The 144,179-nt window shown below is 35.2% G+C and overlaps 5 protein-coding genes and 1 non-coding gene across 16 annotated transcripts; 3 read left to right on the plus strand and 3 right to left on the minus strand.

The window, feature by feature from the left end:
* Window positions 1-4,060: 4,060 nt before the first annotated feature.
* nmbr (neuromedin B receptor) lies at window positions 4,061-16,810 on the minus strand. Its single transcript, XM_051092210.1, has 3 exons — window positions 16,279-16,810; window positions 12,367-12,712; window positions 4,061-9,756 (listed from the first exon to the last, which is right to left on the minus strand). The coding sequence occupies exons 1-3, from the start codon at window positions 16,665-16,667 to the stop codon at window positions 9,373-9,375; spliced, it is 1,119 nt and encodes a 372-aa protein (XP_050948167.1). The 5' UTR covers window positions 16,668-16,810; the 3' UTR covers window positions 4,061-9,372.
* A 3,065-nt stretch (window positions 16,811-19,875) lies between these two features.
* Window positions 19,876-23,622, plus strand: gje1a (gap junction protein epsilon 1a). Of its 3 annotated transcripts, XM_051139275.1 has the most exons (4): window positions 19,876-19,924; window positions 20,022-20,908; window positions 21,032-21,214; window positions 22,334-23,622. In XM_051139275.1, exons 2-4 carry the CDS (start codon window positions 20,870-20,872, stop codon window positions 22,733-22,735), a joined length of 624 nt encoding a protein of 207 aa, XP_050995232.1. In that variant the 5' UTR covers window positions 19,876-19,924; window positions 20,022-20,869; the 3' UTR covers window positions 22,736-23,622. The 3 variants fall into 3 exon arrangements, with proteins under 3 accessions (XP_050995232.1, XP_050995231.1, XP_050995233.1); XM_051139274.1 differs by having other exon boundaries at window positions 19,912-20,908; XM_051139276.1 differs by having other exon boundaries at window positions 19,912-20,159.
* Window positions 23,623-24,775: 1,153 nt separating this feature from the next.
* On the plus strand, window positions 24,776-63,290 carry vta1 (vesicle (multivesicular body) trafficking 1). The gene is made up of 8 exons (XM_051139000.1): window positions 24,776-24,970; window positions 36,073-36,167; window positions 40,269-40,396; window positions 43,251-43,326; window positions 45,924-46,035; window positions 56,187-56,369; window positions 58,224-58,301; window positions 62,588-63,290. The coding sequence occupies exons 1-8, from the start codon at window positions 24,880-24,882 to the stop codon at window positions 62,731-62,733; spliced, it is 909 nt and encodes a 302-aa protein (XP_050994957.1). The 5' UTR covers window positions 24,776-24,879; the 3' UTR covers window positions 62,734-63,290.
* A 4,223-nt stretch (window positions 63,291-67,513) lies between these two features.
* On the plus strand, window positions 67,514-119,523 carry adgrg6 (adhesion G protein-coupled receptor G6). 9 transcript variants are annotated; one of them, XM_051139056.1, is made up of 31 exons: window positions 67,514-67,789; window positions 72,133-72,221; window positions 81,860-82,213; window positions 84,808-85,428; window positions 88,573-88,614; window positions 92,333-92,398; window positions 95,144-95,212; window positions 96,168-96,227; window positions 96,336-96,386; window positions 96,510-96,560; window positions 96,992-97,033; window positions 101,632-101,720; window positions 102,262-102,314; window positions 102,409-102,447; window positions 102,576-102,715; window positions 103,667-103,781; window positions 103,926-104,014; window positions 104,092-104,293; window positions 105,123-105,288; window positions 106,835-106,984; window positions 107,130-107,147; window positions 107,856-107,975; window positions 108,214-108,265; window positions 108,374-108,480; window positions 109,081-109,208; window positions 110,585-110,853; window positions 110,972-111,071; window positions 111,169-111,452; window positions 113,033-113,134; window positions 113,755-113,907; window positions 118,389-119,523. In XM_051139056.1, coding segments are annotated over exons 1-31 (4,005 nt in total). In that variant the 5' UTR covers window positions 67,514-67,787; the 3' UTR covers window positions 118,571-119,523. The 9 variants fall into 9 exon arrangements, with proteins under 9 accessions (XP_050995013.1, XP_050995014.1, XP_050995021.1 ...); XM_051139057.1 differs by lacking the exon at window positions 107,130-107,147; XM_051139064.1 differs by lacking the exons at window positions 88,573-88,614; window positions 107,130-107,147.
* trnaf-gaa (transfer RNA phenylalanine (anticodon GAA)) lies at window positions 112,779-112,851 on the minus strand. The gene has a single exon. It is a non-coding gene; the product is annotated as a tRNA-Phe (tRNA).
* A 3,135-nt stretch (window positions 119,524-122,658) lies between the features above and the next one.
* si:ch211-202p1.5 (uncharacterized protein LOC103909337 homolog) lies at window positions 122,659-128,949 on the minus strand. The gene is made up of 4 exons (XM_051139439.1): window positions 128,810-128,949; window positions 125,217-125,364; window positions 123,422-123,550; window positions 122,659-123,331 (listed from the first exon to the last, which is right to left on the minus strand). Exons 1-4 carry the CDS (start codon window positions 128,865-128,867, stop codon window positions 123,220-123,222), a joined length of 447 nt encoding a protein of 148 aa, XP_050995396.1. The 5' UTR covers window positions 128,868-128,949; the 3' UTR covers window positions 122,659-123,219.
* Window positions 128,950-144,179: the final 15,230 nt, after the last annotated feature.

The raw sequence follows: 144,179 nt of genomic DNA on the forward strand, positions 1-144,179 counted from the left end.
AGGCTTGATAAATAATATGCAGTGCCTTTTTTGATATGTGCTGAAATGCCTTAAAACACTTGAACCTGGTAATTGCTGCGTGCAGCTATATTTTTTACATTTAAATTGTAATTTTTTTAAGTATATTCCAATGTGGAGAGTGCGGTAAAATGAGCCATTTTTTACTTTAGGGGAAAATAAGGCAGACGTACAATGAAAGTATCTAAAGTATTTAAATTATCAGAATGAATCTATGACAAAGGATTCTAAAAATATGGCTTCTTATAAAAAAGTATTCTCCTGGCTCAATTTGGCCCAGGTTAGAGGTAAGTTGACCCAAGTCAGTGGGTAAGATGCATCGTCTGTGTGTAAACTGACCATCTAACTGAATCTGATTTAAACCCATGTGAAAATATAAAGGTAATTTACCTAATTTTTCGTGTTTCTATGGTTTTTGATTAATTACTCTGCACCTGTCATTGACTTGCTCTCATCTGTCCAGGTTTTTAAACCCCATTCTGTTCAGTCTTTCTTTGTCCGTTCTCAGTTGTTATTAGTTGTGTGTACTCCCTGTCTGCCTGTTTTTCAGTTATTATTAAAATCATATTGTTAACTTCAATTGTCATCTGCCTGCCTGCCTGCTACACAACCGTGACACAAACAGTCATATTTCTTTTCTTAAGGCTAACTTAAACAACATAAAATTAACCAAATTAAACACAAAAAAAAACAATCTTCAATTGTTTGCATTCTGAAACAATATGTTGAACACTAAAGTTGTAACCTTCCCATAAAACAGAGTTTGTTCATCGTTTGACAGAACTGATGGGTGATTCCAAAATACATGGTCACAAGACAGTAAAAGTATACAGCTGCCAAGATAAAGGGGATGGGTCAGCTTACCCACTGGCTCAACTTACCCCATTCTCCCCTATTTAAAAAAAAAAAAAAAAAAATATATATATATATATATATAAATTAATGACATTTTTCTTTTTTTTCAGACAGAATATTGGTGGACCCCTCCAGTGCTGTCCTGGACCTGTTGAAGACCCTGATCTAAACTGAAAGGTTATGTTAAAGTTGAATGATGAAAGAGATGAGAAAAATATCAGTAAGTATAAACCTAACAACCTTTTAGTCACTTTGGTGCTGACTTTTGTCTGAAAGTTAGTGGACTGCCCATTTTTTGTTTCTTTTAGAGACCATGGGCCAGTTTTACTAAACAGGGCAAATAGCACGAGAGCTGAATTCCTGGGAGACACAGATGTAACATCTCATTTACATATCAACCAAAGCAATATACCAAGTGCAGTGCAAATTAGAGTATTTGCGTATAAAGAATAGGTTTGCTAGAAGTTTTGCTAGACCTGGTATTCTTTTTGATAGACCAAGTCATCATTTATTTCCTGAGGCAAATTAAAAATAACATGGCTTGACAAACAATATCTTCGGATAATGTGTTCTTCTGGCATTCCAAGTAAATTAATACATGTGGAAAAGTCCTCTCCCTTCTACCACTCGCTCTCTGTTCTCTGCAGGGTATCTTCCTAGCAACTATAACTGCAGCCATTTCAAGCGCAAAATAGTTTAAGACATGCTTTTTTTGGGTGTTAAATAATGGCGTAAATGTCAGTAATTTGACAAGCACAAACTGTAGTAAAACACGTTGCGTGATTCATTTAAAAACTCTCCTCCTATAAATTTTACGTCTGAAACTCGTACAAATGCATATTCAATAAGGTCAGGCGCATAAACAACTGTGTCCATGCCTTTTCAGCGCTAATTCTTCACTGCTGTCTTTGACATTTACAACTGGAAAAAGGGATGTATTTATGATAAATCTATAATTTGTTTTAAATGTTGATGAGAAAGAAAAATTTTAAACAACTATGTTAAAAAAAAAATAAAGTGAACTAACCTTAATTATATATATATATATATATATATATATATATATATATATATATATATATATATATATATATATATATATATATATATATATATATATATATATGTACACACACTCTTATGCTCATCAAGGCTACATTTGATCAAAAATACAGAAAAAAACAGTTATATTGCAAAATGTTATTACAATATAAAATAATGGGTTTTATTTGAATATACTTTAAAATATAATTTATTCCTGTGATGCAACGTTGAATTTTCATCAGCTGTCACTCCAGTCTTGTGTCACATGATCCTTCAGACATCATTCTAATATGGTGATTTATTATTAGAATGATCAGTGTTGGAACCTGAGATTCTTTTTTTCAGGATTATTTGCTGAATAACAAGTTAAAAAGAACAGCATTTATTCAAAATATCAATCTTTTATAATAATAAATAAATAGTAAATCTATGCTATCACTTTTTATAAATTTAACACATCCTTGAATAAAATTATTAATTTCTTTCAAAAAAAGAAAGAATAAAACTATACTGACCCCAAACTTTTGAACAGTAGTGTATATTGTTAGAAAACCTTTCTATTTTAATTTTTTTTAACCTTTTATTGATCAAAGAATCCTAATAAAAATATCACAGGATCCAAAAAAACATTAAGCAGCGTAACTGTTTTCAACATTGCTAATAAGTCAGCATATTAGAATGATTTCTATAGGATCATGTGACACTGAAGACTGGAGTAATGATGCTGAAAATTTAGCTTTGTATCACAGGAATAAATTACATTTTAAAATATATTCACATAAAAAAAAGTTATTTTAAATTGAAATAATATTTCACAATATTACAGTTTTTTCTGTATTTTTGATCAAATAAATGCAGCCTTGATGAGCATAAGAAACGTCTTTAAAAACCATTAAAAAACTTTTGAGCGGCAGTTTGGTATCAGTACCATTTTTTTTTTTTTTTTTTTTTTTTTGTGTGTTTGTGTGTGTATGTATAGTAAATTTTGTAAAAAATGACAGTTTTAATATTATTCCCATATAATGACAGTTAAACACTGACAAAAAGAAACACAATAGAGAAAGTGTTTTCATTTTAGGTGCACTATTCCTTTAAAAAGCGATGAATTGATAGCACTAGGGCTGTTCTTGGGTAATGAAATTATTCCATTAAGAAAGTGTCATTCATTCTCTGAAGGGTATAAGGGGTTGCGCCCTGTCTAAAAGTGATCAGCGCCATCAGCATTTGGCTACTTTTGAGATGTGAGCTAATAAATGTGTGAAGAGTGACAGCATGGGTGCAAACAAAAGACATGGCAGTGTCAAATGGAATTATGACACACAATGATGGTGTGCCTGCCAATTATTTTCCTTGATTGAGCATTGGCCTTATCAGAACGACTGCAGAGGAATAGCCTCCATATTCATTAACAGGCAAAGTTCAGTAGAACGTGGGGGAGTTATAAAAATACATACCAGGGTTGTTTACTTGAGGGCATATACACGAATGACATTTTAACATACTGTTTTGCACGTTTTTGCTAAAAGAGGAGCTCTTAAATATGCAATTCAGGTGTGATGCTAGACATAAATGACATTTAAGGCTTTGCCTTTTAATGGCATATGATTATGCAAAAGGTGAAAAAGTTACTTCTAGGTCACAATTCATCAACTATGGCAGATGATTGATAGAGTGTTAGAGTGTGTGCCCATTTCTGTTAATATCACAATGAAAAAGTGAATTTGGGCTTTCTCGCCATTTTTAAACTCCCAATTAAACTTCCCTAATGAAGTTAATTAGAGTCACTAAAAGACTTTTCTCAGAATTTTGGTTTAGTAATCAGTATAGAGAGAGAATAATAGCAAACAATTAAATGCTGTTCCAATCAGGACCACAAGTGAGCATGACAATTGAAATTTGGCTCTGCAACAATAAAAAGAAAAGCGCAATTAACTGTCTGCACTGTTCGGCCTTTCACTGAGAGTTGTTGAGAAAATTGCGCATTAGTGTTTTTTTTCGCTAGCACAATGGCAAGACTCACAAAGTCTTTCTCAATGCTCCTCTGACAGATCTTACTCTCTTCCTGTGAAATTGCAAAGGAAATGTTAGATTGTCATGTCACCAAGGAAATCTCTCTACAAAGGAAGAGAAAAAGCATCTGGGATAGTGAAAAACACAAGATGTTATTTTATTTCCAAGGATGAGCCTTGTGCTTTAAACTGTGTACATATAGAATGAAGCTTTTCATACACTTTCATTACTATTTCATAAAGGACAGTTTCTATAATGTATGAGCAAGACCTAAAATATTAGTCCAGTCAGGCAGTGCTGTATGGGAGAGAAAACCATCAGTATTCTGATAATCTGATCATTTATTAGTGTCATTAACAATACTTTTTTGCTAAAGTTTAGCATTTTGTTTTCTCAAGTATGCTTTGATGAATAATTAACATTATTATATGGGAAAACTGCACTGTTGTCTTATCAGGGTTTTCAACACCAGTCCAGTGCAATACAGCATAACGCTCTCTTTTATGTGTGTTTTCACCGATTTATATTTGATATACGGTTATTGACACAAATATTTCCTTTCTATTTTGCTCTGTGGCAAATAAAAAGAAAATGCAATTCCAATCTGGGAGACAGTGATAAAACATGCCATAAAAATTCTTTACATCTGACTTTCAAATGTTTTGCTTCATGATTCATTCAGCGGCTATGAATAATAAGGTTAACTTTATCTGCGAATGAACAGATTATGGTCTTTAAAAACGGACCAAATTTGCATTGCAGTTGCTTGGGGAAGTTAATATAGCCTGTAAATAAATAAAACTTGTTTTACAGCTTCCAAGGAATCATAAAGCATTTGTAGAAGTCCAATATCTCGTAGAGTCTTTAATAACTTAGCATTTTAATCACTTGACTGACATTACTGAACAATTTATGTCTCACAAATAATACAATAAAAAACTCACAAACTCACTTTGCAGTAAACGCATACAATAAAACCAACTAGTAATATTTCAGCACATAGAACCATTACATGGTGGATTCATTCATATATATGCATTCAAGTATGGTCCCAAAATAAACATGTTTGTAAAATACTGAGAATCTTTTTTGATGAGGTTACTTTTTTTTATTCTTTTTTCAGATATTAAAAGAAATGGTTAGGAAACGTGCACATTGTAAGCATAACTGACATTTCATCATTTGTTGGAGTTGGACATTAATGATTAAAATTTCTTGAAGTCTTGAATTCAAAATAAACCACTTAAATTAATCACTGGAAAGCTCTGAAGTAAATACATTTGTGTTTTATTCAAGTAGAGTCTAATCAAAACCGTTATATCCAAGCTTGATTGAGTCGGGTTTTGCCTATTGATGTTTTTAATTAAAAGATCTTGATTAAGATTCCATAATCTTGTTGTGGTCAACATGCACAACTGAATTGTCATTACTGCATTACATCAGCTAGACTTGTAGAAAACATATCTGTGTATTGAACTATAACAACATGAAACACTTGACTAATGCTTCAATTTAAGAGCAGAGGAGGCCTTGCAGCTCCATGTTGAGTCATATTCATATAATACCTGATAAATTGTAAGTGTTACAATAACAGATATTGTTTTCCTGTTGATGACTATGATACATACAATTTACATCCAAATGAATGCAAATAATACAGCTTGAATATCTTCCAAACTGACAATAACCACTATAAGCAGAAAACAGCAAATTAATGAATGTGGGTGGCTCTGTAGTGCTAAAAATGCTTATTTTATGGATTAGCATCATCCTTGTGTTTCTAAAGATATAGTTAACCAATTTGGTTGAACTTCTCTTGATTCAATGAAAGAGCACTGTTTAGGTCAATCCATATGTTTAATTTACTCCCATAGTGAAATCCCAATAAAGTAGATGGGGAAATGGGTAGGGTGCCTGTTTAATCAATCATTCCAAATTACATTTAGATCCTGCTTCGTGGAACAGTTACAATCGATTGAGGAGGTAAGTTTGATGTGTCTTTTCACTTTGTGATGCTAAAGGATGCTATTTATTATGTTCTACTCTGTTTTATCTGTGTGTTATAATATATTTAGACCTCACAGGGTGTAAAAACTAGGTATTGTGTCAAAATATTACTTAAAAGTCAAGAAACATACTTGAGCGAACGGTGTCCACATTTAATTGTACTTAAATTGTACTCATTTTGAGAACAAAAATGTACAGAAAATGCACTCACCTCCTTGTCATCCATGATGTTCATGTTATTTTTCAGGCATAAAAAAATTATTTTTTGAGGAAAGCATTTCAGGATTTCTCTCTATATAGTGAATATATATGGTGCATATATATGAATATATATAAATGCAGCTTCAGAAGACTCTAAACGAATGTAGGACGATTTTGAAATTGGAACTTCTTCGACATACCCTTAGTGTCATAAGCAGGAATACATAGTTCACGCCGACCCTGACCAAGATGAGCGTTTGCAGTCAAAAGGTATATAAATTGTCTTTTTTTTTTTTTAGAAAATAACCAATCATTTCGCTAGATAAAACCCTTGGCCCTTTAAAGTAGTATTTAAACTGCATTTTGGAAGTTCAAACTCTGGGGCACCATATATATATATAATAATAAAAGTAATCCTATTAATCCTAATAAAGAAATCCTGAAATGTTTCCCTCAAAAAAAAAAAAAAAAATCTTTACAACTGAAGAAAGACAGACATGAACATCTTGGATTAAAGGGAGTGAGTACATTATATGTGAATTTTTGTTTTGGAAGTGAACTACTCCTCTAAGTTTGAGATTTTCTCATTAAAGAAATTTTGATGCCCAAGCTGTGGTCTTTTTTAACATCAGTGGGATGTTAAATTGACACCAGCTTTTTGAAATGCATTACTTTAAATAGTTATAAAATTAAGCTGATTGTATTTGGCTTAAATCAAGTGTCACGTAATGTGTTAATTTTCAACATAATTAAAACACATTGCTTTAGGTCAGAGATTCTGAGCTGTGGGATCTGAGATGTCTCTTTACAAGGACAAATTATTGTAATTAGTTATCACTAATTACATTTTGCATTAAAAAGGATTTCATTGTTTTGAGGAAAAGTTAATTAAACTTCATGGAAATGTGATTTGACATCTTTGAAAGAGACCAAAATGTATTATGTTGACCAGTGAAATATGCACTTTGAAGGTCTAAATGAAAGTGTGTGTGTGTTGAGTAAAAGTGCAAGGATTCAGCTTTAACAAGACTTGTGTAAGGTACAAATTTTCCAAAATATTACCTTAAAGAAGAAGTTCACTTCTGTAAAAATTATTTACAGATGATGTACTCACCCCCATGTCATCTGAGATTTTCGTGTCTTTCTTTCTTCAGTTGTAAAGAAATTTTGTTTCTTAAGGTTCCTGTAAGTTTGAACTTCCCAAATGCAGTTTAAACGCAGCTTCAAAGAGCTCTAAATGATCTCAGCCGAGGAAGAAGGGTCTCATCTAGCAAAAACATAGGTTATCTTCTAAAAAAAAGTACAGTTTATGTACTTTTTAACCTTGAATGCTCGTCTTGTCTAGCGCTGTGATGTGCATGCGTAGTCTGTGTAATCCGGTTCAATACATTTAGGGTATGTCGAAAAACTCCCATCTTGTTTTCTCCTCCAACTTAAAAATCATCCTACATCGCTGCAGAAGTATTGACCCAGTGTTTACAAAGTGAACATGCAAGGAAGGTCAAACACCCTTTACAAAAGAGGTGATGTAAAACAGCGATGTACACTCTTAAAAATAAAGGTGCTTCACGATGCCATAGAGGAACCTTTTTTGTCTAAATGGTTCCATAAAAAACCTTAAACATCTGAAGAACCTTTCTGTTTTACAAAAGGTTCTTTGTGACGAAAGAAGGTTCTTTAGATTACAAAAAGGTAAGAAAGAGATGGTTCTTTAAAGAACCTTTGACTGAATGGTTCTTTGTGGAACCAAAAATGGTTCTTCTAGGCCATTGCTTGAGGAACCTTTTAAAGCACCTTTATTTTTAAGAGTGTAGGATGATTTTAAAGCTGGAGGAGAAAATGAGATGGAAGTTTTTCGATATACCCTGTATATATAACTGTATTGACCCGGATTACACAGAGGTAGCATGCACAACACAGAGCTAGACAAGATAAGCATTTGAGGTTAAAAATTATATAAATTGTACATTTTTTAGAAAATAACCAATTGTTTCACTAGATAAGACCCTTCTTTCTCGGCTGGGATCGTTTAAAGCCCTTTGAAGCTGCATTTAAACTACATTTTTGGAAGTTCAAACTCACAGGCACCATAGATGTCTACTATATCAAGAAACATAATTTATTTACAACTGAAGAAAGAAAGACACAAACATCTTGGATGACAGGGGGTGACTAAATTATCTTTACTTTTTTAAGATCCACAAGATCACAAAACACTCTCTAAACTTGTTTACGGCACTAAATCATTAAGATTTGTTGCTTTTATTTTCAGGTTCAGGAACCTCATGAAGGCTTAAAACGTGGCTTGAAGGTGCACTGCCTGTTCCTGCCCAGCAGCTAACATTTATAGGTAATATTTTCCCCTCACGACTTAACGATTATTCCACACCATTAGATATAGACACCAGGCACTCCAGACAGAAAGATTTAAAAATGATGTACTGCAATGCAGCGATTAAGATGACAGTATTTGCTGGTGAATCTAAGAATGACACACAGCATGTGTTATTGATATCAATCTGCTACGATGATCTTGGCGTTCCTATGACTCATATATCGGAAGGTAAGGAGGAACGTGTCTGAGAAATTTATATTCATGTTGAATCCTAATCTGTTTATGCATATATTAATCTAATCACCACGGTTTACCCTTGAGTGTGCGACCTGTCTGATCTATCATCGTAGACATTAACATTCAACGGGAACAGCCGTGTCTCCCGTTGCTCCTAAATTGAATATATTGTCATTGTCTGAGAAACAGAGATGATAGGCAATGTAAATTATTTCAGTGGCATCTCTATAATACGCTTGTCTGCTTTACCAAACATTCATTTACTGTATTAAGTGCACTTTCCGTCGATTAAAGTTGAATTTTAAATAAAATAAGATTGAGCTGAAAAGCAAACCAGCCATTATACAATAATGGAAACCTTTAGTCCAATCTTTTGTACAGATCTGATATTTTATACAGGCAGAAATTGTGTTTTGGTTGAGGAGAAATAGAATTAGTCTTCATTTCTGTTTGCAATAAGAATAATGTTTCAAAAATAAAGCAAATTTTATTCTTGGGCTCAAGCAACTGTTGGAAAAACATGCATGCAATATTTACAATAGTCATCCTTCTGTCTTCCCTGCTTCAATAATCGCCCCGTTTACCCAGCTGGGTCACTAAACGCTTCAGTTGAACCTAAACGTGAGTCACCAACAACCCTTATGCTCAGGTTTGGAGAGAAGATGCTAAATGCAGGCTCCTGTTTTTTGCCCATGTCCGTTGGCGACGGCAGGTGTACTCTTCCTGATGGAAGTCATGCGGATAGCAGAGGTGCTCTGGAGGTAGCTGGTGTTGCGCTCTTGGTATTTGCGCTGTCTGCACAGCAGCTGGTTGTTGAAGTGCCTTCGGAAGCTCTCGCTCAGCAAGTACAGGGCAAACGGGTTCACGCAGGAGCTGGAGAAACTCAACACGCGCGCCACAAGCGTGATGATGAGGTGTGACAGCGAGGAGTCGATCTGCCGATAGTTGAATGAGCGGTACATGTAGAGAACGTGGTTGGGGAACCAGCACAGCGCGAAGAGTCCCACGAACACCAGAACGATCTTGGCTAGACGCTTCCTCGTTTCCGTCTCAAAAGAGAGAAGGAGAAAAGTTGACAGATAAGACCACTCGATAAAGCAAGAGGTGCATTTTAGATGAGAGAAAGGTCAATAAAATGCATGCAACTTCAGTAGTACATTCTTTAGCCTGATTCTGAACTCTGTCATTGATTGTCATTTGCTGGAATCGAGTTGGTGAAAACAAGTAACTTCTTTCAAACACATTTAAACAATCTTAATTTGTTTAAATTTCAAACTTTTGAGTGGTGGTGTATGTTGCTTTGTGCTTTGAATTAGTCTCGTTCTTATAAAGAAAATACACTACCAGTCAAAAGTTTTTGAACAGTAAGATTTTGAATGTTTTTTTAAAGACGTCTCTTCTGCTCAACAAGCCTGCATTTGTTTGATCCCAAGTACAGCAAAAATGGTCAAATTTGGAAATAGTTTTACTATTTAAAATAACTCTTTTCTATTTAAATATATTTAAAAATGTAATTTATTCCTGTTATTTCAAAGCTGATCATTACTCCAGTCACATGATCCTTCAGAAATCATTCTAATATTGTGATTTAAAAAAAAAAAAAAAAAGTTGCTCAAAATAATAAATGTTTCTTGAACAGCAAATCTGCATATTAGAATGATTTCTGAAGGATCATGTAACACTGAAGATTGTAGTAATTTAGCTTTGATCACAGGAATACAGTTTATTTTAAAATATATTCAAATAGTTCTTTTAAATAGTAAAAATATTTCACAATTTTACTGTTTTTGCTGTAAATGCAGGCTTGGTGAGCGGAAGAGACTTAGATTCAAAAATGAAAAATCTTACTGTTCAAAAACTTTTAACTGGTATTGTATGCCTTGTTTTATTTTCCACAGAATAAAGAAACCCATACAGGTTTGGAATAATGTCAGGGTGAATAGATAATTTTATTTTTGGTTATATAATCTTTCAGATGGCTCTTGAGATTCTGCAGTTGAGATAATGCATAATATTTTGCAGTGCACTACAAGAGAGTTTATCCCAAAAAGCCATTCATGCCGTTCAGAGAAATGAATGATAGATGGATGAATAAGACTGTGTTGCTTTGTCCTGTGAAATGCATAATTACTTATAACCAAAAGAGATAAGAGTGGCGGTAAACTTCAAATAGGATGATATACTGTATTATCAAGGGCAAGAGGGAGCGGAAAATGTTAGCTGCCTTGAAACAGCTGCTAAAAGAGAATATTAACGAGAATATCTGTCATCCTTAAGGACCTTTGGCACAATGCTTAACTGATGATTCACAGCCCAGCAAAAGATAAAGTGCCCTGTCTCTAAAAACTGTCAAGGGAGCATTTTATGAAGGGTGTCCCTCAGTTCAACAGAGGCTCATTTTATATTTTCTGTAAAAATGTTTATGGTTTGCCTCTTCAAAAAAGAATCTGGTCTTAGATCATCATAATAGGGCCAATTCCATTTACAACAGCTGTTACTGCAATTTGACATTAATTTCTAAATAACGGCGATACACATTATGAACTGCAATAAGAATGCCTTTTGAATTCTAATTGATTTCCTGAATTTTTAAATGTGTAAATATGTTTTATAAAAAAAAATAAAATAAAAAGGCTATTTGGGTCTTTATACTTCACACATTTCACATTTAGTTTAATTCAGTAATTGTGGTTTCTTTATTAATTGTAAAATTTGCTATATATTTCTGAGGGACAAAATGTTTCGAAGTCAATCCAACATTTTAAAATGTATAAAAGTAATCTTAGATAGATAGATAGATAGATAGATTAAATCAGATATATACTAGATAGATATTAAAAACTCAGACAGATAACAAATAAGATATAGATAGATCGGAAAGATGAAAATATCAGGATAAATAGATATAGATAGATAGACAGTTAGACAGTTAGATAGATAGATAGATAGATAGATAGATAGATAGATAGATACTAGATAGATATTAACTCAGATAAAAAAATAAAGATCTAGATAGATAGATAGATAGATTAAATCAGATAAATACTAGATCGATATTAACTCAGATAAAAAATAAAGAGATGATAGATAGATAGATAGATAGATAGAAATCAGATACTAGATTAACAAATCAGAAAGATGAAAAATCAGGATAGATAGATAGATAGATAGATAGATAGATAGATAGATAGATAGATAGATAGATGGATTAAATCAGATATATACTAGATAGATATTAACTCAGACAGATAAAAAAATAAAGATAGATATATAGAAATCAGATACTAGATTAACAAATCAGAAAGATGAAAAAATCAGGATAGATAGATAGATAGATAGATAGATAGATAGATAGATACATTTGTCTGTGATTTTATCTGTATTGCTCTTCCTGTTATTCCAAATTCCATTATTACTTTCTTTGGAGTGTATCCCAAATTCACACTCATTCTCAAATTCAGATTTTGGCACTACCCTGTTACTTACCAGATGAAGCACATTACAGGTTGACCTTTTACAATGACAAACCTGTCCATTTTGTGGTACTGTCTCTACTGTGATATTTAAAACATGATTGATAGATGATGCTTGAAGAGGATCATGTTTTGACAAACACAGAAGATGTGTGAGCTTTACTCTCTTCCCCAGGAAACTCTTACCTGTCTTTTGGAGTGCTCACTAATCTCACCTGGCATGTCGTGAGCACTCTTGATAAGCGTCTTCGCGATGTGGTAGTAGTAAACAGAGATAATGCTCAGAGGGATGAGGAAGTAGACGAGGAATATCATAATTGAGTGAATCTTGGGATGCATCTCGTTGGAGAGTGGATACGGCACACAAGCGGTGAACGTCGTGTTCTTGTCTGGCATATGAACCACCTGCGAGAAGACCGCCTCAGGGATAGCCAGCAGCACTGAGACAACCCATATAGTGATAGCCTTCAAGCAGGTCCAGAACACTGCGCTGGAGGTCTGGATGTCCATGGGATTTACAATAGCTTTGTGTCTAAGAGAAACATATGTGAAGAATCATCAGCACACAGATTGCTGGGCCTTTCATCCTGGTTGAGGATGAATGAAAGACAAAATTGCCTTGTTTATCAACAATTTATCAGTGCTTGAGGGAAAACATCACTGTGGGCTTTTATCTGAAGTCAGATTTGATTCTCTGCTGCGGTTTATGGTTAGACCACTAGGGTGTGTGTTATTAGTAAAACAACAGTTTGAGATTAGGCGCTTTAACCGTTACTAATCTGTTTCTTAAATAGTTTCATTTCATGTTGTTTAATTACTGCTGTCATCATACAAGGATATATTTCTCTTATTGGATAAGTTTGTTATGTGAGCTTGTTAGTTTTTGAAGGATTTAAGTACTCTGTCAACACAGTCATAATTCGTCATTCGTTAGAACATTAGACAGTAACATTAGAAGTATTCCCAAGGGTCGTAGCACTTTAAAAAAAATTACAAGCAAGAAGAATAATTTAATTGTCCTTGGGGAATAAAAACAGTTAATTTTTTTCTTTTTTTACTCTGGCACTACAGATTTTTAGGTTTTTGGAAGTATGAATTCAGAATTTTACACACTTTTATGGTAAATATTTTGGAAATTTAAAATATGTTCATATAAGTATTTTTGGATATATAATATCCAAAAATATTTAAAAATATTTATATTAACATATTTTAAATTTCAAAAATATTTAACATAAAACAGTGTAAAATTCAGAATCTATCTATCTATCTATCTATCTATCTATATACATGTATATATATCTATATATTACACTGTGACTTGTGTTAAACATACTGTACATAAATGTAAAAATGAAAAGAAATTATATAATGTTTACTTCTCTATACTACTTGTTCATACAAAAAATTACATTGGGGATTAACAATAGTGATAAAAATATATTAATATTTTTAAAACTATATATATATATATATATATATATATATTCAGTATATATACATACATATATATTTTTTATGTATGTATATATAATAGTAGTTTAATATATATAGTTTCAAATGTATATATTTATATCACTATTGTTGATCACCAGTGTTAATTTTTTTTCACAATAAAGTAGTACAGAGAAGTACACATTAAATTAAAAAATATATATTTATTTATTTATTTACTTATTTATTTAACAGTTCTTTTTTTAATTTTGTTTATTTCTCTAAACTTAATCCTAAAAAAACCTTTACACTGGGGATCAGCAATAATAATATAAATATATAAATATTTTTGAAACCCTATTTTCCCTACAATATGATTAGTGTTAAATATACTGTATGTGTGTGTGTGTGTGTGTGTGTGTGTGTGCCATTTTTCTATCTTTTTTCTTACATATTTTTTACATTTAATGTTTACTTCTCTATACTTGATCCTACAAAACCCTTTATGCTGTAGATCAGTCATAGTAATATAAATATCTCAATATTTTTAAAACCCTCTAAATATTTTTGAAACCCCATATTTGTATTTTTCTTTCTTTTCTTATTTACTGTTTACTTCTCTATATGTTACTTCTCTCCTAAGAAATCTTTACACTGGGGATCAGCAATAGTAAGTCCAAAACTACATGATCAAAGTCATAAATTATTCATCTCTAGGTTAATGTTTTTTCCTAAAAGAAAAGCTGTCCTATAGGAAATACGATATTTCCTGTGCACATCTTTCCGATATTCTGCTGGAGCTGCAAAGCCCACAGACAGAAAAACCCAAACACAAAAACCAATAGAGGAAATTCATGGTGGAAAATTGGTTGCTTTTGTTCCAAGGAAATTGTCTATTTTCTCCTATTGACAAACTGGCCCGGTTTGATCTATTCGACAATGTCCTTTAGACATTCTGCTGCCATCATCTCTAAGGTAAATGGAAATCTCATATGACAGCATCCTCGCCCTGACGTCTCCCCTCCACCAGGTTTCAGTGCCCCGGGCTTGCTTTTTCCTCTCTCAATGAAAACTGACTGTCCTGCCTGAGGCGTGGGTTAGCTAGGGAGCGCCACAATCACAGCCTGATTTCTCCCCGAGTAAACAAGTCCCAATTGAACATACAGTATGAACCGACTAACATGCAAATGAACTTGATTGTATTTCACGCATGCCTGTGAATGCTGAGGAAGTTCTAATCAGATTAAGTCTTCAAAACAATCGTCTGGCGACAAGACAAATCGTCAGTGCGCTTGTCGTCCTTCCTCAGGCAGAAGCTTCTCAAATCTATCATTTCAGAGTTAATTCCTTTAGCCAGGAGATTCATTATTACAAGTAGCTGAACATTCACTACATTTTGCATCACGATTGTCGTTTTGGGGAACGGAACGGTTAATGCAGCCTACAGATCAATAGCAATAAACGAGAACTGCTTGGACCCCAGGGTGCTGGCATAATCACTGTGACACAAATGAACTTTCAGGTGCTCCAAACAACAAACAGACGGAGCAACAAATCAGACTAGGAAAGGTCATCACCTTTAGCCGGGGCCCCCAAGCACTGACACAACAATGAAGCATAAGACTAAGTATGGGAAACAGAGAGGACATTTGTCATCTTCACTACAGATTCTCAGCCACATTTTTAATGCTCTTTCACAGACTTCCAGTAATGAGCTTGTCAGAAAATAAAACAATCATATTCGGCAGTCAATCATCATTTAGGATTTGACGTATATATTTTGAAGATATTGCTATTTTCAGTTGCAGTTTATGGGATGAAATATTAGGGAATTATGGTTGAAGTGTATGTGGAGATTTCCTTGAATGAACAATAAGTTTGGCTAAGCTTTATCCCAAGCACTCATCTCTCGGCTGCAATGATGCCTCTGTTATTTACAGCAGCTACGGTCCAATTTGGTTATGAAAACGCTGCATTTCTATAATAAAATTCACTGTGGTGGGAGTAAATCAGAATAATAATGTCAGGGGCAGGCTATATAGATGACTTCTAGCCGTCAACAAAAATTTATGTGTATAGAAAGTATAAAAAACCAAACTAGCTCATAAATCTTTCATAATCTGTCTAAATCTGTGCTCTGTGCCCACCTAACCTCATCACTCTGTGTAATGTCAGAGAAATGAACTGCATTTTTGTTGTTGAGAAATACATCTGAGCCATGAATCAAATGCAATACAGAATCCCTTCAGGCTGGTTGCCAGATGCTGTGTGATATCTACATCATCGCGATTAATTTCTCTGTAAATCAAAGTAATTTGTATTTGCTCCCAGCTACAGGTGCTTAATAAGGAAGTGTATACTGCTTAATGAATTAAAGCAGTAACTACAGACTAAATATGAATGTTTTCATGTGGCTTATATATATAATAAGCAACAAACAACTTGATGTATACTTTTTAAAAATAAAATGATATATATACAAAAGTAGTCTGAATATATGTATATATTACATTTTTCCTCTATTACTGTATAAGCAATATATATATACTTCGTTTTTGTGTGTAAACGTCATTGTCTTAATAAATGTCTGTATAAATGTCATTATTTTCACAGTAGTGAAAGTGGCAGTGACTGCAATTGTTCATTGATGATTTTTTGCCTTACCTGTCCGCGCTCAGTGCCGTGAGAGTAAATACGGAGACTCCGACCGAGGTGAGCTGGATCACCGGGATCATCTTGCAAGCCACCGTTCCAAAAATCCACTCCTCATAGAAATACCTGAACGCGTCCACTGGAACACAAGTGACCAAAAGCAAAAGATCTCCCACGGCCAGGCTGGAGATGAAAATGTTTGGAACACTTCGCATCGCGCTGGTAGTGATGAATATTTTCACCAGAGTAATGTTGCCAAGTAAACCAACCGTTATGATAAGTATGTAGACCGACGGGATAACGCACCGAATGATGAAATGCACCGTTTCCCCTCCATCTGATGTCCAGTCATCTGTGAAGTTCTCATAAACTGAGGTATCCTCAGAAAAAGTGTGATCCATATTTTGTTTTAGTGGTTAGAAAGCAAAGGAGTTAGAAGGGCTTTAAAAGTTGTCCAGTTAGGGAGGGAGAGAGAGAGAGAGGTGCTGTCCGCCAAACTTAGTGCTGAAATGAGCGATGTCTTCAGCCACGTCCCTAAAAGTTGACTGGCTTCTTTGACAGGCAGGAACAAGTAAAGGGGGAGCCTGTGGCAAACCATTTTAACATTTAACCCTTTAAACAAACTATTATGTATTGATGTTATTAATACGTATTTTAGACTACCAGTTAGTATTGTTTTTCGTTTTTATACGTTTTAGTTTTCAAACCATAAATTTGACTGCTTAAACTGAATTATGCTGGATAATGACACTGTTGTCTCCTGTAGCTGCTTTTTAGCTGAATCTTGCAACATCTTGCAACACTGTTATCCAACTATACATAACTGGCACAAACTGAATAATGACAATTCTGGCTTCTGTAGAACTACTTATAGCTTAATTGACCTTTCACAAACAGCTTGATTGACAGGCGATCTGACCAATCATAACGCCAAATCCGCCATTTCGTCCGACAAAAAATTTAGACAAGAGAGTAGATTAACTTCAGTGGACTTATTATATATTATTGACATTATTATATATATATATTATTGATTTATTTTTGTTTTAAAACACACAACTTTTGCTACGGTTATGCCTTTTATTTAAACTTCTCTGGCATTTTCTACCCTTGAAAATGGATACTTTTAAAAACACTACAGACCCTGATTTGGTTGGAAAACTGCGGGTTTGCGTTTTAGTGTAAATGGACCAAAACAGAGACTTGAAAATGATGGCGTGGCTGCCCACATACGCTCTGCGTATCCTTCGATGACCGTGTAAACAGTATCATCATGCTCATTATGAGTAATTGTGACATGCGTTTTCAGTCGTGTAGTGTGGAAGGAGATTGTTTCTAAAAGGCAGTGAAACGCCAGTATAGAAAAGGATCGTTTACATTTTAAAACAGTTTCAAAACTAAAACCCACTAGTGTAAACAGGGCCTTAACATAAATAATGCCACTATTGTGTTATTAGACCTGCTTTACAGAATATGAATTGTATCATAATTGAGTCTTCATAATTATTTACGTTATTTTTCTGTTTGTTACTTTAAAGCTGCTTTAAAACCTCTGTATTGATCTGTATTGTATAAAGTTCTATAGAAATTAAAGTGACTTGACTTGGTTTGCCATGTAACCAGGCATTTGATCCCAATATTTATTCATCCTTCGTCACCAGCATTGGTTAACTATAATTCACTTTTTACTACTGTGCATTTTTTATGGCAACTATTCCAGTTTTACTTTTAATATGAATTAGAAAACCAGTTTTAGAAGCATAATATATATTATTAAAGGAATCAATGTTAAATTGGCTTGCCATAGGAGCCAACGCTTCAATGCGGATAGTGTTGCAGAGCGCAGCGCCAAACAGTTCTAAATCTGTGTATCCATCTATCTATCTATCTATCTATCTATCTGTCTGTCCGTCTATGTATCTATCTATCTATCTATCTATCTATCTATCTATCTATCTATCTATCGTATTGTATTTCCCCATTTTATAACCTTCATGACCTGTTTTAAAGTGTATTTATTTCTTAAAACGACGCCCCATCTCAGAATGATGTTAGTCCTGTGGTGCGGTCCCTCATCAGTAGCGCAAACTGGGATTGTGCTTTCTGGACTCGTCAGGTGCAGCTTTTGTCCGCGCGTTCCCTTATCGGGGTTCGGCTGGAGCTCTTTCATGCTCTTTCTATGACTCGCAGGGGGGATTTACTGAGGGAAGAATTGCAATAAATACGTAATCAGAAAACCAGCTGGGTCTGGACAACTAGAGTAGAAAAACAGGTATTTGAAAAAGAAAGATAGAAAAGGAAATTCTCCACTCCCTTGCAAAAATGTGACAAAACACGAGGAGAAGACTTTTTTCTGACTTGTGTCGTGTGTCACTGGAGAATGTAACCAACGAATTACATAAAGAGAATTTTTATTCAAACCTCCATTTAGATTTGTCTTCTCATGCCCATAAGGAAACAAACAGACATTTATGGATTATAAATGCTGATGACAAAGGTTTCTTTTTTCAGACAGGTCTTGAAATCGGATTTTTCTGTTTGCCCTTGGTGGTCTCAGAAACAATTTATCATAGTCCTGTCTTGGTCCTTGCTTTTTAGTCTGTGTGACTCGTCTTTGTGTCTGAATACAAAGACGGTAGCCTCATTTTAAAGGCCGAATTTAAACTTCCAGAAACTTATTCAGGAATAATGCAGTGTTTTGACAACTTTTACCACTTCTGCTCTGCTCCTGGTGCAGTCAAGGGAACAATCAAATTCTCAACTTGACATGAGCCTTGCATACCTGAATGAGTTTCAGACTACGAATAAAAAGCCCCACACTTTCTCAGTCTCTAGCAGTTCTTCTAGACTGGTTACTCACCTTGACTCACATCCTACGAGCAAAATCATTTCTGTCTAATTTTGTATGTTTACCACAACACAGATGTTGTCTGGTGTAAATGTGGCCTTTGGTAATAGGCTAAATGAATATTATTCGCCACTGACTTGGTTTGCACGCGGTAATGTCATCTGTTGACTTAGTGACATCTGCTGGTACTTATGACGCTCTTGATGCAACATGTTGATACTGGAGACAAGAAAAATCTAATTAGAGAAGAATGCAGTTGAACTATTTAGTTGCACAAAGGTACATGCTGTTTATGGCTTTCCATCTCCATTATGCAAAACCAGCACTGACGCACATAGCTGCCATGTTTAGAAAAAAAAGTCTTTAGCTATGCTAACGTTTTCTCTCTAACCTCCACCCCTCAACGATTCAGTCATTTAATGAGAAATTTTTCTTTTATTCACAATTTCCAAAGAAGTTTAATACACGTTGATTAGAGAAGAGTTGCAAGTATTTTATTTATTGTATTTTCAAATCAGATGTATGGAAAACGTCGTTTACCCATTCACTTTTATTTTAAAAGAAATTGCGTTTTTATTTTTAATAACTTTTTATTCTCAAATATAACGCATATCTATAGTACGTCAGTGGCTTTCTCTAATAATATAAACTCATATAATAGAGTCCTCCATTATGCCATTATCTCTCTGAGCTTACAAAACAATCAAGCATGGTCATATATGTGGCATCACTCTGATTGACAGCTATGCTTGCGTGTGCATCACGTGTGCAATGACCGTCTGACCGCCAGACCCCGGTACTCTTATTTCGGTAATTAGCATCTCTGTGGCCATAATGATCTATTCTTTGCTACGTTTCTTTGATGCCTTGCTTGTCTGTTTGCTCTTTGGTTTATGACTCGAAAAAGCTTGCCGTCAGAAAGGCGCCCCCAACATGCTGCTTTTCCAGCAGGTCTGTCTTTCCCTCGGGACGCAGTGACATGAGAGCAGGACCTCGGTTCTGATTAAGAAGGGGGATGAACAGCACTCCGCCTGGATTACGGTTGGTGTGTGGACTTTTAATAGACGATTTAACGTTTGTCATACGTTTCTTACCGTGTGAACGTAACTCTGCTGTAGTTTTAGAAGAAACACGGTGGGAAAGTCTAGAGAAACTTTCAGTAGGCCTGTCAGCAGTTGAGGTAGATGTATGTAATAAAGAAAAAATATATATGTATATAAAACCACATTACAAGTGTCTTAAAGAGTCTCCAACTGAATCCAAGATATAATTTCTCAACCAGCCTTTCCTTTGACATTGTTTTACAAAATGCACTTATTTTAAATGCCATTTATTACCTTGATTTGAACAGCCTGTTTAAGTTGTGCTCAGGAATTTGTGTAATTTGTTAATTGTTGTTTTCCATTATGTGATACAATCGCATTTCGTTGCAATTGTCATGTTTGCTCTGTTCTATTGTGAGATACAAGAGTTGTTTTTTCGCTGACAGAGTTGAATAGGGATTAGCCTATGGGCTGACCACATGTCCCGTGGCCTTTGTTATTTTCCTTTTTTGTTTTTTGTTTGTTTTTTTGCACTGAGTGAGTAAATTGATGAAGGCACTGTGGATAAAAAGAGAATGCATTGACAAGGGGTTTCTAAAGCGAAAGGTCATTTGGAGGTTCGGAATTGCCATCTGCCTCTGCCCGAGGCTAGAAGACTGGCAATGATGGTGACAAGCTACCATAGAATGATGCTGAGTTGTGAAGCCAAATTATGTCATTAAACTACATCAAAAACTTTTATGAAGGATGCGTAAGTATGCAATGTAGTTTTATCTTCAAGCAAAATTAGAAACATTGAATAGAAACACGATTTTAGTGGATGCATGTCTGATCTTGCATTTGCGTGTTATGATCTTTTCATTGCATATTTCAGCTCAGGCCTCCGACGGTGATAGGCCAGTTCCACACGCTGTTTTTCGGCTCTGTGCGTACATTTTTTCTTGGAGTCCTTGGATTCGCTGTCTATGGCAATGAGGCCCTCCACTTCAGCTGTGATCCGGACAAAAGGGAAATAAACCTTTACTGTTACAACCAGTTCAGGCCTATAACACCTCAGGTAAAAGTGCATGAAAGTACTGTATTTGGATTTAATTACCTGCTATTGTGGTGTCATAATATACATGAAATGACAGGCAAAACTATGGATGGACTATGGACAATGGATGTAGGAAGAAGTAGGAAGAAAGAATAAAAGAGGAATTTAGGTATATGGAAACCTACTGTATCTTAAAAAACTATTTTAGAAATCCAATAATCAAAACTTGGTCTTAGTAAATGTAAAATGTGAAGCTTACTTATCTATCACTTCCACTAAGATAAATGAAAGGAATAGATGGATAAAACATTTCTGAAAACTGACTTTCCCTCAGGCCATCCAAGATGTAGATGAGTGTTTTCTTCATCGATTGACTACATTTGGATAAATTTACTATTACATTACTTGCTCAGCAATGGATCCTCTGCAGTGAATGGGTGCCGTCAGAATGAGACTCCAAACAGCTGACAAAAACATCACAATAATCCATAAGTAATCCACATGACGCAACATAGAAGCAAAACAGTGGTTTGAAGTTAAAAACATCTTAATAATAGATTTCTTTATTACAAACAGATTTTTAATTGACAGGACAATAAATGAATGGACTGTAGTTAAGTGGATGGATTACTTGTGGATTATTGTGATGTTTTTATCAGATGTTTGGACTCTCATTCTGACGACACCCATTCACTGCTCAGGATTCATTGGAGTGCAAGTGATGTAATGCTAAAAATCAGGTCAGTTGATAAAGAAACAAACTCATGTACATCTTGAATGGCATGCAGGGTTGCCAGGTTTTCACACCAAAACCCACCCAATTACTACTCAAAACTAGCCCTATCGTGGTTCCAGGGGGTCCCACGTTAAAAATCGCGCTCCGGGGGATAAAATACACATTTTTTTGTCGGGGTTGCCCTGGTAAATTCACATTTCAGGGGCTAAATATGCATTATTGGGGTCGCTTCAAACTGCGGCAACTGTGTAAAAGTAGCCCAATTCCACGGGTAACCCGCAGACTTGGCAACACTGATGGCATGGGGGTGACTACATTTTTTTAGCAAATATTCATTAAAACCATATTGTAGGTCAAAAACAAACCTAAAGACAGAAAAGTTATGTTTTTTTTTTTTTTTGTAGGTATTCTGGGCATTGCAGCTAGTCACTGTCTTGGTACCTGCAGCTGTGTTTCATCTTTATGCTGCCTGTAAAAATATAGACCAGGAGGAGATCCTTCAGCGGCCAATGTCCACCGTCTTCTACATTATCTCTGTCCTATTGAGAATAATTCTGGAAGTCTTAGCATTTTGGCTTCAGAGGCACCTTTTTGGGTTCGTGGTTGATCCTATTTATATGTGCGACGCCAGTGCCCTTGCAAAGATCTTCAACATCTCTAAGTGTATGGTCCCTGAACACTTTGAGAAGACTATCTTCCTCAGTGCGATGTACACCTTCACCATCATCACCATACTCCTCTGTATCGCTGAGATTTTTGAGATTCTGTTCCGAAGACTTGGTTATTTAAACCAGCCAGTGACTTGAGAATTTAGAAAGTGTTTTGAGTGATGCTTCAGCAGTTTGTTTTATGTCTTCTATGGGTCTCTGACTGACAGACAGGACATAAACCCACATACCTCTGCATTTTCTGGTGGTAGACACAGAAAGACATGCTTTTTTTAAAATAAGACAACTTATTGTTCCTTTTCGGGAATAATCAAAACAAAACAAGCCTAACTACTGGCAAGGGACTCGTTAATCTTTTTAGCTTTTAAGCTTAAAAAAACTCTCCAGCAGGAGAATCTCTTTTGTTGACTTGTATAATCTATCCTAAACCCACAAAAATATTTGGTAGATAATTATTATCTCTGCAATATTATTTTCAGATTTGGATTTATACTTTATATTGAAGTAGTACACAATTTTGACAAAAAGAACATTATTGAATGGTCCATGGTATCTAGTTACAATCATGCACATTGATAGTACAGTACAATAATCATGCTGCTGTTTTCCATATAGTTTTGTGTCCATTTGAGAATTATCTTATGTGTTTGTAGCATCTGTATCTGTACGTTTTTATCAGGCATCCATCCAACTTTTGTTATTATTCTCAGCTAAGTGTTTCATCTCAGGTACAAAATGGCACACTGTGATCTCTTATTTTCTGTCAGCGGGTAACTATTTATTATAAGAATACTGTTTATGCAGAAATGAAACATCTGAGGATCTGACAGCAGGTCTGGCCTGCACATTTTCCCACAGTTGCCTTCCCACTGTTTCAGCACCACAGCTGTTTGAGTAATAGCTTTTGTACTATGTGTAGAGAGTTGATCATTTATATTGGTTTTTGATCAGTGTCTATGGGATTTATGAAATGATTATGCATGAAAATCTTCATTTAGGTATATGACATTGGTGCATATTTTATGACTGCCATAATGTATTATGAGTCTAGGTCAGAATAAACAGATCTGCTTGTGAATCCTTGGCACTCTGTTTCCTAATGTTTGTGAAGTTTCAATCAAGTAAAAATGTTTTAAATAGTTGCGTTATTCTTTTTTTGTTTACATCTTTCCATATCAGTGATATTTACATGTATTATAAGGGGAATATAATTTAAAAAAAATCTGTTGGATAACAGAAATTAAAACTTTATGAGAGACCCTTTTATGACAATATATTAATGCTGTACAGTAAAGTTACAGGTTGCAACATTTTAAAAAAGAAAATTGTTAATTATTATAACTATTTATTAATATAAATATAGCTCAAATATATAACATATAAAAACAGAAAAAGCTTTACTGACATAATGACTTCATTGTTGACCTACACAGTCAAAAGTTTTTGAACAGTATGATTTTTAATGTTTTTCTGAGAAGCCTCTTTTGCTCACCAAGCTTGCATATATTTGATCAAAAAGCAGTAATATTTATAAAATAACTGCTTTCTATTTTAATATATTTTATAACATAATTTATTCTTGTGATCAAAGCTACATATTCAGCATCATTACTTCAGGTAGATCTTTTAGAACCTTCAGAAATCATTATAATATGCTAATTTGCAGTTCAAGAAACATTTATAATTATTATCAATATTTAAAACACTTGAAATTATAGAAATTAATACTTTTATTTAGCAAGGATGCTTTAAATTGATTGCTTTTAAATTAATGATAAAGACATTTCTTTTTCAGATAAATGCTGTTCTGAATTTTCTATTCATCGAAGAAATCTGAAAAAATTCTATCACCTGTTTTCAGCATAGTAATAATAAATGTTTTTTGAGCAGCAAATCAGAATATTACAAATGATTTCTGAAGGATCATGTGACTGGAGTAATGAAGCTAAAAATAAGGTTTTGAAATCACAGGAATAAATTACGAACAGTTATATAACAGTTATATAAATAAAAAAAAAACACTTATTTTAAATAGTAAAACAATTTCAAATCTTCACTGTTTTTGCTGTACTAATCAAATAAAGAAGTCAATTTATCTTTTATGTCCCTGATTCATGTCGGTCATTTCCTACTCCTCGCCTATGGAGGTCAGTAAAGGCGTGGCCGCGCGTTCACGTGAAGACGCGGAAGCGGCTCCTTCGCTAGCTCCTGTCATCTTTGTTATTAGCCGTTTTTCGGCTCTTGCTAATCCTAGAAGTTTGTAACAGTGTCTTTTCTTCGCGATGGCGCTCCCACCGCAGCTGAAAGCGATTCAGCACCATTTAAGAACAGCACAGGAACATGAGAAAAGAGATCCGGTGGTCGCTTATTACTGTAAGTCTGTAAAAATGCCGCTTTGTTTAGTTAGCTTGTCACATAGCAGCCCCTCCCCTCTCGCTGGTGTATTACACTTATCATTTTTTAGATTACCACTGTATAATTCGACTTATATTGTTGTAATTACTCAATATTGTTTTACATCCAGTGGTTAGAAATGTTGTATTATAACCAGTCTATTGTGGAAGTTAGTTTCCGCTTCTTTGCTAAGCTAGCTAACATCAGCTTTTATAATCATGCATTTATTATTTTAACAGACTCATTGATAAAACATTTTTAAGTATATATGTACAGTTCGTTTCCCAGTTGAATAGCTGTCCACACACTGTTGTGATCCAAGTTTAGCAATAAATGTAGCGGGATTGGCTAACTGGTTGCTGTGTTTTGACAGGTTTTGGCTGAAACTTCACTGCATCACGAGTCTATCATCTGCTAGATTTAATTTAATGCTATTCTTGGATCTGTAGTTGAGATTTAGTCATTCAGTGGGGATGATATTCAGTTTTCTTGTTTCATGTTTCTTTATGGCAGGTGTGACAGTGATCAGATATATGCTGAATCATGTAAGGCATTATTGTTGTTCTCACTAAGCGATGCTGGAAAAACAAGTTCCTTGTCCGCCCATCTTGAGGTGTGTTATGCTAGAATGTGATCTGAAATTTCCACAACCTTATTTACAGTATATTTCAGAATGTATTGTACTCAGAAATTGTGTTTTCAGCACTTTAACAGAATATTTTCTGCGTGCATTGGATGTGTACAAATGTTGTAAAGCACCAGGGCTTTCTGAAGGACTTTGGTACTTTGAATTATCATATAGGTGTGTCAGACTTTGCATGTGGTACATCTATTTTTAGCAATGCTGTAATACTTCCGTACAAACTTTTAAAGTGTGACGTAGACTAAGATGAATTGTGGCCATTTACAATACAGGAAGGTGGTCAGTCTGGACACTCAGAGGGCCCCTAGGGACCATCTGCAGGCCTTGAGCCTCTAGATGGCCCCCCATCCCATTATCCCATAAGTCAGCTGGCCTGTACTCATGTCATGTGATGCATGGCACATGCATATTTTGTAGCCATACGTCTAGTGATGTCATACATCTGCAGCCTTTCCCAAAACTATATTTAGGGAGAAACATTTATTTAATTGTTATATCTGTTAAAATTAAAGAGATAGTTTACAACAAAATTATATTATAATTCGGTCATCATTTACTCACCTTCAAGTTGATCCAAACCTGTATGAATTTCTTTCTTCTGCTGAACACAAATAAAGACATTCTGAAGAATGAGAGCAACTAAATAGTTGTGGTCCGCACTGATTTCCATAGTATGTTTTTTATGGGAGTCATTGGGGACCAGCAACTGTTTGGTTACCAACATTATTTAAGATATCTTCTTTTATGTTAAACATAATAAAGAAACTTGGTTTGGTTTAGAACAACTGGAGGGCAAGTAAATGATGACAGCATTTTCATTTTTGGGTGAATATTTGAAAATATTTTTAAGATTTAAAATACTTACTGTGATTATTCATGTAGTTTTACAAATTGTACAAACAAGTAAGTTAATTTTAGTGAAATCTATAAAAGGCCAAGAATAAGTAATGTAAACTATTGTGTATTAGGAAAAATAAGATTATATAGTAAATAGCATGTTTTATCAGTATTCTCTTTGCCAACAATATAATATTTGTTATACCATAAAACATGCTGCAAAACAATTGTGATTTTGATTAAATTCAGAGACCTGCAGTTAATACATCAAAATTATGATATTATGTGCCTATTTTACACAACCAGTTACATTTTTAACTCACAAATTCTTCATAAAGAGAACATTGACATTTAATTGAACTCTCTGAAATTTTAAAATCTTGTGTCCCCAAGAGGGACGTTCACAACAAAAGGAAAAAAAAGCTGAAACATTTTTTGTAAATAATGTAGAAAAAATACAAAAGATTTATTCATCTGTAAATGGAATGTAGTGTTGTTCATTTAAAAAAAAAAAAAAAACGGTGATATGATTTTGAAATACATTTCCCGTATTTCAGTATACATTTCCAGTGTTTCCCATCCATTGATTTATTTGTGGTGATTGACTTTTTTGAATAAACATGAGCACTGCATGTTTCAAAATCAAAACGTGGCACAGTTGTTTTAAAAAAATTGTATTTTTGAATGGGAAGCGAAAAGCTTCAGAAAAGTTTTGGTGTCATTTTTATTTTATCTGATAAAGTAGCGTTTATGAGTTGAGTGCTGCTTTGTGTACAGCCATTACCGAGGAAACTGCTGTTTCTGCCGCTCCAAAAGCACCTCCTGCTGGCAGAGAATCAATTTGCATATTCTTTAAGCCAGTCTCCAGCAACATGTTTTTGTTGTTGCTCACTCTTTTTTTTTTTCTGTTTTCTGCAGCAACTCTGAGCACTTTTCATGTTTATTATCCTGGCTGAAGCACTTTTGTTTTAATGCAACGTTATAAGAATAATCATGTTATAGGATGAAGTTAAAGATATTAATATTATTAAGGTGAGTTTGAGAGCCTTTTGTTTATTTGATGGTGATTTCACATTTGTTGTTTGTATCAAGGTTAAATACAAATAAAAGGAGAACATTGATTTATTTGCATCATTTATGTTTCTAAAATATTCTAGTTTTATAGGAGGAGGTTTCATAGACTTGGCAAATTTGTTTTCAGACGTTTGTAGGTACAGACATCTGTTGGCAGTGTCTCTGAGGCTTTTTAAAATATTGTTTATATGTTGGAATTATATTGTGTCACCCTAAATTAAGAAATATATCGTCCAGCCCTGTGTTGTAATTTGGTAAGACAGTGCTGTTGCAGTAAAAAGGATCCAGATTGCATTTCAACAACTTTGATTATACTGTTATATTTGAACATCTGTTAATTAGTGTGTGTTTTTGTATGCTTTCTAATAAACTAACAAACTAAAAATGCTAATTAGTGCTCAAGGGACTTTGTAACATTTTTGAATGTTTAATAGTACCTTGTTATGGCTGCCTAACATCAAGCTGCTTAGTCTGTGTGCTCACAGAATCAGCAGAAATTTAAGATGATGGCTTTGCATGGCGTTTTATTATGCCATAACTGTGTTAGACTTTTTGACTCTGTGTGTCCTACCTTTAGCTTCAGGTATAAGGTTTTGCTCATGAATGTTAACGTGATTTGATGTTCACAATAGGAGTATCTTATTGGCTGAAAGGAAGACATGGTTAGGCGTGTGCAAGGCAGCTTAAGAGTTAATTCATGAAAATGTAATAATTTGGCTGAAAGTTCAATATATCTTATGTCACATGAGAAGAGCCATTTTTCATTAAATACCCAGTGGAAAGGCTGGTGACATTATCAGACTGTCTATCGAGCAGGATCATATTTATTTATTTTTTGTTGCATTGCTTTCTTGTTGTCATAGTGACTAGTAGGGATGCAACAATACAGTTAGTCCACGGTTCAATACATACCTCGGTTTTTAACCACGGTTTTTGGTTCAGTTCTGATAGCTTGCCACATCGGTCACATTTTTTTTTTTGCATCTAATTAACAACAAAATACTCCTGTGAACCTCTGTACACTGGAAAAAGCATTTTTTATGCAAAGCAAATTTTTATGGTAAATAGGATGGGTTTCATTCATACTGGATGCCAGAGGGCACCCTCGTGCAGAAAATCCACATATGCGTCAAAGAGATAACACATGTTCCAGCCAGGAAATATGGATAAAGGCATCACTATTGCTGTAACTGAATAAAAACAAGATATAATGTTAAACGTTTTGAATGATGAAATGTAAGGACAATAAACTCTCGTCTGCAATAATATATGGTTTATCTGTGTTCTTCAAGCCATCTCGGGTATTTTCATAATGATTAAGTACATTTGTAAGCCACTGCTAATCGACATACAGTATAGAATATTTTGTCTGCCTCAATCCATGATAAGAAGCCACATCAGATCACAAAAGAAAGTTATTTCAAACACTTGACTGATGCTGTGGAGTAAAATTAAGATATAAGGGCAGATGCTCTGCAAGTGTGGCTTTTTCAAATATAAACGGGGAGGCGTTTCCTCATCTCAGCATGTGAAATCACGGGCGCACACACAGCAAATTTTGAGAGAAATAAAACAAGGAATTTATTTAAATGCAAAACCGAAAAACCGTAATTCACAAGCGCGTATTGAACCGTGGATGTCGTACCGAACGGTTCAATATTATATTGAGTATTGTGACATCCCTAGCGACTAGAAGAGCATCTTTTCAGGTAGACAGCAATCTACTGTGAGTCTAACCTCATCAATAGTAGACCTCCCACTGTTCCTACAATTTTCCATTTCTGAGTAGTGAGGTATTATGTCCTGTCTTTGCTGAGTCTAAATGTCAAACTTGATATTTGTTTTATGACCTGAGCAATCCATGAAGCCAGAGGGGCAACTTTAAGAAAATGTTAGATGTAATCTCTCTTCTTTGTTGCGCCGTTTCTGAACTCTGAAGGAAAAAGGCAGTCCAATTACTCTGACAAAGGCCACGTTAAAGGTTCCAGGCTAATTCCATCCTGATGTTTGAGGGCAAAATATTGTAGAGAAGATCAATATAAATCTGTTTTGGAATTGCTTTGAGAAGATTAAGTTCTGGCTTCAGTCAAGGACCAAATTGTGCCATTGTCACACATTTTTGACTTTAGTTTTTTCGTTTATATAGCTGGCATCTAACCTTCTGAAAAGAGGATGTCCAGTGAATCTGATTCTTTCTGCAGATACACTGCCATTCAAAACTGCCAATATGTGATATTTTATCATATTTTTTGGAAAGAAATAACACTTTTATTCAGCAGGGATGTATTAAATTGATCAAAATCGATAGCAGACACTTACAGTGTCGCAAAAGATTTCAAATAAATGCTGTTCTTTTGAGCTTTCTAAACGTATGCTGAAAACATGAATCAAAAATATAAGCAGCACAACTGTTTCAGCTGTTTTCAACTGAGCACCAAATCAATCAAGTGATTTTTGAAGGATCATTTGAAACTGAAGAGTAACGGTTTTTAAAATCTCATAACCCAAAGGCTTGTAAGTACAATCCATGTGGATGATTTATGAATTTGCAAAAGTTCACTTGCGGCTCTGAGCAAATGTACTACACTAGTCAGCTAAACATCACATGACTCTGCACAGTTTATGAACACTAACTAATACACCTTTTGATAGATTTTCAGCCTTTTCATTATCTCAATTATTATAATAATATTTTCATATGCTGATTTAGGCTGTGTATTTATTCTGAACAGGTCCATTGCTTTGTGTGTGCACTGCCATTCAAAAGTTTGGGATCTTGTAATGTTTTTTGTAAAGTCTCTCATTAAGGCTGCATTTATTTGATCAAAAATACAGAAAAATGTTAAATGTTATTACAATATAAAGTAATGGTTTCTATTTCAATATACTTTAAAATATAATTTATTCCTGTGATGCAAAGCTGAATTTTCATCAGTCAATACTCCAGTCATTCTTATATGCTGATTTATTACAGAATTGTCTGTGTTGGCAAGGTTCTGCTGCCAAATATTTTTTTGGAACCTGTGATAGTTTTTCAGGATTCTTTGATGAATAAAAAGTTAAAAAGAATAGCATTTATTTAAAATAGAAATAGAAGTCTTTGCTATAACTTTTGATCAATTTAACACATCCTTGCTGAATAAAAGTATTAGTTTCTTTCAAAAAAAAGAAAGAATAAAAATTTACTGACCTTGAACTTCACAACTGTATTGTATATTGTTAAAAAAGATTTTTAATTTAAATAAATGCTGTTCTCCTTAACTTTTTATTCATCAAAGAATCCTGCAAATCACAAGTTCCAAAAAATTGATAGTAAATCAGCATATTAGAATGATTTCTGAAGGATCATGTGACACTGAATACTGGAGTAATGATGCTGAAAATTCAGCTTTGATCACAGGAATAAATTAGATTTAAATGTATATTAAAATAGAAACGTGTTATTTCACAATTACTTTTTTGTCTGTATTTTCGATCTAATAAATGCAGCCTTGATGAGCATAACTTAATTAAAAACATAAAAAATCTTACTGATCCCAAACCTTTGAAAAACAGTGTAATTGTGTTGTACTTACCGGTTCATAGTGCAAAAGACTATTAAGTTAAATTTATTTAAAACAGTCTATGTTTAGATTTGAAACACATTTTTCATATTTACTCTTCATTACTATGCAGTGCTTTGGGACATTCAGCGTTGTTTTGATTGTGAAAGTTGTTTGTATAAAGCTCTGATTGTGTTGTACTAATACTTGAAGATTTTTCTATTAATTCTAAAAGGTCTAAGCGGTTTCATTTAGTAGAGGGTGAATTCAGTGTGCCACTGGAGGTCAGCATTGACATTTAACTGAAGGAATCCAGCTTTGCTGGAATTGTTTCTGTTGATATCTTACTGGACTCTTTTATTTGAGACTTTATCTGTTGTTTGCTTATCCTCATAGTAGTTGATCATGTTCTGTTTAGATTATAATGATGCATCTCTCTCGGTTGTCTTATTTTTCTTCATTATCGTAAAACTTCAATTATTCTTGGCTCGGGAGTTAAGCTCTCTTTATGAATCATAATTAGTGATTTTGTCATACCCAGTATTGCAGCTGAAGTATATTTTATGCTTCACACTTTTAAAATTGGGATGAACTGCATTATGTGATAATGAAAGAAAGAACAGATTTTGTGCACTGGTAATAGCCAAACTGTTTTTGTGGATTATAAGAATTTATGTTTTTTATGCAGACATCATAACGTGCGACAGCCATGTGCACGGTGCCAGATTAATGTGTGGCAGTCTTTAGTTGTGCGTGGTTTTTGAAGCAGAATGCTCTTTAGATGCGGTTCTGCTCTGGCTTGTGTCTCTTTGACAGAGCTCCAGTTCTCTGATTGGCACCATGCTGTAAACCTATGGAAAAGGCCCTCTTTGACATTGTTTTCCTTCCTTCTCGCTGGACCCTATCCAGTCTTCAGGCTGAGCAGCAGCTACATAATAACATCCTTGTAGTAGGGAAAGCAGAGTGCGCGGGCTGACATTCCTGAATATACAATTCGGTGCTTAATGCAGATGTCAGTGAAATACTCGGGCATGTCCTCGACTGAGGAGTCACGCTGTCTTTCGTCTGTCAAACGTCAAGCTTGCGTTGATGCTTACTTGGCCATAATGAGCATCTGAGATATGGCAGTGTGCTTTGTTGTACAGTAGGCATGAATGGGTGCTGGCTGTTTTTTTTTTTTTGCCCAATCACACACACAAGTGGTCTAATCAGTGACCAATAAGAAAAAAACTGAGTCTTTCTAAATTAATTTGCATTTAGAGCACTTCACTGTCTTTTGAATTAAGCCAAAATGACTAATCGCTACAGCTATTTTAAAACACTTCATAAGGCTTTGTGACAATGAAACTTCTATTCTAACTATGATTCACGCTCTTTGCTTTCTTTAAAACAGAGAAAAAAATGAAATCACCCGTAGGCAAATAATAGATTGTGTTTTTTATTTTCTTGCTTTACAACTGTGAATGGCCTCAGTGTTGCATTGTTTCAGATGAGGAAAATTGGATGTTGGGTAGTATGGGCGTAATGTAGTTACAAAGGAGGACTTTGTGACCGTAAGCTATGATCTATTCTCATAGACATCAGATCTCTGCAAATTGGACCTCATGGAAGAGGAAATGGCATGTTTTTAAAGAAACAACGAAGGGAAGTACTCGACAAAAATATATCAAAAACTGTACGAGCCTTTCCTTTCAGCTGTCATCTACTGAACCTCCAATTATTTTGTTCACACAAGGTTATCTAACTGATAACTGTTTGAATTGTGACCTCATTATAACCTGTCTTTGACCCAGAATGGAGAAGGTTTTTTAAGGACAATGTGGAATAAAGAGGCCTTGCATAAATACTAGTGTTATACTAAAAGGCTTGGTTGCAGAAGCCAGGTATTATTTTTTTTCCTGTCTTGTTTTGTGGTGATCGCAACAAAGGTTGTTGACTTTTTTTCAAAACAATTTATTTCTAAGCACACTGGTTTTATTGTTGCATAATGAATGATTTGAGACTCAATCAAGCTGAAATGGCACTAATCATGAGCGACATACCATTTGTTTCTCATGAGAAATGTAGTTGAGACTATGAGAAAGTAACAAAGATTGTTATGTTGAGATCACAAAACAATACAATACAAAAAAAGTATGCAGCCTTAGTGTTTTTCTACTTGGTGATACCAAGCAAAATTTATATCATGTAATTCTGGCAAAAAAAAAAGAGTCAGAATTGCGAGTTTATATTTCAGTTCTGAGAAAAAATGTCAGAATTCTGACCATGATTTAAAAAAAAGTTAGATTTGTGAGTTTATTTCATGAAATTCTGACAAAAAAAAAAGTCAGTTGCAAGTTAATTTTATGGAATTCTGACAAAGTCAGATTTGCAAGTTTATCATGCAATTCTGACAAAAAAAAAGTCAGATCTGTGTTAAATCTCAATTCTAAGAAAAAATGATAATTGCAAGAAATTGTGAGTTTATATCAAGCAATTTTGACAAAAAAAAGTCAGAATTGCAAGTTTATATCTCACAGTTCTGAGAAAAAATGTCAGAATTCTGACAAAAAAAAAAAGTCTGAATTGCAAGTTTATATAATGCAATTCTGACGAAAAAAAGTGGAGGAAACAGGCTTTCATAGACTTAGGCCTCTTGTTTGATACAAAACATTTGCTTTTAATAGCAGTCTAAATCATTTAAAACTGATTTTGTTTCAACTATGTATTCTATCTAATATTATTCTCTCCCAACAAAAACATTTGTAGTTCAATTACCTAAATTTAAACCTTACCTCGAGAGCACAGATCTTTCCAGCGGCATACAGACACCTTTATGAGGACTAACATGCAAGATGTATTTGCCCTGGCCAGAGCACTCACAGCTGGGTATATTTGCTTTTCCTTGTTTCCTTCAGGAAGTTGTAATTGCCAGTTCACTGTGTTTTACTGGCTAATGTGTTTGAAATCTGAATTAGATGACTGATTTCAAGGTCTGCCTCGCATACAAAGTGTCATTCAAAGTCTGCCTCGGCTTGACTAATGTCACTTCAGCAAAGCATGTGGAATTGGTTATTTTGTTTGGATATTTTATATTGCTAAAACACTGTAATGCCAATAAAATGTTTCCAGCCTTTTCCACAGTAGGTTTACAGCAAAAGACAGTAAGTCTAAATATGTTTTTCACTTAATATGATTCACATTAGTTTCCTTATGTTTGCATAATATGCAGAATGTTTTGTATTAATTTTAAGTTACAACATATTAGGTTATAATATGTATGTACACGTCTTTGTTTTTTGTTCATTTTTTTGGATTTCTGTATTTTGAATTACACCAATTATGTCTTCACAGCACTTCCATTGAAGACATTCTTTGCAAATATATACCGTTTTAAAGACCAAGAAAAAAAAGTTGACAAGTTTATTACATAAATTTTCTGTCTCTTAGTTTTCTCATTGTTGTGACATTTAGTTTTGTTACATTAAGTAAGAGGTCCATACTGATGTATCTCAATGTTTATCGCAAGGAAAATTTTGGCTCGTGTTTAGCCGCGAGGGAATCGTTTCATTCCTCTTCCTCACATAAATACGATAGCAAGCCCGGGAATACATGTAGGCCCTCATTGTTTTAATTTCCTTTGGGACAGCATAGGTTCACCTAGGTGAGATTTTAAATTGGTGAAAGTGTAGGTGGGTCCGGATATTATCTTCATTAGCGGAGCATATCCCAAAGGCTCAGGGCTTACTGTCTTTTTTCCAAATGTCCCTCTTAACACTCTCTTTTAACTTAATGACTTTGAACTTGTGCAATAGCAATTGATTGTTGTCTTCTTCCAGGCACCCCATAATGAAGACCTTGTTTGCGATCCTTCTTGAATTCTAATGAAAGAACACTGCGCTTCCTGTTTCATGCTTCACTTATTCGCTGTAGATCACATTCTTTTTCTATTAGGGTCTATTGGTTGATCAAGACTGGTAATTTCATTCATTAATATTAAATGAATGAAAATCGCTTTACTGATGTGTGAGGTGAATGTAATTCATTCAGTGTAGTTTTATCTTTATCTTTAGAGTTGTTTGCCCTGGCAGTTGTAGTTCTGGTATTCAAAGCGTGCATCCAGAAATGACACGTATAGTGTGTGTCAAAGGCTTGTGGGATTTTCTTTTTTATTCTTTCTCACTTAGTACCATGTACCACTGTTGTATATTGTGCTAAAGGAGCAAGAGCCAGTAAGAATTCCATTGTACCGGCCACATATGGCCAGTAAAATACCTTGAAAACATTTGCCAGATGTGTAGGTCTGACCATGTTTTGTAACTCTAACTAGTGACAACTGGACTCCAGTGGGCCAAAGACACATAAACGCAAAAAAATGCAGTTTATAGGCAAGTAAACAGGGAATTAGAGGATAGTGGAGAAAGTTAATTAAGGGTCAGAACTGTAACAGTCTTTTTCATTATTATATTAAGGTTTTTAAAGTTAATTCTTTAGTTTGCATCTTACAAATCATAATATCACTTTCCTTACAGTAACAGTCAAACATTTGGACACTTTTACTTTTTTGAAAATTAAAGTATGAAAATGATGCAGTAAAATCAAATGTCTTTAGCCATTTCAGTATAACACTTCTTCATATTGATAACCGCTTTGCACACTCTTGGCATTCTCTCAGCCAACTTTATGAGGTAGTCTGGAATGCTCTTCTTTTTGGACTGTAATGAAGGAATTCTGATATACTGGACACATGTTGGCTTCATTTTCTTTTTCTTTCCAACTAAACACACACACAAAAAACACTGTTTTATAAAGAAACTTATGCAACTAACAAAACTATTCTACAAAAGATTCCATTTTAGCATAAGCTTTAAGGTCTTGAAAAACATATATCCAGTTAGGTGTGTCTAGGCATTTGACTGGTACTGTATACTGAATGCCAACATGACATGAGTGCAGTGATTAAACATTGAAAGTAAAATACTCCTCTCATGCTTATTGTGTTTCAGGTCGACTTTATGCCATGCAGACAGGAATGAAACTAGATAGCAAAACTCCAGAGTGCCGAAAGTTTCTTGTGAAACTAATGGATCAGTTGGAAATGGTAAGTCTTAAATAAGCATTTTTTGTAGATTAACAGGTTACCTCATTAACTCATTAAGCACACTGTTCAACTGATTTGAACTATATATGGGCCATTCTACAGAACTGCTCCAAAGTCAGAGTTGGAAATGTCTTGGGGAAAAAAAAGGGTTTTTTTCCCCATTTTTTTTTTTTCCAAAAAAAAAATTATATGTATGCAAATTGTATAATATCCAAGGTACACATTTGTAATAATTGTGCAGTTAATTCTCATATTGTATTTTCAGAAAGTTTTGGAATATTTGTCACTGCCGAAACACAGTAATAATAATTTAATTAGAAGTGTTTTATTGAGCTGTTTGCTTTTTGTTATTTTCCATAACATCCATAACAATTAAATTTTTACAAAAAGTGTAATTTATAAGAGTTGTTGTATTTTTAATCCAATTTTGTTTGTAAAAGACAAAAAGTTGATCATACTGATCATTTCAAAGTTAAGGATTCATTAGTTTGAATATTTATTGAACCAAACCAAATCATATAATCTTAATTGATAATGCAGTATACATTATTTTTGACAAAACATTCCATGTTTAGGTAGTGACAGCACATTTTCCATAGTAACAGTAATGCTTTACACTAGTAACACTTTTTTCAATGGGTTTCATAAAAACATACTTTTTATTTTATTTATTTATTTATTTTTTTACTTTTTAAAAAAATTAAACAGATACTTTTAAAAACAACAATGGGGAAAAAAAATACAAAAATTATTTCAATATCATTTTCATAAGTTGAAATTTAGGGGTTAGTGTTCGGGACAGCCACCTCCCAATTGAAAGTACCCAGTATATGATTTTATATATATATACATATTTATACATAATAATATTATATATGTAATTTATTAGGCAAAATATTAGTAAGTTTATATATATATATATATATATATATATATATATATATATATATATATATATGTATATGTGTGTGTGTGTATATATATCTATCTATCTATCTATCTATCTATATATATATATATATATATATATTAAGCTTACTAATATTTTAAATATTATTTTGGGTTTTAATAGATAATAGAATGATCTTAATAAACATCTAAGATTTGATCTAAATATGTTTTTTTTGGTTGTTGGACAGCACTTTGCACCAATTCTGTAGAATGACCCATATAACTATATAGATAAAGGGATCTTTATATAAAAAAATGTACTGCCTTATCTTGCAATATGCTGATATTAACACACAGCTCTAGATTCTTAATTCTAGACTCATACTGCTTGTTTTGAGTTCTTTTGTGTATGTGGCATTAGCAGAAAGTGATGAGTGACCTTTTGTACTAAGGCCACTGTATTCACATCACAGTTCACTGGCTGAATTTATAGGTCTCCCCAGAAGGGGAGCAGGAAGCTACGGAAAAAAACTTCGCTTTTATGCTTAGGCGCTGTTATAGACATTTCGGGAACCAATTAGACGAGAGTGGAGACCCTGCCATCTCTAGAGCTCGCTTTTACTATCGCCTCAGCTCAGTTCATTAAATGTCACAGAAACAGGAAACAACAACCTGCTGAGTCCCAGATCCTGGTGGGCACATCCGGTCAAAAGGTCTGAAGCATACACTGTATTGAACTCTCTTTTAGCACCACTCACTGTGTGAAAGGATGATGCTCTGCTCTTTAATTACGATGTGAATCATCCAGCTGTCATTCAGGGGATTATGTGCAAGAAATCTACTACATGAAGAAAAATCCATGCGTCTATTAAACTTAGAACTATTTGAATTTATTTTAAAATGAATTATATTAAAATGAAATTTATTCCTGTGACCAAAGCTAAAATTTCAGCATCATTACTCCAGTCTTCAGTGTCACATGATCCTTTAGAAATCATTCTAATTTGCTGATTTGCAGTTTAAGAAACATTTAGGATTTTTTGAATAGAAAAGATCCAAAGATTTTATCTGAAATAAAAAGCTAGTGTAACATTACACACTATACCATTCAAAAGCTTGGAGTCAGTATATTTTTTTTAGGGGAAAGAAATTATAAAAATTAACACTTTCATTTAGCAAGGATGCTTTAAATTGATCAAAAGTGATGGTAAAGACATTTGAACCCTTTCCAACAATGACTGTATGATTTTTGAGATCCATGTTTTCACACCAAGGACAACTGAGAGCCTCATATGCAACTATTACAGAGGGTTCAAATGCTCACTGATGCTCCGGAAGAAAACACCATGCATTAAAAACTTGAGAATTGAGTTTAAAAATCGGGGTAAACTGAGCTTATTTTGTCTTCTGGGAAACATGTAAGTATCTTCTGTAACTTCTGAAGGGCAGTACTAAATGAAAAAATTATATTTAGGCAAAATAAGAAAAATGTACACATCTCCATTCTGTTCGTAAGTTTTCACCTCTGGCTCTTAATGCATGGTTTTTCCTTCTTTCCTAGCATAGTTGGGATAGTAAGACAAATAGGCTTAAGAAAGAAAGCGATCTCCCATATATTTAGTTGTTGATGCAAAATCCAGGCAAACTCTAAGGTATTTCAGCACAAATTCATCTGTCAAGTAGCAGAAGCTACACAAATTAGGATGCCAGCATGGACATGTTTCTCCATCCTCAAAACACAATGAACGAAACTAGACAAGGTAAAATAAAAACATGACCCAGACTACAGTAAATAGGGGATCACTTGAGACGGAGGTAAACATGATTTGTGAAAATATGTTTTTATGGACTGCCTAGAGCTAGAAACTGTTTAAGTATCTGGCTTCTGAAGCATTAATATAAATGATCAAATAAGATATAGGTTTTGTCTCATAGAATGTGCATGATAAGGTTCACTGTACCTATATCATGCTCTTGTGCTAAATATCAGCAAGTCTCTTGGCCAAAAAACACATACTACCTTCTCCCTTTTTCTTAACCGAAGAAGCTTCCTTTAGTAACCGTGTTAAAATGACTCCAGTGTTCCTTTTTTTTCCAGGGGGATTTTGGGTAAACCCTGTGGAATCGGTGCACAGAGACAAGATCTCGTTTCAAGGCTTTGATTTAGTGTGCACTGGCAACGGAAAGCATCCAATCTCGCTTTCTCTGTTTTTGCACGCTTCTTTCCGGCTTATGTTTTCATATTCTTCTGCGATACAGCACAAGTGATGTACTGTGCCTTCGCAATGCTTTTTCACAGAATAGGTAAAAATTTCATTAAAACGTGAACAGTGAGTCTATTCAGGTGCCCGGCTTCCACCTGTTGAAATGTAACCAGTCGTATTTGCTTTACTGATTTTACAAGGAAACCTGACGCTCTCTAGCAGACTGTAACATCACAGAGAGGAAGGCAGAGCCCGGGGGCTGCCGACTGGCTGAAGCTTTGGCGGCTGGGTGCTGGCCATTCCAAACCCAAGTAAAAAACCGGGTCACCGACGTCTATGCGTTACACCGGTTTGCCGAGATCAGGATTAAGGTTGCAAATGTTGCAATGAAACCACCTCATGGGACCACCTCAAAAATTGCTTATGTTTATATAACAGTCTAAAATTTATTATAAATGAAGCTACAGCACATTTATTGTCAATGTACCAACATGGAGAAGGATGGAAGACAAGTCTGAAAACCCAGGCCAGGAAAACAAATGAATATATTTAGATTTCCCACTGTCCCAGTATTATTAGAGGAAAGCATAAGCCTGCTTTAGTCCACGCAATGCTATTGTCTGTTGCATTCTAACATAAGGCAACAAATTCATTCGCCTGGTGTCGCAGAAAAGATCATAATAATAGCTGGGTGAGTGAGTCCGCTAATTGCGCGTGGGCAACCCTCCAGAGGGAGCCTCTTTTGCAACAAAATATTAATTACACTAGGCTTCTGGAGTGGAATCAGAGTGGCCGATGCGTCTCAGGAATTAATGAGTCATGCTATGGAAACTAGGGCTTTAGAGAGCAATCATCTAGAATCTGTCATAAATGATGCAGTAAACACTCTTTACGGTTTAGCCCACGCTAAAACATGCTAAAATGACCTCATTTGCATAGCACTTAAGATAATAATACCATTAACATCAGTGGAAAACTAACTTTTGAGTGTTTCTTTTTGTTTCAGATGAAGAAGGAGCTCAGCGACAATGAATCCATCACGCAGGAAATAGTTGGCAATGCTCACATCGAGAATTACGCCTTGAAAATGTTCCTCTATGCAGACAGTGAAGATCGATCAGGACGTTTCCACAAGTAAGTCAGGGTCTGGATTGGGTTAGTTAGCTGGTCCCCAGATTGTTTAGACTGTTTGAATACGTAGACCTTAATTATGGTTTCACCGAACTGTGGCACGAAATAATCCCACTGTCAGTTTTGCACATACAGGGAGTGAGTAGCAGGCTAAAATTAGCAACAAAGCTGCTTCTGTACAGGGCAGTTGCTTGGGAGTGAGACGGCATGGATTAGCCAGGTGTAGCGTTACAGGTCACGGCAGTATAATGAAGCTGTTGTGGACAGTGACGTCATAAGCAGTGCAATGCTGGTAAAGGGTCCAGGAGCTGAATACCTGGCAGCGACTCAGGCCTCAGGTCATACACACTGGCACTTCTCAAGATTTTTTAAGTATTTGTTAGCTTGGCTGAAGCTAGATAAACCTGAGTTCACATTTAAAACATGTTTACCTAAAAGTAATGAAATCCTTGAGAGATACAATTCATGAACTTTGCGGTGCAGTTGTGTAGGAAAAACCTCCACTAGTGAATTGCTAATAAGGGTTCCCTCCGTGGTCTCAAAATATATTCTGAAATGGATAGACTTTGGCATTTTGTGCCACATTTGCCCTTATGCTCTTTATCCTCTTCCTGCTGATGAGGTTTGGAGTGAAGATCTATCTTACTGTAGGAAGCTGTCAGACCCGCATACACTCCCTGTCCAGAGGCCACTCTTCAGGATGTATTCACATACTTAGGGTTTGTTCGAACAGTTCAAAAGTTGAATCATTGTGTACTTTATGATTTTACTTTTAAAAGGTACTGTAGTTCATGACATTTATCCTCATTCTGGAAAAACAATGCTGGTATTGTCAGCAAGTTCCTTTAGGTTTTCTTGAACATGAATGTATAATTGTAACCCTAAAGGTTTTTTCTCACAGTCAAAATGGGCTGAAAGAGACTTTTAATGAATCACTTTAAATTATATTTTTCTTTTAATTTAAATAGAATAGTCATACTTCATGTTTCATTTCATGGTTCCTTTTTATAGGAAGTTTGAAGGTTGGCATGTTTGACTACAGCAGAAGTGTGATTATGATTAATATGTCCCAGGATGGTAACAGGGAGCTGTTGTATTAGAGTAACACCATGCGTGACTTTTAGGGTCACGGCAAAAGTTTTCATAGGAAATTTAAAAACACCTACCTAAACGTTTGATAATTGACATTTAAGTAAGAAAACTACTTAGGGTTCCGTAGCAAAAAAACATTGATGACATTGTAAATGCATGTTTAAAGGCACCATGTGTGAAAAAAATCGAACAACGTTTGGAAAGAGAAAACTAAAATGTAAAAAAAAAAAAACGATTATGAGTCACAATTACCAGAAGTGAACAGCCTCTTTGCTTCAGAGTTCAGAGGTTTTTGATTTCTCTGAAAAATAACACACTATTTGATGATATTACAAAAAAAAATTCTGAAGGAAAAAAAAAAAAAGTATCCCGGTTTCAAAAATATTAAGCAGCGCAACTGTAATATTGATATTTGTGTTTTAATGTATTAAAAAAGAAATGTATTGAAATAGAAAAGTTATTTTAAATTGTAATAATATGTGACCCTTTTCTTTTATGCCAAAAATTGTCCAATTAAGATATTTTGTAAATTTCCACTAATCTTTGATTAGTAATATGCATTGCTAAGAACTTCATTTGGACAACTTTAAAGGCGATTTTCTCAACATTTTGATTTTTTTGCACCCTCAGATTACAGATTTTCCAATAGTTGTATCTCGGCCTATCCTAAGCTTATTTGTCCTTAGAGATGGGTACAGTTCACATTTTAACCGGTATAGTGCCAGTATCGGTACCTGAAATTCAGTGCCAGTACCCAACAGTACTTTTGGTACTTTACTCTCTGTGTAATAACAAAAACATTTATTTCATTGAAAAAATAAGCCCAAAACCGGTTAATTTTGGTTTTCCCTCTTTTCCTCCCTTACCTTTTCTTCTAAATAGCTTGTAAAAGCGCCATGCCCATTTTACTTTCACTTTCAAATTAGCGTCAATTCTGTGTCAAGCAAAGGTGTGTTTGGGTTTTCTGCTTTTCCTCGCTTTCCTTCGCTTTTAAGTAGCTTGTTAAAGCACCATGCACATTTTACTTTCACTTTCAAATTAGCGGCAATTCTTAGCGACAAATAAAAAAGCTTAAAATAAAGTAAAAAGCAGCAAACACTGTGGAACCAAATAAATAAGAAACAAATGTTTAAAAAAACTTCCAAAATCATCTTAGATAAAGGGCAAAAGACAACAGCCTTTTTAAAATCCAACAAATATTGCCAAAAAGGCGCTTTTGCTTTTCATTTCTTCTGCCATCGTCTTGTCTTTCTCACCTCACTCTTCTTGTCAGTCAGCTCACCTCACTCTCTTAACTTGACAAAACAACAAAAACAAAATAGCGTCTCTGCCATTCTCTCTCTCTCTCACACACACACACACACACACACACACACACACACACACACACACACATATATAAATATATATATATATACACAGAGGCAAACCCTGTTTATCCTAAGCTAAAGCTTATTTATTCAGCTTTCATATGATGTATAAATCTCAATTTCAAAAAATTGACGCTTATGACTGGTTTTGTGCAGGGTCCATATATTATATCATTACTGTTTTTATGTTGTATTTTTATTAAATAAATGCATTACAAAAATCTTGGATTACAAAAATCTTACTGACCCCGAACATTTGAACAGTAGTATGCGTGTAATATCCAGATGTTCTACATTTTCACATCTGCTTTGAGATATACAACTGGCTTATTTGTTGTACTTTGAGAAATTAATTGACTCGAGTGTTAACAGTTTAATTTGTGTTTTGATCACAGGAATATGATCAAGTCCTTCTACACCTCAAGTCTTCTGTTTGATGTGTTGAGTGTCTTTGGCGAACTATCAGACGAGGTGAGTCACAGTCATTTCGTCCCCTACATTGTCAGCTGGGTAGGTCTGTATTTTGACGCCAAGGCTAATATGACAAGGTTTTGTGTTGAAGGGACATAAAAATGGGCTTGAGATGTGTTTCTTGACACAGTCCCCCTGTTTCTGATGGCACAGATGCAAGCTCGCCTAATTTAGTGGAACGTGAAAACGTCTAACGGAATCAAATACGTCATTAGAGCCGTGTTCTCGTGTTCAAATCTGAAAACTGCTACAAAAACATGAAAAGGTGGAAATTAATGGGAAACTATAAAGCTGAGCCCAAGGACTGACAACGCCTCACCAGACTCAGTGTACACAGAGGTTTTGAGAGGCCAGTTCTTGGCAAACTTGTGTTTGGAAAGTGTTGCTAATTCACCAGTTGAATCTGTGTATTTCCAGTGTGCCTATTAGACCATCTCTACTGGTCGCCATGGGTGCAGATGTCTCTTTTATACAGAGGGAAGTGACCTGTGTCCGAAGATGGACAATGTTTCATTGAGAGTTCTTCTCTCCCTAAGGGCCAGACATTTTCCTACTGTAGAGAGCTCATTGGATTGACTGTTGAAACAGTGTGCCTTCTCTGTGTAACACTAACCCAGACAATGAGCTCTCAGAATCGCCCTCCATTACTGTGCTGTTTCTCTCCGACAATGCCACAAGGAGTTGTGCCATATTAGATTACACGAGGAAAGGGAACTTTTTAGTGCTAGACTTAAGAGGACTCGGTTCTGATGCATGTAAAAGTAGAAGTTGAGATGTAAAAGGGGTTCAAGACACTTTTAATGGATTTGAGTCGGTGGTGTAATTACAGGTTGCAGCATGCTTGAGACTGTTGAAAATAAAGCAGACATACTCTGCATTAGATTTAAAAAGTTTTACTGTACAAAGCCAATAATTATAACTCTCATATAAATAATATGCTGAATGCATTGCATTAGTTTTTTTACTTTGCAAAAGACGTACAATTAGCTGTTACACATACATTCTTAAAAACAATTCTGTATTAATTTGCTAGGACTTCGTATCTGAGATGTCACTTATAGTTGTGCTAATATACTAACATACTAATATACTAATTATACTTAACAGAGCAATTGTTTACTTTGACTTCTGTTAGACTGTACTCACACACTTGTCATCCAAGATGTTCATGTCTTTTTTTCTTCAGTCGTCAAGAAATTGTTTTTTGAGGAAAACATTTGATTTTAAACTTTCCAAAGCCAGTTTAAATGTGTTAGGGTATGTCGAAAACTCGTTTTTTCTCCCTCAACTTAAAAAATCATTTCAGAATCATCCTACATCGCTGCAGAAGTTCCGACTTAGTCTTTGCAACGTGAACATGCAAAGAAGATCAAACACCCTTAACAAAAACGGTAAAACAGCGATATAGGACGATTTCGGGAGAACATGAAATGGGAGTTTTTTAACATACCCTAACTGTCACAAACTGGAAAACAAAAACAGTCAAGACGAGCGTTTGGCATTAAAAAGTATATAAATTGTATTATTATTTTTTTTTAAATAACTGATCGTTACGCTAGATAAGACCCTTCTTTCTCAGCTGGGATTGCTTACAACCGCATTTGGGATCGTTTGAAGATGCATTTAAACTGCATTTTGGAAGTTCAAAATCGGGGCACCATATCAGACCATTATATGGAGAAAAATGCTGAAATGTTTTCCTCAAAAAAACGTTCTTTCTTCAATTGTAAAGAAATTAAGAAATAAACATCTTGAATGACAAGGCGGTGAGTACATTATATGTGAATCTTTGTTTCGGGAAGTGGACTTCTCCTTTTCTTCTTCTTTTTTTGGAATACTTTTTTCAGGATTCTTTAATGAAAAACTGTTAAAAAGAACAGTATTTATTTAAAATTTATGTAAAAGTTTTTTTTTTTTAACAATAAACACTACCGATCAAAGTTTGGGGTCAGTAATTTTTTTTCTTTCTTTCTTTGAAAGAAACTAATAATTTTATTCAGCAAGGATGTTAAATTGATAAGAAGTGATAGTAAAGACTATATATTGTTAGAAATGATTTCTTTTTTGAAAAAATGCTGTTCTCTTTAACCCTTTAGTCATCAAAGAATCCTGAAAAAAGTATTACAGTTAACTCTGATAAGTTAGCATATTAGAATGATTTCTGAAGGATCATGTGACACTGAAGACTGGAGTAATGGCTGATGACATTTCAGCTTTGCAACACAGAAATAAAATTATATTTTAAATTATATTAAAATAGAAAGCTTATTTTAAATTGCAATAATATTTCATAATATTACTTTTTTGTTTTTTTACATCAAAAAGTTTAAAAACCCTTTTTATTGGTTATTTAATATTGGTGTCTTTTAACATATTGCATATGCCATTCAAGGAATTTCACATTTCATCATGAATAACAGCTCTTAAATGACAAGCCCAAAATTTTCATGTCTTATTGATTTATTCGAAAACAAAGCGGAACATGCCAGTTTAAAAAATCTGCTTTTTAGCACCTGTTGTGTTGTCGAGAAAGTTCATTGAGTATTTCTTATCTTTATGATTCACTAATTGACTTTCCCATTTTCTCCCCAATCCAGAACATCCAGCACAGGAAGTATGCAAAGTGGAAGGCAGCCTACATCCACAACTGCCTGAAGAATGGTGAGACTCCACAGCCTGGTCCTATTGGAATGGAGGGGGAAGCATATGGTAAGTACTGATATTATATCTGCTCCCGCAGAATGATCCTGTGACTCCCATTAACAAAATATACACCAGTCAGGGGGGCTTTCCTCCAGGTTTACTAAGTGGCTTCCTAGATGTGAGTCTGTTTTTTTTCTGAGTCAGTAAATGTTAGCACATTGTGTGCCTTATCAATTTCTGAAGAACACAGGAGATGACTGTCTCGCCCTGTGACCCTCCCCCTGGGAGTCAGCAAAGCTGCTATTTATGTAGTGTATTTAAACAATAACGCAGTGGATCAGAGTTGCCACCCCTTTTAACAGTGTGAAAATTATTCACTGTTGGCTAATCTAACTCTTTTAAGGTCAAGGATAGTCATTAGGAAGAAAAGGGCAGAAGCATCATGACAAGTTACGCTTACAAACCGAGAATGAATGCAGAACTGAAATGTGTCTTTAAAAATGAAATGGAAAAAAGGAATACAGTACCTGGTAAACACAGTGTTGTTCCCAGACAAATTGTATTGAAAAAATGGGTAAAGCCAGCCAAGCATATCAGACCTTGCCAGATTGAGAAAGTACCGTACTCTCCAGTTTTGTTACGTTTAGTAACCATGTGCAGTCTGTGGGTGTGTCGTCTGAGACTGACCGCTATCAAACTCAAGTAGTTTTATATCAGAAGCAGCTAAATGGGTTTTTACAACGAGTAAAAAACTGACAGCATAGCAATAGGAAGTTGCATTGCTCAAGAATGTTAATATGAAATCTCGTTGCAAATGTAATTGTGGATTACCTGTAGCCAGCGTCTAGGATATTACATTTCAACTGAAAAATAAATAAAACAATGCAATCGATTCACAGATTGAAATGTTCAAGAAGAAGCTTATGTTGCACTATAATAAAAATATGGAACGTTAATTCAATGATTTTGTATTGAGTTACGTAAGGCCAAGGTTTTGATTTGAACATTTGGAATGGAAAGGTCATTTCATGCTAAAGTGTTTACACAATAGACATACCAAACCCATTTCCTTTTGAAACTTTATTTAAATTAATGATCACCAGAAGTAGAACACCATAGCTGTGCCAGTAGCATATAGCAGTGCTATTCAGTTTCATCAAGAACTGGGCCAAACGAAACATTCAGTGGGGCAAGCCCGAGCTAGAATATGTTGTGAATGAAAGCAGCAGAGAACAGTTCAATTTCAGGGGACATCAGATGCCCATTTTCCACAAGTTGGTATGGCTCTTTAGGGTCTACATGAAATGTCTATAACATGCTTTGGTTAAAATTTCTCAATGGTTGTATAAAACGACACCCTTTTTACCTTGTCAAAACAGCTCTGTTCATAGCGACCGGTTTTGGTGCGTGGCTCTTTAAATAATAATGAGCTACTGCTCACTCCACCCCTCTCTTCCATTTTTTTGTGTATTTGGTGGCACGTTACCATAGAAAACAAAACGAATCCACTGCGTCCTTAGTGGTTCTCATGTCGGGAGAAAATTAAGACTGTTGTGTTCACTTTTACATCCAGCTACAAAACAACTGCGTTGCTTACGAGACCTTGTTTTTGCTACAACTGCTTGCACACGAAGAAAATAGCGGACCGTGTACAACTAGCTGAGGGCAGAAATATGTGAATAAAAGACAGTCTGTCAGTGGCTGTGGGTGGGGCCTAAACAATATGATGTCATAGTGCTCATAAAATCAAACGGCTTTATCATTGAGATGATTTAGGTTTTTTGGGGTAAAAAAAAAAAAAAAGAGTGAATGGATTTTTGTCACTGTCAATCATTTTAAAAAATAAAACATCTTTTTTTTATAGTTGCCTTTTGTAACATTTACTTATGACAATCATTCCCACCTAGGAAAAAATTCCTGAAAAATGCAGTAAATTGAGTTTCAAAATTTGTCTATAATAGAATACATCTGACTGATTGCAAGTAGACTGATTGTATGTCAAGTAGACTGTGCATGTAATCAATTCACAGATTGAATTGTTCAAGAGTTTGCTTATGTTCCACTATAATAAAAAAATGGAACGTTAATTCAATGATTTTGTATTGCGTTACATAAGGCCAAGTTTTTAATTTGAACATTTGGAATGGAAAGGTCATTTCAAGCTAAAGTGTTTACACAATAGACATACCAAACCCATTTCCTCTTGAAACTTTATTTAAATTAATGATCACCAGAAGTAGAACACCATAGCTGTGCCAATAGCATATAGCAGTGCTATTCAACTTCATCAAGAACTGGGCCAAACGAAACATTCAATAGGGCAAGCCTGAGCTAGAATATTTTGTGAATGAAAGCAGCAGAGAACAGTTCAATTTCAGGGGATATCGGATGCCCATTTTCCACAAGTTGGTATGGCTCTTTAGGGTCTTCATGCAATGTCTATGACATGCTTTATTTAAAATTTCTCAAAGGTTGTAAAAAACGACACACTTTTTACCTTGTCAAAACAGCTCTGTTCATAGTGACCCGTTTTGGTGCATGGCTCTTTAAATGATAATGAGCTACTGCTCACTCCGCCCCTCTCTTCCATTTTTTTGTATATTCGGTGGCACGTTACCAGAAAAAACAAAACAACCCACTGTGTCCTTAGTGGTTCTCATGTCGGGAGAAAATTAACTCTTGTGTTCACATTTACATCCAGCAACAACACACCTGCATTGCTTACAAGACCTTGTTTTTGCTACAGCTGCTTGCACACGAAGAGAATGGCGGACAGTGTACAACTAGCTGAGGGCAGAAATATGTAAATACGAGGCAGTCTGTCAGTGGCTGTAGGTGGGGCCTGAGCAATATGATGTCATAGTGCTCAAAAAATCAAAATGGCTTTAGGTATTTTGTGGTTAAAAAAAAAAAAAAGGTGAATGGATTTTTGTCATTGTCCATCATTTTAAAAAATAAAACATTTTTTTTTTTTTTATAGCTGCCTTTTATAACATTTTGTATTATTTATGACAAACATTCCCACCTAGGAGGAAATTCCTGGAAAATACAGTGAATTGAGTTTCAAAAATTGTCTATAACAGTAAATCTGACTGATTGTAAGTAGATTGATTCAAGAGCTATGCATCTATTTTATAGTGCCTCTTCACATTGTACTCCTTCTCTATGGCTACAGTCTCATTGCATAATAAATGCACTGGTTGAGAGCAAATTGCATCCATTAGTGCAGTCCTGATTTCATCCTGTTCTACTTGCTTTTCATTGTCTATTTTTCTCAGTTTTGATGATTTGATGATGTCTCACCGATTTTAAACCTAAATGACACCTGACACACATTCTCCAAAGAGCAGGAATGCACGATATTATCAGACCGATATCGGAATTGACTGATAATGGCTTTGAATGTAAATATTAAGATGATTATGATTAAAAGATTATGCTGATATGTCTTGCAGATAAGAGGAATACGTTAACTCACATGTGCTCATGTGCAGGTGTGCTAGCGATTAGATCACGTCAGCAGAGTGGCTCACTCTAAAAGCACAGTTTTGCCTGAATGGTGATTAGATTCACTGTTTTGGATCGCTGCATTTATGTACATAATGACGCATTCAGTGTGTGATAGAGTAAACAGTAATTGCACGTGCAGTGGCAGCAGCGGCAGCCTCCCCCAGGTCCTAATGCCTGTTTGGTAATGAGTTTTAATTCTGTATGTGGTGCTGTTGGCCTGCTTCTAATAAAATGAAAGTAAAATACACAAATAACATTTAGACTGTGTTTCTAATTAAATAACGCAGTAATCATAAAATCATGAATTTTTGAATGATTTTCAGAATTTTTACAACTCTTTTGCTTTATCTAGAATTGTTAAATCTTAAAATAAAATGTTAAGGTTACCACTGCATCTTTGTGGAAAAAAATGCAGAGATAGTTTATTAGTTTATTGATAGTTATTTTCAAAGTTTCAATGTACTGTCATTATAAAAGAACTTCATTATTGTTTAACTCTAACAAATAAGTTCTTGTTAAAAACTAACCAAAATGAAAAATATTTTGCTTATAATTTCCACACAGGAGAGACTTGGTGTTGTTTCCAAACAAAAGAAAATATATTGGTATTGGCATCAGCCAAAATGAGTTTAAAAATATCGGCATAACATCCAATATTGTGCATCCCTACCACAGAGTGCATGCAATGGCTCATTTTCACAACAATTAAAGGGATAATTCACCCAAAAGTGAAAATTCTGTCATTAGTTACTCACCCTCATGTAATTCCAAACCTGTAAAAGCTTTATTCATTTTCAGAACACAAAATAAGATATTTTTTTGATGAAATCCGAGAGCTTTCTGACACTGAAAGAGGAATGCACACTCATGCTTTGTGGTACAGTTGTGAACACACATCAAAGACTGACGCAGAGAGAGGAAATTGTTGAGTAAAGTTATTTTGGTTTTCTTTGTGCACACAAAAATTCTCACAGCTTCATAAAATTAAGGTTGAACCACATGGACTATTTTAACGATGTACTTGCTACCTTTCTGGGCCTTGAAACATGGTAGTTGGTGTCTGTGCAGGGTCAGAAAGCTCTCAGATTTCATCAGAGATGTCTTAATTTGTGTTCCAAAGATGAACGAAGGTCTTACAGGTTTGGAATGACATCAGAGTGATTAATTAATGAAACAATTTAAGTTTTTGGATGTACTATCCCTTTAAAGCAGTCTAAGAGAAATGGGGTGAAATCACTAGCCACATCAAGTGGGTCATGAAACTTTTTAAACGGTGAAATTTGCCACATAAATATAGCATATTTTTAAAGTATAGTATAGAAAGCATGTTGCAGTTAATCACCTAAAGTTTGATCCTCCTAATACCAACTATGGTTGCAGTTTCTTGTTTAGAGGTTATGTGAAAATGTGACCATTTGACTGCAAGATTATGTATTATAGAAGTTTGCTTATGTTTAAGAGTGAAGAATTTTCCTCGTTCATGTAGAGGTCGAAATAGTGCTTGGCGGTGGGATTCAGTTAGATCACTCTCCCCTCCACATCTGCTGGGCGTGCTGCTTTTGACCTGACCGCTCATGTCAGAGATGAAGTCATCTGTAGACGGAGCCGTTGGGACATACACATCCATGCACAGTATGTTTCTGTAGCATGTGATATTTGTAATATCATGTCATCTGTATCATCACCGGGTTTTATTTTGTGCAAGTGCTTTTATTTTTAACTGCTGTTAAAACTCATGTCACAAGCGTTTTCATCATGTTATAATGGTATTTAAATTTTATTTCTTAAGCTTTACATCTAGCAGCTGGGCCCCTCTTGTTAAGTAGTGACCTCATGCTTGGTTATTCCCACTGATGTGCAGCATTGCCAAGAGAAAAATGATAGCATGCTTTTGCCTTGCAGAGTTAAAGCACCTTATCACAGTTTTGTCTCATTCCATATGTCCGTCAAATTGCCTTTCCAAGGAGGTCCCTTAGAAAAATTATTATAACAAAATGCCAGGATGTTTATGTGCTGTATAATGAACACCAGACTTTGTTTGAGGTCAAACCTACATCGGATCAGCTGATTAACTGTTCATTTTCTATTGTCCTTAGCAGTTAGTCAAGTTCTTCTGTGTATGCGGGATCCCAGTATGACAGTGCATCTTATTACAGCGTATGATGAAGGCAGACAGAATGTCATTGTATTTTTTTCAAAAGCAAAAATGCACCTCATAAAGCTTACGCACCTCAGTTTTTAAAGGGATAGTTTACCAAAAATGAAAATTCAGTCATTAATTTCTCACCCTCATCCGTTCATCTTCAAAAGCAAATTAAGATATTTTTGATGAAATCCGAGAGCTTTCTAACCCTGCAAAGACAGCAACGCAACTACCATGTTCAAGGCCCAGGAATGTTATTTTTGTTTTCTTTGTGCACAAAAAGTACTCTTGTAGCTTTATAATATTACAGTTGAACCACTGATTTCACATGGACTATTTTATCAATGTCCTTACTACCTTTCTGGGCCTTAAACATGGTAGTTGCATTGCTGTCTATGCAGGGTCAGATAGCTTTTGGATTGCATCAAAAATATCTTAATTTGTGTTTTGAAGATGAACGAAGGTCTTATGAGTTTGGAACAACATGAGGGTGAGTAATGACAGAATTTTCAGTTTTTTGGGTGAAAAAAAAAAAGTGCAAAAATGTCAATTTTAGCCCAATGTGATAACTTTAACTAGGATTTTTAGGGAAAAGAAAATTCTCTGTGTTAAAATGACTAGAACACAACATGAGGCTGAAAGAAAAGGAGGCAATCAACATTATGCCACAACTGCTGTTTAAACTTAAAGAAATATTCAACATTCAACACAATTTCGGAACCATACTAGTGGTATTGTCTCCTTGCTATATGAGTTTGGCTTTCCCACTTATGGGAATATATGCACAGCGAGTATGCCTCGGGGCATGGGAAAAGGCTTATTTGAAGGAAAGAGAACTGATCTGTAACAACTTTCTCATTTAGTATACTATTCCTAAGACTCATCTACAGTGTTTACACCGGTAGCTGTTCGTTTCCTGGAGCTGTCTTTGTGCCCGTGCCATGACTCCATGGAAAGTAAGGGGTTCTATATTTTAGCCTGTTGAGAAATTAAGGTTAAACTTAAATGGCTCTGGTGTCGGGTCGAGTACAGTTTGGAAAAAATGAGAGGTTGAAGAAGTCAGTGAAGAACATGCTCTAGACATGCTGAAATCATTGTGTGAATGGCGCTTTTGTAGTTTTCAGGTGAACCTCTGCATTTGAATTAGTTTGCATTAGTCAGATTATATAACCAAGGTTAGCTGAAATTGAGACGAATATAACAGGCATGATCACGTGTATACATGTATGATTATGTATAACATTATGTAGCATGACTGATTGCAAAACGTGATTTGGACATTCTTCAGATTTAATTATTCCTGATAATGGCGCCCTTTTGCCCTCACAAATTAAATCACCCATGACCATTATGATTGCTGCTACTATTAAAACATCTCCTTCCTATTCCAGTATTTCCTCAAATCTTGCATACGTTTTACAATTCCACAAATGACTTTTCCCTCCATGCTTTTCCAGATGAACATAACTGCAGCATTCCAAGCAATTCATCTTGCATGATAAAACAATTCCATCTGTTCACAATTTATCCATTCCCTCCCTCTCGCTAATTAGCACAGAATACATTTTTCTTTTAAGTGTAATGTAGGTCACAATTTTTGGCCAGCAGCTGTAGAGTTTGGGTTGAGCACACCCATTAAAACTTTTCAGAGTTCAGCTATCAGCGCAGATCAATAATAAATAAAGAGACATGTTTGCAGAGAGAGCTTCTCTTAATCCTCATGTTGACTTTTACAAATCCATAGTGCACTAGAGCCAATGCTGGTTCCCTCTCCATCGCCTTCCTACTTAAAATAAAGGGCTTTTCATCAGTGAGAACTTTAATGGAGTTTTAAAATAAGTTTTGTAGATCGATCGTATGCACTGGGCAGTGAAAGTTGGGTTCTATATTATGGATTGGCACTCAAGTACTTGAGTACTCGGAAATATTAAAGAAAACTTTCCAAAACATCAATAAGCCACACTGATAAGTCCAGCAACAATTCCACACAAAATAAATCAGCTTATTTACAGTTTCATTTTTGGTTGCAACCTTTGGTTTTCTTTTTAAACAGCTTTTTTTTTTTTTCTTGCTGATTTATCAGACAGGAATTGACTTTTTCCTCTGGGTCTACAGCTCTCAAAACTGTTTAGAGTGGGTCAGGTGCTTGTGTGAATTATATGTGGATTACTCATAGACAAAAAGAACATTAATTTTTACTGTGTGCTGTGTAGTTTCTGTTATACATTACTGGTATTTATTTCCCTCATTGGTCATAGGGAAAGCATGAAATATATTCAGGTGTTTTCTCCAGAGCCACAGCTTGTTCACATAGCTCAGCTCTTCATCCAGCCCCTCGGTGTTGATTATTGCTCTTAAAGGCATAGTTCACCCAAAAAATGAAAATTAGCCCATTATTTACTCACCCTCCAGGCATCCTAGGTGTATATTGACGTCTTTCAGACGAATCCAATCAGAGTTATATTAAAACTTATTCTGGCTTTCCCAAGCTCTGTCACGGCAATGGGCAGGTGTTTCTCTTCAACAGTCCAAAACAAGTCCCATAAAGTGCATCCATCCATAATAAAACGGGGTGAATAAAACCTGGCTCCGGGGGGTAAATAAAAGCCTGTTGTGGTGAATTGATGCGTTTGTGTAAGAAAAATATTCATATTTAAAACGTAATAATCTCTTTAACCTATCTTGTGCAAACTGGTCATACACAGAAGCCACTTCGGGATGCCGTATGACATCGGCATTGTGCATGCGTATGAAAACCAACGTTTGTTTACAGGAGCAAAGGAAGCACATTTTCCTTACTTTAGCAAAGGAAAACCAGTCTCCTCTTGGTTTATATTAAAATCCTCATTTTTTTAATTTATTTATTTTATTTTATTATTTATTTATTATTATTATTTTTTTTTACAAATCCTCGTTTTGTACTTGTAATTCGTGACCGTTGTTTTGGTTTGGTTTCTCCACGGCATGTTCCCGTTCATCACTTCTGACGTCATGCGTCATCCGCCCGGAAAGGCTTTTGTGTACGACCAGTTGGCACAAGCTAATGTGATTATTACATTTTAAATATGGAAATCTTTCATACAAAAATGCATCGAGGCACAGGAGACCTTTATTCACCCCTCGGAGCTGTGTGAGGCACTTTTTATTATTGATGGATGCACTTTATTGGACTTGTTTTGGACTGTTGGAGATGATAGAGCCTGGAAGAGCCAGAATCATTTTTTATATAACTACGATTGGATTCGTCTGAAAGAAGGAGGTCATATACACCTAGGATGCCTGGAGGGTGAGTACATAATGTGCTAATTTTCATTTTGGAGTGAACTAACCCTTTAAGGACAGATGGGATGGCTTTTTTGAGTTTTCTTTTCTCTATAGCAGTACAAAGCTACAAAGCTTTCCTTTTTACTTACAGTATCACTCTGAGAACAAAACTCTCATCTAGGATTTACCAGGAATCCCCCTGATCTTTGGCCGATTAAGCCCCTCTGCACAGAAACCATATGAGCACCATATTTTCATAATAGCATAATGTTTGTTTGACTTGCCCCACCCTTATTATTTCTCCGCCGATTATGAAAACAAACCCCTGACACATGTCTGGGGAAAGGAAAGTCGTCAAAAAAGCATGCTTAAATCAAGCAAATTTGGAAATGTGTTTTTCATATGCTTCATTTACTTGTTCCCCGTGATGAAATGTTATATTGAAGTTTTACCTTGTTATTAAATGTTGCTGATGCAGGCAAATGCGTATGGTGCTAACCTCTAAACTGCGTTTTACTGTAATATAATATTTTTGCGAAAGCAAATCTGCCCAGGGGCTTTAGAAACATTATGAATGTGGGGTGGTTGTTAAATTTCAGATGGAAGAACCCAGCCACAGTTTGTTGAAATTTCTTGCTTTTTTTCCCTTGTTCTATTTATTTATATTCATCACTCACTTTGGGTTGTCTTAGGGTTCGGCTTGCAATTGATTGAAATTGGTTCCGTGTAATGGCATATTCCAGGGTTTTAAGGATCAAAACCGTTTCAGGCTTAAATCAAATCATGTTAAAATGCCACTTGGATAATAGATTCGGCTGATAAAATTCTGCATGTCCAAATTTCACATTTTTGTGTAGTGTTTGTTTTCCTGTGCTGCCAAGCATCTCTTTGGCTACAGGAAGTTGCCCTTTCAGATTGAAGCCACTTCATCAAAGGCTTTTACAGCTAAAGCCCTCAAACTGTTGACTAACAGTGAGACTCATTTGTTCCATGATTTGTATTCATGATAAAATTATGAGAAAATAATGCTGCGAACATAGGCATCTTTTCAGCACGGCATTAGGATAATGTGAGAAAACAGAAAAGCCTGATTAGTGCTGGCAGCAGACAGTTCAGAGCTCCGTTAGTTGTGGAAAAATGACTCTAGGAAGGAAAACTTCATTCTGAATTGCATTCGTTTTATCAGTACTTCCAAAACAACGTTGAACTTTCTGGATGCTTTCATGGCAAGCTTAATGTTGACAAAGCGTAATGCTGTTTGCATGAACACATTTGCTTGTTTTTTTTCTCTTTATTTTAGATGATGAGTTTGGTGCCGAGGGTGGTGGTCCTTCACAAGAGCCTTACAATCCACCTCAATCTCAGCCTTCTTTCCATGGCCATCCATCAAATCAACCCCCAGTGTCCAATTTCAGTAATATTCAGATACCTCCCGGGTCACACGCCCCAGCTAATACACCTGCAGAGATTCCCCATCCAGAAGGTAAGCTAGCTGGGCTTAAATAAGAATAAGTACTTAACATAACCCTCTGCCATGCTTCCACTATACACAACTATTGAAAAGTTTGGGGTGAGTAAGAAATTAAGCAGCAAGGATGCATTCAGTTGATCAAAAGTGACAGTAAAAACAATTTTGATAGGGAAAAAAAATCTAATTCAAATTTCCTGATAATTTACTCACCTCTATGTCATCCAAGATGTTTATGTCTGTCTGTCTTCATTTGAACAGAAAGGTTTTTGAGGAAAACATTCCAGGATTTTTCTCCATATAGTGGATTTCAATGGTGGCCAATGTTTTGAAGGTCCAAATTGCAGTTTCAATGCAGCTTCAAAGGTCTTTACACGATCTCAGCTAAGGAATATGGGTCTTATCCAGTGAAACAATCAGTCATTTTTAAAAAAAAAAAAAAAATGTATATACTTTTTAACCGCAAATGCTTGTCTTGCACTAGCTCAACCTTGTGCATTCCGTCATCATGCACGCATGACATAGGCGAAAGTACCGACCCGGTGTTTACAAAGCGAACGTGCAAAGAAAGTCAAACGCCATTTTTTTTTGCCCTTTTTAAACCGAAGTATACAGACGAAGAACTAACCACATGTGAAGTCGTAGAAATGCATCACAAAGCTAGTGCAAGATGAGCATTTGTGGTTAAAAAGTATATACGTTTTATTTATTTATTTTAAATGACTATTCACTAGATAAGACCCTTATTCCTCAGCTGAGATCGTGAGAGCTCTTTCACGCTGCACTGAAACTGCCGTTTGAACCTTGAACCCATTGATCCTAATTGAAGTCTACTATATTGAGAGAAATCATGGAATGTTTTCCTCAAAAACCCTAATTTCTTTTCGACTGAGCAAAGAAAGATGTGAACATCTTAGATGACATGGGGGTGAGTTTAGCTTAGAGTTTAGTTTAGTGAATTTAGCTTTGGAATCAAAAATAGAGCCTATTTAAAAAATAAACTATATTTTTAAATATAGTAAAATAGAAATTAGTACTTTTAAATTGTAACAGTATTTCACAATGTTACTGCTTTAACTATGTTTTTGATCAAATAAATGCAACCTTGATGATGCTTAAGAGACTTCTTTCAAAGTCTTTAAACAATCTTACAACCCCAAACTGTTATGTGGTGACGTATGCTTGTTTTTTTTTGCAACAGGGTCTTGTTTTTGGATAGCCTTGCATTTGATAACTAAATTTAAAGTCGGTGTTTGCTCAGTTTGTGTGGGCAGCGATTGATGAACACTGATTGTAATTCATAACAAGACAAATCCCTTAACTCAAATGTACAGGTTAATTAGTACTTCTTAGAGGCCTGGGACAGAGCTATAGCGTGTTTGCTTGTATATTTCCCATTCAGGGTTGCTGTTTTTCTTTCTAAAGCGTAGAAAGGCAGGCTCAGGGTCCCCATGAGGGGCATGTTTCCCCTGGTAACTGCTGTCCTCTGTGATTAGTGCTTTGGCTTCCAGACACGGAAATGACTAATCTGCAACATGGCACCCCAGAGGTGCAACCACTTAATTTGATCATGCATAGCATGCTCTCATTTCCTAGCTCTTGTATTTGATGCTTTAGATGAAACCAAAGTGAACTTTGCTTTAAACAAAATGTACCTTTTGTTCTTTTCCTCCTTGGAAAGATCGTGCTCAGCCGTAGCTGGTAGCTGAGCGCATCTAAAACTAAATCAGTTACAGCGGTCTAAAATAAATGGACTAGTTAATTCATCCATTACAGTTTTTCAACATCCTATCAGCCATGATTGCAAATGCAAAATTTGCTTTCATGGTTATGAGCTAATGGTCTTTTTTCCCCCCTCTTTTGGAGCAGCACAGCCCGTCAAACCAATGCCTGTTCCACGAACCATGCCAGTGGTCGATCCTTCACTCCTAAACAATACCCAGGAAGGTAAGCTTTTTGTTTGAAGATGACTCCTCTGGACTGAAATTCAATCTCACCGAAGTCAGCAAACAATCCTGACAGAAAGGATAGAACCTCATTTCACAGATATGATAGACCGCATTTTCTGCTCATAAAGCCAGAGGAAAAATCAGACATTGCACTGGATTTTCTGAAATAAATTAAGGCTTTATGGGAAGCAGATTGACTGTTTTGGCTTTCCATAGTTGGTGGGAATGGCCACAGACCAAGCTCAAAATCACATTCCCTTGCTACCAGCCATTGTGTCACTGGAATGTACCTTTAATAAGAATTAATGTCACTTGTGTCCAAAGCTACTGTTGGCATTCAGCCTGCCAGTTAAATAATCTGGCGAATGAGTGAGGTCATCTAATATACAATGACTGTCTATTATTGCTGCAATTGCCAGAAATAGAGCAGATTGAGCGATTTGCAGTCCAAGATAATTTGTCCAAATTTGAGACAACAAAAAGTTGCTTTTCTAGTCCAACCAGACATGTATACATTCAAAACAGAGTATCATTTGATATTGCTTTGGCTAAGTGAAGTCTGTCTGCTATCATAACTTGTACCCAGACAGAAACAAATTAAGAAGATGACACGTAAATATTACTCATTATTAATACTGCATGTAACCACATGCCAAAAAAAGGTAAAACCTCAATGTGAGAAGTTTGCACTGTCACACTGCAAATTGCCTTTCCAGGCTTCCTTTCTCAACCATTAAGGTCTTTGTGTGACAACATATCAGCCGTGACATTTTCTAATTGGTTTGAACTGTTTACTTGACAGACCAAGGTAAAAAGAAAGAGAAAGCATTAGGGTGACCACCTGGCAATAGAACTATTGCGGGACATAGATTTAATTTTGCAGGACAATGTGGGACCATGTAAGGCAGATATATTTTCTACTGTTATGCTATGTAAATACTGATAACATCTGTTCATATGCACTGATTTATTTTTCTGAGCGTGCACATGCAAGCGAGAGGAAAGCACGTCTTTTTTATGAGAGTAAAGAGAATCCACCTGCGAGAGAAGAGATTTGTGTTTGCGCATTTTGACAACTAATGCATTTTGACAACAATGCGCTAGATATTTGTCATTACAGTATCGCCATAGAAACCGCCTCAAATGAACTATTAAAATAAGAAAAAAATAGACGTCTGAAAGCTGCTGGGATCAGTAAGATTTTTAATGTTTGTTGTTTTTTTTGTTGTTTTTTTGTTTTTTTTTAGAGAAGTCTCTTATTGTATCAAAGTTCCATTTATTTGATCAAAAATACAAAAAATTATAATATATTGAAATTTTATTGCAATTTAAATAAACAGTTTTCTGTTTAAATATACTTTAAAAATATAATTATTTTTTGATGCAAAGCTGCATTTTCATCAACTATTACTCTAGAAATCATTCTAATATGCAGATTTATAATCAATGTTGGAAACAGTTGCGCTGCTTAATTTTTTTGGCAACCTGCTATGTTATTTTCAGGGTTCTTTAAAGAATAAAACGTTAAAAAGAACAGCATTTATATAAAATGAGAAATCTTTTCTAACAATATAAGTCTTTACTATCACTGTTTATCAATTTAACCTAATTTAATCCTTGCTGATTAAAAGTATTTATTTCTTTTAAAGAAATACATTTACTGACCCCAAACTTTGAACAGTAGTGTATACTATACTATTGCAAAAGATTTATATTTTAAATAAATGCTGTTCTTTTTAACGTTTTATTCAAAGAATCCTGAAAAAGTATCACAGGTTCCACAGGTTAAGTGATATATTATACTGAATCTATATGCTTTACTTCTGTTTTAATAAATAGATTAAAAGACGTTAAAGAGACTTTAATGAATTAAATCCGTTTTCCAAACCCATGCTGATCTAATCGCTATTTTTAAGAATAGTTAATGGTGATCAATACTTGCAAGACAGTGATTAACAGTGGCAAAGAAGCTGATATACCGACAAGCCCCCGAGAGCTACCTACACCAAACAATAACAAACCTATTACCAATTACAAGAAGTCCCAAGGTGGATCAAGTCACTTCAGTGTAACTAGGAAATGCGTCTTAGTTAACAAACAAATCCTCACGTCCTAATTACGTCTTCGGTCTTTCTAATAGCATCTTTATTTTGAATTCATCAGCATAAATAGATGAATATTTATGAATGACACAAAGATGAACCAGTGTGAGTCTTATAAATGCACAAATACATCTTCTGTTCCACATCTCACCCCTCTACAGCCAAAATAAATGACGATCAAGGTCAAAACATTACCAGTGCAGTAACTTGTTGAAATGTTCTTGAAATCGGGCATTTCAGTTGAGATAGTTCTGTGGTTATACTTGTCCCAGACTGTGTGTATATTGTAGTAATCGAGGTGCAAGCAGTGCTATTGAATGAGGCAAAAATGTATTATGGTTAAATATTAATACTGGAGAGGAGACAGGATCTCGAGATCTTTGTAGATTCCCAGAAATGCTGTACCTAAAACTATTTTGAAAGCTCACAAGTGCTTTGGTGGTCGTCTCTGTCCAGTTCATTATTTGGTTCCCACATTATGGATTCAGATCAAACTGTCACTCAGAGTGTCACTGTGAGAGCCAGCATAGTTTACATTGTGGTGAAGGCATTCATACACCATGACTATAATATTTCACATGCCCACTGGCAAATGCCTTAACTTAAGTATTCATAAACTAGCTCAACCTCAGCTCAACCTATAATTTAATGTGCTGGTGGGCACTGGAGACACATGCATGTGTGAAATGGGTGCATGACTTTTCCAGAATTTTCCCCTGGATTCATTAAAATGCTAGCAGAGAAGCTTTCTGGTAATATCTGACTCATATTGTATTTGTAGAATTCATATACAAGCTAATCTTTTAATAATGACAAAAATTTGAATTGTGTGTGTTTTGTGTTTATACTTAGGGTTGCATTATTTGATCAAAAATACAGTTAATAATGGTAGTAGTATGGGATATTATTCCAATTTAAAATAAATGCTTTCCTGTTATAGCAAAGCGACATTTGCAGCATCATTACTCCCAGTCTTCAGTGTCACATGATCTTTCAGAAATCATTCTAATATGCTGATTTGGTGCTGAAGTAACATTTATTGTTAGAAATGTTGAAAACAACTGTTGTGTTAAATATTTAAAAAACAAAAATCTTAGAATTTTTAATGAAAAAAGTTGAAAAGAACAGGTTTTTTTTAAATAATCTTTTATAAAATTATAAGTGTATAAAAGTGAATAAAAATTAATTTCTTTCCCAAAAAAAGTAATGTACACTACCAGTCAAAAGATTTTTAATGTTTTTTTTTAAGCCTGTTCTGTTCACCAAGCCTGAATTTATTTGATCCAAAGTACAGCAAAAACAGTAAAAAAAACTTTTTAAAATTATTTAATATTTTTACTTCTTAAAATAACTCTTTCTATTTAAATATATTTTAAAATGTAATTTATTTCTGTGATTTCAAAGCTGAATTTTTAGCATCATTACTCCAGTCTTTTGATTCTTCAGAAATAATTCTAACATTCTGATTTGCTGCTCAAAAAACATTTATTGTTGTTGTTGTTGTTGTTGTTGTTAAAAACAGCTGAGTAGCATTTTTCCAGGTTTCTTTGATGAATAGAAAGTACAGCAGTTTATCTGAAATAGTAAAATTATAAATCTTTGTAAAATTATAATGACTTTATCATCACTTTTGATCAATTTAAAGCATCCCTGCTAAATAAAACTATACTAAAACTAATAAAACTAGCAAAGAACATTTTCTCAGATAAATGCTAATCTTTGGATCTTTCTATTCATCAAAGATTCCTAAAGAAAAAATGTACTGAACTGTTTTAAATATTGATAATATTAATAATAAATAAAAATGTTTCTTGAACAACAAATCAGCATTTTAGAATGATTTCTGAAGGATCATGTGAAAGTGAAGACTGGAGTAATGATGCTGAAAATTTAGTTTTGATCACAGGAATAAATTACATTTTAAAATATATTCAAATGGAAAACAGATATTTTAAATAGTAAAAATATTTCAGAATTTTACTGTTTTTGCTGTACTTTTTATATCACGTAAATGCAGGTTTGGTGAGCAGAAGAGACTTCTTTAAAAAAAAAAAAAAAAAAAAAAAAAACATTAAAAATGTTAGTGTTCACAAACTTTTGACTGGTGGTGTATATACATCTTATATTATGTGTGTGTCGGAAGTTTGTTAACCTACAGTATGTAAACCTCTTCTTTTTACAGGTAATGTGCGGCTCACACCAGAAGACTATACTCGGGCTCAGAAGTACTGTAAATATGCAGGCAGTGCACTGCAATATGAGGATGTGGGCACTGCCATCCAGAATCTGCAGAAGGCCCTGAAGCTACTAACCACTGGCAAAGAATGAGACCATTGTGCTGTCCCCTTAAACCACTTTATCAGAGATCTGGCCCAGAGGAACTGAATAAGGGCCTTTTCCCTAACCCCATCTGTATCAAAAAGAGACACTCCACAGGACGCCCCCCAATCACTCAATACAACATCTGTTTCTGCCATATTGGATGTCAATAGTTGCTCATTACTAGACTGATGAGATGCAGATAAAACACTACAAAAATCAGGTGCATGTGAAAGACCCTTTCAAAAAATTCTGAGGAGTTCATTCATATTCATGGTTTGAGGTGTTTTAATGTCTTTTTTTCTGGCTTCACAACATATTGGTTAGATATGCATGGACATGGCAGCATGTCTGAAGAAATCTCTTAAACAAGAGCTCTCATCTTACCTCAGGCTCTGTGAAACATGAGCTTTAGAGACACTTTGCCCTTAACTACTTTTACTACTTTCCGTTCACTGCTATGTGTATGCTTCAGGTGGAAGGATTCTGCAGTTAGTTTACATAGAAACTGTTTCTGCCATTAGTTATGCGTTGCTATGATCAACAATAAATCTTTTTTTTGGTCAGCTCTTTTATTGCAGTGCATGTTTACTTTATAATAATCCTCATGAAAAATGAGCATCTCAAATTTTGCTTTTTAGTGCTTGATTATTATATGTAGTCATTGTATGCTGCTTTCCAAGGTGTATGCATTGCATCATGGAAACGATAAGCTTTCCACATGAATGAGAGGTTATGATAGTGTTAACGCTGAATTTCCTCACAGACAGCCTTAAATAAATTACCGGCCATTAAAAACCAAATTAACTGAAAATGTGTCCAGATTATTTAGCTAAATTCAGTTAAAAAACAACAACTTGCAATTCTTTAAAATAAAAAAAAGAAATGAGATTTGCGAGAAACGTAGAATTCTGACGTCCTTTTCACAAGTCCAAATTAACAATCCTGACTTTTTTTCCTCACAGTTCCAAGTTTATCTTTCACAATCCTTAATTTTTTTCACAATTCTGACTTTTTCCTCACAATTCTAAATTTCTCTCACAATTCTCTTTTTTTCCCCTCACAATTCCAAGTTTCTTACAATCCTGACTTTTTTCCTCTCAATTCTGAGTTCATCTCTCGCAATCCTGACTTTTTTCTCACAATTCTGAATTTACCTTACAATCCTGATTTTATTTTCTCTCATTTCTGAGTTTATCTCTCACAATTTTCACAGAATTCTGAATTTCTCTCACAATCCTGACTTTTCTCACAGTCCTGACTTTTTTTTTTTCTCTCTCAATTCTGAGTTTATCTCTCACAATTCTGAATTTCTCTCACAATCCTGACTTTTCTCACAATTCTGAATTTCCCTCACAATCCTGACTCTTTTTTTCTCTCTCAATTCTGAGTTTATCTCTCACAATCCTGACTTTTCTCACAATTCTGAATTTCTCTCACAATCCTGACTCTTTTTTTCTCTCTCAATTCTGAATTGCTCTCATAATCCTGACTTTTTTTTCCTCACAATTCTGTTTCTCTTACGATCCTGTCTTTTTTTTCCTCACACAATTCTGAGTTTATCTCTCACAATCCTTAATGTTTTGTTTCTCACAATTCTGAGTTTCTCTTGCAATTCTGACTTTTTTCCTCACAATCCTGACTTTTTTTTCTCACATTTCTGAGTTTCTCTCGCAATCCTGATTCTTCTCACAATTCGGAATTTCTCTCAAAATACGTCCCCCCCTCACAATTCTTTTCTCTCACAATCCTGACTTTTTTCTCTCACAGTTCCAAGTTTCTCTCACAATCCTCTTTCTCTTAATCCTGACTTTTTTTCCCACAGTTCTGAGTTTCACTCACAGTCCTGACTTTTTTTCTCACAGTTCTAAGTTTATATTTCGCGTTTATATTTCGCAATTATGACTTTTCCCAGAATTCTAAGTTTACATTTCACAATTGTTCCTACTACTACTGCAAAATAAAAAAAAAATGGTTAAGGTAACTTGCAACTTTTTATCTCCTCATTCTGATCTAATTTTCATGTAATTAGTATCTCAGAATTTGTATTTCATTTTTAGAATGGCTCACAAGAATGAGTTAACATCTCACAGTAGATATAAACTCAGGATTGTGAGGACAAAAAAGTCAGAATTGTGAGTTAAAATACATTAAAACACATTTTTTTCACTTTTTTTGTTCCATGATAGAAACAAGCTTCCATGTTTTCTCCTTCACTGTCATAAATGTTCATTTTTTAAGCATTTCAGGTGGCAGTAACATAAAGTGTGTTGCAGTAAGTATTTCTGCAGATTGGAAGACGCGGTTGGAATTGTATTTTAAAGACACTAAATGTGATGCACACTGAGTGTTGGGTGATATTGAGTCAATATTTATTAATTGCAACCCATTCAGCCCCAGTGCATGAGAGGACGTGGTCAGTTCAGTGTGCATATTCAGGAAACATCTAATTACAATAGACAGTTCCTGTTGCTTTCTGCTCAACTTGTGATTGTTGCGGTTGCATTAGCGGTGTCACTGTTTTCCTCCCTTTCCACAGTTTAGCCTGAAGTGTAATAGAAAGGGCATTGCACTTATCTGGAAGTAGACCGAGCTATCACTGCATGCATCTGCATTTGCCTGAATCCTTTCCTGCCTCACTGTGGATGCAAATGAACATCACCTGGGATTTTCCATCTCGCCTGTCTTACTCCTTTGTACTCTGGTTTAATTGGCTCAAGTAAATTTACAAAGTAATGCATTGCTTCTGATAAAATCCATCTAGGACAGCGTATACATTTATCTACGGCGGAGGATTAAACCGTGACATTGTTTTTTGACCTTTAAGAATTAACCTTAAATTCTGAGTGACCACATTCATAAAATTTTGTGACTTTATAATCTCTTTTTAGTGTGTCAAGTGTGTTTAAGGGTATTGACACTGACGCGCACAGATAAAGTTTACAACTTGATCGCTATCGGTGCTGTGGGAATGGAGAAAGCCATTAAATCTTTCTTACCACCATGTATGCTGCATTTTCATTAAAATTGACCACATATTGCAAAGGCCATTGAGGAGAATAAATGAGTAATTTGTGAACAGCAAAGAATTTGGAAGGATCGTACAAATCTTAATATCTGGCTCTGTAGTTGTTTTACATTCAAAATCTTTAGCCAAGTTCCTGTGTTATGGTGATAAAACATCATTGTGGCTGTAAATCTCAATACTAAACAAAACATATAAATGTAGCTGTCCTATAATAAATGTCCGTGTTATTGTGTACGGGTTCTCACACCCACAATAGATCAAATCCTAACAGTCCCCTACAGGGACACTCTATCTGATTCAAAGAAAGAGGCAGGCTCTACATCCAAATAAAGGATGACAAAATGTGTAGTATTATGAGTCATACATCAGCTCATAGGAATTGGTTACAAGTGAATTTTCTGTAGAGCGTACAATTTGACCTGAATGTTGAAATGTAAGTATCTGAGGTACATGCAAATACAGTTATCCGACTTGTAGGAACTATCTAACTGGAAGATCTTCTCTGACGTTGAAAACAAAGTAGCTAACATGGGTGGCTGAGGACAAGCTCATCTTTACAGTCAATTCATAAGGTCTCTAACAAATTAGTAAAAAGTAATAATTTGTTCATGAAAATCTAATTAGGAAAATGCCTGAATGTTCAGTTTTACTTTTAAGGACAAACATTAAGAAAAAAAATGAAATGGAAAAAATATATATATTTTGTAATTATTCAATTAATTATTAATCTGTTTCTTTTTGCATATATTTATTTGCAACCATAAATAATTATAAATACATATTTTACATGTTGAATATACTGATATAATTGTATATAATGCAGATTTCTGATTTATTGTAGTTGTGTGTGTGTGTGTGTGTGTGTAATATACATTTATTTAAATTATATATGAATAATTGTTTATATATAGTTTACATGCGTATATAGGCTATAGTTAATGTTTATGTATAGATAATGTTAATTTTTAAAATGATGTCTTTCATGTGTGTATATTTATAAGTAATATAATGTTAAATTAAAATATACAAAAGTATATATATATGTATATATATGTGTGTGTGTGTGTGTGTATATATATATATATATTTATATATAAGATAATGTTTTCAACATCATAATGTTTCTCACATGTCATTTTCAAAATTATAGTTATATGTATAGTTTGTGTGCATTGTGTGTATGTATATGTTCACGAGTATATATGTATATATATGTATATATAATGTTCATTTTTAAAATTACATAATTACACAAAAAAATATATATATATATATATATATATATATATAGACAATATTTATATAAATGTTTATATAAATAAAATTATTTTTCACGTATATATATATATATATATATATATATATATAGTAGTTAGTTAATTTAAACTTATATAATTACACAAACTATATATATATATGCACACACATTTTAAATATAGTTTGTTGTGTATATTATATCTCTTTTTCACGTGAGTATACTTATACATAGGTAATATAATTAAATAAATTTAAAATTGTCGTTTTTTTTCCTTCCACATGTATTTGTATATATGCCAATAGTATATAATATTCTATATAACGTAATCATATGCTTAATTACACATTCTCCTACACTGTTTCTCTTATTATCGTGTTTAATCATCACAACAGTGCGTACCAAACTCTAATGCAAAGTATTCATGTTTCAGTCATGTATTTATTTATTTCTTACTTTTGGGGTCTCCTCGGGATTTCTCTCACTGAAGGGTGGGGCTCTATTGAGAACTGCCTCCAGCGTTTGGTCAAGCACAGTTTTGTCTAGTAAACTCTTGTTATCGCTTTACCCAGCATCTGTGTGCTCGGAGAACAGGTTCATCTATCAAAAATAGATCGTGCAGTAAATTCAAGAATATCTCCGATGATGATATGTGTTTGTTAAGCACTGGCGTGGCGCGCAAGAGTTGATGGTGGGCTGCCTCTCTCAAAGTTCTCACAAGTTGTTCTAACAGGAGAAGAGATATAATGCTTCTTCAACGAGACGAGCTTCAATGAAATAATGTAAGTCACTTTTAACTACTTGTATGTTTTTTGTGAAAGTTACATATTCGGACTACACATGAGGTAAATGAATCTTTTGGTTAGCCCTGTTTAACTTTCGCAGGGTTTAGATAAATTGAAACAGAATTTGACCACAAGATATTGATAAACGTTCAAAAAAGTCGTCTAAAATTAACTGTAATAATAATACTATTAAAAGCCGAATGAGCTGTGTGCGTTTTTTTTTTTTTTTTTTTTTTTTTTTTTAGTTATACAGCCTATATATATTTTTTATGTAGACAACGTTGATATTTAAGTAGGTCATTAACTTTTATAAATAGAAAGTGCGTGTAGTATTGTTTTGTGTATAATTGTTTTTGTCGTATTTTACTTTTACTTTTATACAGAAGAGTGAATGTCCCCCAAAAGAATGGGTGTCACATTACAATGTTGGTGGGCAGATGAACTGCTTATTGGACTTTTAGATGACCGCAAATAAAACTGTAAACAACTAAATAGTATTTAAAATGTCTACGTCTAAATTATAGCTTCCAAGCATAGTCTCTCTCACTATAGTAAGCTGCCTGCCTACACAGGGTATTTAGGCATCACAGACATTTGATGCCGGACTGTCTACTTGATTTTAAGGCTCAACCGTGAAGTAGGTTAATGTGGAATTTCTTAGGTCATTAGATGAGATGATGTCAGAGAAAAATGAGAGGAAGATGAATATCCCATTTACCTGTCTTGCTGACAGCTGTGGTGTTTCTGAAGTTAATAAAGTAGGTTAATTAAACACTGTTGATGTGTTGAAGTACTCTTAATATTTGTGACTCATTGATAATGCAAATTGTTTTTGTTGTTTTTATTTTGCATCATGATTTTCTGGAGTCTTCCAGAGCTGCTGTTTCTCATTTTTGCCATGATGAATCAAGTTCTTTATGCTGTTTGCACGGTTCCTTCAGTCGCTGACCCCATTCATGTGTATTTACATATGCTTAGGGGAGCGTTCTGAACAGTGTTTCCTAATGTCACATATTACATGAATTTTATATGGTGTGATCTAAATCAATGGCCTCATTATGTTCACTCATGATAAATGCACCACCTTACAGATATGATATGAGGCTGTTTATCTAAGGCTGAAGAATATGTAGTAACATTATGATTTATTTCAGGGTGTTGACTTACATTCCTCTTTGATAAGATTCCCTTCTCATGTCCTATTTAATGATTTTATTGCGCCATTGTGGCCTACTAATGAATGCTACTGATGGCATGCTGTGGTTGTTTAATAAAATATGAATTCAGGGCCCTGTCTATTGTCCTGCAGACTCCTTCTGCCTTTGCTAAACTGTACTGTGGGCTGAAAATAGAGATCTCTATTATCTTTTGACAATGGTTGTTAAAATGAAACAAGATCTTGGGACCTTACACGGGATCTTGTAACTTCACACACTTCAAGTCTTGGCGACAAAAGCTTACAGACTAGATGTTATTATCCGTAGTATCAAATGAAGCATTGCGATTAACTCATTAAAACATACTCAGTACTCAGATGGAGGGAATTTTTCTTCCATTTATAATAATGAAGATATTTATCACCCTAATCCTAATACAGATAAATATTGCCCAATTAAACAATAATGTCTTCGTCAGAAAAACTTTCGAGGTCTCCAGTGGTTCTCATCTCCCGCTGGAATCTTCATTTTCCATGAATCTTGGATAATGACTCACCAGAACTCGCCTTCTCGGAAGGAGATTTCAGACTAGAGGTTGTTTGTTGATATCTAATTTCAGATTTTGCATCTTAATGTGGTTTGTAGCGAAAAGTCACAGATATGTGCCGTTGATTCATTTGAAATGGATGTGTGGATTGCTGCTACGTGCTTTGTAAATTTACTCTTGATACAAAATGTTCAGACAGAACCAGGAAAAATTACAGCTTGACGCTATCATTTGGTAAACTTTTTTTCTCTAGTTTTTTAGAAAACCGTATGTTCTGATGTTTCAGAGAGCTCAGAAACCTGATCTGGATAAAGTATATATACATGACCTGTCTAAAGATTTTTTTATGTTTTTTAAGCAAGTCTCCTGCCCGCCAAGCCTGCGTTTATTTGATCCAGAGTACAGCAAAAACAGTACAATTTTGAAATATTTTACTATTTAAAATAACTGTTTTCTATTTCAGTATATTTTAAAAATGTAATTTATTGCTGTGGTTTCAAAGCTGAATTTTTAACATCATTACTCCAGTCACAAAATCCTTTATTTGCTGCTCAAAAAATATTTATTATGTTAAAAACATCTGAGTTGAATTTTTTCAGGTTTCTTTGGTGAATAGAAAGTTCAGAAGAACAGCATTTATCTGAAATAAAAATATTTTGTAACATTATAAATGTCTTTATCATTACTTTTGATCGGTTTAAAGCATCCTTGCTAAATAAAAGTATTAAATTCTATAATTTCTCCCCCCCCCCCAAAAAAAATTATACTGACTCCAAGCTTTTAAACTGTAGTGTATAATATTACAATTTTTATTCCAGATAAATGCTGATCTTTTGATCTTTATATTCATCAAAGAATCTTGAAAAAATCTACATAACTGTTTTAAATATTGATAATAATAATAATAATAATAATAGTAATAATAATAAATGTTTCTTGAATAGCAAATCAGCATATTAGAATGATTTCTGAAGGATCATGTGGTACTGAAGATAAGTAAGGATGCTGAAAATGTAGCTTTGATCACAGGAATAAATTACATTTGAAAATATATTCAAATAGAAAACAGTTCTTTCAAATAATAAAAATATTTCAAAATTTGACTGTCTTGCTGTACTTTGGATCAAATATGTACAGGCTTGGTGAGCAGAAGAGACCTTTTCAAAAAACATTAAAAATCTTACTGTTCACAAACTTTTGACCGGTAGTGTATTTTAAGTATCTAAGCATAACATTAGGAAGTTTTTGTTTTGTCTCTAAAAAACAGTTATTGATTAAAAAAAATCTACTGTGCTCCAAAGATGCACTGATGAACCATTATTTTTAAGAGTGTTGCTTGTCAGCTTCTCTTTCCAGTAAAGCCTTTTTGAGGCTTTGGAGTTTTTGCAATTAGCCAACAATCTGTGATGATAAGCTCTCAGAAGGACCATTTTAAAGTTGAAAACTGATGCTGATAGTGTCAGTAGCTTCTGCTAGAACAGGACAGTCTTTTTTATGAAGGAATGAGAGCAGGGACAGCTGGGCAGTGCTCCATACAGTCCATTATTGTGGATCTGAAGAACCAAAATAGGGATCCATTCTGAGCAGGCTTTAGACTGCAATCATTGCTTTTAAGGAGATGCAGAGCAGCTTCTTTTGTACTGCATATCTCAGTTATTTTTGTACATGGATAGACATTGGATGGTTTGTGTCTTGTGGTTAACAGTATAGTTCACCCAAAAGTGAATTTTCTCACTCTCATGTTGTTCCAAACCTGTGTGACTAAGGAGTTCAATGTTTTTCTGACCTCAGTGAATTTAAAAATAATTCTTTTGTATTCTATACAGTCATTTTTGGGTGAACTGTCTCCTTAAGATCGTGAAACGGCATTGAGAATGAGGGTAGTTTTACGCATTGTCATTTTTCTTTTTTTAGATACTGTTTTTCTGTAAAGCTAAAATGCTTTTTCAAGATATGCTTCTGTTTATGTTAGCAGCTATGATATTTTTTTTACGTGCGTGAATTGCTTTAATAGATTCCACACTAAATATAAATGATTCTCTTATGTTTTTTTTAGTCTCTGGTTTCCTGTCATTTCAAGTTTTGCTTTGTAAATAGTGGTGCACCCCTTTGTAAACCTCACCGTCCGTGATCTTTTTCAGCAAACTTATTATGGCTGACGTGGGAGAGTGATTAGTCATTATGTAACGGGGCAGTTTTTGCATGGCTGTGGTCTCTGTTCTGACAAGAAAAAAATGGTTTCCATGCCACAAATACATAATTTAAACCTTCAAAGTTCTCCCAAATTATAGATGCATGAATAAAGATATTGTGCTCCTGCGTGTGTGCGAGAGAGTGAGAAAAGCTAATGCATGAAGTGTATGCCAGCTGTCGTGTATGAAGTGTTTTAAGTCAGTGACTAAGAAAACCAGAAACAATTCGTGACGCTATTTGCATTTTTTGCGTAAATAAATCGAATGCATTTCCAAAGATCTGTTGCGTCGAATTATGTTCCAGGCGCTGACTGCAATCCGTTTAATGAAACCTCTAATGCAGTTGTGGTTTTAAAGTATTTGCACTGCACTAAAATTACGTGTATGTAATAAATTGAATTGTGGTTTTGTTTTGAAATTTAATTTGATAAATCTGATTGGCAGGGTTTCGTTCATCAGTGGTAGGTGGTGGAGATGGAAGTTCCAGAATGCTCTTGCAGTTTTCCTGCTGCTGATCTGCCTTTCGACCTCAGGTAAAAGAGCTATACAGTTATAAATGTATAATGTTAGAATGCAAATGATGTGCTATCTAGAAATATTATCCATAGTTAAAGGGATAGTTCACCCAAAAATGAAAACTCTGTTATTAATTACTCACCTTCATGTTGTTTCAAACCCGTAAGACCTTCGTTCATCTTCAGAACACAAATTAAGATATTTCTGATGAAATTGAGAGCTTTCTGAACCTGCACAGACAGCAATGCAACTACCACTTTCAAGGCCCAGAGAGGTAGTAAAGGCATTGTTAAAATAGTCCTTGTGACATCAGTGATTCAAACATAATCGTGTGAAGCTATGAGAATACTTTTTGTGCGCATAAAAAATAAAAATTATGACTATATTCAACAATTTCTTCTCTTCTGTGTCAGTCTTCGATGTGCGTTCACTGACAAGGAAGAGAAGAAATTGTTGAATCCAAATTTTTATTTTTATAAAATATCTTAATTTGTGTTCCGAAGATTGTCTTACAGGTTTGGAACGACACGAGAATGAGTAGTTAATGATAGAATTTTCATTTTTGGGTAAACTGTCCCTTTAAAGGAGAAGTTCACTTCCAGAACAAAAATTTATAGATAATTTACTCACCTCCATCCAAGATGTTCATGTCTTTCTTTCTTCAGTCATAAAGAAATTGTTTTTTTGAGGCAAACATTTCCGTATTTTTCTCCATATGGTGGACTTCAATGGTGCCCGTGAGTTTGAACTTCCGAAATGCAGTTAAAACGCAGCTTCAAACGGCCCTAAATGATCCCAGACGAGGAAGAAGGGTGTTATCTAGTTATTTAAGGTGTTGTTTTCCAAAAAAAATGTACAATTTATATACTTTTTTAACCTCAAACGCTCATCTTGTGTAGCTCTGCGTGAGCAAAAAACTTAAAAAAAACTCCCATCTCATTTTCTCCTCCAATTTAAAATTATCCTACATCGCTACAGAAGTACCGAGCCAGTGTTTACAAAGTGAACGCGCAAGGAGGGTCAAACATCTTTTCCAAAAAGAGGTAAAACAGCAATTTTGAAGTTGGAGGAGAAAATAAGATGGGAGTTTTTGACTTTCCCTAACTGTATTGAACCGGAATACACAGTTCACGCAGAGCTAGACAAGCATTTGAGATTAAAATGTATATAAATTGATTTTTTTTTTTTTTTTTTTTTTTTTTAAGAAAATAACTGATCGTTTCACTAGATAAGACCCTTCTTGCTCGGCTGGGATTGTTTAGAAGCAGCTTTTAAACTGCATTTTGGAATTTCAAACTCACGGGTACCATTGAAGTTCACTATATGGAGAACATTGCTGAATTTTTTCCTCAAAAACATAATTTTCTTTAGTTTCTTTAAACATCTTGGATGACAAAGGGAGTGAGTAAATTATCTGTAATTTTTTGTTCTGGAAGTGAACTTCTCCTTGAAGTTCTGATCTGAGTTTATATGTATACTGATTGCTCATCATGCTAATCAACATTGCTTCCATTTCATTAATCACTTTTTTCCATTTTTAATGTCTTGTTTCATATTTTCATTTCTCTTTATATGTTTTAAACTTTCTCTCAGCTTCCTTACATTTGTATAAACGACTTTATCATGCTTTTTAAATCACCTTTAACATACTTTTGTTGCCTTTGTCCTTGCATTCTGTTTGCTTAGAAGTCACAACCAGAATTTTTTTTTGTTTTAATAATGCCACAATCAATTTAGTTGTGAAGAAAGACCCTACATACATAAATAAAACAGGACCCAAGGATGAGATCTGGTCTCACAGCATGCATTGGTGAGGTAAACTATTTACCGTGACTGCTTCTGTTTGTAGGCCAGTCATTAGGCACAACATTTGTAGTTGTTTTTGCGAAGCTGACATAATCGTTGTTACGACAGCTTCTCCTGAGACCGAGTTATTATTCAGATGTGTTATTAATGATTTCAGAACCAAAAAAAAAGGTTGGTTTTAACTGGCAGCTTGAATCCTTAATCGGCCTGTTGTTGCTGAATTTAAATTCCCTGTGTGCTGCATATGAAAAGCATGTGTCTTTTTAATATTAGTCGCATACCATGGCTCGCCTGATTTGTTCGTACTGTTATATTGGTCCAAGAAGGAACGTTTACGGTCTTTGGATGCCTGTCAGAAATGGTTTAGAGCAAAGATCAGATTTAATGCTGGGAATCAGCATCAGGGAAATTTCTAAAGCGCTTTAATAGTTTAAACAACGGACAACCGAGTGCTAAAACTCCCTCAAAACAATGAAATTCAATTAATGTAAGCCACAGCAAAAACAAATAATGAAATAGTGTTTTGCGGAGAAGTCCAAGAGCAATTTCAAACATCGTTTTAGGACGTCCGCCTCTCATAGGCATTTCAGACCTCATTTAGATCACGCCTAAATCGAATGTAGTTCAAACTTGGAAAATTCTTGATGAAATAACTTGTTAATTAGATCTGATTTGTCCCGTTTGGTAAACGGCGCGTACAGACTCTCGATTTCAGACGTGGACGTTACTGTCCTCGTGCAAGTGGTTGTCATTAAAACCAGATGTGATTATGGCCCATAGAGAGACCAATCCCTTTGTGCATAAGTTCACAATATGCTTTTGTTGCTTGTTTTCATACCGAAACCGCAAATGTACACACAACTTGTGACATGTTTGTTCTTGGATGGCCTTGTTTTTCTGCCATGCTTCATAAGCCAAGGAGCCACGGGTGTGTTTATGGAGTTAAATCTCACTGGATCCATCTAACAGCTGCTCTGTGTTGATCAAGATCAATGCAAAAAAAAAAGGTGCACAAGTGATGGACCTAATTAAGGAATAGTTCCTCCAGAAATGAAAAGAATATCATTTACTCACCCTCATGTCATTCCAAGCCTATATGATTTTTTTCTTGATTCCATAAAAATGCTGGGCAGAATATCTGAGCTGTTTTTTCCCATACAATGAAAGCAGAGTTGAAAGCTTATAATGATTCAAAATTATAAAAAGCCTCATAAAGCTGTCATAAACGTAGTCACATTTATATTTTAGTGTAAGAATTATTGTGGCATTATATGGAATATCTCATGGACTGCTTTATTGAACTTTACTTCATAAGCAGGCACTTCACAACAGTGCTCAAGTCCCATATTATTTTAATTTTATTTAATTTAATTTTTTTATTTAATTATTTTATTTATTTTATCTCATTTTAGTTTATTTTAATTTCATTATTCACTTATTTATTGTATTTTATTTAAATTTTTGTCCCGTCATGAATAAGAATACAACTGGTACTGATACATCTCTGAGGTTGTCTTTTATGGTCCTTTTTGAAGTTTAAATTATATTTTTTTAATCAGAAAACAAACAACTTGGACATTCTGCCTTGAATCTTCTTTTTTTTTCATGAAAGCAAGAAATAATACATGTATCCGTAATGACAGAGAGGTGACTAAATGCTGACAGGATTTGCATTTTTGGGTGAACTGTTAATTGACTCTTGGCAGATGAATGCAGCGCACCTGAGGTACAAAGGCAGCAGGTAAACCGCCAGAGAGAAATGAGACACTTCAGGATTAAAGCTTTCACAAAATGTGACGCTGCTGAAAGGGCTATTTTTAATCTCGCAGACCTTTTTAGCCTGAGATCCATGTATCTGGCATTCCATCTTTTGACATCTTCCCTAAGCAGCCTTCTTCCAAAAGGACATTTTGTGATCAAAGTTTCTCCTGTACAATCATGCAGGCATTCTTTCATTGACCTTCATTTCATCAGCAGTCACTTCACAACACTGTGCAAATCCCATCAAATCACCAGTACATTGTTTTATTTTATTTTAGTTTAATTTCATAGTATTTTATTTTAGGACATACAGTGCTTTGCAAAAGTATTCATACCCCTTCATTTTTTTTGTGTTGCATCCTTATGTTAAAATGCTTTAAATTACTTTTTTTTTCCACATCAACCTACATTCCATACACCATAATGACAAAGCACAAAACAGGTTTGTAACAACTTTGCAAATTTATTAGAAATAAAAAACTGAAAAGAATCCAGTTTTAATGTATAAGTGTTCATATCCTTTTCTGGGACACTTGAAATTGAGGTCAGGAGCACTCATATTGCTTGTAGATGTTACTACACTTCGAGGGGAGTTAAACTGTGGCAAATTCATTTGAATGAGTATGATTTGGAAAGGGACACACCCCTCAATAAAAGGTCTAACAGCTGAAAATGCATATCAGAGCAAAAACTAAGCCCTTAGGTCAAAAGCACTGCCTGTAGAGCTCAGAGACAGGATTGCGTCAAGCCACACATCTGGGGAAGAGTTAAAAAAAAAAAAAAAAGTCTGCTGCATTTAAGGTTCACAGAAGCATGTAGCCTCCATTATCCATAATGGATGGACAACTAGGACTCTTCCTAGAGCTGGCCTCCTGGTCAAATTGAGCAATTGATGGAGAAGGGGCTTGGTTAGACTGGTGACCAAGAACTTGATGGTCACTCTAGTTGAGCTCCATGATCATATATGCAGGTGGGAGAAACCTACAGAAAGACAAACATCACTGCAACACTCCACCGATCTGGGCTTTAGTAAAGACACATGAAAGACACATGAAAGCCCACTTGTAATTTGCAACAATGCACCTAAAGAACTCTCAGACTGTGAGAAACAAGATTCTCTGGTCTGATGAACCTCATCTCCAAGCATCATGTATGGTGGAAACCAGGTACTGCTCATCACCCAACAGTAAAGTGTAGTGGTATCAGCCTCATTCCGTGGAGATTTTTTTCTGACAGGGACTGAGGGACTCATCAGAGGAGAAGAAAAGCTCAATGACTAAAATATTGAGACAGCCTTAATAAAAACCCAGTCCAGAGCATTCAGAACCTCAGACTGGGTAGAAGGTTCACCTTCCAACAGGACAATGACCCTAAGTACACAGCAAGAGTGGCTTATAGACAACTCTGTGAACGTCCTTGAGTGGCCCAGCCACAAGCTGGGCTTGAACCCAATCAAATATTTCTGGAGAAACATGAAAATGTGTGTCTGCCCCCATCCAACCTGACAGAGCTTGAGAGGTGAAGATGTGAGGCGAAAAATGGCAGATAATTGCCAAATGCAGATGTGCACAACTTCGCACTTGAGGCTGTAAAGGTGTTTCAACCAAGTAGTATAATGCTTGCATAATACTTACGCAATGCACTTATTTCAGTGTTTATTTTTAATAAATTTGTCACAAATCTGTTTTGTGCTTTGTCATTATGGTGTATGGAGTATAGATTGATGTCCAAAAAAAAAAAAAATGAATGAATACCTTTGCAAGGCACTGTAAATAGATTACACTATGCTGTTGAAACATTATTAAGGGTTGTTATTTTACATGCAGTGTTTATTCCTGGGTATTGCTATAGTGCAAAAATTAACTGGTTAATTAATTTCAGTTTAATATACATTATTTTTTTTACAGTCTTTAAATATGTTTAAGTGTAATAAGTTATATCTCAAGCTAAATGTATGTATTTTAATGTACGTGGGTAAAATTACACTTTCAAAGAGACAACAGAGTTGATTTTTACTGTAAAATTTGACATTACAGGTTACATTTGTTTCTTTTTATTTTTAGCACAGTTATACTCAACACATAGTGAAACCCGTTATCAGCTATTCATTGTTAAAGTCCCAGTGAACGTTTTTTTGGCTTTTAATATGAATATGTTAGCCTTAAGGTTATCTATTAGCTACTGTGCTTCAAAATAATGACAAAATAATCAAAATAATTTTAGAAAATGCTCTTTAGAATCCAAAGCATCCCGCCCCCTATACTATTAATAGATGCTGAAGCTGCGGCTCAAATTGGTCACTTGTTCACAGAATCAGTATTTTCTGTACAGTAATAGTACAGACATATGTCCCGATATGTCCTGCCCCCTTTTTTTAAAATAGCCAATAGCGTTTCGTTTATATCACAGCTTGGGCCAGAGCCGTTGAGTTAGGTAAAGCCGCATTTGATAGCATTCACATGGGTCCGATATGCTTTGTGGTCTGTGCCGACTGTCTTTCTGTTTCAGTTAAAATTTCGTCAACACATACAATAAAGCTGTGTTTCAAAGCACTTCAGTGGACGTTTAAAAATGTTTTTATTTACATATTCTGTATGAACAAGACAAATTGTACTTATTTTGAATGATCTCACTAGTAATTAAATGGCCTTTGAGTGGAATGATCCTGTTTTGTACAGTTTGTGTGAATAAAATTCATTTATAAAGGCAGGTGACGTGTTCGGTTCCCCTGACACGCTATTGAGATGAACCCGTCCTGGGTGGCGACCAGGATCAGAGCAGCACTCGATATTGTGCCAGGTTAGAGCAGTGGCTTCTGTAGCACAGTTGGTCGTGCCGCTTTTTACTGTGGCCCACTCCGACAGCTTTGCACACAACTATAAAACAGCAGGATATTCCAGTAGCGTGATTCAGTCCAATAGTGATTTCAGCCTCTTCCTGCAAAACACTCACAGGCCACTTGTCAAAAGCTGATCCCATTCCTTGCTTGTTTAAACCCCAGGCATTACGCGGAAAGAATGATCTTTTTTTCCCCTTACCTCTTTCCTTGTTTTTGCTGGACAACTGTTATGAATTTTCCACTGTTTTCTGTCCCAGGTGTGTCGATGGGGTCTTGTTTGTGGTGGGTTTTGTAGTGACCCAGTTCAGACTGGTCTGACATTCTGATTTGTGCGGTGTATTTGATCCTCCAGGAGGGACCAGGAGAACGCAAATGTGTAGAACCTTTAGCTCACGCTCCAATAAAATGGGTCTGCTATACATTTATGAAGTGTTGTTTGCATGTAGAACGTCTGCTGGCTTTTCATTATGAAATAAAATAAAAAATTAGGTAGTTACCTGTATAAAATATATTTAGTTTAATTGTTTTAAGGTTTACGACTTGCAATGATGCAGCCAAACATCATTTCGCTTTGGAGCCATAACACATAATCTTCTATATTTTATTAAATTCAGAGTCACTTTCCAAAAGTAATTTTTAGCACATATTTTGACTTTACTTAACTTATTAGGTTTCATTTAAATTTGGCTTGAATGCTGGCACAGGGCTATGGGAAACATGCACTAGCAAAAATTTTAGTGTTATTCCATTAAGAAATTAATGTTGTTCGTTTAAAAAACTTGACCTGAGGCACACTGTAACACATGTGCAAGAAAATGTGTGTATATCGCAATTATGTATGTTAGTAATTTATATCCTGTTTATATTTGTATATAGTGAACGCTACCAGTCAAAAGTTTTTGAACAGTAAGATTTTTAGTGTTTTTTAAAGAAGTCTCTTCAGCTCACCAAGCCTGCATTTATTTGATCCAAAGTACAGCAAAAACAGTAACATTTTGAAATATTTTGACTATTTACAATAACTGTTTGAATATATTTTAAAATATAATTTATTCCTGTGATCAAAGCAAAATTTACTCCAGTCTTTAGTGTCACATGATCCATCCGAAATCATTCTAATATGCTGATTTGCTGTTCAAGAAATTTTTATTATTATTATTATTATTATTATTATCAATGTTTAAAACAGTTGAGTACATTTTTTCAGAATTCTGAAACTGAAAAAATTCAAATCAGTTTTGAAATCACAGGAATAAATTACATTTTAAAATGTTTTCAAATAGAAAACGGCTATTTTAAATGGTAAAAGTATTTCATAATTTTACTGTTTACTGTTTTCATGTGACACTAAAGACTGGAGTAAATTTTGCTTTGATCACAGGAATAAATTATATTTTAAAATATTTTCAAACAGTTATTGTAAATTACTGTAATATTTACTGTAATGTAATACTATAATGTAATATTTCAAAATTGTACTGTTTTTGCTGTACTTTGGATTAAATAAATGCAGGCTTGGTGAGCAGAAGAGGCTTTTAAAAAAATTAAGTCTTACTGTTCAAAAATGTTTGCCTGGCAGTTTACCTGACTTAAAGTCATAAGAATATTTAAAGGGATAGTTCACCCAAAAAAATGAAAATATTGTTATTAATTACTCATCCTCGTGTCGGCCCAAACTCTCAAGACCTTCATTCATCTTTAGAAGGCGAATGAAGATATTTTTTATGAAATCTGAGAGCTTTCTGCCCTGCGTAAATAGCAACACAGCTGAAAGAAAGGTAGTAAGGACATTGTTAAAATAGTCCATGTGACATCAGTGGTTCAACTGTAATGTTATGAAGCTACCAGAATAATTTTTGTGTGCAATGAAAACAATAACAACTTCATTCAACAATTTCTTTCATCAATCTTCCACTTAAGTCTCTGCTGTGCATTCACAAGAGTACAAAAAACAAAGATTGAATCTTTATCCAATAAATCACAAACAACTAGAAAAGCTATGAAATTTATACCAAAACGTTCTACCAAATTTGTTAGTGAGTGAACGTATTTCATCATTTGCAAAAGTAGTGATAATTGCAATTCATGGCTTTTCATAAAAAGACATCTTTTGAGTCTATAAATGCTTTTAGATGTCTGGCCATTTCTAAACAGATTCAGGAAGGAAAAAAAGTGTGTGGTTTTGGCTTCTTGGCAGTTTGCATTGAAATGTAAGTGGTCTAAAATTCAGCTTTCGTATCATCTGTCCACTCTGGTGAACACAAGGCATGTAATGACTCGGGTTTCCAATGAGAGCGCAATCTGTGGTTTAGTTTGCGTCCCCTTAAACGGAATATCATTTCCCCTTTCTAGGGTGGATGCCCTTTATCCCTTTATCCTACTATTAGAGAGCAGTTCTCATTACTAAAGTGCTTCAACTGTATTGTTCCCAACCTGGAATCTGTGTAAAGCCGTCAAATCCCATATTTCCTGGTTCTCCTGAGATATGTTGACTATACTTGTGAGTTTCAAAATCAGTTGTGAATACCCATATTGCATTTATTTATTTATTGTATTGAACCTCTATTCTATGACATTTCATACAAAGTTTAAAAATTTTATGCCTGAAAATTGGATTTGTTGTAACAGTATTGTTACTGTAAAGGAAAAATAGGTTCTGCCGAAAGAGAAAAGCTCTTGGAATATTATTTACTTGGAGAACACATAATAAATCATCAAAATTAGTTTGTCCTTTAACTGTTGGAATGGGTTATGAAATTTAACCCTCAGTAATGTTTGTTTACTTACATCAGACTTGTCCTGAGGAAGCCACTGTGTCTTGAGAAAGTTTAATTGCTCAGCACTGCTCAATTTGCCAAAAAGTGTTGTGGTTTTTGCTTATGTGCTTTTTGGGACCGCATGAACAGAGACCATTGTCTCTGAGTCAAGGTTTTTTTTTTTCCATATATGTCTTCTCATCCGAGAGTTGCCTTAAGGGATCTTAAAGGATATGCTTAGTGACGTTGATCATAAGCCCATGAAATGATTCTAGGTTGTCTTTATGGGAAAATGTCTCCGGGATTTCACTATAACTTACCATATCTCGCCCAAACTCGATATCTGTTTCCCTCCCGTTCTGTCCTTGTCGATGCACTAACCCAGCGGCTGTCTAAACGCATCTTCCTGTCGCCTGATTCCTCTCCTGTCCTTGGCCTCTTCAAATACCTGTCCTTTGCGAGCTGAAGTGACATGTGACCTGTTTGCTTGCAGTAGCACAGAGCTGCCAGAGTAGCGTCAGCTGCAATGTGGTGCTCACCGACTCCCAGGGCTCTTTTACCTCCCCCTGCTACCCCAATGACTACCCACCCAGTCAGGCCTGCAAGTGGACCATACAGGCCCCGACCGGCTTTATAGTGCAGATCACCTTCCTAGATTTTGAGCTCGAGGAAGCGCACGGCTGCATCTATGACCGCATCGTCATCAGCACTGGCACGAGCGAGGCCAAATTTTGCGGCTTAACACCCAATGGACTAACTCTCAACTCCAGTGGCAATGTGATGGAGGTTTCCTTTAACTCAGACTTTAGTATCCAAAAGAAAGGCTTCCATATCAGTTACCAGCAAGGTATGTTTAATACATAGAGAGCTCTTCAAAGCATGTTTTAATTTATCCCTTTTTATACTTAATGATCAATTTTAAGGAGTAATTTAATTTTGTAATATTTTATGCATATTTATTTCATAGTTTATAATTTAAAAATATATTTTTTTTTATTAATTTATGCTTTTATTATGGTTTATTGGATGCCAGTAATTATGTTTTGCTATGGTTTTGTGGCTCCAAAAAAACAATATTACCATACGAGCATGACAGCAAAAGCAGTGTTTTAATGTATCAAGATCATCATCAATTATCAAGATTACAATGCTGATCTTTACCGCTCCATCTCATATCACGGCTGCTCACATCATATTGCTTTGCCTTTCACCCTATCAGTATCATCTCACTGTGTTCTTATGACCACAGAAACAAATAATTTAATGAGTTATTTATTCAGCACTTCTCTCATTATGTCAGAGTATTTTAATCAGTGCTTTTCCCCTTGTTTTTCAGAAAAAAAGGACAAATGTATTACTTTACGCAAACGTTTTTGAGATTTTTTTTGTGTTTTTTAAGTCTCTTCTGCTCACCAAGCCGGCATTTATTTAATCCAAAGTTCAGTAAAAATGTGACATATTTTTACTATTTAAAATAGCTGTTTTCTATTTAAATATTTTTTAAAATGTAATTTATTCCTCTGATTTCAACGCTGAATTTTTAGCATCATTACTCCAGTCACATGATCCTTCAGAAATCATTCTAATATTCTGATTTGCTCATAAAACATTTATTGTTATTATTATGTTGAAAACAGCTGAGTAAAATTTTTTCAGGTTTGTCTGATGAATAAAAAGTTCAGAAGAACAGCATTTATCTGAAATAGAAATCTTTTGTGTAACATTATAAATGTCTTTATCATCACTCGATCAACTAGCATCCTTGCTAAAGTAAAAGTAAGAATTTCTATAATCCCCTCCCCCCCCTTTTATGCTGACTATAAGCTTTTGAATAATATGTTACAAAAGCTTTTTATTTCGGATAAATGCTGATCTTTAGATCTTTCTATTCATCAAAGAATCCTGAAAAAATGTCCTCAACTGTTTTAAATAATAATGATACTACTACTACTAATAATAAATGTTTCTTGAACAGCAAATCAGTATATTAGAATGATTTCTGAAGGATCATGTGACATTGAACACTGAAGAAATGATGCTGAAAATTAAACTTTTATCACAGGAAGAAAAATTACATTTTAAAATATATTCAAATAGAAAATAGTTATTTTAAACAGTAGCTGTATTTTGGTGAGCAGAAGAGACTTCTTTAAAAACATGAAAAGTCTTACTGTTCAAAAACTTTTGACTAGTAGTGTAATATTGTGACATGCTAAAGCTGGCTTTCAGATAATATATATTATATTAAGTTTTTATTTCATGCTCACAGGCATAGTTTTTGCTTCTTCTTCATAAACATGTAGATGCTGTATTCAGAGTAAAAAGTAAAGCTGAATTTTCAGCATCATTACTCCAGTCTTCAGTGTCACATGATCCTATAGAAATCATTCTAATATGCTGATTTGCTGTTCAAGAAACTTTTTTATTATCAGTATTGAAAACAGGTTATAATTTTTGGTAGTATGAGTTAAAGTGTATAATAATTTTTTTTTTTTTCCCTCTGAGGTGAAAACAATAAACTAAAAATGTAAAACTGTTACACTGATGTAACACAGACATGATTTTCTGCAGAATTGTTTGGGAAGTCACACATTGCATTTATTTAGGGTTGTAAGTCATTTTGTGAACAAAACTAAAAATTCCTGTCTGTACACTTGTCTCAGTGTAGCTCATTATCAGGCAACAAGGCTGCCTGTATAAATTGACGGACGCAATTATGTTCAATGAAAAAGCACACGCTCCTCCAAAAGAAATAACAACCTGCAAAAAATAACCTTTGTTATGAAGTCAGACAGGTGTGAAGGTACCCATTAGTACCCAGTCGCTTACAGATGTGATTTTCTATTACCTTCCCAGTGAAACAAGTTTGAAATGAAACACCTTTGAGATCAAGCTCATTAGTGTTTAGTGTTGAGGAAACCCATTGCTTGTTCTGGGATCAGTAGCGTCAGATATCTGGTTATGTTAAAAAAAAAACCCATCATGAACATAGAGCGCAGGGATCTAATAGTACAACTGGAGGTGTATTTTTCCATTCCAAATTGCTTGTGGTTTTTATATCGAGACAGCCAAAAGACACAAACTTCCGCCAATTTAAATGAAACATGTCAGCAAATATGACTTAAAAGAGGTGTTTTAAAATGGGCAAGAAAATATGACTGTCCGGTTTGGAAGAAGTTTAATAAGCTTGTCTTAGAATGATTACTTAATATAATCTTCCTGACAAGCTTGGTTGATTTTCGGACATTAATGATTCTCTTGTTTTCTCATGTGTTGAAACATATTGTATTATAAAACAGTTACTTTATATTAGCTGATTCGTATTTAGTCCTGTATAGCCAATATGGAGATCATAAAGAGGTTTGAATGAACTATTCCACAATACCTGAGTGTATGCATTGTTGTCATATTTTAAGATCTAATGGTTTTTCACTCTTGCAGTGGCAGTGGTACTGAGGAACCAGAAGGTCACAATGCCAAAAAGCAGCAAGAATGTAGTGAGAGTGGCCAATTCGGTCTCCATTCCTGTTCTGACTGCATTCACTGTGTGCTTTGAGATCGCCCGCACGGCCCAAAAGAGCACAGAGACCATCTTTACCTTATCTGATGCCTCTGGGACATCCATTTTAGCGCTTGAGAAGACAAGCAGAGGCATGGAGCTGTTCATTGACAGTTCCTACTGTTCTGTAAATGACCTGTTCACCAGCTCAGACATCACATCCGACATGACGCCCATCTGCCTCACCTGGACCAAGTCCAGCGGCCTTGTGGCAGTGTACTTTGGAGGCCACTATCGAGCCAAAACCTGCGCAGCCTCTCAGGTTTACACCCTGCCGAGCGGGGGAATCCTCCAGCTTGCAGGAAAAGGGTCAAGCTCGGTCAGTGTGGATGATCAGAATTTGGATGGCTTCATGTACAATTTCCGATTGTGGGATTACGCCATGCCCTATTCCGAGCTGTCTGCCCTCACCTGCGATGCTGTGGGAAACATTGTGGACTGGGATCATCGCTTCTGGACTATCCCAGGCAGTTACACGCAGACCGACAGCACCCTCAGCTGCAGTGAGTATACGGTTTCAGTTATATTGTCCAGAAGCTGGTTTATGATAAATAAACTCATGGACACTTTAACTCTCCCTTTATATCTGGCATTATAGAAATAGTTCACCCAAAAATTAAACCTCACCCTCATGTCGTTCCAAACCTGTAGGACCTTCGTTCATCTTCAGAACACAAATTAAGATATTTTTGATGAAATCCGAGAGCTTTCTAACCCTGCATAGACAGCAATGCAACTTCCTCATTCAAGGACCAGATAGGTAGGAAGAACATCATTAAAATAGTCCATGTGACATTGGTGGTATAACTTTAATTATATGAAGCTATGAGAATACCTTTTGTGCGCAAAGATAAAATACTATTAATTACTTTCTTAAGCATGCGTTCACAAAAGTATCTAGTGCTATCTCACGACCAATTTGCATCTGTTTACAAGGTGGCTATTTCGACACAATTTTATACAATTTGTCTAAACCACAGTGACAGGTCGGTTAAGGGGCAGGGTTAGGGACAGGTCATTCATACTAATTCATACGAAGTGGGGTACTCATAAAATACGTCCAATTTAGCTAATTCGTACAAATTTGTATGACCTCACTCGTACAATTTCGTACGATTTGTCTAGACCACAGTAACAGGTCGGTTAAGGGGCGGGGTTAGGGATAGGTAATTCGTACAAATTTGTACGAAGTGGGGAACTTGTAAAATACGTCCAATTTAGCTACTTTGTACGAATTCGTATGACCTCGCTTGTACAATTTTGTATGATTTGTCTAGACCACAGTGACCGGTCAGTTACATGGTGGGGTTAGGGATAGGTCATTCGTACAAATTCATACGAAGTGGGGAACTTGTAAAATACGTCCAATTTAGCTAATTCATACAAATTCGTACAACCTCACTCATACAATTTTGTACGATTTGTCTAGACCACAGTGACAAGTCGGTTAAGGGGCAGGATTAGGGATAGATCATTCGTACAAATTCATACGAAGTGGGGAACTTGTAAAATACATCCAATTTAGCTACTTTGTACGAATAGGTATGACCTCGCTTGTACAATTTTGTACGATTTGTCTAGACCACAGTGACAGGTCGGTTAAGGGCCAAAGTTAGGGATAGGTCATTCGTACAAATTCATACAAAGTGGGGAACTTGTAAAATACGTCCAATTTAGCCCATTTGTACAAATTCGTACGACCTCATACAATTTTGTAAGATTTGTCTAATCCACAGTGACAGGTCAGTTAAGGGGCAGGGTTAGGGATAGGTCATTCGTATAAATTCATAAGAGGTGGGGAACTCATTAAATATGTCCAATTTGGCAAAATCGCATGAGTTCGTACAAGTAAGGGTGTTCAAATTTGTATGTATTAGCTACTTTGTAAAATATGTATGAATTGCCATGAGATCGGGTTGGAGTACCACGATGCATGTACACTTTGCGCACAAAAAGTTTTCTCATAGCTTCATAAAAATGAATGTCACATGGACTATTTTAACAATGTCTCTACTACCATTCTGGGCCTTGAACGTAGTAGTTGCGTTGCTGTCTAGGTAAAGCCAGAAAGCTCTCAGATTTTGAAAAAAAATATCTTTATAATTTGTGTTCCGAAGGGAAACTAAGGTTTCATGGGTTTGGAATGACCCATTTTTGGATGAACTATCCCTTTAAAAGTGGAATGGACATTACACAAGGTATAAGTAGAACAATCTGTTTGCTTGATGAATCAGACAACCTGAAATGCGTTTCTAGTAGTAATCAATCATAGTAATATCAGATTAATTTCACAGAAAATAAAAGAGAGACAAGTAAACTGAGACAGAAAAAGACAGAAAAAAAGAAGTAGTAAGTGTTTGAAAATACACAAGCAAATACAGATACATAAGAAAGAAAGGAAAAATGTATTTATTAGAGTAGTTTTACACTAACAAAATACACTTTACACCACACTCTATGTAAATGTACCCAGATAAATTAAAAGCACATTCAGATGTGGTCATAAATTAAATCTGACCACATTCAACAAAGATGTGCATGCTAATGTTGTTTTCCTAACCACACAAACAATATAGAAGTGCTGTTCTCCATTTTACATAAATAAATGTCATTGCATCACACTGGAGATGCACTGAAATGCAAGGTGATACTTTTCAGATACAAATGGAAGTTAATACCAGGTTTAAAGGGGTCCATTTCTTGTGCACTTTCTAAAAAAAAATGCAGAAAGAATCTTGAGACCCATTTCTCATTCCGCTACCTAAGACAGCACTTTTAAAGTCCTTCAGATGCCCTCCAACTCTCAGCGTAGAGGAATGAGCGTTGGGTGGAATAGAGGAAAAGCAGGCATGACTCACATGCATAACAGGCCTCACCAGGGACTGCTTTCTTCCACTTAGTTGGGTTCCTGAAACTCTAGATGCCCAGCACAGCTTGGGTCAGCAGCCCATGGAAAAAAAAGTGTCGCTTTAAACCATGGCACCTCAGATCAAAAGAATTAATTCGCTCAGAAACTTTCTGTGCTCTAAGACAGATAAAGCCATATGTCCTGTGTGAACATTTGGTCTGCGTTAGTCTTGGAAGTTGCGTTGGAATTATTTTCACCGGATAACCTGTTAAATCTCCTGTTAAAGGTATTTCCTTGTCAGGAGGATATCAGAACAGAGAGGCCACTGATTCCTCATCAGAGTTCCTTCAGATAACTAATCATATGCAAATCATTAGCAACACATTGTCTTTTTATGTTAATATACAGTGGGCTTCAAAGGTCTGACTCCACATGTGAAAATAAGAAACTCCACATGGGAAAAATTGTATTATTATAAGCACGAATGTTTTATTTGATATGTTGTTTTGATTTATTTGTTTATTTCATCAAAGACTTTTAAACAGTTTGGTTCAAGGCTTAATTGGGTGTTGATTCCAAGACTTTCAATGTGTACTCCCACTGTATACTTGTATATACTGTGGTTCACGTTTTCAAAAGCTTTTTAATTATCTGTCCATTTCAAAGCAAGATGTTCTGCTTTCCTTTGATAGATATTGTATGCAACTTACTTACATATCACTGGCTGACTTGAATTTAATTGAGTGCTTACGCTAACTGTAGTTTGGAAAGGCAACTAATTTCTCATCTTCTTTTGCAGTCTGTTACCCAAATTGCATTCACTTAACAGCTTCAACTAGTGGTGAGTGTACTGCTAACATGCCTAATATGTGTAATTGCTTGCTTTGAGCTGTGAAGGTCATGCATGACGTGTCATTCGATGCATGTTTATACCTGCAGATGTTTTTTCACATAGTAGTGTATTTTCTGTAAAATGTGCTGAACTAATGCTCATGTTTAATGGTATATAGTTGGAAGATCTTACTGATGTAAGTTTATTGGAGTATATTTATATTTACTCACTCTCAAGTCATTACATAATGGTATGACTTTCTGTACTTTCTTCTTTCGAAGAACACATGAGATGAATTTTGAATATGATTCATATTTACATTTCAGATTTTCTTACATCAGCACATTTGAAGTCAGTATACCAGCTTGTGATTATTAAGTTGCTATTCATTGAGAACCAAAACTATCCATTTCTTGAATTAATCATTTAGCCTGATTTATGAACTGGATTGCATGATTCATCGAGAAAATCTACATTTACTTTTGTTCATTTAGCAGATGCTTTTTTCCAAAACGACTTATGATTGAGGAATACAACAAGCGATTCATCATAAAGAGGCAATAAACACAGGAAGTGCTTGTAATATAAAGTTTCAGACATTGTTCACATTAGTACAAGCTTCATGAATTATGTCTTTATGATATTTTGAAGGGAACCGCAGGTGTTAAGACTTGTATGGCTTGATATTATGTAAATTATATATCTTCCTAAAATATGTAGTAGAAAGCCCATGAAAGATTTATGTTATTTAGAAAATCCACATCGTTTTATACATATTTTGGACTATGGGGGGCGCCATGGCGCTACTTGTTGCCAGGGCTGCCCCTAATAGTCGACTAACCATTAGTTGACGAGAAGAGGCTTGGTTGACCGAAATGTTATTAGTCGCTTAGTCGCAGAAAAAAAATTCCTGAATAGTAGCACACTCACTGCATGACAGATGGAGGTGCCGGTGCGCTCACTTGGTCTTAAAATATTCCGTCATTTTTGGTCATACAGATAAAAGTGATACATCTTTCGAATCTGTAAAAACACTACGTTTATTTGTGTGCACTCAGAATAACAACGAAATATTGTGCTTTTGTAAAATAATGAAAGCAAACAGGATGCACTTTCTGCCGTTATCTATATCTATATAGGCTATCTATAGAGAGTTAATTGTCTACTTTTAAAGGAACCAATTTAAATAGAAAACAAATATTCTTTCCGAAACATGTTTTCGTACGAAGTGGGGAAACATGTAGGCTCATCCACTACTGTGGAGATGACGAGTCAGTGTCACCGAGTTCATCTCTTAAGCCTAAAACAAAGAAAGCACTAGTTTATCAATAAATTATTAAAATGTTAATGCAGTCTACTTGCTGTTTTTCCCTAAAACATTTATAATTATTAAGCGCTTACTGGGCTATGTAGGCAATTAAAATCTCATTATTACAATTTATATGGTTTATTGAACGTGCGACTATAGTCGACTGTTCCTTAAAATGAACGACTATTTGACTAGCCATGGTCTACTAAAAGCCTCAAAGGCAACAGAGCTAAAGTGGAGACAACAAAGACGTAGGTCTTTAGAAAGTTTTATTCATCCGCAGGCTTCTTCCCATTCTTTCTTATTCCCATTCTTTTCTCCTCTTCTTATTGCTAGGAAAGCAGTGAAAAATTACATTGCTTCTCTTGTTACCCTTCGACTGAAAATTACAACCAAAAGCCACACAATGTGGCATCGTATCAGTATTTTATTTTCCTAGATGTATTGCTGTAAAAATAGCAACAGATAGGGCCAATAGCTCATCGAGTGCAACCATTTGACATCATCGAAATAATGGCGCCCCCCATAGTCCAAAATATGTATAAAACGATATTGATTTTTAAATAACGTAAATCTTTCATAGGTTTTCTACTACATATTAAGCCATACAAGTCATAATATCCAGGGTTCCCGTTAATGGTGCTTTTTTTTTTTTTTCATTTTGGAGCCTGACAATCCTTTCATTATTTTGAAATAAGTGGCCAGAATATATATTTTTGAAATGTACTCTTTTGGTACTCCACTAAAGAAAGTCATACAGGTTTGGGACAAAATGAGAGTGAATAAATAATAAATGACTTATCCCTGTAATACATTATTTTATTCCATTCATTTTTGCCGTTTCAGCACTAGACCTCTTTCAGGGCATTTTTGCTTTTAGCAAGCTTTTTTTTTTTTTTGACCTTGACAGGAGCAGTGTAAGACCCCCTCAGCCTTATGCAGACAGTTAGACGCTGGAACCTATGACACATAACTATTTCCTTTGCTCAGTTACAACCAGCTGTGCTTGTGATGTTGGCAAAAAGTCAAGAGGCCCGTGAAGTTGAGCCCGGAGCAAAACTAATGCTGTCACTAATAAGCATGCTTTTAAAACGCTACCCTCCCCTGTCTTTCCATTGGCTACTCATGTGGTTCCCTCTCATCCTTTGACAAGACCAGTGGGAGACGGCGATCCCACCTCGCATGGAAACGCAGCGGAGGAGCCTGTTCTTAGAACAGCTCAGGTTTTTTTCCCCCTCAACCTGCCTTTTAACACTGAACTTCAGGATGATCAGAGACTCTGCGCTATAACACTAGACAGTTGTCGCAATGTGACGTCTCCGTTAATATATTTAAGAGCTCTTAAAGTTACCTTGCTACTTCATTCCTTATGATGTGCTATGGATTAGTTCCTCTGTGTAGTTTGACACCTGAATCAAAAAATTTCTGATTTTTTCCAATGACTTGTCCTCAGAGCTTAAAGTTATATTGTATTTGAAAATGTCAAAATAATCAGCTTTTGTTGGAACCAGTAGGATTTTGATTTACATTGAGTAAATCCTTTATCCATCAGGACTCTTAAAAGGTGGAAAATATCAAACAGATTTGGGAAAACCTTTCAAATCTTGGTCTGCGCAAATGGTTTACTGACCAAACTTTTAGTCGTTGCTCCAATCCCCAGACATGCTCTGATGAGAATTTCATTGACTAAAGCTTAACCAATAGATTTGCATTGCAAGTTGAGGTTTTGCTTTTGCGGATTGCTTGGCTTTTAAATTATATTGAAGATTTGGTGTCTTCATGCGTTCAAGCATGTTGTGTTTAGACACCGCTTGAGCTTTATGTCAGAGACCAGCGGATGAATTGGAAAGATTTGGAAAGCAAAACAAGATGCAATTTGGTATTTCACACATCCCTAATGGATTTGTGTTGAGAAAAGGTGGCATTCCTGGGCCTCGATCAAACCAGCCTGCAGAACATTTCTGTCATTCAACTGTGGCAAATTATTAAATTCCACCTTTGAGTCACTGATGTTCAAGTTTCAGTGTGGACATTTTGAGGTCACATTCCATTGTCAAAGCCCAGAGGAGTGCTGGGAAATGTATGACACTTTCACAATCCAAATCTTGTCTAAAGGTAGAGTTGAATTTCTATTTATAGATGTAAAAGAGAGAGAATAAATATTCTTGACAGTGTTTTGGGAATGTCCAGGTCTGTCCATCTCAAACTTGATTTATTTTAAAAGTATTTTTGGAACTTTGTACAGTATTTAGATTTTTTAGATCGTTTCTTGAATTTTGAATATAACATGTGGTTTCACTGTGTAAACATAAGGCATTCTCATACTGGCTATTTATTTAGTTTCACTTTAGAGTGGTTTATTTTCAAACATTCATTTCATTATAAAATGTCAAATGTTAATTTTCAAATCTTTTTTAGGCACTGCCGTAGCAACTTTTTCCCCAGGAACCACAGACTGTACTTCCCCTGGACTTGGATGCCCAGGTAGGAAGAAATATATCTTTACTATAATTTTTCATGCTAAACACATTTCTCAATAATAGATAATAAGTTGACCCATTATAAACAATTATTGTTTATTTGACTAAATGATATGATTGATATGCTGATTAACAATAATCCTAAGTCTTTTAAAGGGATAGTTCACCCAAAAATTAAAATTCTGTCATTGATTTCTCACCCTCATGTCGTTCCAAACCTGTAAGACCTTCGTTCATCTTCGAAACACAAATTAAGATATTTTTTATGAAATCTGAAAACTTTCTGACCAGTGTTAATTTCGCTGACAAATAATTTTCATCAACAACATTTTTTCACCAATGATAATGAAACAAAGACTAGTTTTGAATGACAAAAACGATGATAAAAAATCTAGAGACATTTTCGTCAACGGATAAAAACGATTCAGAATGAATCTCTTCCCCGCTCTGCAGTAAGGATGTTAGATGCATACATATGAGCTGTATCATAGCCTATTGATCTGTCTGATGAGATGCTGCAGGTCTCATAAAACGTTTAAAAATGTCAATATCTGAGAGTGAGAGAAGATCCGACATATGGATAAAATTGACGACGCAAAAGAGAACTCAGTTCGGTCCGGTTTTATGAGCGCAGACACTGAAGCAGCGCCTCTCACACAGCGCAAGAGAAATACACACAAAATTATATCGAATTGTCAATTTTGACGAGTATTCACATAAACCCACTCGGTTACATCTTAGGCGAATGTAAACAGTTGGGAGAATATTGGACATGTACATTGCATCCATGCACTGGTTTTAAAGGGACAGCAGACGAATTTAGTTGCTATTGTCTGTGGCATTGATGTTAATCAAGCAACAAAAGAAAGACAGAAAATCACTCATTTACATAAATATGTCTGCTTAAAAGAATAAAGAATGTTGTAAACAAGTTGTTATAAAGAATGCATAATTAGCCTATATAACCATTGGCAATTTACTGAAAAGAATCCCATGTTTCTTTATGAGACATGGTTTCATTTAATTTTAATATAGGCATGTTGCGTGTTACAGCAGTTAAGTCTGTGTCTATCATGGTAAAACCTTAATATCAAACCTATACAGTAAGTTTGGTAATTTTGGAGCAATGCTTAATAAATGCATTGCACTGTAAATAAACCCATTCGATTTTAGCCGACTAAATCTACTGTAGATTTCGTAGACTAAAGTCTTGTGATATTTAGTCGACTAAAACTAAAACAATTCAGATGACTAAAATGTGACTAAAACTAAATGGCATTTTAATCAAAATATTAAGTCTAAATCAAATTTGCTGTCAAAGTTAACACTGTTTCTGACCCTGCATAGACAGCAACACAACTGACACATTCAAAGTCCAGAAAGGTAGACTTTATTCAACAATTTCTTTTTGTATCAGGTTTTGACTGACACTGAAGAGAAGAAATTGTTGAATAAAGTCATTATTTTTGTTTTCTTTTCACACAAAAAGTATTCTCATAGCTTCATAAAAATTAAGGTTGAACCACTGCTGTCACATGGACTATTTTAACAATGTCCTTACTACCTTTCTGAGCCTTGAACGTGGTAGTTGCGTTGCTGTCTATGCAGGGTCAGAAAGCTCTTGATTTCATCAAAAATATCTTAATTTTTCGTTCCGAAGATGAATGAAGGTGTTACGGGTTTGAAACTACATGTGGGTGAGTAATTAATGACAGAATTTTCATTTTTGGGTGAACTACGCCTTTAATTTCGTTGCTAGTTTTAACATGAAAGAGTTTAAAATGCAATCATTTTCCTTGAAAATGACATATACTACTAATAGGCAAGTCTTAATCCTTTAGTTGTGCGTAAGCATGCCAAACAAAAACAGCTTTCCTTCCGCTCATTACGACACCCCTAAACTTGGTGGCCAATAACTGTCTATCATCATCCGGGACCCATGAGACTCCTCAGGCCTCCTGTCCTTAGTAAATAGCCATTAAAGGTCATTATCCCATGCTTCTTTCCCACTGATCTATTGAAATTTCATTGCATAATATTCATTCCCATGAAGTACAAAAATGGCATGTCTGGAGATCTTTAAATAAAATTAGTCTTTTGGTTGAGGAATAACCTTTGATTAACTTCGTCATTCTACCTCGTCGTTGTCGTCTTTTTTTTTTTTTTTTTTTTTTTTTTATCATGGAGCTAAAATATTTATGCAGAGAATCCGTATCAATGTATTTAGAGTATGATGTTTATCTAAAGTTGGATGGGGTTTTTGATTAGGGAATCACAGGTAACTTCTATATAACAAAATTTCACAATGATTAATTACATATAACTGTCTGTCATATCTGAGGGAAAAAAGCATTAGTGAAAAACAGACAGACTGCCTGTATGTATTTCTGAGGATGCACATGGTTGAATTTGATCTACTGGGTGTTTGTAGAAAATGACTAGTAACAGACAGAAAATTGTGAGGAAAACATGAGAGAAAGCAAAAATCTCCCTTTTCAGCACATTGCGTGACTCGGCAAGGGAAGTTAAAAACAATCATCTGTTGCCCATTTTTCTCTTGCCATTAAAGAGTTTAAGGACATGTCATATTTCTCATTTTTGGTTATTCTCTTTTTTTCCATATTCATCTCACGCTACGCTTGTAATGCACACAACTGTTAATTTGCTCCACCAGTTGTTCTTGCGTTTTTGGTTTCACTCTAACCTCCATTTAATGCCAGTGTTGCCCTTCTTCCATCCCTGCCACCAGCAACATTAACTGTTACCACCGCATCCACTGCCACCACTAACATGATTCCTACTAATGCAGCAACCCATGGTAAGCATTCACATCTGCCTTCACATCATTTTATGCCTGTGTTCCTTTTGTTTCATAAGGGTAATGTCTTTTGCATAATGCAGAGCAGGTGGTGGTCAACTCATGTGGAGAACATCGTTATTAGCTGCGAAAGTAATGTTCCGTTTAAAAAAGATTTTTATTAATGCTAGTAGCTGTTTCAAAATATTGAATGCTCTTTTTTAAATGCTTGAAAGTAGATCTGAAAAAATGCCAATGAGAATCGTTGCTTTATATGGTGAATCAGTTGAGTCACAGCACCCAACTGATCATTTTTTTGTAGTCACGCGGGATTGTTTTAAAGTAAGCAAGTCTAATTTAAGTAAAAAATGGTCATTTCTTTCAGTTTACAAATAATTTTAAAAAATTGTAAACAGTACTAAATCTTTTTAAATGTCCTTATTCTTCACTTTTCACTCTTTTTTTTCTTCTTTTGTTCTCACATCAAATAATGTCGCAACAATGCAGTTTATTGTCTAAATTTAAATAGATGCCAAATGGGGTAGTTTACTTTATATAACTGGGGATAGTTTCCCCAAAAATGAATATTCTGTCATTTATCCTTCACTTTTCACCTTTTTTTTCTGACATCAAATAATGTAGCAACAGTGCAGTTTATTGTCTAAATAAATAGATGCCAAATGGGGCCGTTTACTTCATATATCAAGCATAGTTCACCCAAAAATGAAAAATCAGTCATCATTTACTCATCCTTGTGTTGTTTAAACGACAATAATGTTTTTTGTTATACGCCATCTGTAAAATGAATACTTTCCTAAATCATTTTTTTTCTTCACTAGCATATTCCAAAATGTAGTCAAACATATAACTACATTTCTAAAATAATGTTATGAAGCAGAAAACCTAGTAGATGTTCATATAATTTTAAAAATGGATTCATGTTAGTAGCTCATTATCTCTGTATTTTCTTCATCAGCTCTTACTACTACTCTTTCATACACATCTACTTCTAGCATGCCTCTAACCACAACTTCTGGTAAGCAGATATCAAGGTTTCCTACTGTTTTATATTCTGTTTAATGAGGTATGATAAATGCCCTCACTAATACATGTGCGTGGCTCTGCCTCTTTGTACCAACGCTAGCTCTACTCACACCAACTACTAGCGCTAAAACAACAACAGCTGCTATTCCTGGTAAGCTAACAGCCACTGAGTAAAAGATTTCTTTTGATTTAACCATGAATATACATGTATGCTATATTTCATATTGCCTTACTAACCAAACCTTCAACATGTCTGTGTGTGTGCCATCACTAGTACCACCTACATCACCTTTAATCCAATCTAACCCGCCACCCATCAAACCTGGTAAGACATAACTTCTACAGTAGATGTATTATCAAATGCCAGTTTTATTAGCCAAATTATTCTAGAATCTGCATTTACATCCATTTGATTGTATTTGCCAGTATGCGTTGAAGACCTAATTTTATGTTTATTTGATGTACTGTAGGACTAGATATGTCAAATGTGGCATTTGGACACTTAATGTGCTGTTTACTGTAATATTTATATATATATTTTTTATTTGAATTTGGACAAAATAGTTGAACAGGCTTTGGCAGATACTTTAATTGCCCAACAAAGAAAAGAATAAACAAAAATAAACAATAAACAGGAAAAAAATGGCATGGCAAAAAATGGACCCTTGTCTCATGTCCTCATGCATAGCTTTACTCTATGTGTGTTTGTTTACCTAAACCATTCATCAGTCATTTAATCCATTCATTCATCTGCAGCTGCTGCTACTAACTCACCTCTGTCCAACCGCAAAACCAATGGTAAGCCAAACCTGTTATCTCATGTCATAAATGGCTTGCTTTTGCTTACCAGGGAATGTCACTGCTAAACTTTCATTTATATGGGCAGAATGGGAACTGCTAGCTTTTTTAAATGGGAACAGGATTAAAATGATTGGTTTATTGCTCTGAAATTTTCTGGGTGCAGATGAAAGACCTCATACCCATTTTTTATTTTTCATTATTTTTATTTTTGTGCAGGTTTTGTATACTTATCGAATATTAGCTTAATTACCTAATGCGATGTTAAGAACTGTATAAATAAAAAAACATTCTACCTGTAATTTGTGAAGTATGTGCTGTGATTAGCTTAAATCTGTGGGGGTTTTTTTTTCTAATTTGGACTTGATGTCTACTTCCTGTATGTATCTGTCGGAATCTTGACAGCATTTTGTATTTTTTTTCATGTCACTCTTAACCACTTATCTTTGCTCTTCTCTTTCGTTGTATATTCTTAAATTCCCTAAATATGTTCATCTGAAATCTTTCCTGGCAGCCAACCAACAGTTCTCTATAGTTCTGTTGCTTGTTAACAAAGCTACATTTTAAAATCAGCTACCATTCTTATACTTTTACTTTGTGCATAGCACTCGGGCACTCTAAAAGGTTACTCTAATGTGATCTATTTTACAATTACTGCCTTCTACACTAACATCATCATTGCTTTCCAGACAAATTTCTTGAAATTCTGTATTTCTGCTGTAACTTTCTGCTTGCTTAACAGTCATCAGTTATGTGTTAATGACTGGATTATGTTTGTGCTTTATTTCAAACAGTTACTGTGCTACTTCTATATTGTTTTTAGAAATTTTTTTCCAGGTTGATTTTCCAGTATATTGTTCTGTTGTATGATGTACTGTATATCTACAAAGATAAATAATAGCCTGCTTTGACCTCTTCATTTTTTATATCTGCAAAGATAAATAATAGCCTGCTCTGACCTCTTCATTTTTACCAAATCCGGGATCCTCTGCTAAATAATTGAGCTGGAGCAGAGAAGGAGAGGGCTGCATTTTTGTGGTCACTACTGCGGTTTACTTCTCACGCTGAGACTCCGTCCACTAGCTCTCCCCCTGCTAGGCCTCTTGTTGCTCCTGCTCCCCGGGGCCCCAAAACATCACTCGGCTTCATCTCCACACCCCTCATCTGGCCGGTGAGGAAGAAAGTTGAGGCTGCCGTCACTCGGCCACACAAACGTCCCGCCATCCATCTGACCAAGCCTCCTGCCCAACCGACAATAAGCATGACAAATGAATCCCACTTGCTGAAAACATCCACAATGGCCCCCGTTGCCAAGAAAACAGAATCTACAAGCATAAGCCCTGCCTATTCCCAGTTGAAACCTCCGTGGCAACCAGACGCTCACAATCAGAGCGAAGACTTTGAGTCTTTCCAGGTGCCGTCGCTTAGTAATCGTAAGAATAAGCCACTAGCTCCCCAACTGGTGCTGAGCGAGAGTGACAAGAACAGCACGGAGATACTTGAGTACCCATCTGGTTTTGGCCCGGAGGCGTTTTTTTACGACATTGACTTGGATGATGATGTGTTCAGCCTGTTCGACTTTGATTCCACCTACTCCCTGGATGAAAGCTTGGCCACTGCCATCCCCCATAACATGTCTTTCTTAGAGGTAGAAAGTGTGCCTAGTGTCAACACCACGACTTTTGGACCTGTGAGACAGGCTGTTAGCAAACAGGAACATTTACACAGTCACTCAGACCTTAGTTTACCCTGGGCTATGTCAGAGTTGGCACAGGTCTCAGAGCGGCTGGAGACAGACAGCAGCTGGACACTTATCCCATCTCCCGCCATGACTCCGGGTGGAACAGGTGTGCAAATGATCCAGCCTGAGCTCAAGAGTCTCTCTGACCAAACAGCAGCATGGCCAGAGCGGTCGCCCACATACCTTGTGGATATAAAGCTAACAAGCACTGTGCCTTGGGGCCTCTCGAAGGCAACTGCCATCGAGGACACCTTTAAAGATGTACAACACAGTCAGAAAAAGTCTACCATCGAGCACACAATGGTTAGACATGACCAGGTGGAAACTTTAGCGGAGGGTTATGGCAGGACAGAACCTGAGTATAGTCTTACCGATACCAGCTCTTCCTATTCTTCATCAACCTCCCAACAGAGCTTTTTCGACTATCTCCCCGATCAAACTATTTTACTCATAGAGTCTTTGGCAGCAAGCCCTCTTGTTCCGCAAGGCAGCAATTCCCTCACAACAGAGAAACTTGTTATCTCCTCTCTCGCTTCTTCTCATAGTGTCAAGCCGGTGGCTGGACTGCTTATGGATTCAACCCACAGCACTGCCACTCTTATTGAGCCCCTGAATTCAATGCCTACTGCAGGGGTTCAAAGTGACTCCTTAATGACAGAGGCCATCAGACCGACTCTGTTGTCTTCCGATGTTTTCCCATCTCTGACACCTGGCTCAACCCAAAGTCTCTTTATCTCTGATGCCAAAAACAACACTCACCTGGTTTTACCCTCAATGAACAATCAATTCATCTTCTCTGAAAACCCACAAGTTGTTGACTCTAGCCAATTCCCAACTCGTAGTGTTCTCACTGCGTATCCAGGCATCACGAACGACATTTCTACATCAATAGTGGGCAGCTGGTCCAAATTAGATTCACCTCTGGCGCTGGAGCCATCGCGTGTAAACAGATTGCCACAGACCCTTTTCAGAGGCTTAAGCAGGCAAGGCAATGTTAATCCTTCAGAGGCTGATTTGAGGGACTTGTCACATATGCCTCATATTTCCATCAGCGCTAGTTTGGAATTACCATACGGCTCTGGGGTGGGCCTGACAGATGAATGGAGAGATTCTCAGTCTTCACCTCTTAATTCAGACACCCAAATGAAGAGGATAGATGTGTCGCCCACATTCAATTTGCCCTCCCAGAACATTTTTGACTTTGGCATGGTCACGTCAGCATGGTCAGGCTACTTCAAAGTCGGGGAAAGTTCCCAAATTTCATCAACTGAGATATTTGCACCAAATTCGATAAGTAAGAATAGACCAGATGAGGCCTCACCTCATGAAACTAAATTCAGGTATCAATCAGAGACAATGGACATTTCTAACTTCATAAAGCCTGGCAATGTCCTTCCTTCTCAGTCTAAAGGAGAGGTTTATCCTGATGGATTTGTTATTTCAGGTACATATAGTCGAATAAGCCCAACCCACAAACACATCGAAGTCACAAGGTTTCTCAACACAGTGTCTTCTCTAAATGTCTCACAAGCTGATATACACGCATCTGAATCATTGTCAGCGAATGTGCCACACACACTCTCATCTCAGACCCCACCAGACCCTGCTTTTCATCAGTTTTCCACCTTTACAAGCAGCACGCCATCAGAATTTGCCTTCGTTCCAGTCATCCAACCCTCCAAATCAATGGACTTCTCAAGCAGCCGCAGTGAAGACCTACTGGACGCTAAACATTTCCATTCCTCAACAACAAAGCAGCCATTTTGGGCCAAGGATGAATCAGCAAACCCCTCCAGTCACAGCCACAATGTGCTCGTTGTTCAGCCCGCCACCACAGATAGCAAGACGCATCCGTCTCTAGCTATTGACGACCAGTCTTTTGTTCCCACAAATGGCACGGTCGACACGCCAACCAAAGGAGTCGGCGCAGGTTTTGGATCTGTGCATACTGGTGCCACCAATGGGACCACTACAGACCCTCATGAACTGGCCCCATGTCCATGTAAAGCTCCCTTTCATATTACATGTCTGTGTGGACTTTCAGCCGGGAACAGTATGTTTTCCAATAACAATCTAGACCGTAGAAAGAGAGTTAGCTTCTTTTATTGCTGAATCCTGACTTTCTGAGCAAGCGATCGTAGAATGATGGTTGTTCAATTTGGGGGGAAAAATCAGTCTGGTGTGCAAATTTAATTTTTTTGATTCCATATGATTTGCTAGAAGTAGTAAGATTAACAGTAGCCAGTTCTGACAATCATTGAGTTTCAGCGCTCTTCACGTACTGGCTGTTACTCGCACACTCAAATTGAGTGCATAGGTCTCTTGTAATTCAGATTTGTATCATTCTTCCTTCTTAGGAGACTGCTTTATTTAAATATTTATTTTACATTGAACTGTTCGGCCTTACATTCAAGAACTTTCATACTGATGATTATATGAGAGACTACCTAGGGTGCGGAGTGAAAATACACTGTGCCTTCTAAGGAAGCTCTCTCAGATTTTCAATTTATGGAAATACGTTTAAATTTCACTATATTAGGAGTCTCCTAAGAAAGTCTTGGCATGGTGTAGTTATGCATTATAAAGTAGTCCAGCACTAACAACTCGAGATACATGAGAGCCATCTTGTGATAGAAGTGCAGCATAGCAGTAGATCTCAAAATGCATTTGTTAATGAAACCAGGCCAAATCTTCCATACTGAATTTGTTTTTACAGCACTTTGGATAGATTTTATTACAAATCTATACAAGATAAAGATTTTGTTTTTAACTACTGCTATGCAACACTGAAAAAAGTGAATTAAGCAAACTGTATTTTGATTTATAACTAAAAAAGTACCATATTCTCCTTTTACAGAGGATATTTTCTACAGAATATCCCTAGAGGTTACTAATGAACAAGCAAACACCCCAGACAGGGATGCCAAGACGATGATATCTCAATGGGTATATATTTCATATAGTTATCATTTATATATTTTTTGTTTTACTGTTTTAAAACTCCATTAATGGAGATTAAGATAACTGATCATTTGTGATCCTGGACCGCAAAACCAGTCATAAGGTTTTTTAATTAGGGATGTATACATCATCTGAAAGCTAAATAAATAAGCTTTGTTAGGATAGGACAATATTTGGCCAAGATACAACTATTTGAAAATCTGGAATCTGAGGGTGCAAAAAAATCAAAATATTGAGAAAATCGCCTTTAAAGTTGTCAAAGTTTTTAGCAATGCACATTACTAATCAAAAATCAAGTTTTGATATATTTATGGTAGGAAATGTACAAAATATGTACAAAAATTCATGGGACATGATCTTTACTTAATATCTTAATGATTCTGGCATACAGTGTATTTTTAGCTATTGCTACAAATATACTCATGCTGCTTACAACTGGTTTTGTGGTCCAAGGTCACATTTAATTCATTTTAAATTCTTTCTAAACATGCCACTTCTTAGTAATTCATTTCTGTCATTTCCACAGCTCAATCAAACATTTCAAAACTGGATCTACAGAGTTTATGTTGATAGTGTCAGGTAGGTTTCTTTTTTTTTTTTTTTACTTGAAAGAGTAAATAAACATCTCTTTATTTGATTTATTTACGTTCGCCCACTCTCATCCCCTTTTCAGTCTCCAACCTAACACTGTTCTCTCAAGGGCCTCAACAGGGTAAAATTTTTCAACAGTGCATACTGTTACTACGATTTTTACTAATATAATAGTAACTATCTTTTGCAATATTTTATTATAAGTATTGTTGATGTCTAAAACATGATGTGATGTTGCATTCTTCCCAGACAAACCTACATGGCCCTGCTGGTATATAAGAATACCACTGATGCAAGTCTAGCAGAAGCAGAGATTGAGAACATACTGAGAAGTGCCCCTCCAATCGGAAATGGCTTGACATTAGACAGTGTGACTGTGAACTTAATGGGTATGGCTTGCAAGTTATGCATATTGCTAAAAAATCATCATTATTATTATTAATCCTTACAAATTATTATTGATCTCCTTCTAAAATTGAACTTACTCCTCTGTGACCTAGCAGCATAGAGGTAGCACTACAGCAAAAGTTTTAGTTATCATAATCTTATTACAGTCTTAATACGATTGTAAACATATTTTCAAAAGGATTATTCATGGAATAAAACTTTTTAATGAGAAATGTTAAAGTCCAACTTTAAAGTCAGTGTAAAGGCGATTCAGAGAATTGTTTCTAAACACATTGATGATAGAAATTTAGTGCTGAAAACGGGCATGAAATCATGTCTCGATGCTCCTATTATACACTATAATAACCTAACTAACGTTAGAGCGCATTAGCATCAGTGATTCAAAGCTGGTCCTTTGCTGGTTTTTGCTGGTCATGTTGCTGGTTTAAGGACCAGCATGAACCAGCAAAGGACCAGCTTAAACCAGCAAAGGACCAGCTTAAACCAGCATCAAAACCTACCTTACCAGCATTCCAGCATCAAAACATACCTACCAGCATATGCTGTTTTTTTCACCAGGGTTTGCTAGCTAGCTATGCTTTCGTCACGTAAATGCATATTACCTGGGTGCGATAATTTACGAAACAGCTCGGTCATCCGTTCAGGCTGTAGGGGTATTTGACAGGCAGATTTCCCACGAGCGGGCGTGGTTTCAACGCCGACAGCGGACACGCCCCCAGCTTTTGATAACTTGTTTTGTTTACTTGGCGGTTTTTTATCATTTGGGCTTGGTGGTTAATAACACGTTTTTCTGTGGTGTGACAAACTCAGAACCCATATTTAATATTGCTTACACAGACTTTAAGGAACGCTGGAGATTTTCAGACAGATGGCATCTGTTTAAAAAGCACTTATAAGTGATTCAATCCTTTTCAATGTTTGTTTTACCTCAGAAAACTGCCAGGCGGAAGAATTCCCATTCCACTACAGATGGCCAGAAACCAGACCCACAGTTACCCAGTATGTCCCCTGTTTCCCTTACAAAGAGCAAAACGCATCCAGGACTTGGTGAGTAAATGCTGATACCTTTTAATGTATATCCAAATGGGAATAAACTACTAAATGAAGAAGCTACAGCCAGTAAACATGTTTTTGCAGTTGTGATTGAAAGATCAAGTTAATATTTTGCCTTTGTTTTTCCCCACTCTTTAGCATGATTAGCCAGTATAATTATACATCATACTGGGCCCTGCCTGACCGTGGAAACTGCACTAATATAACAAACATCTCAATTTCACAAGGTAGGTTCTGATCCGCACTGCACATATTACTCTGAAGTCAAAACCAGATTTATTAACTCTAACTTTGAATTCAACAGAGAATGCAATGGAAGTGGCTGTGCAGCTCGCAGACATCACCAATAATAATCTCTCTAAGGAAGAGGTGACACAGGTTGTCTTCAAGGTGAAGGAGCTGGTGAACATAGCCAAAATCAACGCCACCCTGGCCAGCACTGTGGTTACTATCATTTCCAACGTCATGATCAGCTCAGAGGCCGCTCAAAAGGACGCCTCAGAGACGTATGTGCTTTTACCTGCACTGTAGAAAATTAAGAGTTTGCAGAAGTTTTACAATTAAGGCAACCATTTGCATGACCTTTTGGAGTTGAATACATTAATTAAATTTCTTACTAAACATCAAATGTGACCCTGGACCACAAAACCAGTCTTAAGTAGCATGGGTGTATTTGTAGCTAAAGCCAAAAATACATTGTACAGAATTATCACTAGGATATTACGTAAAGATCATGTTCAATGAAGATATTTTGTAAATTTCATAAATATATCAAAACTTAATGTTTGATTAGTTATATGTATTGCTTACAACTTCATTTGGACAAATTTAAAGGCAGTTTTCTCAATATTTTGATTTTTTTGCACCCTCAGATTCCAGATTTTCAAATAGTTGTATCTCGGCCAAATAATGTCCTATCCTGTCAATGGAAAGCAAATTTATTCAGCTTTTAGGTGGTGTATAAATATCAATTTCAAAAAATCAACCCTTATGACTGGTTTTGTGGTCCATAGTCACAAATGTCCACTTGTCGTCTGGCATCATTTTAACAATTGCCTATTTGTATTCAGTAAGTCTAAGATTTCTTACACTTTAGGAACGTCTATAGAAATTATTCAATTTATTTTGGGGGCGTTTTACAGTTTTAAATAACTATATATGTTTTAATATCACATTCTTCTGACTGCATATTGTTTGAGAGCAAACCACTATATTTTCACTATATACACTATATAAATGCTTTCCATTTCAGTGAAGGGTCTTCTTTTATGTTCATTCTGGATGTTTTTTTAATCTTCTCATCTGAGCCTCTTGTTTTTGTATCAACATGATCAGTGCTCTCAAAGCAGTGGATAAACTGGTACAGAAGATTGAGTTTGATGGACCCTCACTAACCATCACATCCAAATATCTAGCTGTGGGAGTTTCTGCTCTCAACATCAGCAATTTTAATGGGACCACTTTCAGTGCTTTTATAGCCACAAACATGACGGACCCTCAGGTAAACATCCATCAAAAAATGTTTGCCTCTCTACTTCATGTCTTTTTATGTGACGTTTGACATGTCTTTACACAAGTATGTGAGTGTTATTGTTTTTTTGTTTTTTTCTTGTTGGAGTCTATTTGTGGCTGTGCATGTATATTTGAATGTGTACTGCACTCAAAATTTGCTTAAGACTTCCTTAAGCAGGCTGCCCAAACATTTTAGCTGTATTTTTGGCTGCCCAAACATTTTAGCAGTGAAGTTCTAAAGTAATCTTTAGCAATTAAAGTAGTGTAATGAGAGGTGACGTATATGGACCGTGCCCAGGGGTTGCACCCATTGATTAAGAGCCAACGGTTCCTGGAAAGTTGTGGGAGGAAAAAGCAACATTGTACAGTTTGAGAGTGAGTCAGAAAATGACACATTTCTCTTTTCTCAGGGCATGAGTGTCAGAATGTATATTTATGAAAGTATTTAAGTGGATTTTCTGTATTTTTAGCATGCTCGCAAATTTAAACTGTTGTTTTTTGTGCCATTTCCTGCATTTATAGTTCAAGTTTAACTCAATCATTGAAACTATTTAAGGGATTTTAAAGAAATAAAAATTAGCCTAATAAGAGTTTAGATTATTACTTGAAGGCCTAAACAGTTTCTTACTGTTTTTATATCTCCAAGAATACTTTATAGGTTATTCAACCAAATGCCTGTTCAGTCTAGTTTTACCTGAGGTCTTTTAATGGATTCATTACCACTTTATTCTGGCAGAGGGCGCAGTAATCTTGTCAAATGCAATTACACACATGTACAGTTGAGGTCAAAAGTTTACATTCCCCTTTGAGAATCTGCAAAATGTTAATTATTTTACCAAAACATAAGAGGGATCATACAAATGCATCTTGTTGTTTATTTAGTACTGACCTGAATAAGATATTTCACATAAAAGATGTTTTAATAGTTGAATTTATAAAGAAAAAAAAAAAGACCCCTTTCAAAAGTTTACATCCCCTTGATTCTTAATACTGTGTTGTTACCTGAGTGATCCACAGCTGTGTTTTTTTTTGTTTAGTGATAGTTGTTCATGAGTCCCTTGTTTGTCCTGAACAGTTAAATGCCCACTGTCAAAAAATCTTTGGTTTTCCAGCATTTTTGTGTGTTTTATCTCTTTCCAACAATGGCTGTATGATTTTGAGATCCATGTTTTCACACTGAGGACAACTAAGGGACTCATATGTAACTATTACAGAAGGTTCAAATACTCACTGATGCTCCAGAAGGAAAAAACATGCATTAAGAGCCAGGGGGGTGAAAACTTTTGAATAGAATTTCTTATTTTGACTTTTGAACGGGGTCATTTTTTTCATTATGTTCTCTTGTGGATTTTATGTGAAATATCTTATTCAGGTCAGTACTAACATGCATTTTGTATGATCCCTCTTATTTTGGTAAAATATTTAAACATTTTGCAGATTCTGAAAGGGGGATGTAAACTTTTGACCTCAACCGTACCTTATACCCTTATTACACACATTGTCGTATTATAATGTAAGTACCTTTTTCTCCACAGATCGATTTTGAGTCAGAAGCCCACAATGCTTTGGCTGTGGTCACTCTACCTCCAACACTGCTGCAGAACTTGAGTTCTGAGTTCCATTCACAAATGGAACGAGTGTCCAGAATAAACTTCATGTTCTTCAGCAAGACAGGTCTCTTTCAGGTGAGAACGCAGCAATTTAGCTTTTTTATTGTTGTATGTTCTTCTCTGATTTGAGCATTTGTGGTCCATTCACATGTAAGGCTTTATTTAAAGGACTGAAGAACAATATAATATTGACAACTGTCATCGATTATTCTTTTAATAGCACTTTGGATCATTCATGGTACGGTAATGAATCTATGGATGTTTTCTCTGATGAGTAAACTAACTACTCTAAATTGTTAAATTGTGTAACATACACTACCATTCAAACTTGTTTGGGATCAATAAGATTTTTAATACTTTTATTAAGCAAAGATATGGTAAATTGACGATTTTTGAAAAGTGAAATTGAAAAGTTAGTCTTTTACATTGTTACAAAATATTACTATTTTAAATAAATGCTGTTTTTTATTTCTATTATTTAAAGAATTCAGAAAACGTGTCAGACAAAGAATTATGATTTCTAAAACATAATGTGACACTGAAGACAGTTTGCCATCACAGAAATAAATTAAGTTTTAAAATGTATTAAAAATCATTTTTAATTATATTTCACAATACTACTGTTTTTCTTTTGCATTTGATCAAATAAATTCAGCCTCGATGATCATAAGAGACCTTAAAACTTATTAAAAAATATTATTTAAAAATCATTCCCAAACATGTGAACTGTATGTCATGAATTCGATTAACATATATATCTAATGATATGTTCCTTATCCTCGAATGCATCTTTTGTTACTTACTAATAGCTAACAAAAGTGATATATTTTGTCCATACTTACCAAAAGTATGTATTTATAGATAAAAATTACGTATATATTTTATGTGTCTGACTCTCCATAAGATGAGCAGCCTTGTCCTGACAATCTGTTTCATTTCTACACAGGATCAGCAAAGTAATGGCATGTCTTTGAACAGCTATGTGGTGGCTAGCAGTGTTGGCAACTTCACAATCAAAAACCTGCAGGATCCCGTCAAAATAGAAATTGCCCATTTGGAGTACCAGGTATTCAGCTTTTTTGATTTATTCAAAGTTTAATATATCACCAGTTTTGGTAACTGATATTTTTGCAGAAATTATCCTTTTGATGATATATTTTTTGGAGCAATCACAGTCATTTTATTAGTTTAACCTTCCCGTCAATGAGGTTTCAAAGCAGTCATTTTCTTCCAAAAAATGATTTGTCCAAGCTCACTAGAACAATGGTGTCTAACACATCTTAACATGTCTGTCTGTCCTCCAGAGAGATCCAAAGCGTCTTTGTGTGTTTTGGGATTTCAGCCTCCAAAATGAGGGTAAAATAAATGATTTATTTGGCCACTGTTAAAGCATTAACACGGTCCCATAGGAGGCTGTACATATAGACTTACAGTAATCGTATAATATCTATTTGTCTCCATTAGATCGCACAGGGGGCTGGAGCAGTGAAGGCTGCGAGGTCAGTCCGGAGTCCAACAGCAACAGGACCGTCTGCTTGTGTAATCACCTCACACACTTTGGCATTCTAATGGTGAGATTTGTGGGATTGGCAACAAAGTGACCCAACAGAGAGGTTTCATGTATTAAGGCAATATGGCTGACTAAAGCAACATTGATGCGTTGATTGAACGTTGATTTTCTTTTATGCCAAAAATCATTTGAAGTAAGTATTAAGTAAAGATCGTGTTCCATGAAGATATTTTGTCAATTTCCTACCATAAATATATCAAAGAACTTCATTTGACAACTTTAAAGGCGATTTTCTCGATATTTAGATTTTTTGCACCCTTAGATTCCAGATTTTCAAATAGTTGTATTTCGGCCAAATATTGTCCTGTCCTAACAAATAATACATCAATGAAAAGCGTATTTATTTATCTTTCAGATGATGTATAAACCTCAATTTAAAAAAAAGACTGTTTTTGTGGTTCAGGGTCACATATGGCAATGTGCTCATAAATAATACAATAAAACAGCAAGAATAGAATAAACCAGCTCTTTTGTACTATTAATGTCTTTGTGTAAAATTAGTTTGAGGAAATGCATCCTTTACAGGATAACAAAACACTAATGAGACTCTTGCATCTCTGATCAGTGTCATTATTAACTTTGCCTCACTTGTGTCTTTTAGGACATCTCTGGCGCTTCTGCACAGATAGATGAGAAAAACAACAGGGTTCTCACCTTCATTACATACATTGGCTGTGGCATTTCAGCTATTTTTTCAGCAGCAACGCTGCTCACGTACATTGCTTTTGAGTGAGTGTCCTTCAGTGTTTGACTAGGATGCTAATACTGCATCTTTAATGCCTCTTTGTAATGGAAAAAACAAGTTACTAATTTACGGCTGCTTAATTTTTCTTACCCATGTTTTTAATGACTCATCTGTGTAAACACATTGGGAAATATTACATTTGACTTTCCATTAAAGGGATAGTTCACCCAAAAATGAAAATTACCCCATGATTTACTCACCCTCAAGCCATCCTATGACTTCTTTCAGGTGAATACAATCTGAGTTAAATTAAAAATTTCCTGGCTCTTCTAACCTTATAATGGCAGTGAATGGGGTTTAGTTCGAAGTCTTATAGGAAACCCTGGTTTTGTATGACATAATATAACTTAAATGATATCTCTTACTGAAATATGTTGTGGAGAACCCATAAAGGATTTACATTATTTAAAAAATCCACATCGTTTTAGACACATTTTTGATAATAGGGGACGCCATTATTTCGATGACGTCAAATGGTTCTATTCGGTTGCACCTGTTGCTATTTTTACCACAACACAACTTGGAAAATAAAATACTGATATGATGACCACAGCTACTGAAAGAGCTTACAGGTGCTGATGGATATAAGCATAGGCTTAAACAAAATTCCGTACCATCGATTTTTCCCCACAAGGACTCTAAACGCTCTGGATATCATGACAAGCATGGGCATGTGTGCATTCTGCCAGTAAGGCATCTAGCGTTTCTTGTTTCTGCCATTTGTAAGCTTTTTCAGTAGCTGTGGTATACTATAAGACTCAAAGGCATCAGGGCTGAAGTGGAGAGAACAAAGACGCGGGTCTTTAGTAAGTTTAATTCGTCCACAGACATCTTCCCATTATTTTCTCCTTTTCTTATCGCTACGAAAAAGCAGTGAAGACTTACAGTGCTTCTATTGCTGCCCTTCGACTGAAAATTACAACCAAAAGCCGCACAATGTGGCATGGTATCAATGACATAGGATGTAGTGTAAGCTCCGGTGAGCATATGCTAGTCTCGCTTGAACCAAGTTTTGTTTACAGCAATGGAAAACCAGTCTCCTCTTGGCTTATATCGAAATCCTCTGACATTTTTCTTTACAAATCCTTGTGTTGTACTTCTAATTCATAACTGGTGTTTTGTTTTGCTCTCTCTTTGATGGATGGATGCACTTTATTGGACTTCTATTGGACTGTTAAATATTATTAACACCCATTCACTCCTATTATAAGGCTTGGAAGAGCCAGGGCATTTTTTAATATAACTCCAATTGTAATCATCTGAAAGAAGAAAGTCATATACACCTAGAATGGCTTAATAGTGTAAATGGCTAGAGGTGCAATTGGAAAGACTAATTGTTTTCTTTGATATAAATCTATAGGAAGCTGCGGCGAGATTATCCCTCCAAGATCCTGATGAATCTCAGCACGTCGCTGCTCTTCCTCAACATGGTGTTTCTTCTGGACGGCTGGTTGGCCTCATACGACATTGAGGGACTGTGTGTGACAGTGGCTGTTTTTCTGCACTTTTTCCTTCTCACGTCCTTCACCTGGATGGGCTTAGAGTCAATCCACATGTACATTGCCCTGGTCAAAGTCTTCAACACTTATATACGGCGATACATCCTCAAGTTTTGCCTCGTAGGATGGGGTATGTGCAACAGCAAGATGTTTGACATGAGTATTTTTTCTCCATTGTTCAATATAGTATACGATCACTGTGAAGGAGTATTGAACATAGTAGTAAGAAGATCTGACTGTGTTTACAGGTGTCCCTGCTGCAGTCGTTGGCATTGTTTTGGCTGTGGGCAAAAATTCTTATGGAAAAAACTATTATGGAAAAGGAGATAATGGACAGGGCACAGAATTGTAAGTTTCAAACTCACTACTATTTTATAGCTGATGTCTTATGTGAAAGAAGTCTTTTAGTGCCTCATTCTCATTCTGGTGGTGTTTCTTTCTGTAGCTGTTGGATTCATAGTCCAGTGGTATTCTACGTGACATGCGTGGGCTACTTTTCCATGATCTTCCTGATGAATGTTGCCATGTTCATCGTGGTCATGATCCAGATATGCGGACGTAACGGCAAGCGCAGCAACCGAACACTTCGAGAGGAGATCTTGCGTAACCTGCGCAGTGTGGTCAGCCTGACTTTCTTGCTGGGCATGACCTGGGGCTTTGCTTTTTTCGCCTGGGGTCCAGTCAGCCTGGCCTTCATGTACCTCTTCTCCATTTTCAACTCCTTACAGGGTTGGTTTATATTATTTATCTTTTCATTATCCTGTACATTTAAAGTTAATGCTGGACATGATATCTTTCATGTGTTGATGTGTTTACTATTTTACATTCTTACCTTTTTAATGCATATAAGTATATATCATCTGTCAAAAGTGAGAAATTTGTGACCCTGAACCACAAAACCAGTCATAAATGGCATGTGTATATTTGTAGCAGTAGCCAAAAATACATTGTATGGGTCAAAATGATCAACTTTTCTTTTATGCCAAAAATCATTAGGATATTAAGTAAAGATCTTGTTCCAAGAAGATATTTTCTGAATTTTTTACCATAAATATATTAAAATGTAATTTATGATTAGTTATATGCATTGCTAAGAACTTCATTTGGACAACTTTAAAGGCGATTTTCTCAATATTTAGATTTTCTCAGATTCCAAATTTTCAAATGGTTGTATTTTGGCTAAATATTGTCCTATCCTAACAAATCATACATCAAAGGAAAGCTTATTTATTCAGCCTTCAGATGATTGACACTTATGATTGGTTTTGTGGTCCAGGATCATATTTAAAACCTCCTTTGTTGTATAGAACTAAAACAAATCTATTTGTTTATTTAAAAAAAAAAAGAAAGTCAAAAGATTTTAAATGTTATATAGAGAAGTCAAAAAAACAGTAAACATTTTGAAATATTTTACTATTTAAAGTAACTAAAGTAATATTTTTTACAATGTAATTTATTTCTGTGATTTCAAAGCTGAATTTTAGCATCATAACTCCAGTCACATGATCCTTCAGAAATCATTCTGATATTCTAATTTACTGCTTTATTATTATTATTATTATTATTATTATTATTATGTTTAAAACAGTAGAATTCTTTTAGGTTTCTTTGATGAATAGAAAGTTCAGAAAAATAGCATTTATCTAAAATAGAAATCTTTTGTAACATTATGAATGTCTTTCAAAATCATCAATTTAAAACATCCTTGCTAAATAAAAATATGAATTACTATAATTTCATGTGATACTAAAGACTGGAGTAATGATGCTAAAAATGTGGCTTTGATCACAGGAATAAATTATATTTTAAAAAATATTCAAATAGAAAGCAGTTATTTTAAATAGTAAAAATATTTCACAATATTGTGCAGGCTTGGTGAGCAGAAGAGAATTTTTTAAAAAACAAAAAATCTTACTGTTCAGAAACTTTTGATTGGTAGTGTTTATATATCATTTACTTTTTATAATAAAATCAAAATGTAAACACAGTTAAAATGATCCCATTTTTATTCTTCGAACTTATTGAAGTTAAAAAGTTGCTTTTAGCACCACACCCTGCCGAAACCCGGGATCGAACCAGGGACCTTTAGATCTTCAGTCTAACGCTCTCCCAACTGAGCTATTTCGGCCGGTAGGGGGTTTGGTGTATAAATGTGTAGTTCTCCGCTGGAGGTCGCTGCGGTATGGCAGGTTGTTTATTAAAACTGAAATACGACTCATGGATCATTTGAAAATACCTTGTTTGTAATCAGCACAGATTAAGGAGCGTAATTTGTTTTTTTTTGTTTTTGTTTTTTTTTATTTCAACAGGATTATTCATATTTGTGTTCCACTGTGCCCTGAAAGAAAATGTACAGAAGCAATGGAGGAGATACTTGTGCTGTGGAAAGTTCCGCTTGGCAGATAACTCCGGTAAATTTAGTTAAAATTATTACAGATATTTTAAAATTATTTATGTTTTTCGGGGATTTTGTCAACTAGCATGTTTCAGAATCCTATACAGAGGAAGATTCATACATTCAATTACATTCCATGAAGTAATGGCTACATTATTGAGTTCTTCTGTTGCACATGGGCACACTGCATTTGTGCTCATACTTTTTCACTTTTCTTTATATCACTTTTTTCATAGGCATATTGGACTGTGCTGTGACTACATCTTTAGGTGCTGAATTCCTGAGAGTTTTCTTGCACTCAGAATGTGTGTTTCAGTAAAGCCCAGCTTTGGAGCCTTTTTTCCCCTGAAGTATCACAGAACTATTGTTAATAAAATTTAAGACCAGAGAGGCCTTAGCTGGGCTTTACTTCCAGTTAAATCTGATAAAATGAGATGTGAAGTTAAACAGTCTATTTTTCGAATGCAGGTCCCACACAGCTTTTCTTGAGGAAGTTGTCTGTCCTGTTTTTAAGATGATGGAATTGCAGTATTGGGTTTTTCTTGTGCTGTATCTTTATGCATGGGATTCACCTGTGTGGTAAAAGTTAACTGGTATGTATGAATAACATTTAACCTTTTTTTATTGTTTTTGCAGACTGGAGCAAGACTGCCACTAATAATACCAAGAAAGTGAGTTCCGATAACCTGGGAAAATCCCTCTCCTCCAGTTCCTTTGGCTCCACCACAGCCAACTGGACGTCTAAAGCCAAAGCCACACTAAACCCCTTTGCGAGGCACAGCAATGCAGGTGAGCATAAAAGTAATGATGTGGATTGCTTAGGCCACAGTTGTTGGTTTATATTAACCCTCTGATGCATGAATTACTACATTCAACAAGGTTAAAAAAAAAAACAAGTGATTTTAAATTGTAATATTATTTAACAATAATTATTATTTTATTAATTATTATTTCACAATTGCTTGCAAATTCACAATTGCAACATTTTTACTTTTAATTCAGATAAATGCTACCTTAGTAAGCACAAGAGACTAATTTGAAAAACATTTTTAAAAATCGTACCGACCCAAACTTTTAATTAGTGAGTGTACAGTTGAGGTCAAAAGTTTACATACACCTTGCAGAATCTGCTAAATGTTCATTATTTTACTAAATAAGAGGGATCATACAAAATGCATGTTATTTTTAATTTAGTACTGACCTGAATAAGATGTTTCACATAAAAGTTGTTTACATATAGTCTACAAGAGAAAATAATAATTGAATTTATAAAAATGACCCCGTTCAAAAGTTTGCATACACTTGATTCTTAATACTGTGTTGTTACTTGAATGATTCACAGCTGTGTTTTGTTTTTGTTTTGTTTTTTTGTTTAGTCATAGTTGTTCATGAGTCACTTGTTTGTCCCGAACAGTTAAACTGCCCGCTGTTCTTCAGAAAAATCCTTTAGGTCTCACATTCTTCTTTGGTTTTTCAGCATTTTTGTGTTTTTAAACCCTTTCCAACAATGACTGTATGATTTTGAGATTCATCTTTTCACACTGAGGACAACCGAGACACTCATATGCAACTATTACAGAAGTTTCAAATGCTCACTGATGCCTCAGTAGGAAACACAATGCATTAAGAGCCGGGGGGTGAAAACTTTTTGAATTTGAAAATCAGGGTACATTTAACTTATTTTGTCTTCTGGGAAATATGTAAGTATCTTCTGTAGCTTCTGAAGGGCAATATTAAATGAAAAATATGATATTTAGGCAAAATAAGAAAAACATACACATCTTCATTCTGTTCAAAAGTTTTCACCCCCAGCTCTTAATGCATTGGTTTTCCTTCTGTAGCATCAGTGAGCATTTGAACCTTTTGTAACAGTTGCATATGAGTCTCTTGGTTGTCCTCAGTGTGAAAAGATGGATCGTAAAATCATACAATCATTGTTGGAAAGCGTTAAAATACACAGAAATGCTGAAAACCAAAGAATTTGTGGGACCTGAAAGATTTTTCTGAAGAACAGTCGGCAGTTTAACTGTTCAGGACAAACAAGGGACTCATGAACAACTATGACTAAACAAAAAAAAAACACAGCTGTGGATCATTCAGGTAAGAACACAGTATTAAGGATTAAGTGTATTTATTTTTATAGTGTATGTTATTTTTATAAATTACTATCTAATTATTTTCTCTTACAGACTAAATTAAAACATCTTTTATGTGAAACATCTTATTCAGGTCAAGACTAAATAAAAACATGGATTTTGTATGATCCTTCTTATTTTGGTGAAATTTTGCAGATTCTGCAAGGTGTCTGTAAACTTTTGACCTCAACTGTATATAAATGATTAAAAATTGCTTTTATAATCTCTCCACTATAGCAAAGATCATGCATCAAAGGGTTAAGATTAAACTGGGTATTTAACACTAAAAATAGGGGTTCAAAACCTTTAGTTAGCACACTCTGAGTAATATATTGCTTTGATGTGTAATGCTTAGCTATTTTTGGTAAGGATATTGCCCTTCATGCCTTGTGTGCTTTGCTGTACTGTGTTACTTTTTGTGTAACTGTAAATCTGGACTCAGTGGTGCTGTGTGTCTGTATTTATGTTTGTGGTATAGATAGTACCCTGCAATAATGCCATGGAGAGACTTCCTGAGGTAAAACCACGCAAGCCAGCTTGAGTTCACACTGCTTTCCTCTATTCATGTGATCAGCTTCCCCTGTTGGGATAGACTGAATTCAATCCAGCGGCCCTAGACATAATACCTAGTCTAACTCACTCCTAACACATAAATGCTTCCTTTTGACCCTCCAAAACCGTAATTAATGTAACATTACCTTTTTTGGAAACATTAGGCATCTGTTGTGATGTTTTATGGTGGAATAGTTGCCTGTTGGATTGAATCCAAGTTGTGGAGTGACATTCAAGAACTAGAAAGCACACTGCTGCTGGTTGTCATTGTCGGTTAAATAGCACATAAAGTTCCTAGCACAGTGGTGCAATATGAGGAAACACCTCAACCTGAATAAATATGTATAAATAGGTTATAGACTTGACTCCTGCCCAGTGTTTCAGTAGACACTGACAAGCTTTAGTGTCTTTTAGGAGTTCTGAATGTCATTTGCACTCTGTTTGACACTAATGTTTCTCACGGTGGGCTGTTTTTATTTGTCTCCTTTGTTTTGTTCTTTTTTCTTTTCGTTTGGCAGTTAATGTTCCCACAGGAGAAAATACCCAGCTTGCACTGCTGACACTAAAATATATACAACCATACACAGTAAACACTTCATCCCCACAGCTGGATCGCTCTGCTGTAAATTCTGGCCATTCAGATGATAGGTTACATGCACTTGCTGACACTAATAATGCACTTAACATTGGAGATACTGTTATGCACAGCAGAGTTTTTGTCATTGTGGAATATTGAGATATTTAGCATTTAGGAGTTGTAGACTTTTTATGTTTGCATATATGCTAAGATGAAGAAAATGCTGTGCTGGTCGTTACACTGAATTGAGAAAAATTGCATAATTTATCTAAAAATACAGTCTTCAAAAGTATTTTACAGGGATAGCGTACCCAGAAATGAAAACTGTGTCATTAATTACTCATCATCGTGTCTTTCCAAACCTGTAAGACCTTTGCTCATCTTCGGAACACAAATTAAGATATTTTTGATCAAATCCGAGAGCTTTCTGACCCTGCATAGACAGCAATGGTACTACCACGAGACTGACGCAGAACAGAAGAAAAGTTATTTTCTGAAATAAAGTTCTGTTCCAAGATGAACAAAGGTCTTACAGGTTTGGAACAACATGAGGTTGAGTAATTAATGACAGAATTTTCATTTTTTGGGTAAACTACCTCTTCAAGTCATTGTAATGTACACTGTATAGATTTTTACTCATCAATACAATACAATTAATTTACAATAGATTATTCTTTTTTTCTAGTGAAATTAAATTCATCAAGTTTATTGAAGAATAATGTTTTATTTATATTTATATAGTAATTCACTTTTTTCTTTACTTCTTCTGCCATTTTTTATGAAATAATATTTGCTGTTATATTGACACTTTTGTTTTTATTACTTTATCCTGTCTTTAGATTTAGTAAAGAAATTATATTAACTAAATGTTTTAAAAAATATATTTCTAAATTTAAATTAAAAAATTTAGAATTTTTAGTTTTGTTTCTAATTTTTACTATTATATTCTATTTATTTCTGGACCAATTAAAACTGATATTGTTAATTTATTTTTATTAATTTATTAATTTTTGAATTTATTTTAGGCCTGTCAAATTATTAGTCACGATTAATCGTGTTTACATAATATATTTTAGTGTACTGTGTATATTTATGTATATATAAATACACATGCATGTATATAATTAAGAAATGCTATATGCTTATAAATGCTGTATATATATATATGTGTGTGTGTGTGTGTGTATATATATATATATATATATATATATATTATTGTTTTTAAATATATATACATGTATATGTGTGTATTTATATATACATATATATAATAAATAATAAAGTACACGCACATATATTATGTAAACAAACTTTTATTTAACCTATTTTATTTGACTGACTTTTTCAAGAAGTAGAAGTTGTAGTTTTTGTTTGTTTGTTTGTTTGTGCCAGTATCACACAATATGTGTATTGTAAAATAGTATTTACTATTATACTGAGACCATTGTTTTTAGCAATTGTAAATTACCTCATCATCATCATCAAATAATGACTTTTCTAGCATGGTATAGGAGCATACTGTGACAAAAATGTTCTACAATTTTTGTTTTATTCTGCAGGTTAGCACCTTTCTGGAGCATAATTGGCTCTTCAATTTATTGCACATTAAAAAGCAATCACTGCAAAAAAAAATAAAAAATCTTAAGGCAAAGGTATAATGCTGTAGAAGGGGACGGAAGGTGCATGTGTGCATTGGAATGTTTTGCCTAAGACTGCACAAAGGCATGGAAATTCAACAGAATGGCATGAACAAATAATGACTCACCCCTTATAGTTGAATGAATTGGAAACTAATATGATCAAACTGTCAAAGCATTGACAAAACAGTCCTGTTTCTTTTGAAGCAGCCAATACTGAATGTTTAAAAAAAATTTTTAATTGGGTGCTATTTTGTCATCATCATCCTGTATGCAAGTGTACAGATACTTTGGCATCAATGCTTGCTTTTCCTAAATCTCACTATATTATAAAAGTATATTCCCTCAACCATTATGGCATATTTGCAGGTAAAAGTTTCTCCAATCAGAGCAGTCCCAAATGCAGCCCTTCCGAAGGAGAGGCTTCCTCGTCCATCCTCCCCGTCCACCAGGTCCTGGACAAGGTAAAGGGCTACTGCTCGGTGCGCTCGGACAACTTCTACAAAAACATTATCATGTCAGACAGCTTTAGCAACAGCACTAAATTCTAGTGAGAGGAGGCTGAGATGGAGCCCTGGTCTGTCCCACAGACTTACCTTGTTTGTAAAGACTGCGCTACATATTGAGTTAACCCTCCAAGCCCTTCCACCCTCCCCGACTGGAGTAGAGAAACGCATAACCCTAGAGAGAGGGCAAGCTATGAAAGTGTGGATTTGACATACTGTGATATTCAGCTTATACTGACTATGTGATTTGTAAATATTCATAATATATTTTACTATTTGTGCTTTTTCTAATTTCGGTTTTGCATACTTTTTTTTGCACATTACGTTTTTGTTTTTGTATATATATATATAAATGCATAAATGCTTGCTGCAGCAGAAAAAAGTGGGACCATTTCAACGACCAAAGACTGACTGACAAACGTGAGGAGTACTAGTTAGTTCCTCAGTTTGGGACTGAAAGAACAAGAACGGTTGAAGCTTGAATTTTTATGCTTGTGAATTTTGCCTTTCCTTAAATATATTTTCACCTGTAAATTAGTGAACCTTTAATACTTCTATTTTGTCATTATTTAAATGCTCTCTATTTTAGTCTTCTTATGATCTACTACTGATTAACATGTTGCAGAAAATGTTGTGGGTTTTTTACAGTGTGATCATTGTTCAATTGTTTCAGTGCGTACAGTTTCATAAAACTGCTCTAACAGAAGGGCAGGACATCGAGATCAGTCCTCTGCTGTTTGACGACAGAATGGAAACTATAGCTATACACCAAATCTAACACGTTGAGATCTTCCTATTGCTGTAGTTTAATGACTTTGTTGTTTTGACTTGGTATTTATTTTAAATGCTTTTAAGAGATTTCTATGCTTCATTGAAGAAAATGTCAGCCGAGGGATATTCAGTTTGCTCTGGTCATCAGTGTAGATCATCATTGTATAGCAGATATGGATGCTTTATGAAAATGTGACATCCTGCATATTAAATGCACTTAAAACAGATTTTGTCATTTTTATTTGTTTGAATAGTAAAGATTTTCTGCTTATGGTGAAAAATCTGAAATATTAGGGATGCCTCAGAAATTTTGTGTCTGTATTACCAGCTAACAAGCTAGTATGTTCTGCTAAGGCCCTGTAAGGCCCATCTAAAATGGGGTCCGAAAATGAGACCCTTCTCTCAGAAAATTGTTGCAGTTGCAAATGTTTTGGTACTTACATGTTTTTTTGTTTTGTTTTCACAAAAAAACAGAGAAGAAAATCTACAGTACAATTCCATACAATTCCACACAGAACCCAAAAAATGCACTGGACAAAATTATTGGCACCCTTAACTTAACATTTGGTAGCACCCCCTTTGGACTGTGTTCTTTTCTTTAAAGGCCTCATTTCTGTTTCTGTAAAAAGTTCATGATGTCCTTTACCAAAGAGCTCTACTTTTGTCTCATCTGTCCACAGTATGTTCTCCCAGAAGTATTGTGGTTTTGTCACATAAGTGTTGGCAAACTCCAGTCTTGCTTTTTTATGCCTTTCTGTTAGCAGTGGTGTCCTCCTGGGTCTCCTACCATAGTGTCCCTTTTCGACAGATAGTGCAAGCTGACACTGTTGTACCCTGTGTCAGCAGATCAGTTTGATTTTTTTTTTGGAAGTTAATCGGTCAATAGTTAATAGTTCTTTATCCACCATTCGGACAATCCTTCGTTGTTATTTTTCATTCATTTTGCTCTTCCGTCCATGTCCAGGGAGGTTAGTTACAGTGCCATGGGCTGTAAACCTCTTGAAGATATTGCGCAGAGCGGACCCAGGAACATTAAGATCTCTGGAGATGGACATGTAGCCTTGAGATTGTCCATGTTTTTCCATAATTTTTTGACACATAACACAAAGGTTGAGTCAACTTTTCTCCATTTTAACTGGTTGCAAGTGTGATTACTGTATTGCCCACACCTGTTACTTGCCACTGGTGTGTCTAAATACAAATTACAGAAGCATCACATGCTTGAAAAGCAATTATTTCTTACAATTTTAAGAAGGTGCCGATAATTTTGTCCAGTCCATTTTTGAATTCTGTGTCCAAAACATTTGCAATTGGAACAATTTTCTGAGAGAAGTGTTGCATTTTCTGACAGAATTGCAAGGATGCTGATATTTTTGGCCATGACTGTATGTTTTACTAAGGTCTTGTTTACTCTTGTGCATTTTCATTTTTAAAACAGCGTTTTAAAATGAAAACGATCCTCGTCTACACTGGCGTTTTCACTGCGATTCAGAAATGATCTCCGACCACACTACACACATGAAAATGCATGTCACGTTATTTCTGAATGTTTACTGAACGTTCAGTTTTTATTTTAGAGAATGTAATGTATATTCTTTTTAAGTTATTTAAAAATAACCTTCCTTTCTTTATGGTTGCAAAAAATAAAACCTAAAAAGAATGTTCATAGAATTTTTTTAAAGATTTGTTTTTGGGCTTTTTTATGCCTTTATTCAGACAGGACAGTGTAGATAAGACAGGAAAGCACTGGGTGAAGAGAGAGGGGAGTGGGATCGGCAAAGGACCACGAGCCGGGATTCAAACTCGGGTCGCCGTGAGCACAACTGCTAACCGCGAGGCTATTGGCGCCGACAGAACATTATTATTTAATTGTCAGTAAATTAATTAATTATTTATTAATTAATTAAAATAACCAGGAACTAAATAGTAATGTTAGGGGAATGTTCTGTGTTTGCTGGGTTTTTAAGGGCCTAACTGTACAGCGCATATAATGTAGAGCAAGAGTTTTGTTTCCTGTTTTTTTTTTTTTTTATAAAATAATATTAAATAGGTTGCCTAATTAAATATCATGATAAACTAAAGGGTTAATACACCCAAAAATGAAAATTAATTACTCACCCTCATGTCATTCCAAACCTTTGAGACCTTTGTTAATCTTCGCAACGCCAATGAAGATATTTCTGTTGAAATCCCAGAGCTTTCTGACCCTCCATAGACAGCAACACAGCTACCACATTCAAGGCTTGCGTTGTGGTATTTGAAGACTGACATGGAAGAGAAGAAATTGTTAAATAAAGTTGTTATTTTTGTTTTCTTTGCACACAAAAAATTAGCTTCATAAAATTACAGTTGAACCACTGATGTCACATGGACTATTTTAACGATGTCCTTACTACCTTTCTGGGCCTTAAACGTGTCAGTTGTGTTGCTGTCTATGCAGGGTCAGAAAGCTCTCGGATTTAATCAGAAATATCTTAATTTGTGTTCCGAAGATGAACGAAGGTCTTACGGGTTTGGAATGACACAAGGGTGAGTAATGACAGAATTTTCATTTCTGTGTACACTATCCCTTTAAGATTTTATACAATATGTGATGTAGCCATATCTTGATCATCTTAATGATCTGCTTTTAGCTAACTTTTAATTGTTTGTTGGGTTTTGTCAGGGTGTTTCCCAGAACCTAACAATGTGGTTAGTGGCTGGCTCGATTCGTCTGACTGAAACAGGGGGGACAGGAATAGAGAGCGTTTGTTCCTTTGTCCCGGTAGTAAATGAGAGCACCACAAATTCCTTCCAGAAGTTTCTTGTGAAAGCCTTCCTGTGAGGTAAACCAGCATTCCTGATGATGCCAAAAATGAATGGAGATAAATAGCCCGGCCTTATATAAAGATTTAGGCCCACTACCATTCACCTTAACTGCATGGTCGATCCTTCAATATGCGATCGCTCAGAAACCAGACCAAGCAACAATATTGGTTTACACCAGAAGGGCTTTACACATCACCTCATGGAAAACAACAACAGCAAAAGAAAGAGCGAGTGCAGCTATTCAGAAAATTGCTAGCCTCTAGCACTGTGGAAACACTGAGCTTTGCCATTACCCTCTCCCATCATGAGACTCCTGTTTGATCTCCGGGCACAATGACAGTTTTATCAGTTGCTCTCACACTATACCTCTCTGCAGTTATTTTCTGCTTAACTTCCACTTTTTCTGTACATATTTAAGCTTATTCTCATTCAGCATCATTGCACATTTGAACTATTTACAAAGTTTAAAGATACCAAAAAGTTTACAGATGACAAGTTTTTTGTTTATTTTATTATTTGACTTTTCACATTACAATAAATATTCAGTCATTCATTAGATTATAAATTGTTTCAATTGTCTGAGAAATCAAATACATTTTATCCACTTGTCTGAGTAGTGGAGAGGTATTTATCGTTATTATTATTCCAAAGCTAAAAATAAAAAGAAAACTCGATCTACAATCTTTGACAATGTCCTATTCTAAGCATAAACTGCATGCCAGAACTCCCTCTAGCCAAGGCCGTCTTATATGTTTAATATCAAACATAAAGTGCCCATAAGCTGCTATTGTTCTCAATAAATATCCAAATGTACTCACTATAAGGAAACAAAATTGGAAACATCAAACAATATTACATATCAAAAAGAAGCAATACGGTTTTACAGTATTCTACAAAATACTGACAGTTAGATAATATACAGCATCACTCCTATTTACTTCATATACTGCCAACTATTGAGATGCTAGCATTTCATGACAAGCCAAAGTAATAGAAATTACATCTAATACTGTTCTTCGTAAACCATTCACAGCACACATATTCAGACATATGGTCAGGCTTGCTGCCCAAATAGTACTACACAGTAAGTTACTAAGTAGCTTTTTTCATTTCTCTCAGGTGGTTTGTACTGGATTGTGATTCCTCCGTCTCCTCAGGGAGAATCTAGAGTTGTATCGTTCTTTGTAGTTTCTGGGATGGTACCTTTTGATTGAGGCTTTTTCATCTCTGCGAAAGATAGCAAGTAGTGCATCAGTAAAATATAGTACAGCTGCCACAATGTGTGTCAAATACAGTGAAATTAACAATGGCACTCACTCATGCTGGAGATCCAAGTAAGAGCAAAACCGCACACACTTTGTATCTCTCCTGTCTGTGCATTGGCATCGTTGCACATCTCGTCTCAGACGCATTTGGAGTGAACCCACACCATAGGGAATGACCTGACTGAGAGAAAACAGTGGATGTTTTATCAAACCTACCCATTGTTAATATAGTTTTTAATAATCAAATTTAATAAAGAAATAATTTAATAATAAACTCATTTAGACATTCAGTTAAAAACTGGAAAAACGAGTTCTGAACCAAATATATTGTAGCATATATGTATATATATATATATATATATATATATATATATATTCATACAACAGTTCTTTCTGGTCCTCGAATCTGATTGGCTCATAAGAGTGCGATTTTAGAGTAATACAATCGTTTCACGTTTGTATCACTCCGCTTGCAATATTTCTCACAGCGAGTGTCATGGCGGATGCCCAAATCCACTTTAATTTTAAAAATAATACTGTTTCTGTCACGGAATGTAGTTTTAAGAGTTTTTTAGGCAAGAATGTACTTGTTTAGACTTAAAATGTGTGGTTTGTTAATAAAAATAATGTCTAATTTGAACATTTGAACATTTGATAATTTGACGTTTTCTGAAATTTTAGCTCCAGGGTGTCAGCGGGCGTTCAGTGCTCATGAACCCACCGAGAGCAGCCTCACCTCGTCCAGATCTTTTGGAATTTGCCCCTGGCTCTATTCGTTTTGGATAGGGCTGGGCTATAAATAATATCGATAACGATAATTATCACGCGATATATATACCCTCGATAAACGATAACAGGAGTTCGATAAATGTTCGATATAATGTTTATGTGGCAAAGGCAGAACAAAAGAGCGCTAGTCATTTGAAGCACACCATTTGGGCCGTTTATCCAAACGGCGGAGGCACTAACTGCACACTGGTATTGTGTCAGAAATCTGGGTATATTTGTGTTGAATTTTATTATATTAGACGTATTAAATGTATTGAAGGAGGAGTAATGGAATATAATGACAGTATTTTTTTGTGATTAAGCTATAGCATTTATGCATTTATACTATATATTTATAATGTATTTAGACTATTGTTGTTCATACAAATACCTAGAAACCATATTACATTTTTAGCATAGTACTAAGGTGCTATATTTATGTCAGAATAATTACATTTCACCATATAAAAATGATGTTGCTAAAATTTGTACAGATATTACTGATTTTGAACATAAATCTACACCTGCATCCTAACTTAAGCTACTATCAAATGTATATTTATAAGAGACAAAAAATGTTATATTATTATTAATATTATCGGGGATCACAAACCTGTTTCTTGATTTGAAACAATATTACTCATTAAAACATGCAGAAAGACTTTTTTTTTCGACCTACAGGCAAATCACACGGCTACTCGTGTAATATTGCTCATATATATGTAGGTTTTTGTCCACAAATTTATGAACAGAACTGAATGCCCTGTGCTTAGCATTTTGACCAGGTGTGCGGATTCCTGTTTCAGATATAAAAGACTTGACACTTATTTCACTTCCCGAGAGCCAGACCCTCAATCTTTGGTTTCTGGGTTGTTTTTCACCAAAGGCAGTCTGCCTGTCCTCAGGTCTCTATGCGTGGGCCACGTTAATGAGACCACACACTTAAACACATCCAGACACGTGCTTTCAGCGTGTATAGGTTATCAACATCAGTCCCCGACAGATCGCAACCTCCACTTCTCTTTCTTTTTTTACACAATGTTTTGTTCAAAGACATACACAAACCAATGTTGAAGTACCTGGGTGTATCGACCCATACGATTCCTATGTGGCAGAAGTACACACATTCTCTGTCCTTCAGGTTTTCACAGGAGCAGCGTCTTTCACGACGGTGAATTTGTGGTATAGCATTCACAGATGGACTTTTGTTTGCATGGGACCCTGGGACTGACAGAGACAAAGAAAAGCACTTTAAACAACAGGTAAAAAAAATGTTACAAAAGAGTTCTATTTCAAATACTGTGGTGTTTTTTCTATTCTATTCGGTAAAGAATCCTAAAACTTTAATAGTAACAAGAAATGTTTTTGAGAACCAAATCAGATTTCTGGAGGAAAATTCAGCTTTTCCTTCACAGGAATAAATTACATTTTAAAATATGTTAAAACAGCTATTTCAAACTTTCACATTTTTTACTATATTTTTTATCAAATAATAATTGTGACAACAAATGGTGTAACACTATCTATACAGCCTTCAGAATTCTGAATTGCAGCTAATTCACAGATTCCCAGCTAATGTTTACCCAACGCTTTTGCTTTGATGTGTTACACCTAAAACAAAACCCTTAAAATTTGTAAAAATATTAGTCTTCACTTGATGATATGAGACATAACATGTCTAAGCTGTTGCTGCTGTCTAAACATTTCAGCAATGTTGTGTCTTCGAGGTCCACTTTGTTTTACAAATCCAGTTTTCATGCAGCTTTCATCTCACAGGTTATCAGTTCAGATGTGAATTGCCATGCAACAGCCTTAAAAATGATAAAATCATGTTGACAAAAGAATAAAGCTAAAAACAAAATGGCTTATGGTTGAGCTTCATTAAGGTTGCGGTAAATGAAAAGCCAAGTGGCCCATGTGGACTGTGTTTAAGAGAAGACAGCAAATACGAATCTGTGGCCAACCACATTTTATGCCCCTAGGATTCCAGCAGTGCATGTAGATGCTACAAAGCAAACCACCACTACAGCTTCCGATGGTTGGGGTTTTAAAAGTTGAATCAAAAACAGATCTCGCGCTCATCTGCAACACGGTAACTCTTCGACAGACAAACAAATATCAAAGGAAACGACAAAAGTTACTTTAAAGAATAGAGACTATCGTTGTACTTTCAATTGCCGGAAAAGTTAGGAGATACATTCTTTCATGACGCAAGACGGATGAAGTAGGAACTAAGGCTGCAAGAGGTCTCTGAGGTTTGTTCAGGACACATGGAAGTGGGGTATTAGCAGGACCCCAGTAACCGGAATGACTTCTAAGGTGCTCAGTCAAGCAAGCACGGCCTGAGGCTGTAAGGCTTTATAGAAAAGGATGAAATTGCATGCCCAGGTCTGGTGGAAAGTGATCTGGGAGTGATCACAGTGATCCATCACTAAGACTATGGGGGTCTAACCATAGAAGTTTGATGTGGAATACACAACAAATGGTCTGACTTTTGTTTTGAGGCTGGAAATCAGTTGTCATCCATGTCCTGAAGGCGTCAGCTGAGGATTCCCGGTGAAGTACAGGGGTTAGTTTTCATATATCAGGTCAGGATAATTAATCACAGAGAGTAGCTGAGATGTGGAACTTGGAATTTGTTACAAATCCATTGGAATGTCTGCTTGAAATGCCTGACATAATTCACATACAATTGACTTAAAGGACTAGTTCACTTTCAGAATAAACATTTCCTGATAATTTACTTACCCCCATGTCATCTAAGATGTTCATGTCTTTCTTTCTTGAGTCGAAAAGAAATTAAGCTTTTTGAGGAATACAGTCCAGGAGTCAGTCAAGAAAGTCAAATGCTTTTTACAAAAATGGCAAAACAACGATGTTGGATGAAATATAAGCTAGAGTGTTTTGCTCCACACTACCTTTTTGACCTGAAGTACACAGATGAAGAACTAACCGCACGTGACCTTTTCAACGTGATTATGTAATGCATGAAGTCACAGAATAGAGCTAGTGCAAGACAAGTATTTGTTATTTTTAGAAAATGACACATAAGACCTTTATTCTTCGGCTGGGGTTGTGTAAAGCCCTTTGAAGCTGCATTGAAACTGCAACTTGGACCTTCAACCCTTTGATCCCCATTGAAGTCTACTATATGGAGAAAAATCCTGGAATGTTTTCCTCAAAAACCTTCTTTTCGACTGAAGAAAGACAGACCCGCACATCTTGGATGACTTGAGGCTAAATTATCAAGAAATGTTTAATTCTGGAAGTGAACTAATCCTTTAATACCATCCTACCCTAAAGCGATAAGGACAGTCAGGAAACATTTTCTTCATGCATGTAATATTTTATCAGGCTAGACTTCACTAACTCGATACTGGTATGATGCTAGATGTGAAAGCTAAGGTAAGTTTTGTGGCACTTCTCAGGACAGGTTGTTTTCCCAAGAAAAATTTAATTTATTTGAACCATGCCCTGAAGAAAAAGAGGACTGCCAAGGTGGATCAGCATAGAATTGTAATAAACAAGCAAAGGATTACATAAATTCATAACCACCAACATTGATCCAGAAGATTTCGCCTGAAGAAACAGCAACAGGTTTTAGTTGTTAGCATTAACATGTTAGCAACATGATCCCAAGTAGTTTGACTGCTATTAAAATTAAAAGCTGTGATAATTTCCATCCTGTGGGAGACCAGCAATGAAACTCGAAACTGTTTACAGTATATTATCCTAGCCTAATATCATGCATTGCATACATCCAATACTGAAACTAAAGGGCTTAAAAACAAACCTTTCAGTTACAGTAAAAAACTGTAAGCCAACATGCAACCGTTTCAATTGATTTAAGAAAATTTCCTTTCTAAAACAAACATAAATGATCTTTCTCATTGCTTGAACTAGTGTTCACAGAGACGGCTTGCACTGGCTATGAACTCTGCACGCTATTAAAATTAAGCCTACCCACAGCGCAAAAGCTAGACCGTTCTGAGGCAACTGTTGCTGATTTTGCTGCACCATGAGGGAAGTTACATGTTCTGTGGTCCATAGAAGTGGTGGAAGATGGCCTACATATGGAGAGGTTACACACTTACATGCTTAAACCAGACAGTTTAAGCATTTTACGCCACATTTAACCCTAATTCAACAGTTCAATCTACTATTGCATAACTAACTGCGTATTTAACTGGTGTTACAAAAAAAAATAATTATAGAAATCTATAAAAAGAAATGTGAGTTAATTACAACATAAAATACCAGATATTAAAATTCTGTCAAAATGTACTCAGTCTTATGGTGTTCCAGTGTATGTATGTTTTCTGTGAAACACGAAAGAAGATATTTTGAAGAATATTGGTCCAAACCATCAAAATTTCTACTTTTATGTTCCAAAGAGGAATGAAAGTCATACAGACTTGGAACAACATGAAGGTGAGTAAATGATTTTCCTCAAGCATTAGCAGGAATTTGCTAAACATAGTTAAATATGATGTGAAAATACAGCCAAAGAATAGAAAATACAGAGAATAATGAATTTTTAACAAAACTGTCTTTTGCTAGATAAAATTGTATGTAAACTAGATTAACATTTTTTCAGATATTCACATAGTAGTTCAAGATTTAACAGAAATCCAAAAATTGTACATGTGTAAGAAAGTTGATAGTTGTTTACCTTGTTGTTCCAATATGAAAACAACCATGGTTATTAAGAATAAGAAGGAAAAATCCATAATGCTCCTTTCTTAAGATGCTCAGTACATTAATTGGCAAGCCTGTCTCCTGGATGTCTATCCACAGGAAGAGAGAAAAGCTGTGAGGGGAGAGAGAGCAGGTTGTGGAGTTTTTCAAAAACTTCTGCCACTCTCTAGACACCTCCAGCCTACCACACCCTCCTCCCCCCATCTCCCTCTTTGGATCAGCCTGCCAAGTTGTTCTTCACAATGCTAGGGACAGGTGTTTGACAAGACTCATTGTGTGTGAGTGTCAGTGGGAGAGAGAGGGACAGCTTGTACTCTCAATCCACTGGAAACATTTGTGAAAGAAGGTATCTTCTAAATAAACATTGTTTGTTTCTATTAAGTGCTTCCAACATGGTGCATCACAGATTATAAACTAATGGATTGAGTTCCACTTCATGGGTGAGCTGGCACCACATGGGAAATTTTTGTACACTCTTGTTTTTTCCTCTTCCTGATGCTATGTTAGGAATGGAGGTTTGAAGAACAAAGTCAAAAATACAGCCTGGAGAGGAAACCCATCTTTTCAAAGTGGAAAACCTAGACAGACCAGGTCTTTTTCCCAAACCAAGGGAAGCCCATTGTGGTAAACCTCCATCTTAATTAAAACAATAAAAAGCCAATTGAAACATCTCAATATAAGCATCTGCGTGCCAGACTCTCTTAACTGTGGAGGGTTCCTCTAACTGGTTCAACTTTTTAAAAACAGTTCTTGCTCTTATTTATGTCCATTAATCTTCCATAATCATCTCAAACTTTGCGAAACTTCGTATGACACGAGCTCCACTGCGCAAACAGGCTGGGAGATATGAACTGTGGCGTGAAAGTTGTTGAGAATGGTCCTCAATGGGGCCTGTCATTTAATCACAAGGGGGGCGAACTGATGTATTCTATGCAGCACCGCAGGGGTTATTTTTTCCCACCCGTAGTTCTATTTAGCTCACTTTTTGACTTCTCATTAGTCCAGATTAGGCTTAGTTTTGCATTCAGGAGAGATAATTAAAGGCTGGGAGCAACACAAAACAACATATTTGGTCACAGAGCCCCTGGCTACAGCAATTAGATATGTGAGGTGAGGAGGAAGGAGAACTTCAGAGCTCCAAACGGCTTCTTCCTGCAGCTGTGGGAGAGACATAATGAACAGTTTGACAGACTATCTGAAAAAAAAATGCTCACGCTTCTGAAATTGAACTGTGAACTATGGGACACAGCACCACTACTGTATGTTTTTTCTTTTATTCACCTCGATCTTTGGCGGAGGACAACAGGGTGAGGAAAAAGGTTTTAAATTCTTTGTGCCAATGGCATTTCATATCACATTACATTAACACTTTATGTTTTTATTTGATAAAAGATAGTTTAATGTTTTGTAGCTATATACATGTGCTGAATAAGTGTTTATTAAACTAATATCGCAGCAAGACTTTGGCTAACTGCTTGTAATGTCAAATTTTAATGCAAAATTAAAATCAATCAGTAAATCAATAACTTTTCTGTTTTCACAGAACACTGACCTCTATACGAGAAAAAGCTTTATAAACTTTTCAACAGAATTAGTATTAGCTTGCCAAGCGAGCCTGAAACAATCTGTTCATGATTATCCATCCTGGAGCCAGCAAATGCATTAAAAGTAAAATATTATTGAGAGAAGACAATGATTAAGCTAAACTATCTCTTAAAGTTCTCTTGCTCCTGAAAACCAATGCCTTTAAATGCATAGGTGCAGTGTTTTACACACTCCCCTGGACTTTCACTGACCCCAAACTGCACGTCCCCCTTAAAGCCTCTAATAACATATGTGATTTTTTTTTTCACCACATTACCTGCTGCTGAGGTATGCATAAGTAATCAATGATCAACAATTACTTGTCTCAACCAGAATCTTAATTTCCCTTCTGTAAAATCTTTTATCTTTTTAAGACCAATAAGAGTGGTTAAATCACTTGGGTATGTTATGTTATGTTATGTTATCAACAGTTATGTGACATATTTGGATATTGACCTTAACATCAACTCACACATACGTACACTGGTTTTCATTTTTTTGTGGGGCCATTCCATGGGCATAATGTTTTTTATACTGTACAAGCTGTATTTTCTATCTCCTTCCCCTCACAGGAAATGTTCTGCATTTTTAGATTTTCAAAACACTTCATTCTGTATGATTAATAAGCTTGTTTCCATACAGGGACCAAAAAGTTAAAATTTACTGGTACTATTTTACACATGTGGAGACATTTGGTCCTCATAATGTAGGGAATACCACGTAATGAAATTATATTTTTAAAGAATATTATATAATATATATTTGGTGTATTGAAATTATGTGTACGCATACAGATACTGCTACAAATAATTATTAAAAAATAATCAACGATTTCAGACATTTAAGCATGGACAGTGAACGTGACATCACTTCCTACAATGGGCGATTGATCAGGTAAACAAAAAAAGATGCGCTATAACTCCACCTAGTGTTCAGATGTGGGATTTAGATTAAGTGTTCCTACTACAAGCTTGTTACTAGGCCGGTTTGTAAAGGTAGGTACCCTAATCAGTCCACTTTAAAGTCTTTTTCTGACTCGACAACCATGTTTTGGTTGTCCACACTTTGGCCAGCACAACTGATAAAAACCCTGTTTAATATATATATATATATATATAATCCTCTAAATCCATCTGACGTTTTTTTTTAAATTATAATTTTTTCTGGCTGCTTTGTATAGGTTTCTATGTAAGTACTGGTACCTCTGATTGGGCTGAAGCTGGAATTTAGTGAGTTTGAAGTAAAAGTATTTGATGGACGTATATTATATATATATATATATATATATATATATATGTATGTATGTATGTATATATATATATATACACACTTTTTTAGTGAATTGTTGGCCTTCTGGAAAGTATGTTCATTTACTGTATATGTACTGTATATGCTTGGTAGGGGCTCCTTTTGCTTTAATTACTGCCTCAATTCGGTGTGGCATGGAGGTGATCAGTCTGTGGCACTGCTGAGGTGGTATGGAAGCCCAGGTTTCTTTGACAGTGGCCTTCAGCTCATCTGCATTTTTTGGTCTTTTGTTTCTCATTTTCCTCTTGACAATACTACATAGATAGGTTCAGGTCTGGTGAGTTTGCTGGCCAGTCAAGCACACCAACACCATGGTCATTTAACCAATTTTTGGTGCTTTTGCCAGTGTGGGCAGGTGCCAAGTCCTGCTGGAAAATGAAATCAGCATTTTTAAAAAGCTGGTCAGCATAAGGAAGCATGAAGTGCTGTAAAATTTATTGGTAAACGGGTGCAGTGACTTTGGTTTTCCAAAAACACAGTGGACCAACACCAGCAGATGACATTGCACCCCAAATCACAGACTGTGGAAACTTAACACTGGACTTCAAGCAACTTGGGCTATGAGCTTCTCCACCCTTCCTCCAGACTCTAGGACCTTGGTTTCCAAATGAAATACAAAACTTGCTCTCATCTGAAAAGAGGACTTCGGACCACTGGGCAACAGGCATTTCTTCTCCTTAGCCCAAGTAAGACACCTCTGACATTGTCTGTGGTTCAGGAGTGGCTTAACAAGAGGAATACGACAACTGTAGCCAAATTCCTTGACACGTCTGTGTGTGGTGGCTCTTGATGCCTTGACCCCAGCTTCAGTCCATTCCTTGTGAAGTTCACCCAAATTCTTGAATTGATTTTGCTTGACAAGCCTCTCAAGGCTGCGGTTCTCTCGGTTGGTTGTGCATCTTTTTTTCCACACTTTTTCCTTCCACTCAACTTTCTGTTAACATGCTTGGATACAGCACTCTGTGAACAGCCAGCTTCTTTGGCAATGAATGTTTGTGGCTTACCCTCCTTGTGAAGGAACTGAAATAAATAAACTTTTCCACGACATTCTAATTTACTGAGATGCACCTGTGTGTGTGTGTGTGTGTATATATATATATATATATATATATATATATATTGTGACTGCTGGTAATTTTATCTGCCTCAAGATAGGACTGATTTGACACTCCTTATGCTTTGATGTACTTTAATGTATTTAATGTAATTTTTAATGTGTTTTAATGTAGTTTTGTGGGTCTGTGTGTGTTATCTTTTTTATTTTATGGAATTCCTTGCAAAATGAATGCAGTCAATCTACCGGTTTTCTTTTATTAACGCCCACAACATAGATCACAACAAAGACGCTGCGGTCGTTATGACCTCATGCTATGCAGTGTCTTTTTTAAAAGGCTTAAATTCAACACATAAATAATAAATATAAAATGTCAAAAAAATAAATCGAAGCAGTTTCGCTTCAGTTTTAAATTTATGTTCTTTTAATTCAGCTACAAGGTCACGCTGTGATGTATGGATGCTGTTGGTCACACGGTTTCGCGTGAGTTCACCTAACTTGAACTTCGGAACGCCGCAAAACGCCGAACTTTTCCCACGTGTTTGCTTTTCTGAATGCGAGAAGAAAAGAAGAAAGATGCCAGACTCAATTCTGCAAGCGAGTGATTAAGCAGTGCAGCTGCTACCATGACTAATGCTACAGAAAGCAATGTGCCGCGATCCAGTTTGAAACCGTGACCGAGCAACTCACCGATTCGGATTCACGGATGTGGTGGAAGAAGACCAACCGCACTTATCGTGTGGTGAGTGAGAAATTGGAAACAACACCACCACCACCACCACCACCAACAACAACAACAGTAGTAGTAGTTGTAGCAGCAATTTAGGCCTTCAGGTTAAGCCAGTATTAGGTCATACCTTAATTAGGACATTTAAGTATCTTTTATAAACGTGCTTTAGAAAAATCGTTACTTGTATGCATCTTGATACAAAACAATGGCACTGACATATTTTAAGATATGCCAGTGCAAGTTTCTTTCAGGTTAAACAGCCCACACATGCTTTTTATGTGTTATGTCTTGTCTGTGAATTTTGGGCATAGCATAGCAAATAATAATTTAATATTTATGATAAAAATGAATCAATTTAAAATATCACAGCAACAATAACAAAACAGAAAAATAACTAAGATACGAGTTTAAAATAATATCAATAATACTATTGATTAAATGTATAATAAAATAACATACACAATAAAATAAGTAGTTAAGATGATTTATTAAATAATAATAATAATGTAATATAAAATAACAAATAATAAAAGGATATATGATAATAACATGAAAATAGCTATACTGTAATATTATACAGTAAATACAATATAAATTAACAAAAAATATGTATGAATACAGAAAATACAAATAAGTGCTAGTAATGACAAATAATAAACTGCCTACTGGCCAATAACTCAGAGACTTGGTAGTCTTCGCATCGCAGATTCTCTTATCACAGAGCTTCATGAAGCACTTCAGTGAGTGATGGATTGGCCTCTGTAGTCAACTTCTTGAGGGATAGCTGTCTTGGATGGTGGTGGATAGTGTTGGGTGGTGAGTGCTGTCCCATCACACCATATCTATGGGAATGACCCACGGCGTCAGGTGGTGTGACACACTCACTGACCCATTTTTCACCTGAAGCACTTTTACCATAGCGAGACGCTGCTTTAAATTCTCGCACTGACAGTGACAGATCAATAGTGAGGAATCACTCGGTGGGTGATGGATGGTGTCAAAGACAGCTTCTCGCAAGATTGTTGTCTACAAAAATTACTGGTGGGCACCTTGATACAAAACAATTGCACTGACGTGTTTTAAGATGCCAGTGCATGGTTCTTTCAGTTAAAACAACCTAGACATGCATTTTAGTCATATACCTTGTCTGTGAAACTGGGGAATAGAGTAGCAAATAGTAACAATAATAGAATAAGACAGCAACAATAATAAAATAGAAAAATAATTCATAATAATACAATTAATTAATATTAAATGTATAATAGAACAATTAGTTAAGATGGTCCATAAAATAATACCAATAATATAGAGTAGCTAATAATAATAATAATAATAATAATAGATAATATATTAATAACATAAAAATAGCTATAATGATAATATACAATAAATACAATATAAATTAACACAAAAAAAATTAAATAAAAAAAAAAAAAATAGAATATATATGAATATAGGAAATAACTAAACAGCAGTAAAAATGCTAGTGTCGCAGCTTCACTTATCACAGTGCTTCATGAAGCTTCCCCTTTGGATTGGCCTCTGTAGTCAACTTCTCGTGGCATGGCTGTCTTGGGCGGCGGTGGATAGTGTTGGGTGGTGAGTGCTGTCCCATCACACCATATCTATGGGCGGCGTCAGGTGGTGTGACATGCTCATTGACCCATCCTTCACCTGAAGCACTCTTACCATAGCAAGACGCTGCTTTAAATTCTTGCACTGACAGTGCGAATCGATAGTGAGGCATCGCTTGGTGGGTGACGGATGGTGTCAAAGGCAGCTTCCCGCCAGATTGTTGACTACAAAAATAATAATTTATTTGAATTATTTAAATAAGCAGCTAAGCGATGCGACGACTACCAATCAGGGTACAGAGGATGATCTATCCTTGATAGAACTGAATACCACAGAAGATAGAAGAATATTAGTACAAACAACAAAACAATAAAAATATAATACCTAATAAATGTAAATGTTGAATAAATGCATTTGAAAATGTTCAAATAAAAAAATGCAAAAACAGTGAAAGTGTTTAAAATCCTGGCAATATTTTACATTAAACCATCAGAAAATAAAGTTTCTTAAAGCACACTTCTCACTCTTAGAAGTTTGTTGTCTATGAACAATGTCCAGTGCTAGACATCACAAGATACGCATCTGAATATAATTATATGAAATATATGCATTTTCTAGCCAATATAAAATTTAAATATTTGCTAAATATATTATAAACAGTAAGGCATATATTTCTCAAACTGAAAATAGACTTAATTTCATCCTTCATATAGCATATGAATATAAATATATTTCAAAATGTATTTCAGAGTCATAAACAAACATTTCCAATCTTTTAGTCATACATTAGGCTAAATGCAAAGTTGAAATGAGTTTATTTGCAAAAAAAGATATCTGTGTTATTATTTTTATAAACCATGTTTTTTATTGTGTTTTGTCGTGTTTTATTGTGTTAGCTGTATTTATTTATTTTTTATTTTTGAATTAATATTATTTAATCAAAACAACCCAACTGCAGTTTGATTGACATTACTTGGAATGTAGGGGGGGAACAAAAAAAACTAAAGAAAACATGATTTTAGAAATCTGTTTTTTGCAAATGAACTCCTCAAATGTAGATTAAATGTGTATATTAAAAGTGTAATTATTTAGTAAATTTCATTATTTTTTATTTCAATGTTTTTACTTTTTTTTGTATCTGTTTGTGGAATCTTTTTCTCTGTGAACGCTTTGCTAATTTTTTTCCAGAAATGGTTTCTACTGGTATTATCCCAGTTTTTTGTTGGGATTAATATCACCGGTTCTCAGCTGTTTCAGTGTCTAATGTGTGTTGAGCGTTACCTTCCAGTGGTTCATCCTCTAACCTTTCTGAAGTGCAAACCTCTCAGATACAGAGTGATCTGTTGCACTGCAGCCTGGATAGTTATTCTTGGATCCTGTATAATCTCCATGCTTAGTTTTCTTATATTTACTATTTATGTGAATGTGGTTTCTCTCACTGCAATTTCTATGCTTCCTCTCTGTCAAGTTGTTCTGTGTGGCTGTTCTCATAGCTCTAAAGCAGTCAGGACCAAGTGAAAGAGAGAGGAGGAAAACCACATGAAGAGAAGAGTATTTTATCTATTTTTTATCATAAATTGATTGTTTTATGTTGTGACAAGGCAATTATTGCAGATTCTCTGGTCAGTTAACCTAAACTGTACCTTTTTTTGCTGACTGTGTGTGTAATTTTGCTCAGATCTCTTTCCATAGATCACAACTGCAAAATTATTCCTTTGTTCTTCTGGTTCTGGTTGAAAAAAAGATAAACTAATGAAGACATTTACTGATCCTCATTCATGTGCCAACTTCACATTATCTTCGTTTTGACAAAAAAGGCGTAGTCGAAATTTAGATGTTGATCTTCAGCTTCATATCTGGTCTTCCTACACACACTTATATGATCTGGCTCATTGTCACAGTTAGAGGAAGTGGAATTGTTTAGTGTTACCAAGTGAAAATGTAATTAAACTTTATCATTGGAGGTATCATTGGTAATTTAGCCTCATCATTAGACACAGACAAGCAGGTATTCTTATAAACAGTATATTACTGTTGGAGTTCCTCAGAGTTTCTGAATTGGAATTCTGACTTTTTGTTTATAATTGCAACACACCATAGACGTTTCTGTCCATTTTAAAACCTGTTAACCATCATTACATACATGTCACCAAGCTATTTTCTTTACCAAGAAGTTTCTGAACGTTATTTGATTTTCCCTGTAAAGTGACATGGCGACTGTCCTGTTTGTGTTTTGCCACACTTTCTGTGCATGTGTATACTTGCATGTTTGATTTGAATGTATTTTCTTAGATGTGCGTTTATTTGTGTTTTAATTGTTTGCATGAAGGTGATGGCCTGTATGTGAAATAAGCCATGGATGATAAAAGATGTACTTTTGCATCTGTGGCTTAAATGCATTCCTTTTGTTTTCTGAAGCTACCAGTAAATGGTACCACAAAATTGAGTATCATAAAATGTGTTATTTCCACTTATTGTTTGCATAGCTGATGTACTGTGTGATGGTGAGAATATAAAATCATTACTTGTGAAATCTAAGCATTGAGACTGAACACTCACTTTTCAGGTGACAAACTCCTTTTAATTCAGATAATTTTCTTTGTTGTCCTGTGTGATACTGAATGGTTTGATTGTTGTAAGTCATACTATAGGAGTTATGAGAAAAATAGATGGATTTGTTATTTTATAAAAAGGTCTGAGTTCTGCTTTCGTCATTGGAGGTGATTTACTTGAGGTAATTTAATTGAAACCCAATGTTTTGTACTTACTCAAATTATTTGATATTAATTTTGAGGAATTTTACATTGAAATGCAACTGCAATTCAGTTTTAGTCTGCATTATTTTACCTTCACAACAGGATGTTATTTAACCGATTTACATGTAGCCTGGCTACTAACATTAACCATGGTATTTGCACTTCTATTTATTTTTATTTTATAGTTCGAGGATAGACGAGGAAGACATGAGTAACTCTGCAGTGAACCTCACCATTAATGAAGCATCCACCAACTCCACAACATTTGTATTTAATGAAATTGACATCCTAGAATTTAATATTTTTGGCTTCAGTTTTTTGTTTGGTCTTCCAACAAACACCTGTGTGATCTGGCTCATCATCACAGGAGCAGGAAACAGAGCTGCATCAGAGTTCTTCATGCTCAATCTCTCTGTTTGTGGGCTCTTTATGTCTTTGTACTCTTTGCTAACTTTTTTCACAAAGATTTTTGTGTTTCCAAGTCTAATATCATCAGCTGCATTTTTCTTAGGAGTTTGCATCACTGGTTTACCACTGTTTCAGTGTCTGATCTGTGTTGAGCGTTACCTGGCAGTGGTTCATCCTGTAACCTTTCTGAAGTTCAAACCTCTCAGATATAGAGTGATCTGCTGCTCTGTGGCCTGGATAATCACTCTTGGATCCTGTTTAGTCTGCATGCATATTTTTTGTGTAGTTCATTTTTACACGTATGTGTGGTTCTTCTCGATGCAATTTCTGCTGTTCCTCACCATTCAGTTGTTCTGCTGTTTTGCTGTTCTCAGAGCACTGAAGCAGTCAGGACCAGGAGAGAGAGGGAGAGATAGAGTAGAAGAAAACCATGTGAAAAGAAAAGCATTTTATCTCATTCGAATAACTACTGTGAACACAGTTATCGCATATGCTCCATTAACTATAATTGCACTGATATTTTTTGTGACAGAGCACTTTCCTTTGATTCTCTGGTCAGTTGGTTGTTTGTGTTTTACACTGGCTGGATTTTTACCACCGTTTTTTTATCTGCATCAAATTGGAAAACTCTCCTGCCTCTGTATTTGTAACATTTTGACTTAATGAATTGTATCATTATCCTTATATCAGAATATAAATGTGTACCTTGAATGCAATGTTAGTCACTTTTTCTAAAAGTTTTTTGCCAAATGCATTAATGTAAATGATATAATTTAGAATAATATGGGTATTGTGTAAACTGACTACATTATGAAAATTGACAGGGTAGCTGCAAAACATCCTTTTCAGTTTTCATAATGTAGTCAATGTGAAATGTACCAGAGCTTATGATTGTTTTGACTATCAAGGCTGTTGGTTTCTGAACATTTTAAAACCAAATGATGACCTATTAGGGGTGTGCAATTATATGTAGAGTGAGTTCTACTTAAATGTGGGTCAGTTAAATATCCAGACATTTTTGCTATTTTTTTTAATATAATTTTTTATGATCTATACAATAAACATTTGAGGTCATGTCCTTCAAAACAAATGGTATTTTCTGGAAAAGTGGGCCACTTTTTGTTAAACGTACATTTTAGTTACCCAGACTACACTATACATACTTTTGAAAATACGCAATATGGCTTGAAGAACAAAGATAACCTATATATTGTTGCAGTTGTGTTTGTCACAAGTTACTTAGGACATTAGTTCTGTGAGGCATATGTTGACTTTCTACCTGAGAGTATGGAAGCCCGTTTCCGCCGCTGAATTAAAATGCGACTTATCTCACAATTCTGACTTTTTTTTTTTCTTCTCAGAATTGCATGATAGAAACTCGCAATTCTGACTTTTTTATATGTATATGTGTGTGTAAATTTTTATTTTTAAAGAGGTGTCTGGATCACTAGTTGTTTTTCAGCAGGTTTCTCTTTATTTTTTTTATTGAGCTAATGATATTTTCTACCCCTATAAATAATCCTCAATCCCACATTTTTACTACTATATGTTTGTATAATGATTTGAATAATGGGCCTTAATAATGTTTAATAACATTAACCGCATATTTGACTGTATTGTTTGCATGCATATTTTTTATGTGAAATGTTGCATATGATGCTGTACAAATGTATCCTTGTGACAACTTTAAAGACAGACTACAAAAACAGAAGAGTGGTATTTACATCCAGAGATTGACATTCACTCTTCAGGTGACAAACTCATATTTTTAATTCATTTGTTAAGGGTCATAGACAAGTAAGATGATTTAGCTTCTAAGTAAATCAGGTTGAGGTGTTGCGTATTATATACACTTTTGTATCAAGTATACAAATGTTGTCCTTGATCTATTCAAGAACGTTTTCGAAAATTTGATTTTGTATATAACGTCAGATTAAAAAAAAACAAACAAAAAAAAAAACTAAATAGTACATTGTGTGATAATGAATGGGATTGTATATTATTTTAAAGTAATTTAATATGTGAGTGCAATTGCCTTTTAAGTATTAAAAACATTGTTATACGTTATTGTCTTTAAATTACCTGTGCATAAAAGTAATTTAATATTGGAGTGTTTTGGTTATTTGGGTTTAAATTGGGAACTCTGAGACTGGAATATAGTGTTTTGTTTTTGCGTAATAGTTTTGATTTTCATGCAGTCTTAATTGCTTCATGTGTTTGCGTTTCTCTCTTCAAATAGATCACTCAGAGTTCCTCAACCTCAATTTCTTGCTTGGTGAGATTAGTAACTGTTTTAAGGGTTTGTTTGTTCTACTGTCATTGCAGTTTTCAAGTTTCAAACCACTGGGACAATTTTTGCAAGAACTCTCCATCGCTGGTCGTCTTTTGTTTTAGTGTCTTGTTTTGATCGTTATCTGGCAGTGGTTCATCCTGTAACCTTTCTGAAGTTTAAACCTCTCGGATAAAGAGTGATCTGCTGCACTGCTGTCTGGATAATTACTTTTGGCTCCTGTTTATTCTGCTTGTTAATTTTAATGTCATTCGCCAGGGACATCTATATATGGTTCTTATTGCTGCAGTTCCTACTTTTCTTCTCCATCCATTTGTTTTGTCTTGTGGCTGTTCTCAGAGCTCTGAAGCAGTCAGGACCCGGAGAGAGAAAGAGAAGGAAAGCCCTATGAAGAGAAGAGCATTTTATTTCATTCTAATAACAACTGTTAGCATGGTTATCATGTATGTTTCATACACAATAACAGGATTCATTGAGATTTTGACAGAACGCCATTTTCCAGCTCTTTGGTTTACTGCTGTTTTATGTTCTGGCTGGATTGGTGCAGCCAGTTCTTTTTCTGGGCCGAGCTGGAAAACTGCCACTGTTCTCCATGAAACCTGTTAAAGTAAGCAGCTGTAATGTAAACAGCATTAAGTAACAATTTACTATTTTCATTTCAGCTGAGTTGATTGATTGATTGATTACAGAACATGTTAGTGTGGCCATCAGTCATTTGTAACCATGGACCACAAAACCAGTCATAAGTAGCATGGGTATATTTATAGCAATAGCCAAAAATACATTGTATGGGTCAAAATGATCCATTTTTCTTTTATGCCAAAAATCATTAGGATATTAAGTAAAGATCATGTTCCATGAAGACTTTTTGTAGATTTCCTACAAGAAAATATATCAAGACTACATTTTTGATAAGTAATATACATTGCTAAGAACTTCATTTGGACAACTTTAAAGGTGATTTTTTTTCTCAGTATTTTTTAATTGAATTTTATTTATTTTTTTGCACCCTCAGATTCCAGATTTTCAAAATGTTGTGTGTTTCAGCCAAATATTGTCCTGTCCTAACAAACATACATCAATGGAAAGCTTTTGTATTCAGCTTTCAGATGATGTATAAATCTCAATTTCAGAGAATTGACCCTTAAAATTGGTTTTGTGGTCCAGGGTCACATTTATATCAAAATGATTGATTAAGTGGTTTGGTTTTTGAATAAAGCAGTCATTACCATTTTCCAGTTTAAGAGTCGTCATAGAGATTTTATTGGACTTGTCTTTGCATTTTTTGCATTTGTGTTTATACCGCAAATAAAATACATTGCCATGCTTGTGCATTTTGGACCACCATTATTATGTATTAATTTTTGATCCCTTATAATATTTACTTAAAATAGAAGATAGAAGTGCAGTATCGAAGTGCATATTTGTTTTCTGTTTCTATGCAGTCAAATGTGTAAGCAGTTTTTGGATGTATCATTATGCACCTCATGATTTATTTATTTTTATTAATTTGCATGTCTACTTTATATGAAGTGTTGTGTATAAAGCAGTTTATTCATTTGACAGCTTTATAGACAACAAAAACAGCACAGAGTAAGTATTATTCAGTCTTCTTGGATTTTAAATTTGGAACTATCATTGACTGTTTTTTTGGGGGGGTTTTTTTGCATAAAGTTTAAGCATTTTATGTGTGTGTTTGTCAAATGTGGTTGTTACACTTGTTTGTGGTCTGTTTGATTTGAATAAATGCTTCCTGCTTAACCCAGTTTTGCCATTGTCCAGATTGAGGGTTGGGTGCTAAACACCTTGTTGAGGTTTTTATTTTGCAACCATTTTCCCTTACCTAACCTTTAGTGCATATGAAATGAGTTTTTGCCTTTGAATTTTCTTTTTCAAATGTTGTGTATTCCTAAAACCTTACTCTGTAAAAAATGGTGTTCAGTGTGATATTTAGTATTTAGATATACACATTTATTTCATTTTGGTGCTTAGGGCACAGTTTGACAATATGCACAAAACAGTGCAAATATTACCACTGAATTTGATAAGAGGAAATCTGCCCATGACCATTAAATGAAAAAGGTATTTTTGTAAATGTTTCTGCTGTATTGCCAATGTTTTTGGAGCATATTCTATTGTGCTTTTGTTTTTAGTTTTTACATCGTTTTCTTAAGAGGTTAAGAATTTTCGTTCTTTATGTTTTGTGAGTCTGACCCTGAATCTTATTGTCTGAAAGAGAAAACTCTGAGCTTTTCAAGAAAGAAATGAGCAGACAGAGGTTTCATGGCTGATTTAACTGTCACACCATCAACACATGTACAGGTAAGTTCTGGCTACATTTGACTGCATGGAAACAAGGGCCAGCATGAGAATTAAGGCCTAGAAATCAAGAAGCCAGATATTACAAAGGGGTTACATGTGAATATTTTCACACAGGTTATTTTCCCAAATTGCATTGACTGCTCTAAAATATGAGACAAAATGTTTCAGAAGTTTAGGAATAGGACACATGCTTATTCAATAACTAATTGAATTCCATATTTGGGTTTATGTATATGCTTTATTTTTTTTAGGATTAACTGATCTATTAACGCGATCGACGAATCCATCGCTTGCCTCGTCCCGTGTGTGCGCGTCCACGAAATGCGTGTCTCACTGTGAATACGTGAGACTTGAGAGCCAAAATCATGTAGGTAAACATGTACATTTACTGTGGTAACTGTACTTCAGTTTATGTTTGTTTATGTGCAGTCATCACTTTATTCCCTCACAAAATTTAACCATGGTTTTGAAATTTAACCCTCCACCAAGCCACCCCCAAAAAAAAAAAAAAAAAAAAAAAAAAAAACAAAAACATGGTTACTATAGTTAAACCATGGTATCCACAATATAACCATGGTTTTGCTACACTAACCAGCTTAATCATGGTATTTGTAGTAAAACTGGGTATACAAATGGTAATCAATTCACCAAAAAAGAAAAAACATGGTTACTACAATAAAACAACGGTTCATTTTAATTCACTCGATATCGACTTTTCTGTATTACAGCATTCTTATATTACAGTATTTATATTTATCACCAGGGCTTAATGTCATTTGATTACTGATTTAATGACAGATACATGGTAGTTATGTCCATCTGAATATTTAGGCAACACACAAATTGATTTAGGGAATCAAAATGCAATTTCTTTATATAATTTGTATTCATATACAGCAGCAATGTTGATTTAAATGTATAAAGCATACGCTGCTTCACATTGCTTACTACTAAAATTAGCCTAAGTCTGTTGTCTTTTGTGCTGGATTTTTGGATTTCACTTTTATCTAGCTTTGTAGTAGCTAAGATAAGTTAAGACTAAGATACAAAAATACATCAGCTTGTCACGGGTCAGGAAGTGCTAATGCTTTTTTCTTTCCAGAGTGAAACATAATGTATGCTTTTATGGTAGTCTTACTGAAAGTCCTTCTAACACAGGTTTACCACATCCTGTCTCATATTCAAGCGCTGGGCTCGGACTCACATTCTCGGGGAAATTAAATGTGATTTATTGCTGATTATCCCAGCTGGAAACCTGGGAGCCGGATGCATAGAATGAAATAAGCTTAGTGTCATTTTTATTTTTTCAATCTGAGA

This window comes from Labeo rohita, chromosome 20 (genome assembly GCF_022985175.1).
Source record: "Labeo rohita strain BAU-BD-2019 chromosome 20, IGBB_LRoh.1.0, whole genome shotgun sequence".
Taxonomy (NCBI): Eukaryota; Metazoa; Chordata; class Actinopteri; order Cypriniformes; family Cyprinidae; genus Labeo; species Labeo rohita.

Bases quoted from the DNA above. Each gene is read 5' to 3' on its own strand.
- nmbr (XM_051092210.1), bottom strand. From the start codon at position 16,667: ATGGATCACACTTTTTCTGAGGATACCTCAGTTTATGAGAACTTCACA. The intron at 12,713-16,278 runs GTAAGGCAAAAA...TGTTTCTCTTAG, and splicing joins ACGGCACTGAGCGCGGACAG to ACACAAAGCTATTGTAAATC. The intron at 9,757-12,366 runs GTAAGAGTTTCC...CTCTCTTTTGAG, and splicing joins GTGAGCACTCCAAAAGACAG to ACGGAAACGAGGAAGCGTCT.
- gje1a (XM_051139275.1), top strand. From the start codon at position 20,870: ATGTCATTAAACTACATCAAAAACTTTTATGAAGGATGC. The intron at 20,909-21,031 runs GTAAGTATGCAA...TGCATATTTCAG, and splicing joins AAAACTTTTATGAAGGATGC to CTCAGGCCTCCGACGGTGAT. The intron at 21,215-22,333 runs GTAAAAGTGCAT...TTTTTTTTGTAG, and splicing joins TCAGGCCTATAACACCTCAG to GTATTCTGGGCATTGCAGCT.
- vta1 (XM_051139000.1), top strand. From the start codon at position 24,880: ATGGCGCTCCCACCGCAGCTGAAAGCGATTCAGCACCATTTAAGAACA. The intron at 40,397-43,250 runs GTAAGTCAGGGT...TTTTGATCACAG, and splicing joins CGATCAGGACGTTTCCACAA to GAATATGATCAAGTCCTTCT. The intron at 46,036-56,186 runs GTAAGTACTGAT...TCTTTATTTTAG, and splicing joins AATGGAGGGGGAAGCATATG to ATGATGAGTTTGGTGCCGAG.
- adgrg6 (XM_051139056.1), top strand. The intron at 92,399-95,143 runs GTAGGAAGAAAT...CCCTGCCACCAG, and splicing joins CCCTGGACTTGGATGCCCAG to CAACATTAACTGTTACCACC. The intron at 113,908-118,388 runs GTGAGCATAAAA...GCATATTTGCAG, and splicing joins TGCGAGGCACAGCAATGCAG to GTAAAAGTTTCTCCAATCAG.
- si:ch211-202p1.5 (XM_051139439.1), bottom strand. From the start codon at position 128,867: ATGGATTTTTCCTTCTTATTCTTAATAACCATGGTTGTTTTCATATTG. The intron at 125,365-128,809 runs GTAAACAACTAT...TGTCTCTGTCAG, and splicing joins TTTCATATTGGAACAACAAG to TCCCAGGGTCCCATGCAAAC. The intron at 123,551-125,216 runs GTACTTCAACAT...GTTTTCTCTCAG, and splicing joins GTATGGGTCGATACACCCAG to TCAGGTCATTCCCTATGGTG.